Source organism: Pelodiscus sinensis, chromosome 9 (genome assembly GCF_052426305.1).
Source record: "Pelodiscus sinensis isolate ZL-2025 chromosome 9, ASM5242630v1, whole genome shotgun sequence".
NCBI lineage: Eukaryota > Metazoa > Chordata > Testudines > Trionychidae > Pelodiscus > Pelodiscus sinensis.
The window spans coordinates 28,104,817-28,248,995 of record NC_143060.1 but is presented as its reverse complement, the minus strand read 5'-3'; the positions used below and the strand labels follow the sequence as shown (position 1 = coordinate 28,248,995).

Here is a 144,179-nt window from a genome sequence, read left to right as displayed (position 1 = left end):
AAGGAAAATTTACTCAAAATCCAAAGCTAACTATAAAAAGTTACAAAGAGATATCTCGAATCAGGGTGATTGATTGTGCAAAACAAGGAATGGAAATTCAGTGTTTATAAAAGCAAAATAATGCACATGTAAGAATATAATCCCAACCATACATACTAAAATGATGGCGTCTAAAATAGCTGATACTGTTCAAGAAAGACCTTGGAATCTTTGTGGAATTTTCCAGAAAACATCTACTCAGTGTGCACTGGCAGTTTAAAACACTAGGGCTACGTCTAGACTGGCCCCTATTACGAAATAGCTATGCTAATTTCCAACTTTGGAATAGGGAAATCCGCGGGGGATTTAAACATCCCCTGCGGGATTTAAATAAACATGGCCGCCGCTTTTTTTCCGGCTTGGGGAAAAGCCGGAAAAGAGCTTCTAGACTGGTGCGATCCTCCGGAATAAAGCCCTTTTCCGGAGGATCTCTTATTCCTACTCCCCAAGCCGGAAAAAAAGCGGCGGCCATGTTTATTTAAATCCCGTGGGGGATATTTAAATCCCCCGCGGATTTCCCTATTCTGACTTGCCTGCTTTGCATGCCTCTTCCAGAGAAGGGGCCAGTCTAGACGTAGCCTAACAGAATACTGGGAATCATTAGAAAAGAAAGAGATAATAGAACAGAAAATGCCATATTGTCCCTATATTAAGTCATGGTATATCCACATCTTGAATACTGCATGCATATCTGGTCATCCTATTAAAAATAAAGATATATTGGATTTGAAAAGGTACTCAAAGTGCAACAGAAATGATTCAGGGTTAGGAACAACTTCCATTTGGGGAGAGATTAAAACGACTGGGATTTTCAGCTTGGAAAAGAAATGATTAAAGGGTAAGGGAATATATCTTCTAGAGGCCTAGAAAATCATGAATTGTGTAGGAAAACAGAATAAGGAAATGTCTTCTTCCCTACCATAACACAAGAGAAATGAAATTTATAGGCAGCAGATTTAAAACAAACAAAAGAAATTATTTCTACATGGTCAACCTGTAGAACTCTTTGACAGGAGATGGAGGAAAGGCCCAAACTATAACACAGGTCCAATAAGAACAAAATAAATACAAGGAGAATAGGTCCATCAATGGCTACTAGACAGAATAGATAAGGATTTTGTCCCTAGCTTTCATTTGCCAGTAGCTGAGGATGATCCATCCCCAGTCTCTCATTTAGTGATTGCCTTTCCTGTTCATGCCTTTTGAAACACCTGGCATGGCCACTGCTGGAAGACAGTATCAAAGGGGTAGCCATGTTAGTCTGGATCTGCAAAAGCGATAAGGAGCCCTGTGGCACCTTATAGACTAACAGATATATTGGAGCATAAGCTTTCATGGGCAAAGACCTACTTCATCAGATGCATGTAGTGGAAATTTCCAGAGGCAGGTATAAATATGAAGGCCAGATTAAGGCTAGCGATAACGAGGTTAATTCAGTCAGGGAGGGTGAAGCCCACTTCTAGCAGATGATGTGGAGATGTGAACACCAAGAGAGGAGAAATTGCTTTTGTATTTGGCTGGACATTCACAGTCTTTTTTTAATCCTAAAATGATGGTGTCAAATTTGCAGATGAACTGTAGCTCAGCAGTTTCTCTTTGAAGTCTGGTCTTGTGGTTTTTTTGCTGCAGGGTGGTTACCTTTAAATCTGCTACTGTGTGTCCAGGGAGATTGAAGTGTTCTCCTACAGGTTTTTGTATATTGCCATTCTTAATTCTGATTTGTGTCCATTTATTCTTTTACGTAGGAACTGTCCAGTTTGGCCAATGTTGATAGCAGAGGGGCATTGCTGGCACATGATGGTGATGTATATTACATTGGTAGATATACAGTTAAATGAACCAGTAATGGTGTGGCTGATCTGGTTAGATCCTGTGTTGGTCTTGCTGGTGTAGATATGTGGGCAGAGCTGGCACCAAGGTTTGTTTCATGGATTGGTTCCTGAATTAGAGTTACTATGGTACGGTGTATAGTTGCTGGTGGGAATTTGCTTCAGGTTGGTGGGTTGTCTGTGGGTGAGGACTGGCCTGCCTCCCAAGGCCTGTGAAAGTGAGGGATCATTGTCCAGGATGGGTTGTAGATCACTGATGATGCGTTGGAGAGGTTTTAGCTGAAGACTGTGGCCATCACCTACAGTTAATTGCTAATTTATCTGTCAAAAAGCTAGAGTTTCCAAGTGCCTTTGTAGCCCATATAAAGAGGCGATATGTGTGTGTAGGAGAATGGACAGGATATTCTTTCACCTCTCCCACCCTTCCCCACAATTTGCTGCTTGACTTGTACTGAGCATGCTCAGTAACACTGCTAAAGTTTCTGTCTTCTGTCTCCTCCCAGTCCCATCACTCTGCCCTCCCCACCACAGCATGCACTTACCAAAATCTGAAATGGTGCCCCTGCCTGAGTCAGCAGTTACAGCTACATAGCCTTATGAGGGGAATCTTCCTTCCTCCCACGGAGCTCCTGGGAACACAGGCTGGTTATTTACTTTTGTGTTTCCATCTCCCCAATCCAAGCCAATGCAAATTAATGTTGACTGAAGCATTTTGAGGAGCAGTGGCAGGCACAACTGATATAGGGCAGAAGCCAATATGTTCTGTGCAGCTTCTGGAAAGGTAAATTCTGGTGTCCCTTAAGAACTTTGGTTGCCTCTCTTTGAAACATTTCTCTTTTCAATGGATCATTTGAAAAGTAATGGTGCCAGAATCATGCCCATTATTCTTAAATGCAATTTCATATACAAAGAATGCTGTACTTTGAGGCCTCTTGTTTTCCCAGTAATAGTCTGTTGGCCTGAGACTCCACTTCTCTCCATTTTGTATCGTCACTTGCACCCATACAGATTGGTACTAAAATTCAACCATTCTCATTTGCAAGCATTTTACACAAGTGTGACTACAAAAGATGCAAAAGATCAATCCCTGTGTACCCATCCCAGCACAGAACTGGTCTTTTTTCTTAATGGTATTAGAATGCAAGGTTTATTTTTGCCATTACTTCCTCCATTTAATATCTAAAAAAGCCTCACAAAATGTATTTGTAAGCTAGTACTTACTCTTCCACCAGTGTGATCTTTTCATTGACATAAAAGCTTATCTAACTGTGGTCCAACTAAAGTCCAGTACAGAGCCCTTTTAATGTATTTAGCAGCAGTACTTAACAAACAATAAATTTATTTATTGGTGCTCCCAATTCTAACTGCAGATTTGATCAATGATAACTAATCAGCTCCTTAGATCATTAGAGGTTATATTGAACAATGCTGGCAGAACTAAACTATGAATCATCTTTGATAAAACACAGTCCAAAAATGACTCACTTTTATCATTTATCTACCATGCTGTCATTTTAACCCAGCAATCCATCTTCATTACCTCAACGATTTGTGTTCTTATAACAGTAGTGCTAAAATCCAGATTTGGTTTGCACACTATTGTCAACTCCCTAGTCTGTTGTAGGGAAAAAGCTAGTGAACCAGGTGCTTTACAAACCTAAATTAACTCTTTAACTGAAAATGAGTAGTCCTGTAGCAACTTTGACTAACAAAAATATGTACACAGTACAGTAATATGATCTTTTGTTGGCAAAACCATTTTTTTTCAGATGAGAAGAGTCTGAGTAAGTGGATTTTGCCCATGAAAGCTCATGGTACTATATATATATTAAGTCAAAGGTGCTATAGGACTACTCATTGTTTTTTAAAATTACAGGCTAACATGTCTGAGTTTCTTATTCAATGTTTTCCACCATACCAGTTGTTCTCAAATAAAGTCTTTTCAAGTTCATTGCCTGGACAAGAGATCGGGTTAAAAGTTTGATAAATGTCCATCATTCCTCTTTTTAAGGTTGGAACCGCACTACCTTTTCTTCAGCTCTTGGGAGCTGCAGCATGACTTCCAAGATTTGTGAAGTATTATTGCTAATGGTTCTACTTGTTCTTCGGCCAATTTCTTCATGCCCCAATGATGCCTTTGTTCTGATCCTGGAGCCTCTTTTTGTTAACATTTGTTAAATATGTGTTTACAGACTCCTTTCTGCAGATTAGTTTTACATTTTCCCTTTGGTTTCTTGAATTTTTGCTCCCAGTACATGCTTGTTCCTTATTCCTTCCCATTAAAAGCTAAGAAGTATTTACTTAGGAGTTTTGCCATGTCTAAGTTATTGAGGATGGTTCTTCCTGTTCTATTATTCAGAGATCTTGCTTTATCCTTTGATAGATCCCTGCTCTCTTATTTCCCTTCACAACTAACAGGAGTAGATTATATTTTTAAGCTTCCTGGGTTGTTTACCTACAATTCTCAACTGCTATCCTGTATTGCATTTTCTTAATCTTTCCCTTTTAAAAGCTTTATGCAAATCTCTTCTGTACTTATTAAACTTCCTTTCTGAGGAAGGGGAGCTTAATGTTTTATTTGAAATTCTACAGATACAAAATCCACATAAAGTAAAATGATAAATAACAAACAGTGCAAGCTGCTCTTTACATCAGAGCATGGGTTTTAACCAGGGACTCCATAGGTCTCAAAGAAACAATTAAGAAAGTAAATGTGAAATAAGCTCAATTATTCCTTTAGTAAGTTAATAGAAAATTTGTATTATGAGGCTCTGTGTGTGTGTGTGTGTGTGTGTGTGTGCGCGTGCATACGCGCGCACGTGCATGCATACACATTTTCCTACAGAGAGGGAGAGACTTATGTGGGCTGAATGGGTACAGTATGATTCTGCTGTCATGTTACTGTAAATCATGAGTAATTTTACTGAATGAAGTTACTCTAGTGTGAATATGGGTAGAATCTAGCTCCTAGACCTCAGATGATGCCTTAGAAACACAGGGTGTTTCATGATGTTTTACTAAGTTGTCCCATTGGAATGCTGTCCAAGATAATGTTTGCTTTATTTTGAAAATATTACCTATTTTTTGTGTTACGGTAGTACATCATCAGGATGTTTGTAATGGGCTCTCTATAAACACAATACCAACCTGTGGTAATATTTTAAGGCTATTGCATTCAAAATGTGGCTTTGCCACAGATTTTCTGTGTGATCTTGGGTGAGTCCTTTAATTTCTCTGTGCCCTAGAACTCTATCTGCCCAATGAAGATGATGCTTCCTTTCACTCACTCTTTGGCTCTTTGGGCCTTAATCCTGCAGGAATTTGCTCCCGTGTTTATTTTGATTCACTGTGAGTAATGCCATTGACACTACTAGGACTGGCACAGTATCTAAAGCATGTAAAGCGTGTAAATCTTTTCTGAGTTGGAACCCTAGACGGTAAACATGTACATGTGGATTTATTAGAAAGCTATTTTCCAGTCAGGTAGGGGGTTCTGTTACAACTCTAATTCAAATTAATAAATTTAATAATATGCAAAGTGAAATATGATTCATAAGATTTTTGGCATGTTCTTGTTGAATTTTAAATGATACATCACTGTTAGAAAATTAAAGTTAAATAACTATTATCTGACATTAAAAATTTGTCAGTTTCATTGTGCTGTGCAATAAATGCATAAAATGCTACCTTTCTCCCCCTGTAAATTTAATTTCCTTAATTGAGCCCCTAATACCACCAGGCAATTGTTTTCTTTCAGTAAGCAGATTGAATTTATTTCCCTTTATGAGAGAGCTTTTTTATGGAGTCCCTAATATACTATATCACAAAAAGCTTCCCAGTGAGTCAGTCATCAGTGTTCAATTATTTCATGTTACTATATAATACATCATGATGTATGTTATGTTTGATATAGCTTGAATAGTGGTTGGCAAAATTATTTATGGTTTGTACCGTATGGATTTTTAATATTTCACATATTAGCCCTTAAAAATTGCCTTTCATTTACACTATATAGATTTCAGCAAGTGCAAACATATGGTTCTGAGTGGTTTGTCCAGCAGTTTCTGATGAAAAGATGAGGCAGGAATTCTGAACAAGGGCAGAGATTCAAAAAGATTGTGTCTGATTTGCCACTTTTTCTTAAACACCATTTAACACATTTTGTGTTTGTTAGAGAAGGGGGGTGAGTAGAGAGGGTTGTTGGCTGCTGTTTTGGTGGTGGTGACGGTGTATATTTGGGGGAGTTTTATTTGGTTGGTTTTTGTTCTCCTCTCCCCCCACCTTTTTAATGATGACAGACCCTATAGAAGTAGCTTAAGGCATGCTTATTCTAGACTGTATTTTAAAATGGAGTAAAAACGAATTCTCCATGCCTGTCTGAAATTTATTCCACAGAGAATCTTGTTTCATATCAGAGTGAATAAAAGGATCTGTTGCCTAGTTAACTAGGTTCACCTTTTACCTCAGCACACAGTTAAAAACCCATATCAGGTTTCCAGTACACTTCATCTGTTATCCAGTGTTACAGTTTTCACCAGTATAAGCCTATAATGACTGTGGCTTTGGAGAGTTTTACAACTTTTTTTTAATTTATTTATATTTTAGCCTATCAAGTCAATTGGAAAGATCTTGGTACCATAATAAACAGACATGTCTTTTCAATCACTCTGTAACATTCAGAACTTGGCGGACTGTCAGAGGCAAGAGTGAAGAGGTAAATTGCAGAATCTGCAGATTCCAGCCGTACATGTGGGAATAGATTCTGGGCTTTCCAAGAACTCACAGAGAAAATGAAACTTGGCAGGACCCATGTGGAAATTCATTTCATCTGTTTTCATTTTACACTGTCTGTCATGGAGTTTTTGATCATTAAATGAAAAAGAAAAATGAAATTTTGCCATATGCATTCTATAAATTTCTATTTAGCTATCAGGTGTCACACCTGCCATAACTCTATATGCTGTATTTCAAACAACAGACTTAAATGTTTGTTTGTGTTACCTATATTGGGTTGTGAAGGTTTATTTATGGTAGTATTTGCAGTAAATCCACTAGTTTCAAACTGTTGCCATATAAACCTATTACTTAACAGAGTTGTAGCAGCTTGTATAAGAAACCTATTGTATAATGTTAATTAAATGGTAAAATTTATACACTCTGCTCTTCTACTGAAATGTTCTGAGCCTTGAAATTAACTATTATAACATTTTGAGCAAATTCCTGTAATTTGTGGAGCAGGTTCATTTAAAATACCTCAGGGAGGTACAGTTTATACTTCATATGGCTAACTAACCCACCAGCACCTAAAGGAGATTCATCCCTGAGGTGCAGAGGGTGAAGGTGGAAGAGGAAATAGATTTGTTGCCACATTCCATTCCTCAGAGTTTCTATAGGAGTGAGGTCCAGTTTTAGCCCTGGACTGCACTAGGGCATTATTTCAAAATAACTTCCCTTAGGTTGAATTTTTAAGTGGAGCATCCATACTACCAAGCCCATTATTTCAAAATAAAGAGCTGTTTATTTTGAAATCTGACTCCTGCTTTCCTAAGGGTATGATGCTAATTTTGAAATAGTTATTTCAAATTAGTGTTAGTGTGGATGCCCAGCGCCACTATTTCTAAATAACTACTCCTCAGAGTAATTTGAATTAATTACTCCCTAGTGCTACCTGGGGTTCTATGTCAAGGTAGCATGTCCACATTAATGGAGCCTGCCTCAGACTAATTTTGAGACTTCCCCATATGGTGGACATGCTCTTTCGATTTTGTAAAATCATAAGTTAAGTCAAAGTTAGTTATTTTGAAATAATTTCCTAATGTAGACATGCCCTTAATTGACACTAGGGCCTTGATAGCAGGATTTAATCAGTAAAGGCTGGTTGTGTTGAATCAGTGTATTCCCCATGGATGCCAAGGCTACAAAGTCTCCCTTGCCAGCAGTTTGGAGCTGTTTTCTGCCATGCCTCCTAAGTAGACTTTTGATAATGGAGACTGTCCCTAGGCTTCACCCAAGCCAGCTGAAGTCATTAGAAACCTGGAATATTATGCTAATGCATAATTTATATTCCATTTAATCCCTAATCTAAGTGCACTTGTGCAATTTCTTAAGAGTACTCCTGCCCAGATTGTGTTACTGGCCCTGAATAGGCAATGGGGCTTTCCATCAGAGAAAGTAGCTTTGAAAAAGTGATTTGAATTCTCACCTTCAGTCTGATACTAGAAAGCCAAACAATGCAACTTGGATGGGGGATAAGGGAGAAAGAGAACTTCTCTGATGAAAGTGAGCAGCTGCAGAGTAAACTCATTAGTCACTCTAAGTGAAAATTGTTCACTTTCTGATACGATGAGGAACCGCTGTGAGGGACAGTCGTCATGTGACTAATGTCATACCATTAAGTTGGATACAGACAGTTCAGTACTGTCTCCTACGTACAGAGATATACACTGCAAAGGCCTGTAAATGAGTTAGGCTTCATAACTTTAACTTCATACAGCTTTGGGAACATATATAATAATAATGGCCAAAGTCCCCCATTAAGGAGTGGCGGGGGTAAGGTAGTAATGTAAACTAATAAAGTTCAGTGTTTTCTTCATAGATCCATTTGGCTCTCTCCATTCACAGGATGTCTGACTGTCCCATCCTATTCCATGTAGCAATATTGAACTTATGTGCTTCAGTGATTTTCATTGCCCAGGCAGCCAGTCTTCTGCTGCTCCATGTCCTTGCCCTCCCTGAACCATTGAGGTGATGGCTGCCATACTATCATATTATTGGTTACATACACATACCAGCTCACTTTATGGATCTCCCATGTGCCCTTCCTGTGAAATTCATTTATGTATAAAAATGTGGAATATTACAACTGCATCAGTAAGAAAAGCCAAAGCCCCATATCACTTAATAAAGCTGTCAGGCAGCCAACTGTTTCATGGAATATATCAGCTACTTTGTTAGAAACCAAGATTTCATCAATTAAACCACAATGTTCCATTCAAAGACCAGTGTTTGTGGCACAAAGACTGGGTTCCAGTTATAAACTAATAAAGAAGATTTCCATTAGCACTTAGCGAGACTGCTTTCATGTTAGTCTGATTAGTAGTACATTCTTCTTTTCCCCTGAGTGTCTTTCTTATTCTATTGAGACTGCTGTGATGTGTCAGAATGAGCATCTTCGTTACCTTCTGATTGAATAAAGCTCTCTTAGTCTGCCTTTGAAATCTTAAGGGCTTGTCAGTTGAGACATTATTTTCTTAGCATGAACAAATCATGTCATCCTAAACTGAAATAAACAGTATTTTATCAGAATTTTGGAACCAAACTTCTTTGTTCTTTACTCAAGTAAAATTTCTGTCAAAATTAATGTGTTCTACATGTGCAAGAACTACATTTGGCCCATCTTAATAATAGCATCTACAATTAGCAAAGGTCCATTTCTATTAAAATATCTGTATGTACAGAGATTAGTAACTATCTTTCCATCTAAGGTGTTCCTAGGGCATCTATCAATGTGTTACAAAAATGCCTATTATTTTGGTCCTTCTACTAAGGGCTTGTCTATATTGTGATGTTACATCAAAGGAACTTTATTTTTCTCACCTTAGAGCCTTGCATCTGCACGCAACCAGTTTTTAGAACAAATTATTTGACATCTTGTATTGCAATAAATATTCTAGCTTGGAACAGAAGAAACTCTATTTTACAATGTTTCATTTTTCCATTTGCAGCTTTGTATGTATGGTCACATTCCTAACTAATCTGCTTCAGGCAGTCCTCCAGCTACTTGCTTTGTAGCAGTGTGCCCACCACTGCTCTGAGATCATTGTGACTAGATGTGACTCCATCTAGGAATACCCTTTTTGATACAAGATAGTGGGGAATTCATAGACCCAGAACCACCTACCCAATACAGCAGTCAGGCCCCTGTGCTTCCATATGGATCCTGCAGAGCTCTTGGACTTGACTGCCCCTTAATCAGAGCTGCATGCTTTATGCTCCATCCCCTCTGGAGAAGAGAATACAGACATATACAAGACACTGTCAGAGCAAATAAAGTTGAAAGGGGAACTCCCAGACTTATTCCCAGAGCTGAGACAAAGCAAATGTGCTGTAACAGAAGTACCTAAGACAAAGGATGACAGAACAGGACCTTTGGTAATGCTCCCACTAGCTGCCCATACTATGAAGAACTGGACTGCTGTTTTGCAAGTAATGCCACACCCAAGAAAAATGGGGCAGACAGTTTTCCACAAAGCACCACAGCATGTACCCTCATCTCCATGTATACCACATGGGCTCCAACTCTGAGGATGTGATCTATCAGATTCAGTAATTACACAAAACCCTGATGTAGGTAGCCGTACTGAAACTACCATGGAGGACAGTTCTACAAAAAGCCAGCCTGAAAAATGCTACAGAAGGGACTTGTACCAATAAGTATTATGTGATGTATGACAATGCAATTTTCTTTCATGGTACTGGCTGCCTATCACCATAGGGGTGGACCTAGAAGCCTTTCTCTGCATGCTTAGTTTTTAAATCTCTCCCTTTCCAGTGAACTCATAATAGCATCTATGCCAGACACTTAAAGCTTAAACACTTCATTTCCCTGTAGTATCAAAACCCGCAACCATCTGCCATATTTGCCGTGTCCAACCCCACATTCTTGAGAAGCTTTCCATCCCACCCTCTGCCATCCAATGGAGGTTAAAAAATCAAATGCACAGCAGGTATGTTTACTGTTGCAAATACAGAAAAGAGAAAAATCAATAGAAAAAATCTGTCTCTCATAGTTTCATTATTCTGCTTAGTTTTTAGCTACCTTGAGATTTTATGAGGATAAATAACCCAAATCATGCTTCAAGATGTTACTAGAATCACAGAAATTTTAAAGCATCATAAGGCAGCCATGGATATTGGAATCCTCGGGGTTTAAACAATTACTGCAGAATGCAACTTATTTTGCCATGTTACTTTATGCTGATCTGTGGATATCAAAGATAACTTAAGGCAAAGGACATTGCAAGGCACTGCAGCTTTTTCAAGAACAGATAACTACTGTTTCCTTTCAGTTCTGCACTAGTTGTGGGACACCATCCTCACAGGCAGCAAGACTGCATATTCTCCTGGTTTGCCAATTGCATTCATTCCTCAGTGCGAGGACAGCCTGCAGAGATGCATGCACATGCCCCCTGGCAAAATGCAAATGACTTATGAGATGCCAAGAGAGAATAATTTACTCTGTTTGTAAATTTGATCTCAAGTCTCAGAATCCTACAGGTTCCTACAACGCACTGCAAGAAAAATCCTAGATCATAAAGCTGAGCTGTGGAAAACTGCACCATGAGATATTTGCCTGGGTTATTGCATAGTTAATTCGAATAAGTACAGACTTTATGTAGAAGCAATGCTTTGCAAAATAAAAAAGTACCTTAAACCAGCCTCACAAAGTAGTGTGGGTACATTTCAATTCAACATAGTTAACTCACTGCTCTTAGAGCAAACAAACTAATCCAAAGTAACATCCCCATGTAGAAAAACCTTAATACACTAATAAAAAGTCAAGCTAGTTTAGAATTTAGTATGCAAGCCCTCATCATAGAGGAATTTTAAAAGCCAATCTGGTTTAAATCATGTCATTTAAGCCCTTTATATATTGAATAGAAGTGCAAGGAACATTAAAAATTGTGGTTTCACTGAATGTCTTACATACATACAATATTTTTAAAACAATATTTTGAAGTGCATTTTCCCATAGCATGGTGAGTTTCAACACTTACAGGAATTAAATTACATGACATACAACATCACACTCTGATTTCAAACCTGTGTAATAACTATGTACAAAGAGGAGAGTTAAGGGATTAAATGTGGAAGCTGTAATCCTGAAAATTTTGTTTTTCTAAGTTTAAATCCAGCCATTACCATTTTTAAGATTGCTTTTATGTGCTGAAGAGTAATATCCTGTCAGAATAAATGGCTTTTATTGAAGCAATTGCTTGTATACTAGAAATACTCAGGACTATGGTTACTTGATTAAACAATCTGGAAGTTTACTTAAAGTTACTTTAAGTTTTGAATTTTCCAATCAGCTATTTTGCCATGTTCTTCCTCAGTATTATTCAGTGAATGCTGCATTCAAGGAAGATCAAAAAATTACAATTGAAAGATCTTGATAACAATAGATTTTTTTATGTGCCATTTTTAGCTCTCATTATAATTTCATTGCAGGAGTGACACTACAGACTGAGTGTAAAGTATACTGGGCTTCACATTCAATGATAACTCTCCGTTAAGACACAGAATTTTGTGGTAATGCAGGCACAAGATTAATTCACACTGATGACAGCCTTACAAAGCTATCAGAAACAGAATACAGCACAAGATTTATCCATCGTATTGACAAGGACAGTAAGGAGAATGGGAAATGGAACAAAATTTGTCCATTTGCATGTCAACCTAAAACTATAATCATATGGTTCCATTCAAATCCTATTGTAATGGACCAGAAAGAAACAGCATAAAAAAGATCCATCATTTAAAACTATATAATATCCTTAAACTTTTCTAGTCTTGATGTGGAAAGCATAAGCAGTGAATAAAAATTAATTTCAGCTTTCTTAACTAAGAGATATTTAATACCACAGTGTTATCTGACCTCTTTTTCATAAGTTTAAATAAATCCATCATACTGTACATTCACAAAAATGAGACTAATAGGTTATATGCTCAGCTGCCCTATATCAGCCTAGCTCCATTGACTTCAGTGTCCTTAGGGTCTCTCCTTAAATCTCTAAGAAAACCATCTACATGATAAGGCTTTGAAAACACTAAACCAAAGATGACATGAGTTCATTAGGGAAGGATTTTAAAGAATGAGGTTTAGCAAACAATGTGAAATAGAGACATGCAAATATAGGCCCTCGCCTTACATGTCTGATGGTTCCCTGAACCAAGTAGAATTTTTCACGTGCCTACATTTACTTTGGTGCATAAGTGTTTGCAGATCAGGGCCCTAGTTTTCTTATGGGTGAATCATAGTTTGAAGTCTCACAGACTAGGATAACATCATCAAAATTCAAGCAACTGCACCAGGGTGAAACAAAGGTTGTCCAAATTATCATAAATATGGCTACAAATGTACTGTAACTCTGTAATTGTTTTACTTTTTTAATAATTAAAACAATACAAAGAAATAAGCACAAAATAAACCTGGGGTCTTTATTGGAAAACTCTTAAGTACTTTGTCTGGGGGGGTCAAAATTAGTGTTATTTTAATTTAGTCTTGAACCTTTGCACTTTCACATCCAAACAATGCAGTCCCAATTTAATTTCCTTTTCATTTTGACCACAAAAGTTTCTATGGAGGAAGTTGCATATGAATATCTGCACATCTGCAAATGCTTCCTCACCACTCCACAGATAAGCTATTGAGAGATAAAAATACAACAGAAATATTTATTGGAAACAGTTATTTTAAAATAGTTCAACTGAGAGGTTTTGCATTGATCAGCGAACATCTCCGTGGCGACAATTCAATCAGAATTTGAACAGTTTCATTATAGTGCAGTTCTTTTGAAGGACCAATCTTGCAACCCCACACAAGCAGAACTTCCATTGTTTTTTGTTTGTGTAGGGATTGTTCAGTGATTTATTAGATGACTTGGCCCTACAGGAGCCTCATTCATGGTACTACAGGGAGCCTGTCATAAATATGTATTTCTTGTTGCTTTTCATCATGACACTACAAAGCATGAGAGAATATTTTTCATCCTGACTTTGGCAATCCTATTTCTACTAATTTCTACAGCTGACTCAAAAATCACATCGATTAATGACACAGCAGGTCAGGCAATGTATCAGAAGCTTCTGAAGGAGTCAAAGAATTAAGTAGCTGAGCTACTATTAAAAGACACTGTTTGCTTTAAGAACAATAATTATATCAGAGGACTGAAGAATGCTGAACATAGAGCACTCTACAAAGAAGCATAGAGTAATTCTGGGTATTAAAGATTGTTGTAGCTCACCTTACTTCTGGTAAAATCACTTCACTATATTTTTTTAAAGAGTAATATGTAACATGGCTAACAAATAATGCACTGCACCGACCTATAAGTCAGGAAACCAGAGTCCTGTCCCTAGTTATGTGACCTGCTCAGTGGTTATGGACAAGTCACTTCACCATTCTTTGTCTGCCTTTTCTATTGAGGTTATAAGATCCTCAGGGCATAGAATGCCTCTTCCTGTGTTTGTACAGAACCTAGTGCAGTCTTTGTTGGGGCCTCTTGTAATAACTGGACCTACAAATTTACTTTCAGTGTGAGTTCACCTGAGAAAAGTTCATAAAAGGACACAATAACCTGTAACAAAAAAATATTAACAAGAAGAGATTTAAGGAGACAGACTGAATTAATTTAAATGGGGTGGAGAGTTACTGATACCACACAATGACTATGTGAAATTATAACAGCAATAGAAAAGGAGTAAGGAACTAGAACTCTATGGATCAAAACCGGTGCTTTTGGAATTAGCCCTAATTGGTGGACAGAACAATGAGACAACGGACTGTTCCAGCAATTACCCCTTTTTGGATCTTCAAAATAGAGGTTGGAAGGAGAGGGGTGGACTTCCACCCACCCCTAAAGCCGCAACAGAAGGGATCATATATATAGTAGCCCAGTGTCTGAGAGTCTGTAACACCGAAATGCTGGCTGTTCCCTCTGGGGGGTGCTGTTGCCTAAAATGCTGGCTGTTCCCTCTGGGGGGCACTGTTGCCTGAAATGCTGGCTGTTCCCTGTGAGTGGCGCTGTTGCCTGCAATGCTGGCTGTTCCCTCTGGACAGCCCGTGCTGCATGGGGAGTGCGGGGCCCAAATGGCCGCTTGCGCCACTTGCTCCCCTGCGGCAGCCCGACTGAGCAGTGCAGATGTCAGCTGAGCATCACGGCGGGAGGAGAAGGGGGGCAGAGCAGTGATGTACATGGCTAGGGGGCAGGGCCTGGCTGTGTACGTCACCACCCCGCCCTCCTTCACCTCCTGCCGTGGCACTTGGCTGACTTCTGCGCCGCTCAGCCGGGCCGCCATGGGGGAACCCAAATGGCCACTTGCTCCCCAGTGGCGGCCCAGCTGAGCCGCGCAGAAATCAGCCAAGCGCCATGGTTGGTGGCGAAGGGGGGGTGGGGCAGTGACGTGCAGCGTGACAGTGGCTCCAGGCCTCACCCCCTGGCCGTGAATGTCACCGCCCCTCCCCCCTTTTCCTCCTGCCGTGGCGCTTGGTTGACTTCTGTGCCGCTCAGCCAGGCTGCCGCATGGGAGCAAGTGGCGCAAGCAACCGTTTGGGCTCCACGCTCCCCATGCAGCACCGGGAGTGCGGAGCCCAAACAGGTGTTTGGGCTCAGCGGTCACCTGAGTGAGAGGCAGGAGGGGGAGGAGAAGAGAAAGAGAGAGACAGAGAGAGAGGCAGGAGGCGGAGGAGAACAGAGGGGGGGGAGGCAGCAGGAGGAGGAGGGAGAGAGAGAGAGAGAGAGAGAGAGAGAGAGATGGAGCAAGAGACCGGAGGCTCAGGAGAAAAGACTGACGTGGAGGAGAGACCTGAAAATCCCGTCTTATGATGGGCTAATTGGCTAGTTTTATCATAATACTCCAGTAAAGACGCTTGACCATCATCACTGCCTCAGCCAAACCCTTATTTCCTGCTATGATGAAAAATTCCCCTCTTGTGTCTCTTTCTCTTACCCACTAACATAACCCATTCATTCTTTCTCTCTCTGCTTTTCACCTGATCTGAAATCACAGGTACTGTATGGCATTGGGGTAGCAAGATGAGATGGTCCATCTATTTCTGCTTGGCAGGAGAGGGACCTGACCAGATTCAGAACAACAGCTGTTATGGCTGATCTGATAAACTAAAGTAATCATTCATTATGGACCAACCACCCTATGTCTAAAGAAAATCATCAAAATCTGCATTTTCCACATCTTTACTGTCCTCTTTCTTTTTTCCCTTCATCATCTCTCTGGACAAGAACATGGTTATCATTATTACCAATACAAAATTGAACAACAGAACTAGACCTTCCTTTCCCAACAATAGGGACTGTTTGACTAAATAAAAAGCTTTACCCAATATTCATCCTCTTTAGGTTGAGATTTTAATAAGTTTTTATTGTTTTGAACACTCAATTTGAGCATCAAAGCTATTTACCTTCTTTTAATTTTTTCCTATTGAATGTTTCAATCAATACTTTTCTAACTTTTAGCATGAAATTCCTAGTCTGTTACCATGGTGCTAAGGAGGGATAGACCTCTGTATATGGAATACCAAATGTCATGTAAGGGTCATGTTTGGGCCTATATATCTCACTCCAATAAATATGACAGGTCTTTAGATCCTCTTGTAATACAAATTAATACTCTTCAGAGTTGTCTACAGAGCACCTTGTTGGTACTTCACAAATAATAATTCATAATTATAGGGACACTCAGTGTGACAAACTAACTCCTCTTAGCTGCACCAACTCATTTGATTACACATCTGTACAATAGTCAAGTAACTTCCTCTCTGTACTGCACCATGCATCCTATGGTTGTATCGCAGGTTGAATTGGTATAACTAAGAGGACCACATAGTCTGACTTCTGTAAAGGTCCAATCTTGATGTTTTTACCACCTCCTTATTCCTGGTAAGTCCAATTCTCCACTGATTTACTACATTCATTCAATGTGGTTTTAAGGGTGCAAAGCGATATCAGCCTTAAGATTTCTATGCAAGTGTTACAGAATTTGAAAAAGAGGGAGGGAGAGTTTGCTCCAGTTTGTGTTTTCCTAACTTGATACAGAAGGATCACTGAGACTGATAGTAAAATAATGGATAAAGCCAAGCAAGAGAATGTCATTTATCTGGCCTATCTCAAAATGTTCAAGAAAGACCCTTGCAAGAGCTTTTTAAGAGAATTTGTGATCATCTAGTCAGACTTATGTCTTTGATCATAAAATAGGTAGGAGATAGACAAATTAGGACCAACTAGCCTGTTCTCAGGAATATAAGAAGATACTAATGGGCTCAAAAGGACTAGTGCTAAGCTCAGTATTCCTCAGTGTATTTAATGATTTGTAGCTAGAGAAGTTCAACTATTTTTTCTGTTTATAAGCAGGTTTTTGAATTGTTGAATGTATTTATGATCTGGGAATTTCTACAATGAATAATTCTAAGGGCTGGGTTCTCTTGACTGCTAAGACCAATTTGCACATTGTAAGGGTGGCAAAGAATCCTGAAAGTATCCAAAGAATACCAGTAGAGGATTGACCACATGTAGAGGAGCTCTCTGCTGGCACAGATCTAATGATGATGGTTCTTCCACTTCATATGTCAGCTGGCTTTCTACCCTGGTGCCAGGGAAGGCAGGAACATGTTAGGTATGTTTCGAAACATTGTGTAAACAGGACAGGGAGGTGGGGTATAGCAGAACTCCTCTGTACACAACTCTCCACTGACATGGAATAAATAGGGCTGCCTCTGTGCAGCTCAAACTTGTGCCAAGCCCAGGCATCTACAAACCATAGCATCACAATCAGCTTCCAGTAGTCCACATCTCTTCATTTGATCCAAACTCGACTGAGGTGAGTAACAAATCATGCCCTTAGTGTGAATAATATTGGTCAAATGTAAACATTTATAATGTGTTAATTGTACACATAAGTCCCATGATAAGGCACTTAGACCCCAGAGTGGCAAATGTGTAATAAATACCTGGGAAAACTGGAGGCAGTATGGCCCAGTGGATAGGCCATTGGACTAAGAGTTAGGAGCCTAAATTCTATTTCCTGTTCTTCTGGTGACTTTGGACAGTTCACTTTACTTCTCTGTTTTCCCTCCCTCCCTTGTCTACTGACTACAGTAGACTTCCGATAATCCAGAACCTGTGGGACCTAGGTGGTGCCGGATTATCAAATATGCCAGACTATCAGGAGGTACTATAAGCTGGTTATATATATACTGTATACATTATATACTGCATATAAAGTGTTCCTTACCCTTTTTATTGTACATACTGTATACAGTATACTGTAATATTTTAGTTTTTTTAAGCTTTTTTTACCCTTTTTGCGCAGTTCAGCTGCCGCCGCTGTTACCTTGTGACTCATTTTTTTGCTGAAGCTCACTCACTAGGCTCTTGCCATTTTTATGCCGGACTATCAGGAGTGCTGGACTATTGGATGCTGGACTATTGGAGTTTTACTGTAGTTTGTGTAAGGAAGCACTAATCTTGGAGCCTCTAGGGTGGTGTTCCTGTCTTCATTAAGATTGATTTGGTGGCACACAACAGCTATAACACCGCTTATCCCATTGGTGTCAGATTTCTACTGGATATGGGGATCTCTATGTGGCTCTTTGACAAACACATACCACCTCTCCCTCCCTCCCTCCCGTTGCTCCCCTCCCCCCCTCCCCGCCCTCCCCCCCGCATAGTGGTATTGAGGAGAGGAAAGCAGCACACACTGCAACCCAATATGGCATGACTTTTACAGATGTACATATAATTATATCTATGCTTTAGTTGACAATTTGTGAGCTTAACTTGAATTTTTGGTATGCATTTGCACTGGTAAATCATTTAAGTATTTGTAGGAAGTGAAGAAGGAATGGTCACAAATACTGTGAAATGAAATTTGCTTTTGATTTCATATGAATATTCATGAATAATTTCCTCCACTATTTCCTTACCAGTCATATTTAATGATTTTGGAGATGGGCTGAATAGCAAAGAGCTGAAATTTGCTGACAATGCAACATGATTTCAGTTAATATAAACCAACAAGCAAAGCAAGGAATTACACAAGGACCCAATAAAACATTGGTGGCCGAGTAACAAGATATCAAATGAAGTTCAGTGCAGACACAGGCAGGGTAATGAACACTGGAAAAAATCATTGGGACTACTTGAACATATTGATGGGACCTAATTTAGCTGTAACCTCTCTGGAACAGATCTAAGAGTTAGCATGGGTATAGTGCACAGCAGCAGTCGGAAAGCAAAAAGGCTGACATTCACCCCTGTGTAGAGGGCCAACACAAGTCCTATGCATTGCTTAGATCCCACTTAAGCCCTATCGAAAAAAGGACTGAGTTGGTGCCTTTGCACAAGATCAATTTAGCTCTGAAAGTAAATGGGGAAAAATCACTGACATTTGTCCAGACTATACATTGATTTACACCTTGTAGTAAATGACACAGTTGCATTCTTATTTTGATGACTACTTACAAAAATATGGCAAGTCAGCTCAAAAAATATATATTTGGAATAGAAAAGATCCAGGTAAGAACAATGGACATCATCAGTGGCATAAGGAATGAATGAGAGATTTTAAGTATTCTTAGTTTGAAAATCAAAAAAGTAATTAGGGACTATTTGATAATATATAGCACAACAGAAGCCAATCAGAGGCTCCTATTTATTATCTCTTATCATAAAAGATTCATCAGCCATAACACGATCCTGTAGCTGGGACAGGGAAGATACTTTTTAACTCATCAGTTATAGCATCACAAATTGCCTTTTCACTGGCCTATGAAGGTCTGTTTGACATTGCCTATGTTCCAGTGCAGGAAACTATGGCAACCCACCAAAGAATAAAATGTAAAATCACAATGACTTTTTTTTTTTAGCACATCTAAATGGAACTAAAAACAGAACTTGTCTGTCAAGCTTTAGACCAGGACATTTTTATAATGGAGTTGTAAATCCCCTGAAAATTGGGGGTTATTCTGAAAATGGCAGACTTTTAAGCTGCCATAGAGCCTGGTTAATTATCCTGCTCTTTTAAAGGTCAGAGTTAAAAAATAATAGGCCCAGAGATAAATATTAGTTTGAGGTATTGCTCTAAACAACCAAAGAAAGGACGAGGTAAATCATGATTTGAAAGAAAATAGCAAGGATAATTTTTAAAGGAAGCTTTTTATTGGACAGTAGCAATAAAGCAGGGGGGAGTCAAACATGTGTTCAGCCCTATAGAATAATTTATTACTAATAAATCACCACACTGGTTTTATATATTAATAATAATTTTAGACAACAAAAATATTTACAAGGCCCTCCCCTCCACACATATACACTCTACCAAACCTTTCAGGAAATTTCACAAACAATAATACAAGTAGAATAATAATTTTAAAAGGGCTAGATCAGGGGAGAGCAATAAAATGGTGGCAGTTCGCCAGGGTTAATCCCTGATGGGCTGCAGCCACTATATTTACCTGCACCTCCTCGGGTACAAGAGATTACAGCTCCCATTGGCTCCCATTGGCAATGCCAATGGAAATTATGATTCCTCATACATGCAGAGGCACAGGTAAATAAGGCGGTATGGGGGCTCACCACGGGTTATCCCTGGCAGAACAGATCTAGCCCACGGGCTGGTATTTGCTCATCCACAGGCTAGATTTTGCCATAGTAACACTGAATACTCCCTTACTCCTCAGGTTATGTCAGGGTTTGCCTTCACTATAATGTTAGCTTGAAGTATAACTCAAGTATTGCCCCGTCCCAACTCTTGTGAGGATATACACAAGTATCTAACTTGACTCATGCAATGCTTCAAACTCAGTCTAGCTACCCCCTCAAGGACATAGGTTGAAGTTCAAGAGCTACTGAAGTTTGAATAGGTAATTCAGTGCAGATGGAGATGGGACTGGAGGATTTACCCCTGCACAGATCTTCCAGTTCTCTTCCTTAAGAAGTGGTTGCTCAAGCTGTAAAGTAACCTCTGTGGAGTGACTTGCACTGTATGGACTAGGGCCAAAATCCCTTCTATCTTCCAATATAGACATTCCAAATACACAGTTCATTCATGAAGCACTGAGAGAGAGGGTTTCATACTAAATGATCTTGATAAATTAGCACATCGAGGATTTCAATTCAATATATTATACACCTAAAAGAGGGAAATAACTATTTGGGCCTTTTTTCCACTTCTTTCTGAACTCATGATTGTATCCTACAGTCTATAAGAAAAGACGTTGACTTGCATATGATCATGTGAAACAACCTTGGATCCTTGTTAGTATTTATTCTGTCCTCAAGCTAATTGGAATTTAACCAAGAACATCAAGATATGCTACCTGTCCAGATTCTTAATAAACGAAATGATAGTAAAAAGCCAATGTGGAACAACTGTGTGGCAATTTGGGCTGGGCTATTGTAAAAGAATGCTCTAGATAGGCTAAGGCAGAGATTCTCATTTTTTTCTATGCTGGGACCATCTATCTCAATAGAAGACATTGTCAAGACTCTTCTTCCATAGTTCAGAGATCTTCCTTTCAATGAGCCATGAAGAAATAAGAGGTGATTATGACCTCCATGGAACAAATCATGACCCTTAGACTGAAAATTTCTAGGTTAAGGGATTGGTACCATTATAAATGGTGAGCCTTTTATCTATAATTCTGCAATTCAAAATGAGCTCACATCAGCAGTGACTAAAAGTTGTAACTATCTGAAGTCACTACAGTGTTCTGTGTAAAATTAGTTTGTGATCTCAGTCCTGATCTTTCTGGAGAAGTGTTGATATAACAATAAGGCTACATCTACACTACAAACCGGATTGACCTTCTGCAATTGATCCACTGGTGGTTGATTTAGTGGGTCTAGTTAAAACTGGACAAATTGACTGCAGATTGCTCATCCATCAACCCTGTTTTCTACCTAGATGAAAAGAGTAAGAGAAGTTGATAAGAGACTTTCTCTCATCAACCTCCAGCAGTGTAAAGTTTGTAGTAACTTGACTTAAGGTAGTAGAGTTAAATAACCTAACTTCTGTTGTATTGTAGATGTATATGTAGCTTGAGGTTGGCACCTTTGTGGCTTGTCCCAGTAGAAGGTAAATGGTGATGGAAACTAATTCCTTTAAGAGTTTGCCTGCGAGGATCCTTAAATTATTGCTTCCTATCCTGCACCTGATCTGTGAGAAAAAAAAGAGGACTGCAGTTGCAGGGCTATTTATCTTTCACAAACATTAGAATTCATATATAATGCCTTATAGTACCATGTGTTTTACTGGAGCAAAACAAGAATGACTAGAGAGAAATTGACTTTGTACATTCAAATTTGCAGTTGGAGTCAGCTTTGGGTAAGATGCATATGTTGCTTATTGTTAGAGGTAATCATCCCAATGGATATATTCAGTCCTATTTGTTCCAATGGAATATGATGTTTACACATAAAATGAAAAGGATTCATAAGGCACTTAGATAGGGAGATGATGGGAAGCAGTTATAAAGGAGAAGCTGCAGACTGCTTCTATGAGAGAACTGTATATTCTGGGAAACTTTTCTCTGAATATTTTTCTTGATAATAAATTCTGGAAACTGAGGAAACTCTTCATTCTGATGTGATACTAGCTACGTTTTCAATTGTATCCAGATTTGTGTTGCTTGGAGCGGTGGGGGGAAATGGCATAAATGCCCTTTTCAGTGACTAGATAAATGAAACATTTCCTAAGTGGCAAAGAGACTCTGAATTGCTGAGTATAGATAGGATTTAGAACAATTGAATTAGTTTGATATTTACAAAAACAAAATCAGAAGAACGAAGGCTTTCCCCAAAACATTGCTTCCTCAGTCTATTGTGTTTGAAGCCATTTCTTTTTGGCACAAATCTCGATAATTTGAGCAAATTTCCATTTGTCAAAAAAAATAGAGGATAATAAAAAGGGAACTTTTAACTGTTGACATCAAATATTCAACAGCTCTTTTTAGCTGTTTCAGTAATAGAAACAGAGGGTCAAGGGGGGGTTGAAAGAGTGAGTGTGGTTGGTTGGATGCTGAGCTTCTTACACACACACACGCACACACAGAGCTGGATTAAGAAAGGAGTTTGAGGGGCTGAATCTCAAACTGAGAGGAGCCCTACAAAAAGATCTCAAGACCACCAAAGGTGCAGATCTTTTTGCAAGGTCCCCAGCCACTAAAGTCCCCATGTTCTGGCCCTGCCTGGTGGCAGGATAGAGGGACATGGCTCCACATGCTGCTGTTCCTCCTCCCTGCTCTCCTGCCAGGAATCACAGCCAATGGGAGTTCTGGGGGGTGTGCCTGCAGGTGAACATAGGACACTGTGCACCTGGTCCCCCTCCTCTTCCCAGGGTCTGGGGTCACCAAAGTAAATCTTCCCCAGGTAAGACTCTCCCAGGACTGCTGAAGACTTCGCCTGGCCCTGGGCAAAGTTGGGGGAGATTGGCTCTGGGCCCCCAGAAGGAGAAGGACTGGGACAAGTCTCCTCCAGCCAGCCTTTCAGCGATGCCTAGCATGCACTACCCAGGGCTCTAGCTGTGATTTAAAGGTCCCAGGGCACCAGCCACTGCCACTATAAAATCACCATTTTAAATCACCAGGGCCTGGGCGGCTGTCCCCTTTGCCCCTTCACTGATAGTAGAGTCTGAGCACTTCGCACCCTATCCTTCTACCCCTCCCATACCGTAACTCTCTCACAGATGCTACACCCCCATATCCTGCCCTGAGCCTGCTCCTGTACTCCAAATTCCTTGGTCTCAACCTGGAACCCTTCCTGCACCCCAAAACCCTCATCCTCAGCCCACCCCAGAGCCCACACTCCTCCCACATCTAATCCTCTGCCTCAACCCACAACCCCCTCTGCACTCTGAGGGTATGTCTACACTACCACCCTAGTTCGAACTAGGGTGGTAATGTAGGCAACCGAAGTTGCAAATGAAGCCCGGGATTTGAATTTCCCAGGCTTCATTTGCATAAAGCTGGGCGCCGCCATTTTTAAATGTCTGCTAGTGCGGACTCCGTGCCGCGTGGCTACACGCAGCACGGACTAGGTAGTTCGGACTAGGCTTCCTATTCCGAACTACCGTTACTCCTCGTGAAACTAGCGGACATTTAAAAATGGCGGCGCCCAGCTTTATGCAAATGAAGCCCAGGAAATTCAAATCCCGGGCTTCATTTGCAACTCCGGTTGCCTACATTACCACCCTAGTTCGAACTAGGGTAGTAGTGTAGACATACCCTGAGTGCAGTTGTTTCCTCTAATCTGCCCAGCAGCATAGCTTCACAGGTGATCAATCAGCCCCACCCAGCCAGAGGCTCAGGGCTCCATAGGCAAAGTTGACTGACTGAGCTGGGCTAATTAATCACCTGTGAAGCTGTGGGCAGCTTAGAGGGAACACCATGTTCCGAACCCTTCATTTTTGGCTTCATCCCAGAGCCTAGGGAGCCCCATAAAATCTAATAATCACAGGCAGCCAGAAGAGTTAATTTGGCCCTGTATATATGAAAGTTTCTGACAGTGCTCACGTGTGTGCTGGAACAGAGCTCTATGTGAGAGAGACTGTGAGAAGAGGGTGACATGTAAAAGTACACTGCAGTTGAGCTACATGTGGGCTGGGGATACAAGGACCTCAAATGGGCTTGGTAGGACCTCTGAGCCAATGCCATAAATGCATTCTTATGCTAGCAATCCAAAGGCTACATCTAGACTGCTGCTTTTTTTCAGCAAAAGGTACGCAAATTGTGCTTCAATAGTTTTGTTGGAAGAGGCTTTTCTGAAATTTGGCCCGTTTACACCGAGCCAAATTTCAGAAAAACGTCCTCTTTCGGAAGAGCCCTTCTTCCTCATGCCATGAGGAGGACAGGGCTTCCGAAAGATCTTGTCTGCTCTTCCTCAAAAAATGTCAGAAGAGCAGACACATTCCCTGGATGTGGCAGAGTTTTTCCAGGATACCTCTGGTATCCCAGGAAAACTCCCTAGTCTAGACATAGCCAACATGCTAGTCCTTGCCTCAAAATGGACTATACAATAATATATTCTATGGGACATGGGATGCCCCTTGGAAAATGTCCAGCTTCCATTTTTAATGTCTTATCTTCAAATGGGTATATTCAAAGGTCCCTCACGGACTGACTGCTTGTTGCCCTGTGCTACTGTCTCTGATACAAAGGCAGCAGTATAGGGTGGCAGGAGCTCCCGGACCCAGCATGAGCTGGAACTGAGCCAGACGCCTGCCCACCTGGCTCCTAATACACTTTAAATGAAGAGCCACAGAGGGGGTAGTTTTTATATAATCTGCAAAACCCCAGCTAGACTGCCTATTGGTATCCCAGCTCTGTTGCATGATGCTTTTTTGAAGGGTACTGGGAACTCAAATCTTTTTCATTCACTTGATTTTTAATTTTTTCTGGTGGTGTAAGTTGTCTCTGGAATGAAAAACAGAGCAATTATTTATCTGTTATGCAAGCTGACTAAGACAAAGCCGGAGGAAGTGAGAACTACCCCCATTCATCATCAGTGGGGTTTTAGCTTTGTAACCTTGTTGGCATAATCAGCATCTAAATTACCTTTCAAAAACATTGTAGGCAAATAAACTTCATACTGCAAATGCTGGAACATATCCAATTATTTCTAAGAGCACACTGGTGTCTTCCCATCAAACACACAGCTATTTATTTGAGAACTTTATAGCTTGATAGAGGATACTTTAATCTCTGTGATTATAGCGATCAAAAATCAGAATTTAAAATTTAGGAACCCTCATCTGTACATATACATATGTTCATGCCTAACTAAGGCCCTGATCCTGCTCACACAAATGGGACTATTTACCGTGCAGTCATAAATCATTTGTTTGTTTCTTTATTTGTAGGGAGGTGGTAGAGATTTTTCAGCATTGACACCCATGTCACCTTTTGACATGTAATTTTATTTAAATGCCATTTTCAAATTAGGCATGTTAAATATCTGTTAATTGAATAGTCACATAACCTCATGAATTCTTATCGGTTAGTCGACTTTTCCAAAGTCCCCGGAGGCAGGACCAGCAGCCAGCGCACTCTGGTCCCACTCACAAGGAGTCCACTACCCTTCTGCGGCTCTGCATTTAAAGCATTTTAGGAGCCGGGCTGGCAGGTAGCCCGGCTCAGTTCTAGCTCATGCTGGGTCCAGGAGCTCAAAGCCCTCCTAGACAGGGGCTGCTGCCACCCTGCGCTGCTGCCTCTGTATCAGAGGCAACAGCACAGGGTGCCAGGTGGGAGCTGGTCCACAAGAGGAGCCAGTTTAAAAAAACCAGCTCCCCTCGCAGACTGGTTGCTGCAGATACAAAGGCCGCAGGTGGCAGGATCTCCTGTCCAAGAAGGGTCTGAGCTTCTGGACCCCCAGCAGGAACTGAGCCGGGCTGCCTGCCCGCCTGTCTCCTAATACACTTTAAATGCAGAGCCACAGTGGGAATAGATCCCAGAACCGGTGTGAACCAGGACTGAGCTAGGCTGTTGGCCAGCCTGCTAAAAATTTTACTGACAGGGGAGGGCGGGCGGGGGGGAGGGAAATGTGTATAGTCTATAGCACTAATCTATAAGCTTTTGCTTATTGGTTTATCAGTTAATCGACTACACTATTACATCCCTATTTCAAATGCAAAGGGATATGTGTGTGTGCGTGCATATACCCCTAACCTTCTCTGTCAATAAACATGACTACACACAACTATCAATTTAAGATTTTATTATATCTTGCTAATTTTTTTCAACATATTGTGAAGACTTTGACCATGAAGATTTTGAAAGTGTCTACTTTTCTCTTCTTACATAACAACCTACTCCTTATCCCTATATACTGGTAGACACTATCAGTAAATCCAGCTGGTTTAAACTCCAAAATGACTTTGAAATCTTCAATTCTAACCACAGAATCCTTCTATCATCCTCTCCATCCTTGATTAGAGCAATCTTATTCTCTGCAGAATCCAATTGACAGATGATGTAATTTTTCCAGTATTCTATTGCAAAAATAATCCACCCTCCCAGTATTAAGATCACATTCAGACATTCCTAAATCCCTAGTTCCCTGTTGCCAGCTCAGTCTGATCTGAGTTCCTCATTTCATTCTCAGTTTCCTCACCACCTTCATCTTCTGTTCTGCTCTTATCATCCATCCCCCTTGTGCTTTCTTTGCACAGCAGATGCCATTCATCAGAAGTTTCCATTCCAGCCGATGGGCCTTCTTTGATTCTAATCTCTGTGCCTGGATCAAAATAGCGCCGCAATATTGTTGGATGTGGAATAATGACAGTACCTATCCTACCTGGTACATTTCCTCTGATGGCCTGCGTTTTTGACTGGAGGCCAGAGACAAGAGACCATTTCAATATAACCTGCTATGAATTTCGAGAGAGAAAAAGGATGTCTCCTACAGAATGGTCTTCCTAATCTGAATAGGACACATGCTTCCTTTGAATGCTTAGGCTTCGATTCACGTCTGTAATTTTAAGCACATGCTAAAATCCCATTGATTCACACGCTTTGCTGACTAGGAATCAGATTATGACAATCGTTAGCAGTAAACCTGTGCCTAAATACTTCGCTGAATCAACCTTTCTGAATACTGCACAACTTTCTGCATCGGTCATATAAATCCTTAGAAATGCTGGCTCCTTCTGCTCCTGACATTCCCAGCCATGCATTTGCCTTCCTGCCTCCTTCCGCCCTGTACCCATATCTTTGTTTTCCTCACAAAGCAGAAGTCAATGGATTTCCTGTACTGTTTCTCAGGTTGTTACCCTTAAAGGGACAGCGCCTGGCAGCCATCCGGACCTCCCTCAAAATGAGAAAAGCAATAGAGACAAGAGCAGCTACGGTCAGCCAGCATCTTCACTCTGAGAGGAGTGTGAGGTTCTGAGAAGGAGCAGTCAGGGAAGGCACAAGCAGCTTCTGAGCTGCTTGCCAGCCCCTGCACTCCACTGTCTGGCCCTCCCACCCTCTGTGATTTGGCCACCATTCCCCTGTTCCAATCTGCACTGCCTTCCCTCCCTGTGTACATGCTGACTGCTACTCTCCCAGTCCTGATCTGCTCCACCCCCACTTCACTGCCTAAAACTCCCTGCCGCTGACCTTGCCTTATCTGGCCTGCAATCCCTCACCCCCACCAATTGTTGCTCCATTGCCTCACACTGACAATCTGCTTCCCCATCCCTCCCCTGCCCTCTGAGCCCCTCAAACTGCTCCTCTAGCCTACTCAACCCCTAATCTGATCCAACACCCTCCATACCACACCACTGCCTGCTTATTTCCTTGTGCTTTCACATCTGCTCCTTATCTTCCCCTGCAGATCTGTTCCTCTCCTCTACCCTCTCTACCCAGCTCCTGAATCACTAAGGAAGTTTTTCTGGGGAAATGAGGCTTAGGGCAAAGAGCAAGGTTAGGGCAGCTGCTTCACTGGGGCTTCATGTTCCTAATGGGCGTGTGCAGACAGTTTGCACATGCTCATACAATCTAAGGCAGGGCAGGTTCTTTTGTTAGACAAGGGCTCAACACCAAGCGCTGCATAGCCGCACTACCAATGAAACTGCTCCCACTCCTAGGTAGGTGATTCTCCTTCTTAAATAAGTGAGGGGCATGTGGAAGAAGGGGGCCAAAGGGGTTGGAAACATGAAACTGGGGGACAACTTTGCAAGGACTAAGCAAAGGATGGAGTCAGTGGCAGGTGAGGGGAAAGCTCATGGGTAACAGTGATTAAAGGGCTCCCAGAAGTCTAGTTAGTGCTGCTACTATGTTTAACTACCACATCTTATCAGGGTAACCCTAGCATCTCAGTGGACATAGGTATTCGCTCTCTGAATCCCTCAAGTGCTTACATTTATTTCATTCTGTGATCTGCTCTGTACAACCACAGCTATTGATTTTTCTTGGTTAGGAAGGTTCTTGGACTTCACTTCTCCCCTAGTTTTTTTGCTTCCAATATCTGAAAAACGTTCTGTAGAGTAAAAATAAATGAGTGAGAAGATGAAACTTGGTAGGAAGTGAATTAATTTTAAACAAATGTGTAATTTTTAATCTTTTGAGGTTTTTGTGAATTTCTTATATGTTCAGAAAAGCAGCTTTCCAATGAACTCTTCTGGGGCAGTGAAAGCTGTGACGATAATACTAGACTAGCAAATATTCAGTATGATATTTTGGTTGAGAGAAGAATTGCAGCAGGGAATACCAAGAAGGAGCTGTATGTTTTGTAATTTTGCGTATGTCTTTCTAATGGTTTGTAAAGTACAAAGTCAGAAATGTTTTTTCTCTTTGGTGTTAGCTGCCTGATTTTTTTAACTATATATTTTTAACATGTCAATAAGTGTGTATAGCTTTTTGTGAACTGTTTCCTCAGTCAGCATTATCTCTGACTTTCTTTGTGTTGAAAACTATATGCATGTATATAATGGGAAGGGGGAGTGTCTTAATTCAGGAATCCTTGGGTGGAAGAAAATAGAAGGTAGCACTGTGGGAAGACAGACATAATATTTTAAAAGATTTCCTTTAAAATAATTTGAAGGGTTTTTTAAATGATAATGCTATAAAAGCTGTCCTGTGGGAATTTAATCTTTTCTCAGATTGTAACTATGGTGTATGTTAACTAGTATTGATAGACGTGGCTTTAAAACTGATCAGGGGAACTCTCACTGGTATTTTATCTTTTTATTGTTGGGCAGTTTGGATTACATTCCTTGTATAATTCTGGATACAGAGGCAAATATCCCATTTTCAGCATGAAGGAGTAGAGAGCTTTGAAAATCTTGAAAAGGTTTTTCCCAATCCACTATGAACCTTCTTTGTTGACCACCATTTTAAATTTGTTGAATTTCAGTGGGAATAAACAGAACAGAACAATTTATCGAGTGAGATATCCCTTGTTGTTCAGTTCCAGTTTCTGCTAGTCAGAGGTTTAGGAACGCCCAGAGCATGGGATTGTGTCACCGATCATCTTGGATAATAGTCACGAGTGGGCCTATCCTCCTTGAAATTACGTAATTCATTTCTGAACCCAGTTATACTTTTGGCCTTCACAGTAACCCCTGGTAATGAATTCAACAAGTTGACTTCACATTGAGAGAAGTATTTTCTTATGTTTGTTTTAAAGCTGCTAACTATTAATTTCATTGCGTGAACCCTGGCTAAATAACACTTCTTCACTTTCTCCACGCCACTTGTGATTTTATAAGCCTCTATTATAAATAAATCATTGGAGATTGCCTATCTCCTAGAACAGACCTTGAAAGGTCATTGAGTCCTACTACTTTGAATTAGGAATAAGAGATCCTCCGGTAAAGGGCTTTATTCCGGAGGATCGTGCCAGTCTAGACGCTCTTTTCCAGCATCTCCCCAAGCCGGAAAAAAGCGGCGGCCATGTTTATTTAAATCCCGCGGGGGATATTTAAATCCCCCGCGGATTTCCCTATTCTGACTTGCCTGCTTTGCATCCCTATTCCGTAATAGGGGCCAGTCTAGATGTAGCCACTGTGTTCACTTATGTGTCTGATTGCTGGAATGCCCCCACTTGGCTGTGTATGTCCTTCCCATATCTGATTTTAGACTTCAATGTGCATTTTAGAAACAAACATGGTTTATATTTTTTTCAGTGTTTATGTCCACTTTGCTGGACTATGGCTACACTTCTCAGAACTGCAACATGACGTGCCATAAAGATGCAGAATGTCAAGTTAAAGGTGGAGTGCAAGGCTGCTATTGCTTCTCAGGATTCACAGGAAATGGCATACATTTCTGTCATGGTAAATATGTTTTACCTATGTACATTGCTACAGGACATAAAAAAATTATCTAGTACCTGTTAGTCTAAGAAATAAATTTATAACCAGGATAATACCTACATTAGCCTAAAAAACTGAAGGCCTAGCCCTGTTAATTTAAAGGAATTGTGGGCAGTGTATTTAATTGCAACTTAACAATCAACTTTCTAGCTAATATTTTAATGTAATTTATCATATTACATATTTCTTATGTTATTAGACCTGCTTTGTTGTCAGACTTTCTTCCACTTTGTCTGTCTTTTCTTTCTTAAAATAAATAGTTATATATTTTTCCCAAGCTACTTTCAATTCTTTTTCCTTCTGTCCTCTCTCCCACCCCTCTGGACTTTAACTTCCTGAAGAGGAGCTGCAAAGAGGATAGAGGGAGGCTGTTTTCAGTAGTGGCAGAACAAGTATTGTTCATCTTGAGACAGTTTTGATACCATTCCCTTTTGGAGTGTTTGGGACTCTGGTTTGATTAGCTGGAAACCCAGTGGTGGAGATCTAGGATAGATGTTAGGAAAAAATCTATTTCATTAGTGGCGAAGCACTGGAATGGGCTACCTAAAGAGGTGGCAGATTCTCTATTCTTAAAGGTTTTTAAAGCCAGGTTTGACAAAACCCTGGCTGGGATGATTTAGTTGGGATTGGTCCTGCCTTGCTCAAATGATTTGACTAGATGATCTCCTGAAGTCTTTTCCACCCTTGATATTCTATGAGTCTATGGTACAGTGATTCTCTGGCTTTTTCCACTGCTACCCACCTTAGTGCTACCAACTCGCATGATATCTGATGTTTTCCCCAAGCCCCAGTTCCTGGACCCTGTGATTATGTGAGAATCTCAAATTAAAAACAAACAAACAAAAAATGTTCTATGGAGAAAAGTTTGAAAAAGGGAACTCTAAAAACTAATAAAACAGGAGATAAAAAGAGTTCCAAATACATCTAAGCCAGCCTCATAAATTTTAATCCAATGTCATGACTTTGCCTAAGCCTAACTCTGTATTTATGAAGCTTGATTAGGCAATACTGTCACTTCCACACACTCCTTCACTCAGATCTGCTTGCACATAAGATTTAGCGACTTGACACTAATAGTAGTGTCAATAAGTCATTGTTTCCCCTTTTGCCCCAGCTTCTGGAAAGGGAAGTGTGCTGGGATTCCTAATAGGAATTTGTCCCTGGACATTCCTTGGGGACTCCATCCTTCATAGTAACCTCCAGCAATGGGTATCTGATTATTTTGATACTTACATTCCCTCACCTCTGGCCCTTTATTTGTGAGTTTCCCTTTACAATGAATAGCTGCAGTGCCTACTTCTGCCACTTGTCATAGCTATGCCCAGCTGCGCTGCTGTGACCTGATTCTTGTCCATTTTCACTGCTGCTCACTACATCCTTAATAGCAGCCATGAACATTGGCCAGAGTCTGGAGAGTGCTTCCCCTAATACACGTTGGCAAAACTCTGAGCAGAAACAAAGGCACTGGAGCTAGCTGAGAGCAGAGTAAAAAAAACATCTCTGCTCTTGGGAGCCCTTGATTCTGGTTTAGAAAGTTTCTTCATCACTCTTAAGCAGCGGTTCTCAAAGTGCAGTCCTCCGACCACCAGTGGTCCACTGCCACAGGTTCTGCAACTTGACCTCAGCCCCCCTATTCTCCACCACTGGAATAGAGGTGGCTGGAGCAGCACCGACACCGGCAAGCCATGGTTAGGATTGTCTATTTTGCCCCCTTCTCGCTCCTCTGGGGGCACTGTCACCGGGTTCCAGGTGTACCTGGCCAATGCAAGCTGGCGCAGGATTGGGTGCCTGGAGCAGTGCAAGGCTGGGGCAAGTTGTGGCTCTGAGCAGTGCTGTGGGCAGCAAGAGGCAAAGCTCATCCCCGGGAAGGAGGCATTGAGGCTGGGCACCCTGCACCTGCCTGCGCGGGGAACTAGTGGGTGCCAGGTCTCTGCTGCAGTGGGAGCTGCCGGGGGTCGGGTGGGCTGCCTGTGCATAGGACTTGATTCCCAGTGGGCTCCCATAGCACCTTCTCTGGAGACTTTTGTCCCAGCAGTGGGCAAGTAAACTTTAAGCCCAATGTGGACTACAAAGGGTGAGGTGTGGGGCCCCCTGCAGCAGGGCTGCCACAGACTTGATATCAGAGCAGCACCAGGCATAGGAATGGGCTCTGAATAGGTGTGTGTGGGAGCCTGGCATGGGTTCCACTTGGTGCGCTCATGCCAGGCACCCTGCTCGCTGGACCCGCTGGCTCAGTGCAGAACGACTGAAATTGCAAATCACCAGTGGCACAAACAAGCACCATGCAGCAGTTTCTCTGCTTCCCCTGCAGCTTCTTTATGGGATGGTGGGATCTGGTGGTATTGCTATGAGACTGGGGGTCATTTCTTACTGACGAGAGCCCAGAGCTGTTTTCTCTGCCGCTTTCCACGATCGTGGTCTGGAGGGGAAGGTCCAGGATTCCCTCATCTCTACCCAGCCCAGGATCCCTGCTGTGTGGGAAGCAGGCTGAGCTCCCCACCCATCTTGCTGGGAGAATGCAGCGCAATGACACACTGACTGCAGGTTTTCCCCACTGTTGCCATTAGCCAGCCACTGGGAGCAACAGGGCACAAAACCAGGTTAGCATCCCCCCTCATGCCCAGACCCCATACTCCAATCTCCCACACTCACCCTTACCCTGCCAAGACCCAGTTTGCTCCTACACCCTCCCTCCTGGCCAGACTCTGCAACCTCCTTTTCTCCTGGACCCTCCCTCCTGGCCTGACACCCTCCCCCAGCCTGATCCTGCACCCTCCCTCGTGGTCAGACACCCTCACTCATGGCCAGACACCTTATCCCAAGCCCCCTCCTGTATCCTCTCTTGTTCCAGCACCTCCCCCCCGGCCAGACACTTACACCCACCCTGCTCCTGCATCCATCCTTGCTTCTGCATCCTCCCTCCTGGCCACACACTGCACCCTCCCTTTGTCTTGCTCCCTCCCCCTGGCCAGACACTCTACTCGCAAGCCTGCTTCCACATCCTACTTCCCACCCTCACCCCCCTCCTGCACTCCACGTCCTGCCCTGATTCTGCACCCCCATCCCTATCCCACTTGCTGGTACCCCTGTCCCGCACACTGAACCTCCCATTTTTGTCCCCACCCCAGAGCCAAAGGGGGTACACCAAATCCACTAACCCCAAAATCCCAGAAAAGTAAATCTGATCTATGGGAAACCCTGAACTCAGCCATTCTCCTCATCCTATGGGGCAGGAGCACCAGAGAGGTGAGGTGTCACAGTTGGGGGCCACATCAGTGAGTGTTGGGGGTTTTGGAGGAGTTTTTTGCTTCTCACTTATGAAGTTGCCAACTGATTTTTCTGTGGGTCAGTGGCCCACAACCCAAAAAAGGCTCCCATAAATAAAGAAAACATTGAAATCTTTTGTGTTGGACATAAATTACGATTTTACTTTATTTAAAATGAAGTTTGATAAACTAGTATGAGAACGTTAAAATGCTTAATCTCTTTAATAATTTAAATTAAACTATTCACCTTAGCTGCAGCACTAGCAAAATGGTTCAGGGGTAATTATGTAATTAACAGTGAGTTTCCATTAACAACTGGTAGTCTGCAGAATGGTTTGCATTGAGCCAGGTGGTCTATGAGCCAAAAAGCTTGAGAACCACTGATGTGAAGGCTAGAAATTTACTTTCTTTTTATGAAAGCAAAGAATTTGGAGGTGCTTGTCTGGGAACTCTGCCTCCCTTACATGTGTCTAAGGAACATTTAGGTATAAGTAACTGATAAATTAATGAAAAATTGTGACAAAAACCCCAGGTCACCTGAATCCCAGTCCAGTACTCTATCCATTAGATCAGTTAGTTGAATGTTCAACGCATGTTGGCAGAATAAAGACCTATATATGTGAATAATTATTCGATGAAAAAAAAACCAAGAATGTCAATTAATATTATTTGCAACTCCCATTTCCTTTTATCTCATTATTGTATCACTTTGATATTTATCCAGCGAGGAGCAATTATGAGACACTGATTTAATTTACAGCAAAAATCACTGTCTCCTCTTTCCCTATCGTACCTCCCCAAGATCTGAAGTGTTTCAAATGTTTATATTTTGTTTGTTTAAAAAAAAATCCCCCCTCCAAAGACATAGAGACACTTACTGGTTAGCATTTAAACAGCTGCAGTTTAAGACCAAAGTCTCAGTCATTCCCAAAGTTTCAGGATTGATTAGCTATATAGTGTTATGCTAAGTGTCAGGAAGCTGAATCCTTCATACCAAAGTCCTATAACTTTCAAACAAGCTTCTAGACAAATTCACGGTGCTTCACAGTGAAATCAAGACTGTTAGGCATGTCGACACAACAAAGCATGTGGCTTGCCTAGCACCAGCTAATGTAGGCTTGTGGGTCTTGGGCTGCAGGGCTGTTCCATTGCAATACAAACTTTCAGTCTTGAGCTCTGGGATTCTCCCACTGCATGGTCTTATTGCCTGGGCTCCAGCCCATGCTGGAAAATCTACAGAGAAATGAAACACCCCCGTAGCTAAGCCCAGTAGCACTGAAGTCAGCTGGCATTGACGTTTTCTTTGCTGTGTAGATGTACATTAGAGGCCTCAATTAGGTGAGACCAACAGTTTCTATAACAAACTACAGTAATCTTCCGATAATCCGGCACCTTTAGGACCCAGGGGGTGCCGGACTATCAGATATGCTGGACTATCAGAAGGGGGGGCTATGAGGGGTCTGGAGTGGGGTGGGAGGGGATGCCACCCCAGACCCCTTATAGCCCCCCCTTACAATAGTCCGGCTCTGCCCCAGGCGTCCCTGATTCAGCCGCTGCTCGTCAGTTTCAGCAGCAGCTGAATCGGGATTGCCTGCAATAGAGCAGCTGGGGTGCTGGTGGGTTGGTCCCACAGCGGCAAGGGGCGGCGCTACGGCACCAACCCAGCAGCACTCCAGCTGCTCTTGGGGACACCTGGGGCAGAGCAGCTGGGGTACTGCCCGGTTGGTCCCGTAACGCTGCCCCTAGGGGCTGCGGGACCAACCCGGCAGCACCCCAGCTGCTCTTGGGGATGCCTGGGGCAGAGCAGCTGGAGTGCTGCCGGGTTGGTCCCGCAGCGCCAAAGGACGGCACTGCGGGACCAACCCGGCAGGACCCGAGCTGCTCTGCCCCGGGGTCCCCGATTCAGCCGCTGCTGAAACAGATCAGCGGCTGATTCCAGGAAGCCCGGGGCAGAGCTGCTCTGCCCCAGGCTTCCTGGAATCAGCCGCTAGTCAGTTTCAGCAGCGGCTGACTTGGGGACCTCTGGGGCAGAGCAGCTGGGGTGCTGCCGGGTTGGTCCCGCAGCGCCGAGGGGCGGCACTACGGGACCAACCCCAGCACCCCAGCTGCTCTGCCCCAGGCGTCCGGATTCAGCCTGCTGGTGAAACTGACGCTGCTGGTCAGTTTCAGCAGTGGCTGAATCCCGACGCCTGGGGCAAAGCAGCTGGGGTCCTGCCGGGTTGGTCCCGCAGCGCCGTCCTTTGGCGCTGCAGGACCAACCCGGCAGCACCCCAGCTGCTCTGCTCCCGGCTTCCCCGATTCAGCGGCTGGTCAGTTTCAGCAGCAGCTGAATGGGGGAAGCCTGTCCGGCTGCCCCAGCACTTCCGGGTTCCTGATGGTGCCGGACCATCAGGAGTCCCGGAGCATTGGATGCCGGACTAATAGAGTTTTACTGTACCTCTAAAAACCAAAGTCACTTACCTTCCAACTTAATAGAATAGTTCATATGTGCGATATTTTTCCTAAAAGAGAGGCTTTGTTGTGCAGAACACTGTTAATACGATATGTTTTCTTCTAATAGCATCATGTTCACTCCAATTTTAATTGGATAAGCTCTAAAAAGGATAAAAATATAGTCAGGCTACATCCCATTATAATTAGATTAAAGCTTAAAAAAAGTAGAGTGAAGCTGCAGTTATTTAGATGTATTAGATCTTGTTGTTCTAGAGAGGGCATGAATCACATGTTTCTACTCTTCCAAGGAAAGCTACACATTCCTCTTCAATTAATAATTTTAGGCTTTTATGATGATAATTCAGTCACCTTCAAAGCAGACCATCAATCATGTGTTAACATAAGCATTTTTTCTAAATAGTGCATATAATGCCATTATGTAAGAATTTTAGCCCTTTTTGTTATTTAGAAAGGTTGTAACAGTCATAATTACTGTCATTGACATGAATAACGTTTCACAGCATAGGCCTATCTTCTTCTCTGCATTGCACCTTTCTGTTGATAACCAACCAAACCACAGTAGCTGTTTCTTTTGAAAAGGAAGCTCAAGCTCCATTTTTGTCTTCATGATTTTCTCTCTGTAAAATGCTTTTAGCATCAAAACATATCCGTTGTCACTTTAATTCCAAGTAAGTTTATATAAAACTGTCTATTTTTATTTAAAGGGGGACAGTCAATTATTTCTAAGTGGTTTTAATTTGTCTCTTTACTCTCAGTTGCTTGTAACACCTTCTCGGTACTTGTAAAAATTATTTCCCTGTCAACTCTGTCTTTTCAATGTGATACATTTAGACATTTCCCTCTGAGTTTATTGTGGAGCACAAGGCAATATAGTCTTGTTACACTTACTTACTAGCACTATCATTGATCAATCAGGAAGCACTGATGTCAACATACCTTAGGGAATGGGCTTTGTTAGTTAACTTGGCCTCTGTTTGCCAGCTGGCTAAGTGTCTCTAGAGTACACAAGCGTATTAGACTCACTGTGTCTATATAGAGATACACATATGTATGAATTTAATTTCCTAATGTCAAAATCATGCACTTTAAAATAATTATCCTTTTAGAACCATGTGGTCTTTTTTCAACCAGATTTCAGTTATTTTCAATTAGGTCATGTTTTGGAGCTTCTGAAATCATGGTTTCATTCAGTCCTGGAAACAGTTACATATATGCATAATCCCATTGTTTTCAGTGGGAATATGTGCCGGAGTGAACATAGCTGTGGGCTTGACTGAATATTAGGATTAAAATTTACCCTGTGATAAATTCTAGCTTCATGTAAGCCTCCAGAAAGATATAGATGAATCACTTCATTGTTGCAAAATAATCTCACATTTCTCTTATTTCTTGTAAAATATCTATGGCTCTATCTCTATATTTATAATATGGCACAAAGAGTATGACCTTATAGAATTTAACTGTTTTCCTTCTAGGGTTCAGTTTGGAACAGGACATGTATTATAGTAGTTGTTGTTGTTGCATATTTTGAATATAATGCATGTGGTTTTAGTTGCATTTTTCCTTACATCTGTAGTTGAACTTGCACAGCTAACTTAAAGGTAAAACATGAAGATATCATTAAGGTAAACACATAACCAAATAGTACTGATTTACCAGAGAATTAACTTCCTTTCCTGCAAGATTTCTGTGGATTTTGTACAAATAAATAGACTATATCTGCCACTTTCATAAATCCTTTTCTTTATGTATAAAAGGACAAGCTCCCAAATCTTTACAAGCTCATGAGAACACAATTGGCCATGTAAATTACCTGTTGCTTTTATCCTGATTTCCTCCATTCCTAAAAACTTCCAGGCCTTTGGAAAAAAGCAGAGTGCAGAAATGAGTTTAATGGAAGTTAACCTTTTATTTTTAAAACAGAGAAAAATGGGCTGACACCATATAAGGTTTCTTGAGCAGCTCTATCATTTCAGCACTGGCTTTCTCTTGCATGCTGACTGCCAATTTGCTGCTTTGTTGGCACACTGCAGAAAATTAAAGTAAACAGTGTGATCACCATGTTTACTTTAACTTTCTAAAATATGGCAGGAAAATGAAGCAGTGCTGTTTATTCCAAGGAGTCAGGCAGGAAAAATAGGAACACACTATCCACCTCTCCTCCCCCCATATGTCCTTGTAAATGTCCATGAAAATTAGCCTTCTAAAGATTAATAAATCTTATTTGTAAAGTAGATGAAGGTTTTTCACACACCATGAGTAGGAAATGATGTCATCACGACAACTTTAAACTTTAGTAAGACACAGGACTCAGAAAAGCTATCATGTCTCTGTCTCCAATATGCAACAGAGTAATATTTATCAGTTTTCTAGAATCACAGTCTGTGTAAAGTAATATTTATACCAACATACAGAAGCCCTGCTAGATTGTTGGTAATTTACCTGAATTCAGCTAAATTGAAAAGCCTTCTGGAAATCCTCATGTAGACATATTATAAATGTATCTTGTTTTATTGAGACACACAGTGGTGGCTTTATGGCCTTAGCCAACTCTGAAGATGATCTCTCCTTTGAGACACCAGGTTATCATCCTAATGTGATGTTGTTATATTCCACCATCCAGGCTTCACTGCAGTCACTGAATTCATTTTGATTCATCAGTGACTCTATGGCCAACTAGTGGTATACTTTAGGTGAACGGTTTCCAGAGAGATTTTTCCTTATGCAGTGACATGACCCTATAAAATCACTGTCTCTAGTCATTTTATTCTATAAAGAGATGGTCTTTAGCAGCAAACAGTCTAATCTAAATGCTGGTACAGCTAAGGATATTTTTGTTGCTAGCAACAGATACACATCATGAAATGTCACAAAGCGTTTCCATCTGTGTTTACCAAAAAAGCCTAAAACCACTGACATAAAGGATCCAGTCCACCCACTTCTTAGTCCATTTCACTGGTATCAGTGCATAGTGTGGAGGAGCTGGGAGACAACAGATGTTAATCAGACATAGGCTCAATCCAGCGTAATGGGCCAGTAAAAAGTATTATAGATCAGACTCAATCATATAATGGCTCCTTCTGGCCTTGAAAAAAACCCTCTTTTTCGAAAGCTCAAAAACTGTTTTTTTCGAAATAACCATGTCTAGATGGCACTTTCACTTGCAAAATACCCTTTTTCGAAAAAGCACTGTGATGCGATTATGCAAATGAAGCATGGGATATTTAAATCTCCGCTTTATTTGCACTTTCGATTTGCCTAATTTACATCCCTCTTTCGACAGAGGGATATAGTCTAGACATACCTTTAGTGTACTCATCCTGGATCCCCAGCAGCAATGTATGTACCTCTAACCTCTGTGAGCCCGTGTGTTGCCCTGGGTAGGTCATCATTTGGGTGTAGGTCAAATCTTTCTAATCCAGCACCCTCAGGACCTGACTGGTGCCGAACCAGAGAATTTGTTGAAACACAGGAGGTCAATATTATCTAGCAAGCATTACCACTTCCACTGCTCACTGGGCTTTTAGAAGACACTTAGGGCTAACTAACAACACAGAGCACTGAGAGCCAGGACTAGTGGCAGTATACAAGCTTAATGGGAACGCGAGAAACTTGGCCACAGCCATGGTAAGTAGACATCCTGCTAACTAAAATCATGCCAGACCACGGATTTTGCCAGACCAGAGAGTGCCTGACTAGAGAGGTTAAACCTGTATTACACCTCCCCATCATTGTCATAGCAGATAAGGCTTTCTTAGCTATAAGTAAGATGAAAGTGAAGTCAAGTTCCAAGCCTGCAAACTGTTCCTCACATGAGTAATTTTGATGAAGCCAATGGACAAGGATTGCTCACTTGAGTAGGAGTTTGCAGTATCAAGTGCCCAGTCTGCTGTTCATGAAGATCTGAAGCCACGAAAAATTTGGTAGCTGCACATTGTACTCAGACCTTAGCTTTTATTGAAAGCAATTTTTTTCTTTGCTTTAATATTGACTGACTTTGCCATTCATATTATTATATGGGGTTACATGAGTCAGGGAGAAGAGGCTAGCTGAGTGAAGTATGCGCACAGTCATGTGAATAAGGTGCCTGGCTTTGGTATACCGTATAAGGATATGGGTTAAAATTGTCTTTGTGCTTCTATTAAAATTCTGTTCTTTATGTAGCAGATAATGTAAGGGACCTAGTGGAATTTTTCTGACCTAGTCTTTCAGCTCAAAAGGCTGGAAGGTCTAACCCTAAACACAGCTCTGCAACATGGAGTTGTGAAGGCTTCCCAAATGGTGACGAGCACTTTAACTCCTGTGTCCAGTCCTGTGTCAACAGCAAGTTTCAATAGCAAACTTGAGACATACTGAGCATGATCAGAACATTCTGCAAGAATGCCAGAATAGCTGGGCCAAATCTATTTCTGCCTTCCAGACAAAGGGCAATCGTAGGCATGGTGCTGATTTATGCAATCACAAATTCTTCTGAAGCATTTCTGTGTATGATGCATCACAGAGACTTTGTTTTGCACAGGAGTGAGCCCGATATTATTGGTTTCTCTTTAAAGAAAATACATGATTCTAGATGAACAATATAAAACCTGAAGAAATAAACAGAGGATAGAAAAAAACTCATTTGGTGAAATGTTTCATGCCTCTTCTTGGTTTTATTAAAGACTGCCTCTGATCTTGAGTATGCTATCCAACATCACAGTTTCATTTTCCCAACTATGACATGGCATAATCATACTTCCCTTCCCAAGGGGCTGTGTGAGGCTTTTTTATTAATAATTATAACATGCAGTCCTTTGATGGAAGATGCTGTATTTACCTATCTGAAAGACCAACACTTTAAATGACAGATTGTCTAGTGGTGCCTTATTTAAGGTGATGTTGTCAGGGCTGAGATGTCCAAAATGTTACCCACTGCATAAAACCTGATTTTTCAAATGTATTTATTAATTTCTATTTCTGCTTGCACACAATTCTTTCTCCCTCCCCCATCCAAATGCGGTATCAGCCATCCCATAGCAAACATAATCTTAACATCCTAGGTGCCTGGCTAGAGAGGATAGAAGAAAACCCAGGATATGCTGCGATCATTGCAGATATGGATGTTCATGAGATGTGAGTGGCACTCACATTGTACCTACACATCCTTACTGACCATGTTCTTGTAAACCGACAGGATGAGATAACTAAGGAGTCACGTTAATTTTAATCTCATGCTATCTCACAAGAACAGAGCTGTCAGGGAAGCAGAAGAACATTGGAATGTGCATAGCCTCATGAGGTATCCCAACAAAGATGCCTGCCAGGATCTTAAAATTTTGTTCAGTGTATGTCATCCAGCAGATTGGCTGAGGATTTTATTATTAATGAGATTATGGTTAATTCTTTCAGGATAAGCCACATATCTGAAAGGATCCAGATGATAGATTGAAAAGAACCAAGTGCATATATCTGTTCTCATACAAATAGGCAGAATGGTACAGTGGATCGAGCATGGAATCAGTCACTGAATCTGGTCCTTTTCTTGGCTCTGCCACTGAGTTGCTGGTTGATCTTTGACAAATCGCTTCGCCTTTTTGTGTTTCACTTACCCTATATGTAAACTGAGGATAATATTACTGTGCCATTCTGGTGAGGATACTCAAAACTGTCAGCCACTGTGTTGTCTTAGCTGAGAACTCACACAGTAATTCAATGTAACAGCATTGTGAGGTTTTACAGTTAAACTGAGAATAAGTTTATTAACAAAGAACAGAAATGTAAATGATATGAAGAAAGAGAGAAGAGAGATAGTCATGGTTACAAACAAAACACATTTTCTAGTGACTAAACTTAATTTTATCAAGTTACGATCTTTGCCTAGGCAGTCTTCTTACTTATGTCAATTTAGCAGCACTCTTCTCCCTCCTAGCAAGGCGATCCAACTTTCCAGGCCCAAAAGATGCTATTTCCCATCTTCCCTAAGTGAAGGATTCCTTAAATGTCTTTTTGCTGCCCTATTACCACAATTCCATTATCTCTGCCTCAAGGGCTGGCAGGTTTTTCTGGGATGCAGACTTTGTCCCTCAGCATGATCCTTAAACTCTTTTCTTCCTGTTCTTAGCCCAATGGCATTGCTTACTTTATATGTAAATATGTGTTAATTGCCCTCTGTCATCAGTCCAGTCAGAAAGGAGAATCTACATTCCTTTGTCTGGAGGTATGTCTATACTACAGAACTATGTCGGAAAAACTGCCATTTCTCTGACAAAACCTGAGTAACGTCCATGCAGCAATCACATTCTTTCAAAAGTAAATTGAAAGAACAGAGGGTTTTTTTCTGGCGTTGGTAATCTTCTTTCTATGAGGAAGTAGCCTTTTTCTGAAAGAGCTCTTTCGGAAAAAGGTGTGTGTGTACGGCAAAGAGGGAGTTCTTTCATAGAATCATAGAATACTAGGACTGGAAAGTCCCTCATGGCAGGACCAGTACTGTCTAGACCATCCCGGATAGACATTTATCTAACCTACACTTAAATATCTCTACAGATGGAGATTCCACAACCACCCTAGGCAATTTATTTCAGTGTTAACCACCCTGACAGTTAGGAACTTTTTCCTAATGTCCAACCTAAACCTCCTTTGCTGCAGTTTAAGTCCATTGCATTTTGTTCTGTCCTCAAAGGCCAGGAAGAACAAGTTTTCTCCCTCCTTCTTGTGACACCCTTTTAGATACCTGAAAACAGCTATCATGTCCCCTCTCGGTCTTTTCTTTTCCAAACTAAACAAGCCCAGTTCTTTCAGTCTGTTTTCATAGGTCATGTTCTCTAGACCTTTAATCATTCTTGTTACTCTTCTCTGGATCTTCTCCAATTTCTCCACATCTTTCTTGAAATGTGGCACCCAGAACTGGACACAACTGAGGCCTAATCAGCACAGAGTAGAGCGGAAGAATGACTTCTCATGTCTTGCTCACAACACACCTGTTAATGCATCCTAGAATCTTGTTCCTTTTTTTGCAACAACGTCACACTGTTGACTCATATTTAGCTTGTGGTCTACTATAACCCCTAGATCCCTTTCTGCCATACTCCTTCCTAGCCAGTCGCTTCCCATTCTTCTTTCGAAAGAAGAGGAAAGAGGAAAAAGCACAAGTGCCCTGGTGGCCATTTTGCCAATAGTAATCACAGCTTACAGGTGAGATAGCATCCATTCAGTGTGGACGCTATCTCTCGAAAAAGCAAATCGCTTTTTCGACGCACTTTTGCACTGTGGATGCTCTCTTTTGGAAGAAGTTCTTTTTTAAGATCTCTTCTGGAAAAGCTTCTTCCGAAAGAAGCCTGCAGTCTAGACATAGCCTACGGTAGGCTTAATGGATGCACTGCCTCTCAACCACATTTGAAGAACATATTTCTAGCACACATATATAACTCCTTGTATGCAACAAATACACATTGCTCAATGATTTTTGGGACCAATATGTCACCAGTTTACATATGATCCTTTACAAGACACCTTTTGAATACATATTATGACAAGAGAGTGCTGGACAGTGATTGTGTCTGGCCTGATATAAGTTACAGTATGTTGGGTACTCCTCCAGTTGTCATTAAAGGCACCTAGGATCACAATTCCCCACTTCTGAAAAAGCACTTTGAGATCTAGGAATGAGAAGCAGTATTCAAGCACTAAGTAATATTTACTATTACACACTTAATTATTGGGGCCCAAACAGTTGTAGTTGTCATTATTTCACACAAAACAACAGTAGACAGATGGATTTGAACAAATGGAAACTAATTTGGAATGTTGTTTCTTTGCTAGGGTGCCTATTTCATAGGAAATAGGTCCAATGAAACAGTGAAGAAATGGTGAGATATTACTTGTTTACAAATGATGTATCCCTCAGATGACAGGAAAAAAATCTATTTTTGTTTGCTTTGTTCATATTTATTTTTGTTTGAAATTATACTTTGAACATGAGTAAAGTTTAGTAAATGAATTTTCTCAATGGGCCAGGAAGGAACAAGACTTCCTCTTTCCACATGTTTAATCATATCCCTTGCATATTTTTAAATTGCTTCTGACGGACTCTGAATAGAGCTAAAAAAATGTTGGTAGCTGATATGATAGAAAAGCGTTAATTTCACCTTCTCGGAAATGCCCCTAAACCTTCAAGTTGGTCATCCAAATGTGGATGGATACTTATTTATTTAATTCAAAATGTGTTTTAACATTTGCCAAATGTTGCTGATTTCTTTCTTCTATGAAAGATCCTTTTCATCCTGCGTTGTGGCTACTAATATCAATCAACATATTACATGTTTAGAGGATGTGGGAAAATTCATTTAAGAATCTGTAAACATATTATCTTAGTCCGCTCTACTTTGTGTCTACCAGAGATATGATTTTATATCCGGTATTCCTAGCATCAAAAGTGAATGTGATCCAAGGTCCAGATATAACACATATGTATATCTAGCTTGTTTGCGGAAATAAAGGGAAAGTATGTATTTCCAGAATGTGTGTATGTATTCATGCATGTATATTTGGGTATACACTTATATGTCTGTATACAGATATGTATGAAATTGAATTTTCATGCAACAATATTCCCTAGAAAAAACTTGGAACAAAAATATGGAGTTATCTTTCTAACAGAAAAATGAAAAGAAATATAAAATTGCTATTGTTTTACTTGTTCAGTTGTAAGACTTAATTTCTGGAAAAAATAAAATGTATACAGAGGTTTATTGGAAAGGAATTGCTTGCATAATTTGCATTCCCTTGAGATGTTTAGACCCAGTGCCTACACTAAGACAATAGTAAAGTTTGCCAACTGTTACCACAGCTGTATTTGTGACTAAGCAGAGAGCTGAGAAAAAATGTGTTAGCTAAAGTAGGATCTCAAAGAATTATACAAGTGAGAGAGGATATCATTTTTGTGCAGGTACCTTGTTGTTATCCATAAAGTATGTAAATGATTTCTCTATGTGTGGCTGGCCTCGTCTTCTCAATTTATTGAGTCCCCATTGCATAACTTATCTAGTTTAATATTGGAAGAGTCGTTCTTAGTTTTTCCCTGGTATGAATTGGGCAGAGGTCATGGTGTTATGCATACAACCTCATTTGAAATATGTAATTTATCCAGGATAATATGCCAGCGCACAATTTTTCTGTGTATGACTGTGAAAAATTGCCAGCTGAGCTGCTGGCAGACAGAACGTCTAACCCTGTACAAATCTTGTATGGATAAAAGACTTTAAGAAGGAAATTGACACTTTGGGCCCCTATTTGCCATGGAAAGAGATAATGACATTCTCCAAGAAGATTAGAATCTAACCAAACATTGTATTCTAAATACAGTGCACAAAGCCAGGTACCATTTGTGAAAATGCTATTGAGTGGGTAAGGGAACCTAAGGACTAGTTTTTGCACTGTATATTTTTAGGTACACAGATTTAATTTGGAGATTATACTTTGAAAATAAAATTGATAGTATGTGTGTTTTGTACTGATAAGAAATTGATTTTGTAACCTTGGTATACTCTAATTGAAATATCTAGCACTATGGTTTGTGGCAGTTAGAGGAAGCCATATAAATACGGGACCATATTTTGTTTTCACCTTGAACTCTGCAGTTAATCACAACTGTAATCACTGGGAGGAAGGAAGCTGCTGTTTTGATGTGGTACAAGGAAGCTGAATAATCTCTGTTCATTGTCTAATGGGTAGGGTCTTATGGGATTACTTTGGGATTTAGAGCTAAGGTTAAGAGATGCATGATGATTTTAAAAATGGAGCTTTGTGGGTGAATTAACACTGAATCAGAACCAAGGGCCGGACCACAGCTGCAGTTGTGCTGGACCCAGAGCAAATCAGGCTGCATGTTCAAAGAAAGTTTAAGGTTCAGCTGAGCACTGTTGTGATCTGGCTGCCTGGTGTAGAGAACTGGATGCCTTTGGCTAAAACTCCTCTAATTTATGCTAGTGCCCCCACCTCAAATGCCAGAAAATAGCTGTAGTAAAAGGCATCCTTACCTGATTCCTGCTTGTGTAGCCATTCAAGAGAAATTAAAATGCCATCCAGCTGATTAGCAGAGCTTCCGCAACTAGGTATTGGTGGTGCACATTCACACATGCCTCAGTGCACATAAAAAGTTTATTCCACACATAGATGGAAAAGATTAGAGGGAGCGTTAACATCCTAACCTCTTCCATTTTTTTATACCATGCTGGCAACAGGGAGGTGTATTGGAGCTGGCATAAGAACTTCTGTGAAGAGTTCAGATCTCTTCAAGCCATCTTTAGATACAAAATGCATGAGTTGTATGGTGTGTAGTAGCAAACCCTGCATGGTAGAAACCTGTCTAGAGAATTGGGGGGGGGTAACTTTTTGCTGTTATGTTTATTTGATGTTTGGACTGAACATTTGGCTCAGTTTGGGTATGTGTCTACACAGCACCCTTACCTCGAAATAGCTTATTTAAAAATTTGGCACTGTCTACACAGCGCAAAATTTCAAAATAAAGCACTATTTCGGCAAGTGCCTTAACCCTCATGGAACAAGGGTTACAGGGATGCTGGAATAGCGTGCCTGTAACTTTAAAATATATTTCAAAATAATGGGCTTGTTTAAAGATGCAGAATTGCTATTTTGGGATACTTCAGGGAGTTTAGAGGTAGCTCTTAGGTTCAGGAAAGTGTAACAATATGAAGTTATTGGTAAAGTGATATTGTTTACACAACTGTAGCCATGTTAGTCCCAGAATATTAGCGCGCTAAGGTAGGTGAGATAATACCTTTTATTGGACCAACTTCTGGTGGTGAGAGAGACAGAGCTCTTTGTAAGCTTAAGAACTTGTCTATAGCACCAATAGAAGTTGGTCCAATAACAGATATTACCTCACTCACCTTGACTCTGTAAACCAATGTGGCAGAAAGTCTCCTTATTTTATGATTTAATATAATCCATTTTTTACTTTGACACAAGGATCTTTTTTTCTTCCAAGAGGAAAATGTAACTGGCTGAAATTCTTCCACAATAAATGGTTATTTGTTCGAAATCAGCCAAATCCATTCTTTGTTTATGTTAGAGGTGTTCAATATAGTAAAAATAGTTCTTGCGGGTATGCATTGATGTTTATGCTTTATTCATAATGAAAGCTATTCACATAGACAGCTATCTAAATAAGTTATCTTGAAGGAGGGCACAAGTATAGATGGTGACAAGCATGTTTATATAGTTAATATCTATCTGTTGCAAACAGGTTCTGTAAAGGATTTGGGGCTAGTTTGTAGCATTTTGAAAATGTGAGAGATTGTTTCATATTCCTAAGAAGCTGCTCTGCAAAGACCAATGATCAAAGTGCAGGAGGCCAAATAAAGGATGAATTCTTAATAGAGGGGAATACCACTCCTCTGCCCCATTCCACTCTCTCCAGCCAAAGGGAGACAGAAACCAACAGCATCTTCACAGAGGAGGATTCCATAGCATGGGAGAGAGTCCCCAAAGAGCCAGCAGCTCGCCATTTTCCCCACAGCCCTCCTTTGTGTGGAGCGATCACACTCTAATAGAAGTTTGTCTTCACTTACATGAATCATCATGGAGAGGAATACTGAAAGTCACCCATAACCGACAGTGAGGTGACTAGATCTGTACTTCCCTTGATCCACTGGCCTAAAATTAATATATAGTGTGTAGAGTACGAGTTAGTGTAAATCAAGATTGTTTAATAACCAAGAGGGTTAGGCCCATTGGGGCCTGCTAAAAGGGACAGTAACATATTTCATTGTTTATATCCACGGCGGTACAAATATTTCTTTCAAAATTGAGTGAGCAAGTGATACCCAAATGTCAGTTTCACTGTCCTGTGGTATAAAAGATACACAATTCATACAGAGAGGCTACATCTAGACTGCAATCTTCTTTCGGAAGAAGTTTCCAGAAGTGATCTTCCGAAAAAACTTCTTCCAAAAGAGAGCGTCCACACTGCAAAAGTGCATTGAAAATGTGATCTGCTTTTTCGAAAGATAGCATCCATTCAGTGTGGACACTATCTCACATTTGAGCTGTGATTACTATGGATGGAATGGCCACCAGGGCACCTGTGCTTTTTCCTCTTTCCTCTTCTTTTGAAAGAACTCTCTCTTCCCCATCCACACATGCCTTTTTCCGAAAGTCTCTTTCAGAAAAAGGCTGCTTCTTTGTAGAAAGAGGTTTTTCAATGTTGGGAAAAACCCCTCTGTTCTTTTGATGTGGTGTGGTGTGTGGCGTTTTTTTTGGTCGGTTGTTTGGGTATTTTTTGTTTGTTTGTTTGTTTTTTAAAGAATGCAATTGCAGTGTGGATGTAAGTGAAGTTTTTTCAGAAAAACATACATTTTTCCAAAAAAACCCCAAAACCCTCTGACTTTTATCTCTCTAGCACCACAGAGAAAATAGGAAAGGAAAATAGCTTCAAATGAATTATGACTTAAAAGCAGATTTAGTGAAAGTTTCTATAACTTAACACAGCTTCTCATGGGCTACGTCTAGAATGGCATGATTTTCCGGAAATGCTTTTAACGGAAAAATTTTCCGTTAAAAGCATTTTTGGAACAGAGTGTATAGATTGGTATGGACGCTTTTCCGCAAAAAAGCCCCGATCACCATTTTCGCGATCGGGGTTTTTTTGCGGAAAACAAATCTGAGCTGTCTACACTGGCCCTTTTGCGCAAAACTTTTGCACAAAAGGACTTTTGCCCGAATGGGAGCAGCATAGTATTTCCACAAGAACACTGACAATCTTACATGAGATCATCAATGCTTTTGCGGAAATTCAAGCGACCAGTGTAGACAGCTGGCAAGTTTTTCCAGAAAAGCAGCTGATTTTTGGAAAAACTGGCCAGTCTAGACACAGCCATGGAGACTAAACAGAATAGAAATGATTTTGGGTTGCAGCTGTAAGTGGTGCATGGCCCTGGCTCAGCCTCTTTTCATCTAATACAGTATAATAAGTGGATGTCATGCAAATCTTGGTGCCGTAATTGTAAATATGATTTAGCTTTTATTACACCTACTTCCATGATTAAAATCATGTAACTTTTTAGTAAAACTGTCTTTAGAAAAATGAGATCATAGTCTGCTTTTGAACATGAACCATGTGGCATTGTTGTTTTCACAGGATAAGCCAAGAGCTCAAACGTGTTATGACCTAGGAGTGTCAGGATGCAACGGTAGGCTACAGAAGTGCTAAGTTCAGATGTATCACTATACACACAATGCCTAAGAGTGAGAGGGATGTAGCAGGAGATACTGAAGTAATATTTACACAGCTGTGTGCTGCAAAGAAAACACTCCTTAGTTGAACTTTTTGTACATCCTCTTGTTTTGCTTGCACAACCCTTGCTAGGGGGAGGGGGGAAAGAGGAGTGCTCCAACAAGCATCTACACTGAAATCTTTGTTTCAACACTCGACCCTAGAGTGCTGTCCTAGCTTGCCTTCCATCCACACAATAAAATATCTAGCTCGAGTGTGGTGCTGTCATACATCCAAGCCAGCTGGTCTGTTACTGGTACAGGCTGAAACTCAAGTATTGATGACAGCTATTACCAGAGCCATTTTGCAATGTGGATACAGGCTAGGTTTGTCCAGGCAGGAATTTAGGGATCTCCCTTCATTTTGTTGGGAAATAACTAAGCCCCTTTTTGTATTTTCTGGCTAGCAGAGCAAACACCTGGCCCAGAGTAAGGGAACTCAAGGCATGTCTACACTAGGAAATAACTTATGTTGAAATAATAACTCACAAAACAACTATTTTAAAATAGCAAGTCCACACTACAGGGAAGCCTTGAAATTAGCCTGCGGCAGGCTCCCCTAATGTGGATGCGCTACCTCAACTTAGAACCCCAGGAAACACAGGGGAGTAATTACTTTAAAGACTCTGCGGAGTAGTTATTTTGAAATAGCAGCATTGGACTGTCCACACTACCGCTATTTCGAAATAACTATTTAAAAATAAGTGTTATTCCCCATGGAAAGAAGGAGTTATTATTTCAAAATAACCAGCCCCTTATTTTGAAATAATGGGCTTGGTAGTGTGGACATGCCACTTGTTATTTCAAAATAAGGGGAATTATTTTAAAATAACTCCTTAGTTTAGACCAGGGCCCAGATAGTAGCCCTTGGGTCAGCTTTTAGCTGTATTCCGTGGCACTATGATAAAAAATAGACTTGGTGTCAGTGTAAACTACACTCTCCCTTTAGTGGTAGGAACTATTGAATCAGTAACATTCATGATCAATATGATGATACCGGAGTGCCAAATGTCCATCATAAGTAGGGCAGTGACTTGTAACTGAATTTTAAAAGCCACAACAGCCATAAACCTTACAAGCCAGTGCGGAGTTTCCAAACGGTTGTGAGTTGAGCTCTGTTGAAATCTAACTTTTATTTAAGTTCCCAAATGGGAGTTGAGCTGTTTTAAAAATACAGTCCTTGGTGTGGGTTCTGAGCAATTAAAAATCTGGCCCTTACTTTTATATGCTTGTGTGCTAACTATTTTTACTTTTGATTTACTTTATTTTGAAATTGCAAAGACCCTTTAATTAGGGAGGGAACTATATGGATGAGTTAGGTCTGCTAGTGGAAATGGCTCCTCTACCACAAGAGATTCAGTAATTAAATAAACAGATAATATCCTCTTTATTGATGAGATTTAGAAAATCATAAGGACATTACACTACTAAAATGTTTAACATCAGCAAATGGAAGGAAAAAAAGGCATTCTGCCAGTTCGTTTTTGTTTTTGTTTTTTTAATCATCTGCAAAGCATATAGAGGAATATTATTCTTTCTTGTGAACAGCACAACACTAAACACTTCCTGAATCTGTCCTTATTACTTATGTTTCCTTTTTTGGTGATAAACTGCTCCCCTCTATAAACCTGGAATTGAAGGCTTGCTTTTAGAATACTTGGTGACAGCTCCATCCATAATATCCTTTCCAATAGAGCCATCACATCATGATTCCGCCTTTTTGCTCTGATATAGCCAATTTAACCAGACATATATTCTTTACTCAGTGTATGTCTAAACTGTGGGCTAAAGTTGAATTAAGCTATGCAAATTTAGCTATGTTAATTGTGTAGCTGAAGTCGAAGTACCTTAACTCAGCTTTTGGCTCTGTCTATACAGCAGGAAGTTGAAGAAAAAACACTCTCCCTTCAACTTCCCTTACTTCTCATGAAATGATGGTTATGGCAGCTGAAGTAATAAGCACGTAATTTTGAAATTATTTTGGCTCGCTGTGTAGACATGCACTCTGTTATTTCAAAATAAGTGTGCAGTGTAGACATAGTCCCAGTTAGGATCCACCTCTTCTCATTGGCGATTTTTTTTCTTTGAACATTTTATCAGATCTCTCATATACACTGCATTTATCTTTGGTATCTCTTTTAGTTATGGAGCTCATGTAGCCTGCAGAGTAATTGGCTTGCAGTGGGTAAAGAGTGGGAGTGGCTGAAAGAAACGGAAAACTCAATAGACAAGACAGTAATATAGCCCCTTTCCCTCCCAGGACTGCTATCTCAGACTGTGAGCTGGAATTCCAGCTTCAATCCCCGAACTTGCATGGAATGTTAGGGCCACTGAATCTGTATAATCATCTCAGTGCATCTGCTCTCGGCAAGAGCTTTCTATTCCAGCCTATTTGGAGCCAGAACGATGACTGGCAATAGACTTTGCAGAGCCCTGGGCAATGGTGGGAAGGCTCAGCTCTGTGCCCCCTGGAAGGGTCTGGTCTCAGATGAAAAGTTGAGACTAGGGCTCCAGCTTTCAGCACTACTCAGACCATGCCTTGCTGGGCTCTCACAGTGATTTAAACAGCCCACTGCAATAGCCACCACTGCTACACTGATAGTGGCAGTAATGGCTCAGAGTCCTGGGCTCCTTTGAATTGGGCGGCCACCATGGCCAACACAGACACTCAACCTCAGTGTTCAAGATAATGCCTGGCCACTCCATATAGAACTCCACTTGAAACTCTCCTCAAACAGGCTAGATCCTCAAAACGATGCTATTTCACAGAGACTTCAGTGGAGCTGTGGCAATTTAACCAGTTGAGCATATGATCTTCTCACTCTTGGGGGAAGGAAGGAAGATTGAAATTAATTTTAGGCAACATCTGATGAAACTGAAAACAAAACCTATGTTTACTCAGACACTGATACATTTAAGATCTCTTGAAAATAATTTTGGCTCCTGAGTAATCTCTTCAAGTCAGACTGGACACAGATAAAGATGCAGCTCTGAAAGACTGAAAAATTGAATCTCTTTTAAATCCATTCATTTAGAATATCCTGCACGCTGTTAAGTGTTCTGATCAAGATTCTTATGTATGCAGAAGCAATGGTCATGCTACTTGAGGGATGAAATAGTTGCTTTTTGCCCTCTTTCTGTCCTCGATCCATGGCATAACTTAAAGCTACTCTAAATGTGTACCAGTTTACAGGGTCCCACCAGGGATGCTATTTGTCTTATACATTTTTTTCCATAATTATTCTTTATTTTGTTAATGGCCACGTTAGACCTCATTTCTAAGAAGGCAATTACAATCCTTAATAGGGTGCTTTATTTTTCTTTTTCTGCTATACTAACACTGAATAATGAACATATGTAGAAGTGTTTATACCTGCAGTATACACCACTGCTTTACTTTGCTACAGTTTGATAAATGTGAAAACATGATGATTGTCCCAACATGCAGTTTTATACAAATCCAGGAGGTCTAATTCAGACCATAATCTATTTTAGTTTTGTATACTAAGTTGGGTTCAAAGTCATTGAGAGAGAGAGATCCTTGTGTTTCTCTTGGTATCTCTTTCTATAGACATGTGCAAATGCAATACAAATTGTAAATGATGTCTACATTTCTTGAAATCTGCTGAAAGAAATCAGAGATCAAAAGAAAATTTGCTTCTGGTAGAAAATTCACACATCCCAACCTACAGACAGGGTACTGGGTCACAGAAGAGCCCCTCTGTAGGCACAGCTCCTATATTGGAATTCCTGGCCACTGGAAGTGAAAGGAGAATCTCTCAGATACTATGTACGGCTCCATTGGCTTCTCTCCTCACCAAATACACACCGGAAATTGACACTCCAGCTATTGATCCACCGACCATCAATTTATTGTGTCTGTTTAGATGCAATAAATCTCTGAGTGTGCTCCCATCAAGAGTGGTACTCCACCAAGACTAAAAGCGTAATAAGCATTGAAGGGAGAGCAGCCTTTGCAGATTTTGCCATGCTTAAGATGCCTTAGTATGTCAACTTCAGCTATGCTATTTGTGCACCATTAAATGTGAAGTATGCAACTGACAGGGAGTTTCTGGATTATAGACACACTTTGAAAATGCGTACAAACAATGAAAGCAAGCTTTTGCAGAAGGTATTACCTGCCTATCTCCAGCACTACCTATTTCCAATTAAGATTTGATAAACTTCAAATGAGACCCCATTAATGATCTAGACTTACCTATTGCAGAGTGAGTCCCTGGATGGCACTGTTACATATATTCTAAGAAGTGATTTATTTCTTCCTGTAGAAGCAATATACAGTCATTGAAAAAGTGGTGCGTTGTTGGTTTTCTGAGTCAGATTCTGTTGGGAGAAGCTCTTGCAAACAGCTAGAGAGTTTGCTCTCTACCTTAGTCTGTGTACCTAATCAATTATTTGGGTGAAGTTGTTTCCAAGGAGCTGGCATAAATAAATATATTTGCCAAGGAGAAAGGGAGCAAGGGGGGATAAAAGAAATAGATGCATAGATTGCAGATGGCACCATTATGATCACTTTGACTGATCTCTTGTATAGCATAAAGCCATAGAACTTCCCCAAAAGAATTCCTAGAACAGATCTTTTAGAAAAAATCCAATCTTGATTTAAAAATTGTCAAAAATAGGGACTCCATCATAACCCTTGGTAAATTGTTTTAAGGGCTAATTACTCTCATCATTAAAGACTTACCACCTATTTCTAATCTGAATATGTCTAGCTTCAGCTTCCAGCCATTGGATTATATTATACCTTTCTGTGCTAGACTGATAAGCCCCTTATTAATATTTATTCTCCTTGTAGATACTTATACGCTGTAATCAAGTCACCCCTTAATCTTCTCGTTAGTAACATGAAGAAAACATCAACACTCTGTGTCACGGGTTTCTCTTCCAACAGGAAATCAACATGCAAGGCTCTGACATCTCCTCCCGAGAGGCTTCATTGCAATAGCTTTCTAAACTGATTCTAGACAGTGCTACAAAAAAAAAGGCACCTCGAAGTATAAACACTGTTGGGACTATAGAAATGAAATCCCAAGGTTGGGATTTGTACAGAAGACTTTATGTCACCATATGGCTGTCAGGCTGTTGTTGATTAGGCATAGACAAATTGCCCATGGTCCTCCCTAATCATGCTCAAATTTTCCCATAGTACTCACATTTAGTACATGTAAATACTGTCAGTGACTCTTGCTGTTCCTAACCTTTTTGCTTGCTTTTGTATTATTTCTCTGTCCTGACTGGTGTTAACAACACATCCTACATTAGTATCATCTGTGAATTTAATTAACAAGCTGTTCATCTCTTCTTCCAGAACATTAAAAAATATGTAAAATAAAAGTGGGCTTTACACCGATGCCTGTGGCAACTCAACTGGACATCTCTTCATAACTCAGTACAGTGCCATTTGTCATTACTCATTATCCTTTGTTTACATTCTTTCAACCACTTTTCAATCCCCATAACAGCACTTCTATCCAAGTATATAAATCTAGTAAAAAATATATTCTAGCAACAATGTACCTTCTATCCACTAACCCGGTAACTCTCAAAAAAAGTAATTGCCTATTTCTGGTGTAATATATTGTTTGAAAATCCAACCTGCTTATTGGTTATAATTCTGTTATCCTCCAGTGTCTTCCCCAGTGTTTTCACCCCTTAATAATTGTTTCATTCTTTTACTACAGATTGAATGTAGCCTTGCTAGAGAGGAGCTTCAGTGGATAGCCGAGTTAGTCTGTTAGTCTGACCAGTCATTTGAAGAAGTGGCTGTCCCCATGAAAGCTCATGATACCATCTACATGTTTTGTTAGTCTATAAAGTGTTACCAGACCATTTGTTTTGTTTTGTTTTGCTAGAGAGAACTTCCAAGTATGTTCTTTTTTCCTTCCCCTTCTTCAGAGATTGCTAACAAATTTTGAAGTTCATGGATTCATAAATTTTAAGGCCTAGGGGGTCCATTAGATCATCTAATCAGATGACCTAACGTCACAAGCCATAACTTTTACCATTTGTGTTGAGTCCAGTCACATGTGCTTGACTAACACATATCTTCCAGGAAGGCATCCAGTCTTGTTTTGAAAATATCAGGAGATGGAGATGGATGGCTCTTTCCATCTCCTCTACAGGGCAGCCCACACAACAATCAAAACCAAAAGAGATTATGGGTTGAATCAGGCTCCCTATGTTGGTACGAAAGTTTGACCATGTACATGGACTGTCTACCACTTCCCTTAACAGTTTGCTCCGTTAATCACCCTCACTGTTAAAAATCTGTGCCTTATTACTCACTTGAATATATCTGACTTCAGCTTCCAGCAATTGGTTCACATTGTGCCTTTCTCTGCTAGATTAAAGAGCCCTTTAGTGCTCAGTATTTTACCATGTGAAGATACTTATACACTATAATCAAGTTACTGCTCAGTCTTCTTTTTCATAAACTAAACACAATGAACTCTTTAAGTCTCTCACTGTCAGGTATTTTCTCCAGCCTTCAAATCATTTTGTGCTGTTTTCTGTAGCCTTTCCATTTTTTCATCCTCCTTTTAAATTGTGCACAGCAGAACCATATTCAGTATTCAAGTATAACTAGTGGAGATGAGAAATACAGTGCAGGGCCTATAATTTTTCATTCAATTCTGTGGTTACTAAAGTTGCTATTTTTTAATTTTCTGGTAATGCTCATATTACTGTTTTATTCAGGACATTGCACTGGTGATTTTAGAAGCTGATCATAAGTCTAATATATTTTTAAATATCCAGTTTCTGTTTGTGAAATGTAATGCATTCTTTTCTGCTCATAGTAAACCTTTTATCTGTGATTCTCTTCTTGTGCTATCTATGCTTTTTGTTGTGTGGAGGAGTGTAATGGGGCAGCATGCACCTCTTGCAAGTGCCCCCTCTCTGACCAAGTGCATGTGCCTGCGCTCTCTTACTTCAAAGCTGAAAGCCTTTTCAGCAACTCAGCCCTCCAGCTGAATCACTCTCCCTGCATGTGATCAAACACAAAACCCCTTCTGGGGTATACGTATACCAGAGGCCAATCTTGGTGTCCTATGTAGAGTCTCTCTGAGTACATTATCCATTCTGGCAAGAGTAGTGCCCCTAGGGCCTCCATCCTGCATGCAGCATCCTTTTGCTCTCAGGACTTCATCTCAGAGTCCTTAATGTCCTTCAGTCTCACTAAGCTAGCTACTCAGAGCTGCATGTGGTGCTGCCACTCCTTCAGACAGCCAGTCACCCGATCTTCACAGCTTGAGGCCTTCAGAGTCACTGACTACTGTCTGGTCCATCAGTTCTTTTTGTAGGGCCTTCCTGACCCCTGATTAGCCATTTCTCTTGCAGCCATTCTAGCCTCCTTGGAGGACTTCTCTATTGTCTTTTTCTGGGGTGGAGTGGGGCAAGGCCACAAGCCTCCAGCAAGGGCCTCAGGGCCCGGTGCGCCCCATCACAAGGAGGATAACTGGTGTGCCTGTAATCCACTTTGGGGGTGAATACTATGGGGGTATAGCTACACTAGCCCCCTAGTCCAAACTAGGAAGGCTAATGTAGGCATTCAAATTTGCAAATGAAGCCAGGGATTTAAATATCCCGGGCTTTATTTGCATCTTCCCGTGCGGGCACCATTTTTAAATCCCCCTTAGTCTGAACTGACTACCCGCGGCTACACGCGGCAGTCAAAAGTTAACTCTAAATAAGTCCTTAGTTCAAGTTAACTGTTACACCTCATTCCACAAATGTGGCTGGGAGCCCTGGGTCTCTTTGAATTACTGCACCCCAGGGAAACTGCTTTGCCACCTGTATGTGGGCCTGTCCTTACTCCATCACTTGTCATTTTTCTTCAACTCGCTCCCCTTTTCTCTCTGTATCTCTTGACTGAATCTTTATATTCTCTTTCGTGCGCATTCTCTCTCTCTCTTTCTCTCTCTCTCTCTCAGCCACATTCCTCAAAAGGACAATGGGTTTCATTATGAACATCATCAAGGATTTCCTTGTGAAAACAATAGAGTTAAAAACATGTAATGTCTGAAAGAATAGCATGGACACTTTGTACATATTACAAAAATCTTGACCCAGCTTCTGGAAGAAAATAACATTAGCTCACTCAGGAGATTTCTGTTTCTTGCAGTCCTGCGTGCCATATGGTTGATAGACCAAAGCATACTTCCTCTGTTGACAAGCAGACATCAGAAAGGCAGATGTTGTCACTTCCACCTACTAGAATCTGGCTGCCAATTTCATTTATATCCTCTGCCTATTCAAACAACTTTCAGTTGTGACAGTGTAACTTTCAGGGGTTTACTCCCTCTTCTCTGGTTCTTGCAGTAGTTTAGGAGGAGGAAGATGGCGATGGTGGTAGGGGTGGGGGGTGGTCTCTGTGAAAAAGATAATGCATCACTGAGGGACTGCCCTGTCCCCAACCTACACTGTTGCGACCTACTCCCTTAGTGAGGACCCCACAGGTGCAGAAAATTGGGGACCAGGCAACTGAAGCAGCTAAGACTTCTTTCCAAAGTATAGCTGGAGAATCAGACTAATGGACTGAGCCCTCTGAACTTATATATATGCTTTTGTATGCCTAAATTAGGAAATTTTGGGCCCACTCTATAGTTTTTATTCTTATATGAGGAACATTGTGTATTTTAATCTTATTCCACTTTTTGCTGATTAGATCTAAAAGAAAAAATACAATAAGGAGACAAACTGAAGGGCTGAGTATTCATTTTCACCACTAGCCTTATAGTCATGACTGTAAGAAGAAAATCAGACCCTCCTCTTATGGAAAACATCTATTTTAGGTTCTTATATGGATCCTACCTCTCAGTGCCTGTAGAGGTAGGAAAGCACAATTTTCTGGTGAATAACTAAACTATATATAGACCAAGTGCTTTGCCGATGGTCACACAAGAAGCCTCTGGCAGAGCAAGAACTTGAACTTCAGTTACCTAAGTTTTAGGTTAGCATCCTAACCACTGGGCCCGTCTGTGTCTCTATAGTGTATCCTGATGCCTGTCATTTACTGTGTTGTTAAATCATACTCCTTATGCTGAGGATGAAGGTAGCTCACCAGGTATGTGTGGCCTTGAATAGCCAATCATAAAAGCTTATCAGCCCCTGAATTGATCTAGCCCATAATTATTAAAATGGAGGTTTTGCAACCTGGCTGAAACCAGTTCTTCAGGAACTGTTTGCAGTAGTGGCTTTGTTCAGAAGAGGGCTACGAATTAAAGGGTTTATGCTAGTTTTTTAAGGTCCCAGTGGCCTGGACAAGAGAGAGGAGCAAACTTTCATAGCAAAGGGGACCAATGTAATTGCAGGACTAGGTGAAGTAGGAATTGAGCCCAGAGGAGAGAAAGAGACTCTTAGATTCAGAGGAAAAGTTGTGTGCAAGAGGGGGATCCTGGACTTTTAGAGTAGTGATTCTCAACCAAAGGTACATGTACCCCTGGGGATATGCAGAGGTCTTCCAAGTGGCAAATCAACTCTAGAAAATTTGTGTAGTTTTATAACAGGCTACATAAAAAAATTAGCAAAGTCAGTTTAAGCTAAATTATCATACTGTGACTTGTTTATATTGTTTTGTATAAAAAATATAAGTACAATATTTATATTCCAATTGATTGCCTTTCTAATTGTATCGTCAAATGGGAAAGCAAGCAATGTTCGGTAATAGTGTGCTGTGACAGTTTTATTATTAATTATGATGATGATGATTTCATTATGATATCAGATTTTACGCAAGTAGTTTTTAAGTGAGATGAAACTTGTGGGTATGCAAAACAAATCAGATACCTGAAAGGGGTATACTAGTCCAGAAAGGTTGAAAGCCCTTTTCTAGAGGTTTCTGATGTGAGCACAAAGAACATTCATGAGTGGAGAAGAAACTGAGGAAGGGAAATACATGTAGGCATTTATTAAATTGTCTAGATCTTCAATTTTCTTGAGCTAGCTAAAGTGAAGAATGATTGGAGTTTTGGGGGGCTTACGAAGTCTGTGTATCCATTTACTTTAAATGTCAGGTGTCCTGGAAGACCTGAGCTGTAAACCCAGAGCACGCACAAGAGTAATGCTCTGTGCAAGGCTATGCTTAAGCTTAAGGGGAGTCAGCAGGCCGGCTGACAGGGGGTGGGGAAGGTGAGGAGGGGAGAGAAGGAACAGGGGCAAGCTCCAGGGACCGATGATTCAAAAGGGCCCAATGATCCCAGCTACTACCACTGCTACTATGGCACTAGCAGCACCCAGATCCCTGGGCTCTTTAAATCACCGCTGAAGCACCAAGTGGTGCACTCTGGGCATCTCATAGGGCTGGGGGCGAGACACTGCAGTCTGGGCACCACTGAAACCGAGCTGTCTCCACTCCTGCCGCTTCCACCAGAGCCCCGCCCCTTCTGAGAGCAAGGAACCATCCCAACACACACGTTACCAAGGGGCCTTTGAGGCTGTCAGCTCCCCTAGCAGTCAGCACTGGCCCTGGAGTCTAAGGCAGCTATGCTGCAGGTTCCCATTTCCATGAACATAGAAGACAGATAGTTATTGCCTAGGAATTGTTCTAGAGCAGCCAAGGAAACAAACAGTGCTATAATCTATTCAGGCCAAAGGCTGTACAAGGTTTTAGTGTGGTGGGACCCAAATACAGCAGCCTGGTGAGTCCAGCTGGAGGAATACTGTGTGATAATATACAAAGGCTCTTTATAGGATGCATTTTGATAAATGGAGTATAACTATTGTCACTTGTAAAATGCGATATTGAACCTGCATAGTATTTCTTAATATGTAAGCCAACGTACTGATTCCATTATTTTAACATTCTTTGGCACAAGGTTTTTGTGGCAGTAGATGCTGCTATCATTTTTCATTTCCCATTTGATTTGTTGAGCATGGTGTGTAAGTTGTCTTTAGTCTGGCTACTAAAGGCTTTTTTTTTTAAGGGGCATTTCTGTGAGCAATCCGTATACATTATGTTAAAAGAAAACACTGGTATGTATTTTCAAGGGTGCCTAAAGCATATGGACATGCATTCATTTGTAAGGTGTCAAGATCTAAACACATAAATAACACTTTCTATGTTAATATGCAGAAAAACAATGGGCTAGTTCCCAGCTGGTGTAAATTGGCAAAGCTCCATTTAGTTCCGTATCTTCCTGCTGCAATTTTTGGGTGGGGTGAACATTTTTCTTACTAAGAACATTGAAATATATATTTTGCATTTTAAAGATAAAATACAGAAACCAATATGTCATCAAACTATTTAATTTTCTTCCAAGTTTCATACTGAATTGACAAGAACTCAGCAATTGGCAGGAGAACAAATGAAACATACTAAAGCAACCAATTTGCCAGTATGGAAGGGAGGCAGATGTGTCTGTTTTGCATCTGTTGTTATAAAATCTTGGTGGTTGCTTTTCTTCTCACACAGTGCATTGTCTAAAGGGTTGATTATTAGATAATTGAATAATCCTTTACTATATTACATTGTATACAACTGCTAGTCCTCCCCTCCATCTAAGGATTCTTTCCACCCTTGTGTTGTAATTCTGTGTTGCAATTTACTATGACTTATGATTTACTCTGAACAAGTCTTACCTGCTACATATTTGGTCCTGATGCCAATCGAACGTACTTGTTGTACCCTTATACTCCAGATTCTAAGCTGCATCCTTTTTCTAGTAAGCACAGAGACAGAAAGAGGAGCGTGGTTGTCACTGCTAGCCTGCTTCAGGCCAGGTGCTGAGCAGCAAACAGAAACAAGACAAAGAAAACCTTTTCCATATTTTAAATAAATACACACAAACAGTAACTATAGAAGCATAACTTCTTTGTAAAATAAGTAGACAAGCTAGATGGTCATTCAACAGGCATAGTTAGTCTGGCCTGGTCAAAAATGTGGCAGTGGTTATTGTTTGCAGAAGTGGTTAGAGATGAAACATTTCTGTGCCCATCACTTTTCCAGACATTAGTTCTTGAAGCCTTAATACAGGAATAGAGAACCTCAGGCCCAGGAGCCAAATTTGTCCCCTGCCTTGCCTGGATCCCGCCCCTGAGGCTCAGGGCTCCCCTGCATTGGGGAGCATGGACTGGTGCTCCAGGCCCCCCACTCTCCCACCATGGGGCTGGAGCACACATAATCTATGAGGCTGGACCTCCATAGGCTCTGATGTGCAAGGGGAGTGTGAGGAGGGTTTTTCTGCTTCTCAGTGAGGTACCACGTTAGTCAGGGGTTTTTTGTTTGCAGCCTCTAACTGATTTTTCTGTGGGTCAGTGGCCCCTGACCCAAAAAAGGTTCCTCACCCCGGCCTTAATGGAATGATATTAATAGACGAATGACAAAGTTCTCTTATTAACTTTTTAAAAATTACACCATATCCCTGATATTTATATTAAAAAGCAACACTATACTGAATTTCACACTGAAAGTGGCAATAATTCTTGACCAAGCATTCAAAAATGCACGAGTTAGCTACCAAAAATTCATGAGATTGGCAAAAGAATGAGATTTTTTTTAAATTGTTATTTTAGTCTTTACTCTGCAGCCACAGATAGATGTTGGAAGTTTTGTGGGGAGTAAACTAAGATTTTCTCACTTTGTGTAAACTAAGATTTTCATGTAATCACATTATTCCAGGGCTAAGGCTTTAGAAAAAATACTAGGTATCATGAGACTATTAATCTTGTGCTGTTTAAGCATTTCTAAAGCAACTGATATTTATATCATCGTGTGGGTTGTTCACACTAAAATAGCACTGGGAATTCTACCCAATGCCCAGCATCTGCTTTTTTTCCTAACTAAAATTTACCTCTTAGACCCTCTACTGCTTGGAGTTTTGTATTGTGGAGAGAATGTCTTAATGGAGAACATATCCTGATCAGTGTTCTACAAGTTAATGTCCTACTCAGGAACGTACATCATCCATTCATCAATGAATCCACTGACCAACTTAATGAAACCCAAGGGAACAAACATTGTCTGTGGAAACCTTGTTGCTGTGGCTCTAATGAAACTGCACCACTGAAAGTGGAGATAGCAACAAGGCACTCAGGAGGCAACGCAGGGGGTCGAATAATTCTCCTGAGACTCAACAAGATGTTTCCAGTTCTGCACTGATTTCAGGGGTTCCAAAGGTTTGGGAGTTCCACCTTCAGTTTTTAATATCAATGGACTCCAAGTTAGCCTGTTTTAAGGCCACACCCTATTACTTTTCTGTCCTTCCCAAAACAGCATAGGAATTGAAAGGAAACTGCAATGTTTCATAACTCCTCTTATTATTAATTACTTGTTTACATTAGCAACAAGACATCCTAAGTGAGATCAAAGCCCCATTGTGCTAGGTGCCATACATACACATAATAAGAAACAGTTGTTGCTCTAAAGGGATTATAAATAAACAAACATTTTGCTGATGGGGAATTGATGCCCAGACAGATTGAGATTTGTCCAAAGTCACACTAAAAGTCAATGGCAAAGACAAGAGCAGAACCTGAATCTGAGTCTATCTGGTACTTAACTACAGGATCATCTTGCCTTTCTTTCCTGGGTATCCTTCTGTATTGCCAATGGAGAAGATGATGAAGCCCAGTGTATTGTACTGAACATCATTCCAAATTGCCCAGTTGGTCTCCACAAGATGATCATGCCTTCTACATTATAGTGGTCACTCTTTAAAAGTCAGAATTGTGTAGCCGTTATCACACAGTACTGTTGGAGGTGCCACAGCTCTTCCTCTCTATGTAGAGTATCAAAGGGACGGCTTGGTACCAGGTGAGAAATGTTGAATTTTAAAATGTGTCTATAGCACTTCATACAATTACTGCCAAGGTGATAGTTTAGTGAGATAAGCATAGTCTCGACAAGCAGACTTATCTGCCTTCAGAGTTTAGTTAACAGGCTGGCTGTTTTGGAATTCAAGAAAAGTCCACTCTGTCAGGAAGGATTTCAATAAAAAATTAAATGGGTTTGCATATTGCACTGCATGACAGATTTTTCTGTTAGCCTTCAAGGTCTGCATGATCTAACCAAGCATGTGAAGTAAGATACATGTTTCTGAGTGCCGTAATATTCGCTTTTATTGAGGAGACCTATGAAATATAAGTAATGGGTCCCTTTATCCTCTTTCCCAAAACTGTAGTTTTAATCTATTAAATATTTTATGATTTTATAATATTGGGTGCTCTACTTTTTTGGGGGTGCATTTTCCAATTAAATTTCCTCTTTGAACAAATTTTCTCTCTGGCTATCTTCTTCCCTCAGGGAAACAAATGTAGTCTAGAAAGATGGCTCTGTAATTATGTCTTGACTGGAAAGTAACTGCAGCAGAAATTGTGTTCCGTTTTTCTTTTCTCTTTCTGATGAAGTGCAATTAGTACATTGCTTATCTCTTTTCAGTAGATGTTTCCATACAACATTATTGTTAAGCAACATATACTGCCACTAACCCATCCTTTAAATATGCTGTTGAAACAGTTAGCTCTCTTCCACTGACAGAAAACATCAGAGCAGCAAAGCACAGTATTTTAGCTAGTAAGAGTAACAGTATCTCAGCTAATAAAATGGCTGTCATTCTTCCCACTGTATAGTTAAGAAAGGCAAGGGGGCCTGTGGATGCCCTTTGGTGGCAGGTCAGTTTGCAATTATCCCATGGCAGAGCACTTCTGCGTTTTGATTGATTAAGCATTTTGTTAGACTTAAAGTCTTAAAGACTTAAGACTTAAATAAGGAAATTTTACTGGATTTCACAATGATATTGTAAACATCACAGTAGGCAGAAACAAAAACATTTAAAGCACAACTGTGGAAAAATGGCCCTGTTTAATCTCCCTTGGATGTCCTTGCCGCATTCTTTTAATTGCTTCGTATGGGATGTAAACAATTTACATTTTAAGGTTCTTGTAGTGACCTTTTTTACTACTTGAATAAAAGTAGTGTCTGAAATAAAGATGAGACACTTTCAAGACTTCAGTGGCTTGTCACAATAGGCTGTGTTTGTACATAACACAACACAGATGATATAGCCTTTGGCTAAACAGGCACTAAAGACATTTGCATCTCCTCAAGAGAATCCTGATTATCTTGCAGCTTGAGGTTGACCTAAAACTAGGCTAATTTTGAACTGTTTTTCTTTGTTCTTTCCTGTGTCTTAACATAGGAAAAAACACTGAGATGAGATTCTGTGCCTTGTCTCTTAACACAGCAGCACAGAACTCACAGGTTGGAAGGAGGTGTAAAGGACAAAACTTGGTTTTAAGATACCTGTGCAATTTCTGGATCCTTTGCTGCTTTTGGACCTGAAGAAGGCCCCTGCATGACTTACACAGCCCCTGAAGTTTTGTAAGTTACAGCAACTTCCCTGAGTCATACTGCTGCTTGGAATTCCTACAGTGGAAGGTGCTATATGGTGTCATCTTTGAAGTGCCCCTCCTGACCCCAGCTCAGGTTCACTCCATGCCAGGGCTTGCAACAGGGTCATTAAAAGGCAGTTTCTCAGGCCTTTCAGGGCTTCTTTATGCCATTCTGGACATTTTATGAAGCACAAATGAGTTGGAACATAGTTAAGAATCTTACCCTTGAATTTTAGCATGACATACCAGACTGCAGATTCATTTCATTTGGTGTTCTAACTCCAAATGCAGTGGCCAATACATCAAAGAAACTGATCATCACGTCCAAATGTTTGTGCACTGCTGGAAATGGTACTTCGGACACCCCACACAATATCACACACAGATTTGGTTATTCTTTTTATTTCAGCTGGTAAAGCTAAAAGACTATGATGTTTGTAGTTAACAGCCATTGCTATTATAGTAACAGTAGTGTCTCAGTACCAACAGGGAATGAGGCCTGGTTTTAGACACTGGAGTAGACAAACACTGCCCTGAAGTGCTTACATTCTAAAGGGTAGGGGAAAGGGACATAACACATGAGCAGAGAAGTCCATGTGATGTGATGACAACAAACATGCAGTTCCAAGACGCTTTGGGGGATGAGAGGAGGGAGAGAGGTTGAACTAGGCAGAGAGAAGCTAAATAAAAAGAGAAGGGCAGGGAGAGTGGAAAGGAGAACAGAGCAGGTGAGCCGGGGAAGAAAGGAGATGAGGAGGAGGGGCAGGTACGGTATGGAGTAAGTCTGAGGGGAAAAGACAGAGGGAAGGAATGGGAAAGGCTTGGAGCAAATAGCCAATCAACCCAGAGGAAAGAATGCTGTACAACTCAATGGCCTCTATGGAAGTGAGTTCTATATTAACTATACTCTGTGTTACTGAAATGTATTGTTGTCCTTTTGCTTTTAGATTATGGAACAGATATTATCAGTTAGCTATAACGGTCATGATCAGTTGGCTATAGCTATCATGTAGGCTGTAAAGTTGTGAGTCCTGTCTTCTTGCATCTCCATTCACATTCTTTTTTTGCATCTTTTTAATTTTTGTCTTTCTTAAGGTAAAGTCAACCAAACTGGAAAAACACCTCTGGATAAAATGTTATCACATTCTATTTTGAATTTTGGTTCCTTAGCTTCTACATTATGATTGAAATATGTATTTTAGGAGCTATAAACCTATTCAGTGTTGTGACTGAAATAAGGGTATGTCTACACTAGCCCCCTAGTTTGAACTAGGGAGGCTAATGTAGGCATTCAAACTTGCAAATGAAGCCCGGGATTTAAATATCCCAGGCTTTATTTGCATGTTCCCATCCGGTCGCCATTTTTAAATGCCACTAGTCCGGACTAACTGCCCGCGGCTACATGCGGCAGTTAAACGGTAATTCGAACTAACTCCTTAGTTTGAATTACCTGTTACTCCACCTGGAATGAGGTGTAACTTAGTTCGAATTACCGTTTAACTGCCGTGTGTAGCGGCGGGCAGTTAGTTGGACTAGTGGCATTTAAAAATGGCGTCTGGACGGGAACATGCAAATAATGCCCAGTCTATTTAAATCCCGGGCTTAATCTGCAAGTTCAAATGCCTACATTAGCCTCCCTAGTTCGAACTAGGGGGCTAGTGTAGACATACCCTCAGGGCTTGAAACACAGTTAAATTAATAGGCTACAGTATCTTATCTCTTTTAAGGAGCAACAAACTTAGTAACTTTAAGAATTCAGTAAGAAGGGGGCTGGTCACCGCAGGGAGACACCTCCGGGAAGTCAGCAGTTGCAGTGTGCTGTTTATTATGTGCAAGGCAAGGTTTGGACTGCCAGAGTCCTGAGGAGTTTGCAGGCAAGAAAAACAAGCTAGTGTGTTAGGGAACTGTCATCCACCTTGGCAGTAGCAAAACTCTCACTTGCAGAGGCTGAGAGAGAGAACATAGTAACTCACAATTCTGGGAGCCTCAGTGGATTGTCACACTGGCAGTCAGTTTGGGGGAAAATTCAGCTCTGGGAGTGTGTTGCGGTCATCCTGCAAAAAGAACTGGCTATTGGTTTCTGGGCTGGCTGTTGCTGCTCAATATTGCAAGGCAAGCAGCAACACAACTTGTCTGGCTTGAACCCTGAAATGTCACACTCAGTTTCAGCTGTATTCCCTGTTGTATGCTTACAAGTTATCTCTCAGGCACATAGAGTCTGTCAAAATCAGTTAAGTGTAGGACTGGAAGGGACCTCAATAGGTCATCTAGTCCAGTCGTCTGAACTAAGTATTGTCTATTCCACTGATACTCAGACTGAGGCTTGGGAGATGCAAGTGGCTCTTTAATGTATCTTCTGTGGCTCTTTGCAGCATTTAACATTGCCGAGGCACTGTGTGATTTCATTATTAACCTATCAAAATGCTTTTACTATATTAATTAACCAATTTTAGAATATTTGGTCAATAATTTTGACTCCTGAACCACTGAGGTCTGAGCATTACTGATCTAGGCCTTCCCTATTAGATGTTTGTGTATCCTGTTCTCAGAAATGTCCAATGATGGAGATTCCACAACCTCCCTTGGTAATTTGTTCCAGTGCTTAAATACCATGACAGGCAGGCCCACTGACAGGGCGGCAAAGGGGACAGTTGCCCCAGGGCCCGGCATTTCAAAAGGCCCTGGGGCTTCTGGCAACCACTACTGTAGTAGTGATGGCAGCTAGAGGTCCAGGCCCTTTAAATTGTTGCTAGAGCACCAGGCGGCTTTGCCCTGCCCCTTCCACTTAAGCCACCTCCCATTCCAGAAGCAGAGAGCTGGCCTCCCCACATCTTGCCCAGGGGACTGGCAAGGCTGTTGGCTCCCCCGCTAACAGGAAGTTTTTCCTAATATCTAACCTAAATCTCTCTGCTGCAATTTAAGCCCCTTGCTGCTTGTCCTGTCTTCAGTGTTTAAAGAGAACAATGTATCACCTTCCTCTGCATAACAGGCTTTTACATGCTTGAAGACTGTTATCATGTCTCACCTTGGACTTCTCTTCTCCAGACTAAGCAAACCTAATTTTTAATCTCTTTGCATGGGTCATGTTTTCTTAACCTTTAATTATTTTTAAGCAGAAACATTTCAAGTTTGCCCGCTCTATAAAACTTGTAATTTCAAATGTCTATGCTAAGAATATGTGTGTTGTGTGTGTGTGTGTGTGTGTGTGCGTGCGCGTACACATATGTAAGTGCAAACATGCTTAGTAATAACTAAAAAGGTAATTTACATAAATTGTTCTGGTCACTAGTGGTGCTTGAAACCGCTGTGCAATAACCATTGACAAATACCTTAAAGGGTTGTCATTAGGGGACAATGATAAGACCAATAAAGGCAAAGTTTCCATGGAAAGAATTAAAATGCCATAAACTATGTTTGCAGTGCTTTTGCAATCCTGTTACAGTATAATCCAGTTTACTGCTCTAATGTGATAACTACACACATAGGAGTCAGTGAATGGGTTAGCTCACTCTACACTTAGGGACTGTGTCTTAATTGGCATCCCTTTCCGGAAAAGGGATGCTAATGAGACCAGTCGGATAGGAGAGGATAATCAGGCCCTATCTTTTTGATAGTGACCTTTATCACCAGAAATGCATTTTTAAGAATCCATGTCTAAGAACATGCCGTCAGTAACATGCACACTCCTTTTCACCATGGGATTGAATACTTACTGCATTAACGGTAGCTAGAAATACTTACAGTAGTCATTACAGTTGAAGTAATTAGTCTAGCTTAAGTGTGGCTGGGATGTTTTCCCTCTGGGCGGAATACCTCAGTCTGGATGTCTCCTCCTAGGTCTCAGCTTGCCAGACCGTACTTGATATCTTCCGTTTTGGAGACTGGAACTTTTCCAAAAAGTAATGGCTTTTCTCAATTATAGATTGAAATGGTTTCCTTTTGTGAGTTAGTCTGTTATTGAATAGTGAAGCTACTGAATTCCAGAACATTTAAACTGAATGGCTTACAAGTAATATAGAAAGTATTCTGTTTATCACCGAGTCGCATTGATGCAAAGGGAGTCCTTGTATAGCTGCTTGATGACATGGTAGCTTTATGGTTCACATGTAGACAGAAAAGAAAAATGAAGCATAAGCAATGAAAGAAAAAAATATCCACTCTATGCTAATATCAAATGATCTTCTTACTGGGGTTGTTTTTCCTTTACTAACTTGGTCTTAATAACAAAGGAGACACAGTGACATAGTTCTGTGTCTTCCATCAAGTCACAAATTAAGGCCAGAATGGACCACTGGATCATCTCTTCTGACCTCCTGTGTATCACAGGCCATAGAATTTAATCCAGTAACATCTAGACTGAGCCCCATAATTTGTGTTTGACTAAAGCCTATCACAATCTCAATCTAGGATACCCAGACTAGATCTCTGAGAAGGACTTTCTCTACTCAGAGGACAATTAGCACCAGATTTTAGAAATCAGTTAATGTTGCTCCACATAGAATAAATATCTTCTTCAGAAGGTCTTTCTTTAAGAGTTTCTGTTTTATTTGAACTATTACGTCTGTCACAGTAATTTTACCACATTTTTTAGTCTATTTTATTACCATAATGGAGGGTGTGACAGATATGTAATTTCCTGCAATGTCCAGGACAAACCTTTCTGAAATAAATGTAAGTATTTTAGGAGTTCATTATATTAAATAGCAACTGTTTGTTTTATTGTGGTATTGTACGTAACATCTTGAGAGGGGAGACATGATTTATGTGAACCCTAGGTAGTGCTGTGATCTGTAATGGGCCATTTGAACCAATAGGTAAAACAAGCATCAACTTTTAAAGTTAATTGGGTCTCCCAGGAAATCTTTAAGAGGAGATGTACACAAAGGTGCCCCTCTGGGTAATGCAAGACCTCTACTTTTTGAAGCATCACCCAGAGGTGACAGTGGACTGGTGCAGGCTGGCATGGTACATGAGTAAGAACTAGCTACAGGTACCAGCCCATACCCGGCTGACATTAAAGTGCTGCCATGGCAGTGCTTTCGCATTGCTGTCCCTATTGCTCTCCTCCAATCAGCAGCCCTGCCAATAAGGTACAGCAGTACTGCCATGGCAGCTCTCCACTGCCCCCGATCTCTGGGTGGCTTATTAAGCTGCATGTTGGTTCTTCTATTTTAGTATGTTTTCTCTATAATGATTTTATCATAAGAATTAATGTGCTTGCATAGGGAAACCTGAGTGGTAACCTATAACTGAGGGGAGCTATGCTGCTTATAGTCTTTGAGGAGAAAAAGCAAAGCAGGCCTGACTTGCTGGAGGCATTCAATTCTGTATAGTTAGAAAGTGCTACCTTTCTGTGTCCAACCCTGAGTGCTCGCAAGCACACACATGCGTGTACATGCACACACTGCAACAGTACTACCCGTGCTATACATAAAAGGGTACTTAGTAGTTATATATGATACTATTTTCCAGAGAGTAGATGGTTTAAATGTTCTGCTTTAAACATGCAAAAGAAACTAAGAAAGTAAATGCAGATGTAAGGTGATGCTCCATCCTGAATTTATGCTACTGGGCTTATTTCATAAGATTGTTCAAATCATACAGTTCTGCATCTGGAGGATTCAGAAATGGATGATCAATGGTAGCCTTTAATTCAAGCTAATAACTCTAACTTTTCTGAATGATGTTGTAGATTGGCTTCTGGTATTCATTTCTTAGGAGAAACCATTGTTTTCCCAAATGCCAAGAAGGGGTTAATTTGAGATGTACACTTAGAATTGAGCATCACGGGTTCTGGTCCTTCTAATCTGTAATGCTGTTCTGCAAATATAGCAAATTGAAAATACACTGAGAAGCCCACAAGAAATTACAGTGGAGATGTTGTCTGTTTTTAGTTTGAAAACAAATACTGTTCTATTTGCACTGTTGAAATGAAGCATTTATTTGCACTATATGTATCATGCTGCAGTGGGCATTGTTATCAACCAAAGAATCCTTTTCAACTTGACACTGCTACACTGCTTGCTTTTCTTTTAAAAGAAAACATTTTCTGATTGTAGACATGCCTACTTCTTGGCTAGAAGATGTGATTTAATAAAAGTAAATGGGCTAGCAACCAAAAAATGACACAAACTGAGAATGACTTAACATAATAAGTACGGAAGTGTCCAAAACCCTTATCGGCAGTGGTCAGAAAAACACTGACACCTGTATATGGCTGGCAAGCCACATCTAATATATTTCAATGCAACCATGCACCATCTTGTTTTAATTCACTTTTTTCACTAGAGGACATTCAAGCACCTGATGTTGGTTTCCCTTGCCATAATGAATCGAGCACATTATGTCCAATGTGGGAGGTTTGACATGGGGAACATGCCAGCTTGTGTTTCTCTGAAGAAGGAACTTGGAAACAAGACCATTTGTGGTGAGAAGAGTATGGGCCATAATTTTCTCATTTTTTCTTCTGCTTCTGTGCCATTTTTGTCTGATAAAAAATAACTGAAGTCAATGGGATCCTTTCCAGTCATTTCAGCGAGTTATAGAACTGGCCCTACTTCAGTACTAGACACTTCCCACATTTAATATGAGTAAATTGTGGCTCCGTTTACTTCAGGTAAATGTAGAGGCAGTACTGTCATTTCCCATTACATCATGGAGGCATGGGAATGACAGTGCCATGTTCAGTAGAGATGACCCTGAGCCAATCTCTTAATCTAAACACCCATCTCCTTCACTTGAAAGAGATCAGAATCCCAATCTGATTAATATTTAACGTCTTGCTCAACTCTCTAATGGACCAAGCAAGGCAGAGTTTGGTTGAAGGGGAGGGATAGTGTGGTAGTTTGAGCATTGGCCTCCTCACCTCACGGTTGTGAGCTCAATCCTTGAGGGGACCCTTTTGGGATCTGGGGCAAATCTGTCAGGGATGGTACTTGGTCCTGTCATGAGGGCAGGGGACTGGACTCGATGACCTCTCTCAAGGTCCCTTCCAGTTCTCTGAGATAGGTATATCCAGCAGCATATATAAGCATTTGCCTACTTTGTGCCTGTGAGTAGTTCTGTATAGCTCAATCTAGCTAGTGACCACAGTCCATTTCATACCCATTGGAGTATACTAAGGTCTCAGTCAAACTCCAGCCCTGTTTAAACTCCTCTCAGTGCTCCTGAGGAGGGTTCCCTACAAGAAGAGGAGTTGTGAAATTCCCCTCAATGCGTCCTTCCTCAGTATCCCTCTGCAAAATGGGACTTTTCTGCTGCCATTTGGGCCTAATGTTGACAGGCTGAAGATTTGTCCCCATATAAACAAACCCTGGGCATAATACTTGGGTCTAATGCAGTGTTGTTTAGCTCAAGCCATTTGTTGTCTGTTTCATGTTATGAGTAGCTCGTTAGATAAAGCCCAATGGGTGTCTGCCTAATCTTGTTTATGCACACTGTAATGACAGGGTTTGCCCTTGTAAGCCAGAGCATAGTAATGCATTTCCCAGCTGATAATGTTAGGGTTCTGAATAAATGTCTTTATTGGCTGTCTGCAAATTTGGGAGAGTGTTGCCCAGAACATAATAAACCTTTCTTCTTTTTTTAAATCAGCACAATAAATTTTTCTTCTATTTTTTTATCAAACTGTTTGCTAGCATGTTTTTTTTCCCGTAATCTTTGGTGTAGGACCTGAAAGTTTAGACATACATAACAATATCTCATTTACTCACCTCCTTTCCAAATGTGCTCATTGTATTTGTAACTAGTTAGGGATAGAAACTGCAGGTGACTTCTTAGTAGAAATTGTATCATTGTTTAACTCCTCCTCTTGTAAAGTCTCCATCAGCCCATTTTTCAGAGAACAAATTCATTCCTCAGTGTCATAGACTGAGTGGGGTAGCCATGCTAGCCTGTAACTTTGAAAACAATGAGTAGTATCATCTGAAAAAGGGGGTTTTGCCCACAAAATATATGTCTCTAGGGGTATGTCTACACTATAGCGCTAATTCGAACTAACTTAGTTCGAATTAGTTAATTCGAACTAAGCTAATTTGAACGAACACATCCAGACTAAAAAACTAGTTTGAATTAGCGTTTTGCTAATTCGAACTAACATGTCCACATTAAGTGGACCCAGAACCGGGGTTAAGGATGGCCGGAAGCAGTGCCGGCAGGGCATCAGATGAGGACTTAGAGTGTAGAGCTGCTGCCTCAGGCTAGCCGAGGGCTGTGCTTAAAGGGACCCGACCCCCACCCCGGACAGACAGTTCTCAGGGGTGCCCCGCTTGCAAAGCAGTCCTGGCTTGGAGTGCCCTGAGCGCCCACACTGGGCACATCACAGCACTCGGCCATCAGAACTGCTGCACTTGCCGCAGGCTGCTATCTGGGGAGAAGGGGCAGTTGGGGGGCTGCAGGAGAGCTTCCACCCCCAGAAGCCCGCAGAGCCAGCCCAGTCCTCCCCATCAGGGGCTCGTACCCCATTCCTCCCTCACCTCCTTCCACTTACCCTTCCCTAGCCCCCCTTCCTGATGTACAAAATAAAGGACAATTGTGTTCAAAAATAGAATCTCTCTTTATTGAACAAAACTGGGGGAGCCTGGGAAAAGGAGGTGGTAGAGGGGAAGAGAGAGGGTGGGAGAGAGGAGGGCAACTAAAATGATCAGAGGTTTGGAAGAGGTGCCATATGAAGAGAGGCTAAAGAGACTGGGACTTTTCAGTTTAGAAAAGAGGAGACTGAGGGGGGATAGGATAGAGGTCTATAAAAGCATGAGTGGGGTGGAGAGGGTGCATCAAGAAAAGTTCTTCATTAGGTCCCATAATAGAAGGACTAGAGGACACCAAAGGAAAGGAATGGGTAGCAGGCTTCAAACTAGTAACAGAAAGTTGTTCTTCACAAAGCAAAGAGTCAACCTGTGGAACTCCTTGCTGCAGGAGGCCGTGAAGGCTAGAACTAGAACAGAGTGTAAAGAGAAGTGAGATAAAGTGATGGAGGTTGGGTCTATGGAGTGGTATTAGCCAGGGGGTAGGAGTGGTGTCCCTGCCCAAAGTTTGTGGAAGGCTGGAGAGGGATGGCACGAGACAAATGGCTTGGTCACTGTCTTCGATCCATCCCCTCCAGGGTCCCTAGGGTTGGCCTCTGTCAGCAGATAGGCTACTGGGCTAGATGGACCTTTGGTCTGACCCAGTACGGCCATTGTAAGCTCAGGGCTCAGGGTCGGGGGTCTCAGTGGACCACCTTGATTTTCATGCACACCTGCTCCTGGGTGGCCAGGCTGGCAGCTCTCCTGCCCTAGATGGCCACTTTCCTGTGCCTAGTGCGGAGGTCGGGGACAAGGTCCACGATGTCCGCACTAGACCAGGCGGGTGCCCGCCTCTTGCTGTCCCGGGCAAGCTCCCGGGAGCCGCCAGCCTGGTCCCGGGAAGAGGGGGAGGGCTGGAGGGCATCGGGTGGCTGGCTCGAGCCGTGCCAGGTGCAGGGTCTGCTGGCTGGGTGCTGGCAGGCTTGCACCTGGCACGGGCATCGTAGCCAGCCCATGCCCCTTTAAGGGGTCCGGGGCCGGGAGGGGGGCAATAGAGTTTCCCTGGTGTTGGCCAGAGTGGCTACCAGGGAAAGCTGTGGAGGGCTAGCCTCCCACTAGTTCGAATTAAGGGGCTACACACCCCTTAATTCGAACTAGTAAGTTCGAACTAGGCTTAGTCCTTGTAGAATGAGGTTTACCTAGTTCAAACTAAGCGCTCCGCTAGTTTGAATTAAGTTTGAACTAGCGGAGCGCTAGTGTAGCGCCTATCAAAGTTAATTCAAACTAATGTCCGTTAGTTCGAATTAACTTTGTAGTGTAGACATACCCTAAGGTGCTACAGGACTACTCATTGTTTTTAAGTAATAGACTGAAAATTCAGACAACTCACTCCTAACCTGGATTGCCAACATTTCAGTTTTGTTTGTGACTCATCATTTTCTGTTATAACTAAGCTAGTACAAACAGGTCACTCTCCTTTCATTCTGTTATATACAATCTCACCAGAACAGAAGCTCTACTGGTGTAAATCGACATGCCATTGAAGTCAGCATTTGCTTTGTGATGAATTCATAGAACAGCCAGTGCCACTGGGTTCCTGCAGGGTGGGAGGAGTACTTACTCCTATGTGGGAATTCGCAGCTTGTGTAGTTTTGAAGTCGGTAAGAGAGGTAGGAGTCAATTGAATGTTCTTTCACCATGGACTCTGGAACTTACTCACTAAACACCACAGTAGCACATATCTTGTACAGTTAAGTTTTCTGTCTGCTGTGGTTCCTGAGTACCCTCCCCCCTTCACAGTGCAGTGCTGAAGACCCACATACATTTTTAGTGGATCATTCCATGATGTGGGGGATGTGACACATGTCTCCTCCCCAAATGCATGCTCACAGAGGACTTGCTGAGGAAAGAGGAGTGACTGTGCAAAGGGAGCTACTGGGCAAACAGGTCCCTCTCTGAATGATAACAGTGAGATGATGCACAGCTGTTCTAGACTTCACACATATCCTAAATGACCAATTCCGTCCCCCACACACCAAAGCTCACTTTCCCTTCTCTAACTTGACTAATTTGAGCTCCTGCTTCTTCTTCTTGAATCCCAGCTGAGGTTTTCAGGGTAAATATTTTCTTTCTAGTCAAAAAGAAGCATTTTAATGATTTTTTTTATTCTGTTCTTCACATATGAATGATCACAAATTAGAGATTTTTTTCATGATATTCCACAAATAGTGGAGAAGTGCGTTGTTCTGTGCAGCTAAATAAATGACACTTCTCATTACTAACACTTATCCCAATAATATATTCATTTCACATTTAATTTGTAATGTCTGGTTTATAAATGATACGGAAAACTTTTTGGGGTAACAGAAGAAAGTTTGTCCACGCTCTGAATAAATCCAATCTGAATCCTTTTTTGGGTTTCAAATTGTGCAGTCCTTTTTCCTCTCATTGTCTTTCATTTTGGGGGAGCTGTTTTGCACTTCAAGGTTCAAACCAGGACCTCACAAGTGTCTGTTTATGCAGCCCAATTGTTCAGTTAGAAGCACAAGAAATACTGGCCTGTTTGCTCATGCACCAGTACAGAGCCTGGAAGGGCAGACTTTCCCCTCACTGATTCCAGGGTTTCCAGGGATTAGTTTGGAAAACTTTTGTGGAAATCTTACACCCACATAGTTAAAACCCCACATCTTGCTCCTAAAATGCCTGGGGCATCTCCAGTGACACAAACTCTTGCAAGGAGTACGTAGTCATGAAAGCACAGTGGGAAAGAGGTACAGTTATTTCCCATGCAGCTGTATGAATGCTGTGTATTCCCTTTGTGCCAGCATATCTCTTGAAAGGCACCATAGATCAAGGATGAATCAGGCCCATTATGAAATAAACTAATCCTAATGAGATTTCCAGCCCAGGTTTGCACTCTCAAATATTTCATCTAAGCATCTGGTCTTTTGTGCTCATTTGGACCACTCTTGAATGCTGAATGTTTTGAGAAGCATAAATAAATTGTGTTAAATTAACATTAATGGTAACTTACTGCAGAAAGGAGAGCTGGATTGTTAATGGCATTGCTATTCTCAGGTCATTCTCTCATAACTGTAGAGATACTGTACCACAGCGCACGGGTAATGTATGTAAGATCGCCCACTGTTCTGAGACCTCTAGACAGGCTAAGCACAGCAGGGTGAGTAGCACTGGAATTTGTTTTACAGGAAGCCTTCATTTCCTTGCTTTTGAGGGGTTAAGTGAGGCACTTCAACCACTGCTCTCCCTTGGGGGTGATGCTGGGGAAGGTCAGCTTTAAGTTTCCCCCAGAGGCTTTACGGGAGTTCTGGCAGTAGAGGCTGCTGTCAAAGGAGAACAGCAGAATGCAATGAATCTGTGTATTCCCCAGCCACCTTGGCTACATTTCCTTCCCAGCTAGAGCTGTCCATTTTTCAGACTGTGATGGTTCCACGCTAGTCCCCAGGCTTGTGCTGTCACAACCACCCCTGACAGATTTTTGACCACTAGGGATCCTGGTTTATGCTGGCCTGAATAAGGCCTCAGTCAGATCCCTTGTTTTAATTGCTTCTTTCAGTATCATACAGTGATGGAGGAAAATCTAACAATAAAGTTGTTAGCCTATACTAGTATCAGTATGCACTGTGTATCTTATGATCCATAATAATATCAAAAGTGTGACTACTTTATGGAAAACAGCTACTGTGCTGGTTCAGTTGTTGCTTTTTAAAACTTAGTGCATAATTTTGGCAAACTGCTTGCTCTGTGTGATTCTGAGACAACTGAAAATACCCAAAACAGAGAGTCTATATTACAGATCAGAGTTTTCAACACTGTTTGTTGAAAAACTTTTGTAGCTGGGGCAGAACAAACAAAAACAATGCTAGTACTTCTGGCTAAGATCTAATATGGCAGTTTGAATTTAAGACTAGTTGACTAAGAAACTGTTCTCACTGTAATAAAGTTTGTCATGGTGATACAATAAATGTACCAGGAATCATTGAAAGCAGTAGTTTTGCTCAGCTAGTAGTCATGAAACTTTGTGCTCTCTCTCTCTCTCTCTCTCAAAAAATAAGTATTTCAAGTCAAACTATACCTTTAACAGGGCACTTCAGAGACTTTTAGCTACTGCCCTATTATTGACCAGTGAAATCATTTTGTAACTGTAATAGTTCCAACACATATTGGAGATTATAATTTACTTTCCATTAGGCATTAAAATTGGGTAATTGCCAGAGAAACGGAAATGTTGAGTGGGATAGAGAATTTGGGGAAGGGAAGTTAGTACTATAAATTCAGATTGTTAAAGTCATGCTGGGAAGCACAACGATGCATTTTTCAGTAACATGGTAGATTCAAGACTCATAAATGATTATTTTAAGACAAAAGTTGTTTAAGACAAAAGTTGTATTTCATCCACAATTTAGAATCCATGCCTAAGAATTGTTCTACATGTAAAACTTTCTTATAAATGCATTGAAAGAAAGAGTTACAGCTTTTCATGAACCATAGCTATACTTCCTATAGAGTTGAGGAAGAGCTATGTTTACACTACAGTTGTTTTTGTGCAAAAACCACAGAGTGTACACACCAAGTGCATTTTTGTGCAAGGAAATTTACAGTAAAATGGCAGAACAGAGGGCTTTTTGTGGTGTAGGTATACCTCTTTCTGTGAGGAATAACTCCTTTTTGCACAAGAGTTCTTGCACAAAAAGGCAAGTGTGGACGCTCAACAGGGGTTTCTTGCACAAAAAGAGCCTATCAGAAAAAGCACAGGTGCTCTGATGGCCATTCAGTGAATGGCAATCAGAACTTTCTTGTGCAAGAGAGTCCATGCAGTGTGGGCGCTCTCTTGCACAAAAGCACTTCGCTTTTCAATGTGCTTTTGAGGTGTGGACGCGCTTTTGCGCAAGACGTTTTTGCAGAAGATCTCTTCTGCAAAAAGCTTCTTACGCAAAAATCCTGCAGTGTAGACAAAGCGTATAGGCCTAATACTCAACGGCTGTGTCTAGACTGGCAAGTTTTTCTGCAAAATCATCTGCTTTTGCGGAAAAACTTGCCAGCTGTCTACACTGGCCGCTTGAATTTCCAGAAAAGCACTGACGATCTCATGTAAGATCGTCAGTGCTTTTCCGGAAATACTATGCTGCTCCCGTTCAGGCAAAAGTCTTTTTCCGAAAGACTTTTGAGCAAAAGGGCCAGTGTAGACAGCACAGTACTGTTTTCTGCAAAAAAGCCCCGATCGTGAAAATGGTGATCGGGGCTTTTTGGCGGAACACTGTGTCTAGATTGGTCACAGATGCTTTTCCACAAAAAGTGCTTTTGTGGAAAAGCATCCTGCCAATCTAGACGTGCTTTTCTGAAAATGCTTTTAACGGAAAACTTTTCCGTTAAAAGCATTTTCGGAAAATCATGCCAGTGTAGACGTAGCCAATCTGGTGAAGTCAGAGGAAAGACATGCACTGATATTGACAACAGTAGTCGTCAGATTAGGCTTTAAAATTATAATTAAAAGTTCATTCATGAACTAATATCTTACCATGTTTATTCTGAAATAAATTCATCCCAATTCAAGTTGAAAGCACATCAGCCTTCAGACATATTCTTTTAGAACCTGTCTATTAGAATGTGTAGCCTTGAAACTAGCAGAGAAATTAAGTTTGGCCAATAACTAGCTTGATTTTGACTATAAATATGCCCATATAGAATAAAATATAAAGTGTTCTCTGAAAATAGATGGCTATAGGATTAGCCTTGTATTTTTGAAACCCGCATGGATAATCAGTTTATTTTATACTTTTAACAAAAAAGAATCCTACCCTATACTAATACATATACCTGCTCCCATGTACAGCCCTTTTGGGTCTTTGGGCTAATTAGGGTTATTCATGGTCTCATCCCATTGTGATATTTAATTTCAGTGAATACCAAATAGTATAGAACACTGCTTAAACAAATGAATTCAAGACTGATCAGCCTGTGAACCTCTTGTGTACAAAATAGATTGGAATGCAGCATTACCATCTAGTCCTTTTGCCACTCTTATTTCTGAAAGTCATTTATTTTTTAATCAATTATTTAAAAAAAACTTTTAAAATAACTATTTCAGTTATGTCATTTCTTCCTCTTGATTTTCAGTTTGCATTCTTGAAATTCTGTCTGTAATGCTTAAAAGGTTTTTTTGCCAGCAGTTGTTCTACAGTTCATGCTCATATCATAATTAAATTAGGCAGCAACAAAGCAAATGGCTTATATGCCTGCTTGTCATTTAGGGTATCCTCCTTCCTGTCCATGTTGCTAAACAAATTTGTTTAAGAAGGAGTTATAGAATTTTCAATCTATAAATCTTGATTTTGTCTGACTCCCATAAACCACAAATCTGTGAGCACTGTAAATTATGTATGAAAAACATCTTTGAACACAGGGCTTCACACTGGATTTTTTATACCATATCTCAATATCTTCACTATAAATAATTTAAAAATATGTTTTATTGTTATTAGTGATTTTAAAATATGTTGTGTGAATTCACGTGGAATATTTAAACATGACCATTCAAAGTTTGTCCTTTTTCTTGCAAACACATTCCCTTTCTGTCCCTTGAAGTCATTCAGGATTTTTTTTCTTCATAGTGAACATCAACTTTGTCCCATAGATGTCAGTGATAGTTTTCTGATTAATTTAAATGAGAGCAGGACCTGATCCACTGAATTATATATCCAATGTGTGTGTGTGTATGTGTATACACACATATGCGTACACATGTGCACACACATATAGTGGGGATATAATTCTGTGGACCAGAGAGATTATCTATATCTATATCTATCTGAGACTGTAGGGAAAATTAAATGAAAGTTTACTGTCAAGTCTTCATTGATAACAGATCAGCCCTTCAGATGCTTGCTTGTTTTTGACATGTAAATTGCTGAGTTTCATGTCTGATAACTTTCAGGTTTCTTTCATTCCAATCTAGATTATGTCAAGCTTTGTATCTTCCTAAAAGGAGAGTTGATGGCCAGGTTAGAGAAGGCAAAGTCATGTTTTGCCTCATTCTCTACTGTGCATCCTGTGTCACCATTGACAGCTATGCAAAATGATGTAAAATGCTGCCATTCTGAGTTTGGTAGACTTTGCACTTACTCTGCACAAGTCTAAATTGCAATATCAACTACGGCTACCGGGCATCTCTCAACCTCTGCAGATGCAGGCTCCTTCTCTAATGTGCATTTTCTAGTGCTTGGTCCAGTTATTTTAAATTAATTGTCTAAAGTGATGGGATTTCTACCATTTCCCTTCAAAGATTATCTCTCTGTCAAGACAGGTCTCATAGTTTCTCCCATTCCTCCTATTTCTAGTGCCTTGTCCCTCATCAGAAAAGTATCTTCTTCACAGTGCAGGTATACAGTATAAGCAGGAGGGAAAGGTAATGTCCTTGACAAGGAGCAATTGGTGACTTTTATCAAGCATTAATGAAAACAATGCAGTGTGACTTTGGTTGAGATACTCTATCCTGCAAACTCTGAACTCTTGCTCCAATCCAATAAAGCACCTCACAACATGTGCCCAATCCCACTCGCATCAAGGATGCTAAGGCTCACACTCCCATGAGGCTGAGACTTATTTCTCTTCACACTCATGCATAGTTGTAGCCTACATTTACAGACAGTGCTGATAGGGCCAGAGAGCAACCAACTTCTGCTTCCTGCTGCGCACCTGATCAGCAATTTTAGATTCAATAAATAGTTTCTCTCATTCCTTGACAATGAGATATTTCATTTGTGCACAGTTATTAGGACCTTCCTAAACATTGTGGAACAAAATTATTCCTGATTCTGTGTCATGGCAGTAAATCTGGATTAGAGCCACTGATGCAAATGGAGTTGCAACTCTGTAAACGTAACTTTAAGTAATATGGGAAGTTAGCTCTCCGAATCTTGCTTGTATGGAGTTCCTACAATGCCTCTGTGTAAGCAGCCTAAAATTCTGTACTTGTTAACTAGGCAAGCCAGATGAATGAAAACAAGCTAGACTTGTAAAGTGACTAAAAAGAGATTTGTTTTCTCTCAGGAAAGTGGGGGGAGCAGGAGCACTTCTCTGAAAAGGTTCCCAGAACAGGAGATCCTTCTAATATATGGTGATTACAATTAAAATATTTATGAGCATCCTAAATATATGGAATACTGCCAATGCCACAGGAAAGTTAATTAGGTAAAACTGTAAAGATTTTAATGATGTCCACTGTATGAGTCAGTTTATACTGCTTGAGAGTGTTCTTTGGGCCACTTGAGAGCTGTAATACAGCCAGACTTGTGGGACTGCAGTTCTTGTGTCCGAGACACTAGAAAACAAAGACAGGCATTTTCATTTTTCCCACTCACAAAATTCTATGACCTCTGTCTATTCAGCTGTATTTCCCTTGGGCTTAAATCACTATCTGTATAATCAGTCTTCTCACCACTCTTGTTCTTTTAAGGGTTCCACCTCCATATTTTCCAAACCTCGTGTGATTGCATTGTCTGCCCCAACACAAAATATTTCCATCCTAATAGCTGAAATTATGGCACACTCGTAACCATACTGATTTTTTGACTGAAGGGCTAGGGTTATAATGATAGTACCCATAGATCATTTTGAGCAACACACACACACACACAATTCAATTCCATAAAGTCAGAGTCACTGTCCCCAAGAACATGGGTTCTGAAGAAAAACTCCATGGGGGTTAAAATTCTCTATAGTTTGTACTCTAGCATGCTTGCCATTGGAGTGAGATGCATGCCACAAACCATGAAGTACTCACAGCTTAAATTATCAGTTTCTAGGGTCTAATTCTGATTTCATTTACACCACTTTTCCCCCAAAGCAATTCCATTACTTCACTGAAGTTAATTTGGGTGTACACCAGTGTTTTGTAAGTGAGAGCCAAATCACACACCCTTCTCTATTGTTTTCTCAGAAGTACAGCTGCTAAAGCTATAAAATAAATACTGTTAACATACATTAGCAAATTGCTTTTACACTTGGATTCCTTATTAAATTAAATTACAATATTAGTTATAATGAGTGTAATCTATTCATTAGCATTGACCCAAAGTCCCCTGGAGAATGTTGTAAATCCATTTGATGTTCCTGAGTTGGCATTTGCACTGCGAATTAACTGAAAGGTGTGTTAAATCACATGTAGTGAAAGGGCTTCCTATTAAGTTTAAAGCTGAAAAGGTCCCTATGCCAGAAAAAGTTACACTACAGAAATGTGTTCCTCTATAGTTGTTGGCTCATTCTGTTCTTGCCAGTCTCCCATTTCATTTGGCGCTTTGGTATTGTTTTCAGCCACTGGCACAGTCTTGCTTCGGTGTTCAGGAACACCTTATCTGTGACATTTACCATCATTTTTTTCTTCCCTGCTCTCATGCCTTTTCATATAATTTTCATTCTGTAATTAATAGTTACAGCTGTCTATCTTAGTTTTTTATAATGACCCCATCAGTGTAGAATTTGAGCCCCTTTCATGTAAAAGCAAGAACAAAGTCCCTAGTGGACTTTATGGGAATAACCAGGAACTTCCCCTTTCAGGATTAGAAAAATTTCTTGGAATATTTTTTGTATTCTGGAGTAATTTTGTAGGTTATTTTATTTCTTTTTCTTTGAGGTTTTGGGAAAAACATTTGAGTGCATGGAGATGTCAGTGATATGTCATCTTGCTAGCATGAATAGACTTTACTGACTTGACTGATGCAGGTTGGTCAGATGATTATTTAATTGTTTAGAACATACAAAATGTAATGTGTATGAAAGACTATAGAAGAAATAGTTGTGTTGCATGTATTGGTTCACTTGACTAATGAACGGATCTATGACTTCTTACGATGTTTTGTCAAACTTATTGGATTATTCCCCCTTCTCCACTGCCGACATGATAAAACTCACAGGAAAGTTGTATAGAGAAGTAGTCTTCAGAATGTTACCTTTATGGAGTTCCTTCCTGGTTGTTCTATTGAGTACATGGGATTGGCTTTTTTTCTGAAATATGTCACAGAGCCTGCCTTTATAGTAGGTGGTTCGCCCAGGGATTTGCAAGAGATGAAGATTACATTAACTAGGTCAGGACTCTTACTCCTGGCAGAAGTCCTCTACTCTTTGGCATTAACTATCCCAAGGATCCTGAGGGAAGGAAGCTCTATAGCAAAGATAATGCAGTCTTTTCCCGAAAATCTCTGGAAGGATGGCAGTGTAGAACAATATACTGTATAACTGTACATTCTTTTGGCACCTGCCCATGGCCCAGCTTCAATGTCTAAATCTGGGGACACCACATGTTAAGAACTGGGACAATTGTCTGAAAGTCAGAGCAGGAATCAGATTTGGTTGGTGCAAGATGTGTCTGAGTCAGGGAATAAAGTCAAAGGTCAGCAATAATGTCAACTGCCAATTACCAGAGTCTAGGGGCAGAGCTGGGATAGGTAACGGATGGGCAGAAGTGAGGCAAAAGGCAGGAAATAGTGGAGAGGAAAGGATCAGGCACATAGCAGGAGCTTGGTGCGGAGCAGGAACAAAGCAATTGGAGCCAGGGACACAGAAGGAGTCAGGAACGGGATTGGGTGCAGAATGAAGGAATCAAGAACAAGAAGAAGCCAATGCAGCAGCAACAGGGAATTACCTAGTTGCTCCGGCAACTTCTTGTGCCGTCTTCTGACGTATATAGCATGACTGAATCCCCAATGGCTATGATACATCCCAGCAGGTGTCAGCCAATATTGGGTGGTGATAACAATACAACAGTGTCTGGGAACTCTTAGTCCTGAGACCCAGGACATGACACTAGGTCACTACCTAGAGATCTGCCAACTGTGAGCATATCTAACTTGGTACATGGTTGGGATTGGGGGTTCCTACTAGAACATTGCTTGGTACATGCATTTCTATTAACTTCAAATACATAGCTGGTTTCACTTTAGATACCTGTGTGTCTTTGAGCATCATTAAGTTTTTGGCATTGGTAAGGTCATTACTAAACAATCTGCTTATCAGTCTCAATATCTATTCATAAACTATATCGCAGCCCAGATTAAACCTTTATTATTTTATTAAATATGTAAATAAAAATTATTTTTTTCTGTATTTTGCATCTTGACAGATGATAACGAATGTGAAAATGCTACACAACCTTGTGGAGAGAATGCTAACTGCACCAATACTGTGGGAAGTTATTACTGTATGTGTGTAACTGGATTCAGATCTAGCACTGGTCAAGAGAAGTTTGTAACTAATGATGGAACCTTTTGTGAAAGTAAGTTACTATAATGTCAGACACACAGCTTTAAATTGTCATTCATTTCTTTTGCCTCCTGTTCATTGGACAAATCCAGTAAACGATTCTCAGGTGTTCTGCTCTGTGCAATTTGGATAAGAGCTTCCCACAATATCTCAATAACAAAAGTCTGCTTCCTAATATACTTACTCAACAAAAGTTTCATTGACCTCAACAGAACTTTAGGATTTAACCCAAATGCTGTAGCTTTATATGGGAATATAGATTTAAGGCCAGATGGTGGCCCACATTCTTTTTACCTTATGCCACCTTCTCCTGGCTCTGCCAGCACAAGGGGTCAGAATTCACAGTAACCCATTGATCCAGGACCAGCAGAATAGCCTTTAGTGTTTGTCCCAGCCATGTTCACTTTGCTCACACCACAGCATCAGACGGTGGCCAATATTCCAAAATGCCATTCATCCGGCACTAATTCTTCTTTTCAGTTCTGGTTTAAGACAGTGAATAGAATGTGCAGTCCTTCAGTTCCTGCCTCCACAGAAGTCTGATGGAGTGTCTTTAGGATCACAAGACAGAAAATACTCTCTGGGAAAATATTATTTCCTACCAATTTTGCAGTCCTTAAGGGTTGCCCTTCATTGGAAGAACTGTAACTATTTCTCTTTTTTCAATCCTCTGGTAATTTTCTTTGTGTGCTGTAATACTCTTTGGGGAATGAGAAAACAAGCGATAAATCCATTGCCTCTTTATCCAGGTATATCATCTTTGGGCTGACTATATATCTAGTTCTAGATATCTGTCTCCTAGCCTGATAGTTCTGACAGAATCTTTCTTTTTGTACCATTCCAAATATAAGCAAAATAGTTGCATTTTAGGCTAGACTGTGATCTAGTCTAATTTTCATTGATGCATCTCACATCCTGATATCATGGTTCCACTTCACCAAGCTGCTGCTGTTCTCAAGTTATCTGGGATTCTTGTTGTGAGCACAATAAACTATAAAAATTATCTGATACTAGAAGATGTCTTTTTTTATCCTAAGCTTCACAAGTCTTGTCTTTAAAGCTGTTTCAGTTGAATGTTCTTTACTGTTGCTTTCCTTTTTTGTCAGTTGAGAGAGGTTACTTTTTATTGTGATTTGTTTATATCCATCTATTTCTCTCATCTTGTACTAATATTATGTCCGTACTGCAGACGTAATTGTGTAGACATACCTGAGCTAGCTAGCTAGCTATGTACTCAAGAGACTAATCTGTGCTGCCACTTGGGTTGCTTCAGCTTCACTATTATTATTATTCAAATGAGCTAGATCCAATCTAGCTTGGATATGCTAAAAAGTGCTGAAGTTTCTGGTTTCAAAGTAGCGGTACTCTAGATTGTAAGCATCTAGATGAGGCACGAACCATCCCTTTTTTCTGTGCTTGGACGCCACCTTGCACAGTGGAGTTGTCTTGCATGTCTAGAGTGCCTATGCACTATGGTATTACAAATTAATAAGCCTTGTTTCCCTAATGTTTAGAGTGCACATTTTGTACTGTCAACCTCTAGTGGGCCTTGATTGTGAGCTTTTCTCCTCTCTTGTGCACATCAGTGTGGATGGAGCTGGCATTTTCCAAAACAAAAATATCATGACATAGTATCCAGTTAAATACAGGTACAAAATAAACAGTAAAGCAGACTGGTAGATACGTAATAAACACAGCACCTTGCTCCTCCATTAGTTTTGCAGTTTATTGAGGAATTCTCAGAGGATTACATTGTAACACATGGATCTGCTACAGGTGGGAGAGGTCTCACACATGACATATACACATAGACAATAGAACTCTAAGTGGACACTAGTATTACAACAGGAATATAGTAGCTTTGGCTGTGTTGTACAAGTAAAAGCGTCTTAATTTGCACTAGGACAGTGCTGTCAAACAGCCATCTCACTTGCTGTATTTATGTGGCACCAAGACATATTCTTAAATTGCACAATCTACTCTTTTTAAAAAAATGTTAACCTTCCAAATGTGAAGAATATAATCGAGGCAATGTTGTCTTCCTGGGTCTAAAGACAGCCTGGAAGAGTGGTTCTGGGCGATGTCAGTTCACCCATTAAGTTAACTCTAATACCTAATGATGATACTTTACATGTAGGTCTTAAGTTTTTCAATCCAGATCATTATATCAGGTAGGCTAGGAAGAGGGGCACTGATAAAGCCCACAGGGAGAAGAAAAATTGGAGCATGCAGCAGAGGAGGAAACACAAAGAGCAGAAAGGAAAAGGGACACAAAGGTGAATAGGGAAAGAACAAAAACACTAATTAGAAATAGTGGTGATCCTAAAGGGGAGGATATTTTCCCACTTGTGATGTTGAATGCAAGTTAAATAGTATTACATAAAAGCCATTTTCCACACTTGATCACTGTACGCTATGCATGTCCTGATGTGAGTCAAAGTCCTAAATTATAAGCCCACCCTAACGATTTATAAATAGAATTTGTCCTTATCCAGAATGAATTTGACATCTGTGCATTGCAGTTTCTGGAAGAAGTTACAGTATTTTTCCAGCCATGTACTATTACTGTATTCGGCTTCTGACTTTTCCCACAGCTGATTGTTCGTGCATCCTCTCTCTCCCTCATAGCACTTTTGAGTGCCGTGTGTGCAGGGATATGTCATTATGCCACATAGCTGTTATCTCTTTACATATGCCCTTCTTAGGACAACTTGGAATCCACTTTGTGTACATTGTTCCCTTCCACAGCACAGAACCAAAAGGAACATCTGGTCCTTTACCAATGGACTTTTCAGTTCCTTGTAAGCCACTAATAAGCATAATTTATAACATAGACATCAAGCTGTCTTGACTGGCTGATGGAGAATCAAAGAAATGTAGCTATGATCCAGTAATTGGCAAGACTGAACATAATAACCGTTCTCACTACCTTTATTAATGGGAATTATCTTGCCTGCTATAGTAAATAAGCACGGACAAAAAAAGCAGAAATATAATGAAAAGTTATAAATCTCTTTTCCTACTAACTAAATGGTGTCAGTGGTGTTATTTTGGGGGATTTTGCTTTAATATTTCTTTCTGATCAGAGCTATTATAAAGGCTTCAAAGCTCAGTTCCAAGGTTTATGCTGAATATCTTCTGAAAGGGAGGGTTCCATGCTGAGCCTTGGCAAATGGTCTTATCATTAAAGAGTCCAGTCCTTCAACCATCACTCACGAATCTCCTCACTAAAGACTATTCAAATGAGTTAGAGTTGCAAGACTGTGCTTTTGGGGCTCAAACTTGCTCCTATTCTAAATAATGGGAGACTGAATGGGCTCCTAACCACAAACCCCAGGTGGAAATGGATCGTTTTCTAAAATCATTGGTAAGCTGTTGTTTCCTGTATGTTCTAAGGTAACATATTCATCTAAAATAAAATAACCAAAAGCCCCAAACCCTGCACAAAAATACAGAAGAAAACTTTAGGGGTATGTCTACACTAGTTCGTTAATTCGAGCTAGGTAGGCAAATCAGGCAACCGGAGTTGCAAATGAAGCCCGGGATTTAAATATCCCAGGCTTTATTTGCATGTTCCCGTCCGGCCGCCATTTTTAAATCCCCCTTAGTTCAAACCAACTGCCCGCGGCTACACGTGGCAGTTTAAAGTTAATCTGAACTAAGTCCTTAGTTCGGATTAACTGTTACACCTCATTCTGTGAGGAGTAACAGTTAATCCGAACTAAGGATTTAGTTCGCATTAACTTTAAACTGCCGCATGTAGCCGCGGGCAGTTCGTTAGAACTGAGGGGGATTTAAAAATGGCGGCCGGACGGGAACATGCAAATAAAGCCTGGGATATTTAAATCCCGGGCTTCATTTGCAACTGCAGTTGCCTGATTTGCCTATATAGCTCAAATTAACGAGCTAGTGTAGACATACTCTAGCTGACAATCTTAACTTATTATAAGCAACATACAATCTGCTTTGAAATGGTAGTAAAATTGTTGATGGGAGCAGTGGGCAAAGCAATAAAAGAAAATGCAGTGAGATGATTCTTAGACTCTTCCATTAAATGTTCAAATGCCACATTCAATTTTGTGCATGTAAGCAGATTTTTTAAAGCATTTATCTAATTTTTTTAACCAGACATGCTTGCCATTGGCAAATTATATTCCAGTAAGAGATCAACAAATGATGCCCACCAAAAGCATAGCGCTCTTGTGCATTCCTCACATGCCATTGTCTATCGATCCTCTTCCCTCCACTAAGACATGTGGAATCGTTTTCTTTCTCCTTACCCATTGTTCTCATTCCTCTGTTCTTCTAATGTTTTCCTTTTCATTGTATTAATCTTTTCTTAATTTTCTCTCTTCCTTCCAGTTCCAAAACTCTGCCCTTATCCCTTATTCCCTGAATTTTTCCCTTCTCTCTCTAGTCCATATCACCTAATGTCCACTTTCCACAAATTTATTTCCATTCCTCTGTATCCATATGTTATGCCTCGGGCTCCCCTCAGGTGTACAACCGCATTATCACTGGGACACCGATTGGCTTACCACCCTCCTAACCCTCTAACTCTTCTCGAGTGCTACCGAGTCTCTCACTCTGAAAGCCCATGTCCTTCAGTCCGAGGTCCATGTTAACTGACCTCGGCAGGTCTGGCCCTCCGCAGAAGATGCCGGTGGGAGGGAAAGGGGGACCTGGGCCTGTCCCCACTTCAGGTCCTGACCCAGGACCCTAAGGGCAGAGAATCAGCTTCGCTGTTTGGTTGGTGGGGTCAGTCCCCAAAACTCACCAACCCACCCATCCTGGGTCACTTCCTTCCCTCTGCTTGACCCCCTCAACTGACTGTCGCCGTACTCACAGGGACCCTGTTTCCGTCACTCTTTCGACGTGTCCCAGCAACCTTGACTCCTCTGTTCCTCCTCGGGATGCTGCGAGCCCCCTCTCCCCAACACCCTCCATCCTCCTGGAGTTGGCCTCCTCCTCACTCCTCTCACTGAGGTGTGGCCCGACTCCCTTTTGAATTGGCGCACTGGCCGCGTGATGCCCGACGTCCCTCAGCCTTGCCCCTCGCTGTCCCGTGGCAGCGCCTCCAGTCCCTGTCCCCGCTAACCCAGGGGTGGCCCAAGAGCACGCTGCGCTTGACCACCGCGGGGCTGCGTCTTCACCGGTGAATGCCTCTGCGGGAAGCTGAGGAGTGTGGGGCTCAAAGGGCTCCACCGCTGCAGAGTCCTACGCTCCATCACACCTCCCCCCTTTAAGTCATTCATGGTTCCTTTCTGGGGGTCTTCCTCCTCTTCCATTATTCTCGAAAAAAATCGGCATTCCTGTGCTTTGTTCCTGGCCGTTGCTGTACTTCAAACTGGTATGGCTGTAAGGCCAGATACCACCTCATTATGCGCGGATTCGATTCCTTCATTGACTGTATCCAGTGCAGAGGTGCATGATCCATCATGAGCTTAAATGGGTTCCTGAGCAGGTATTACCTCAGGGTCTCTATTTCTCATTTCGCAGCCAGTGCTTCTTTTTCTATCGTGACATAAGCTTGTTCCTGGGGGAAGAGTTTCTGGATAAGATATAGTATCAGGTGCTCCTTCCCCTTGATATCTTGTGTGAGGATAGTCTCCAGCCTCACTGCCGAGGTGTCGGTCTGCAAGATAAATTCCTTTGAAAATCCAGTTGCGCCAACACCGGAGCCTGCATCAGACTCGACTTCAGCTGCTGAAATGCCCATATGCATTGCTCATTCCATGGCACCTGCTTAGGCTGGTTCCCCCTAGTCAGATCTGTCAAGGGAACTGCAAGGGATACAAAATTTGGTATAAATCTCCTGTAGTGGGGGCAGGGGTAAAGGAGATCTCCCAGTACCCCTTTGTTAAGGCTAAGGTGGAGATATATTGGGCTCAGCCTAGCCTCTCTAAGAGTTCATCCACCCAGGGCATGGGATAGGTATCAAACCGGGAGATGGAGTTAACTTTCTGGAAATCTATACAGAATCGCACTGATCCATTTGGTTTTGGGACTAACACTATCAAACTGTGCCAGGCACTATGCGACTCCTCAGTTACCCCCAGCAGTAGCATATTCTATACCTCTTCCCTCACCATCTCCCACATCTTCCTTGTTAATGCGTGCACCAGCTCCCGTACCTTATGCCCCGGAGTAGTAGCGATATGATGACTTAGGACCCTAGTATGCCCAAGGACTGCACTCAACACTGAGCTATAACTTCGGAGAATCTCTTGTACTTCATCTAGCTGGGCCAGCATGAGGTCTTCCCCCACCTCTACGGCTCGGGCTTCCCCCATGTCCCCGGCCCAGGGTCCTAGGTCTGTGGGCTGTGGGAGAGGGTCTATTAGCAGGCTTTCCTTTGGGTTCCACATTTTTAGTAAATTGATGTGATACACCTGCATGCCTCACTACTTGCCTACCAGACATACTTCATAGTCCACCATTCCTATTTTTAGAATGATCCCTGCTACTTCACTAACAGCTTAGATTCACTCGTGGGTAACAGGAGGAGTATCCTAGCTCCCAGCTTGAATTCCCTCAGTTTGGCTTCCTGGTTATAAGAGAAAGCTTGTTTGTCCTGAGCCTGCATCAGATTAGCCTTAGCAAAGTCCCCTAGCTGTTGCAACTTCTCACATAGGTGTAGGAGGTAAGGTACCATTCCTTGCACCCGGGATTCTTGTTCTTCCCATGCTTCCCTAATTAGGACTAGGATACCCCTCAGTTGCCACCCATACTGGAGCTCAAACGGGGAGAACCCCGTCAAGGACTGGGGTACTTCTCGCACTGCAAATAATAGGGCCGGTAATAACTTATCCCATTCCTGGGGGTCCTCCTTTGTGAACCGGCAGAGCATGTTCTTAAGCGTACGATTAAACTGCTCCAACAAATCCGTCTGTTTGTGGATGGTATACAGAGGTGCGTAAGGTCTTAATACGCAATAATCTGCACAACTCGGCCATTAGTTTAGAAGACACAGTCCCTAGGTCAGTTAATATTTCCCTCGGAATCCCCACCCTCGCAAAGATCTTCACCAGTTCGGTGGCTAGTGTCAGGGCTGTGGTGTTTTTCAAAGGGGACTGATTCGGGGTATCGGGTCGCATAGTCCACTAACACTAATATATACTGGTGGCCAGCCCAGGTCCATTCTAAGGGACCTAACAGGTCCATCGCCACCCTATCAAAGGGCACCCCTATTACTGGCATGGGAACAAGGGGGGCCTTCGGACCTCCATGCGGCTGGGTCAGCTGACACTCGAGACACGAATTACAAAAATCTTGCACCTCCCTATGCACCCCTGGCCAAAAGAATCTTTGTATTATTTGCCGTAGAGTCTTTTCTCTTCCCAGGTGTCCCGCCCAGGGGTTGGCGTGCGCCAGCTCCAACACTCATCTCTGTAAGTGCATCGGCACTAAGAGCCCGAGAGCACGCCGCACATGACTGCTCCAGGGCTGCGTCTTCACTGTCGATTGCCTCTGCCAGAAGCTGGGGAGTGTGGGGCTCAAAGGGCTCCGCTGCCACGGAGTCCCATGCCCCGTCACACCATACTTTCTCCTTTCTCTGCCAAGTACATCCTTTTTTTTTCAGACTTATTTTTTGCCTCACATGTTTTCTGCTTCACAAACTCACTGTCACCAGAAATCCACTTGCTGTTCTAAATGGTAGCAGCTCTGAAAACTCCATTCTCAGTTCTGAAAGAGCATTTTGTAATCCCCCCCATCCATTCTTCACTTGTTCTGTCTTAAACCCTTCTTATTAGCATGAGCCCCTCCCCATCAATTCATTAATCTCTTCACCCTCCCACAAACCCATCACCAGTTGCTCCCCACAACTGCCATCCAATGCACTCAGTAATTCCCAATTCACGAGTTTAATTTTGGCCCCTTTTCTAGATCATCAATTCTGTTTTGCACCTCCACAATCCTTTAATTCTCATTCCCTCCTCTTCTAAATCTATACATGTATTGGTTTCTCAGCTACAAATTCATCCATTATTATTTTAGTCTTTCATTTTTGCAGCCTGTTCAGGATTTACCTGGTACTCTAGTACATCATTTTCTCAGACCCCCACCCCACTGCTCACAATTATTCAGTATAATGCAAAGACTCACTTTCCCCAATGTATCAGTTAAATTCTTTGGTTGCTATCCCCAATCAGTCAACATAATACGAGACCCGCTTTCCCATCCATCAAATCAGTTTTTGCCCTTCATTTCTGAATTCATCAGTTCATATTTCTTTCCTAGAATTCTTCTGTTTCATTCTCAGACCCACATGCTCCCAATCAATTGAATTACTTAACTAACTTACTCAACTACTTATGCACCCAAATTAATTAGGAAGGCATCAACAGTATTAAAGAAATTAACTCTAAATGTGGATATAATAGATAAGTCAAGCACTTTTTGAAGAGTCTTAACTTAAATATTAGATTAAACAGACAGTCAAATTCATCCTTTTAAATACTAAAATAGTAAAGCATTGATTTTAAATCAAAGGCTGTGTGCATACCAGTTTTCTCTCTTTTCTAACTGAATCAAAAAGATGTTATAATCTAGTTAGTGTAATATGTAGAAAAATTAGACTTGAGATTATTTTCATCATACATCATGTAGTATTTTTATATTGTTGAATTAACTTTTAAAATCACTTTAAAATATGAAAAATACAGTGCATGTGCAAACACAAGTGTTTTTCAGCAAACATGGAGCTGCACAAAAAAATCAGCAGTCTCTCACAGAAGAATATTTTAATATTGTGCTTTATTGCACCAAACCGTAAGTGATATAATTGGTAGATGTGATTGTCATTAAATTTGGGTCCTTTTTAGCCTTTTGCTATTTTTTTTTTTACTATTATTATTATTTTGTGTAAATTTTATATGAAATTGCTGTATGCATAACTTATCAACAAGGCAGCAAGGTGTTAGTTTTTAAATACTTAATAAAAAATTCAATTTCTCACGATATTTGCAAATATAGATGAGTGCACTGAAGCAGTAACTGTTGCCTGTGGAGATCATGCGAAATGTGAAATTGTGGATGGGGGATATAACTGCTCTTGTAAGGAAGGTTATCAACCATCCACAGGAAAATTACAGTTTAAGCCAAATGATGGCACTTCCTGCCAAGGTAAATGATATTATAAAGGTTTATGTGTTATTATAGAACTACATCTTCTGGGAAACCCACTAGTGTCTCTTTATCTTCAGTTAGATTAATCAGCCAGACGTAAAAAAGAAGCAAGGAGCTCACACCTGTATTTTCTAAAACTATCATTGAGATGTACTTTTCTTAGAAATGTATTTGCGATGTACAATATATCTGTCCATATAGAAGACACAGCCTGGCATTTTGTTGACATATTCTAAACTATATAAGCCCAATTCTCTTGCTTATACAAACGGTTAATCAATGAGCCAAATTCTCTCTTGGTGTAAATTGGCAAAACTCCACTGAAGTCAATGAAGCTGCTCCCATTTAAACCAGCAGAGAATGGGGCCTGGTGACTTTCCACCAGTGAAAAACCAGTAAGGGAGGTCAAAATCAGTTCCTAATAATTTATGCTTGTGAATGATCCATATGAATGCACAAATTTCAAATACTGTAAAGGTTTGGGTTTTCTTATGCAAGAACTGTTACTATAATCGAGTAATCTTCTTTTTAATGTCTACAGAAATTCCAAAGGCAAAGTGTGAATTACATAATGACTGTATAACTGAAAATATTACTAGAACCTTAACTGAAGTAAGTAGCAAAGGCTTATAGATGAATCTGTAATTTTTTTGTTTCCTTTTTGAAACTGTTATTTCAATTAAAATATCCGTTGAGGTGCTTTGAACAAATAGTTGAAGATACAGTTACATGTAAGCATATATATAGAAGTCTTTTTTATACTTCCAGCTTATTTGAAATGGGTTATGTATTAGAATCACAGTGTTAATTTGCCTGCAAGCTTTGTTTTGTTTGTATCTCCAGTGAACTAAATCATGTTGTGCATAGAATTCAGAAGTATGGTAATCACTCAACAGTTTCTGAATGGCAAGTTCTTGAAATTACACCTTTCTACATTTAATTATGTGCAGCTATTTGTTTGTTCTGAATGAAACCTAGAAAAATAATTTTTCAAGGCAGTGAAGGCAAGTGACAAAGTATAAAATAGAACAATAATACACTTGGGTACCAATATATTTCTCTTCTTCAAAATATCATGTGAAAAGAACTGGGGAACCAGTCTTTCCCCTAGAAACATAGATTTCAAACAGCTAATTAAATAAACTGGTAAGTCCACAAAACTATAAGTTTCTGATTTGACTGGGTAAGAGAATCACGACTGTGCATGTTTGCTTTTTTATCGCAAGCTGCTTTCCTCAATTATCAGATTTAAAAGAACCCAGTCTTTAATGTAAGAGAGATACTTTACAATTTAAGATACACATTGAATTAATATGCTTACTATAAATTAAGTAGAGGAGACAGGATAAATACAGCATCTGAACTTAAAGCTGAATGACTGCCTGTTTTTAAACTTATATTTAAACTATAGTTGTGTTAAAACCTTGAATTTATATTTTGAAGGAAAAGGAAAGCTTCAAATTTGAGCTGATGGTTCGGAACCTACCCTTAGCATAGTTTTGATTCTGAATTATATCAAAAATGGAAAGAGACCTGTTTTCATGAGAGCACAATCTCATGGGATATTCATCTTTGGAGATCACAGGAAACTCACCAGATTGGCTGATCTCATTGCACTTCTACTATTTAGGGATGAAATCTCATTGAATTTTAATGCCAGAAAATCTGAAACTCTGCTCTGATTCACCCAGGACATTGAATCTGAACCCGAGCTTGCACCTAATAGAGATCCAGATCTCATTCTCTGCTGATTACTAATGTAAACATTTTTCTACGAACATTTCCATGTAATTATTTTATATTAATATTTTCAGTAGGGAAGCAATTTAATAATTTCCAACCCATAGCTGTGAGGTTTAAGTATGCAATAGAATGTTCGTAATCTGTATGCTTTATTGTCTGCTTTTTTAAAAAAACTGGCCATCTGTTTCCACCTTTTAATGAAGATTTAACAGAAAAGGATCTAGGTGAGAGCCATATTACTTGCCATATTACTAGGACTTAATTATATTTACAAAATATGCTGCAGAATATTTTCTGGTACATTATGGAACATTATGCTAAATAAAACTGAGTTGTACTGGTCAAAATAAATTAAGAAGGTATGCTGGTTATGTATTCTCCTTTTATGATGTCTATCCACCTGGTGAAATTCTGGCATGCCCACTCAATTGGAGTAGCTCCATAAGTATACCATTGACCTGCTGTGCTCTTATTTGTGTGTAGAAGCTGGCCCTTATTCACTAATTCACAGAAATATGTTTCCTCATATTTGTGCAATTCTGTCATATTCCCAAAAAGCCAGCATCTGTGGCTTTGCTGGTTGAATTGCCAGTGGACTCTCCTAAATATACTGATTTCCTGTTTCTTTCAGATTAGGACTATAAAAGAACCCTTGGCTTTCCTGCAAGAAATCAGGAGGAACTCTTCAGGACAACTTTCACCTGTAGATATGATTTCATATATAGAAGCATTATCTGTATCTTACCCATCTCTAAGTACCACCAATAACACAATTTCTGACAAGGAAGCACTTACTAATGTGACCATTAATGTAAGTGGCATGAGCCTTACTGTTGCATTTTTTTCTTTTATTAATAGCATAAGGCTTTGGTGCTTAAAAATATTTTTATACTGACAGGTGTTTGTTAACACCGTGAGCAATTTTGTTCAAAAGGATAAAATTACACTTTGGGAAGCCCTCCCTACAGAAATCAGAAGAACAAGTATCACTAAATTGATGCATGCTGCAGAACAGGCAACGCTGCTCATGTCACAGAACTTCAAAAAGACAACACAGCTAGATGTTAATGCAAGTGAAATGGGTAAGAAAAAGAAAATGAATGTAAGTGATACTTTAGATGTCAATTACAATGTGAAGTTTTTTCAGTATAAATTATTGAGCTTAGTCGTAGTGTTAAATGAAACCCACTGATTTTGGTATGTATAAGTTTTGCTTTAAAAAAAGCAGCCAACCAATGTCTACAGTTTTGGGACAGACACACTGCTGATGTAAATCAGCTAGCTGTAGTGACTTCACTCAGGGTAAGCCACTGTGCACTGTGCAGGGTAAGCTCAGGATTTAGCTTGGCTCCTAGAGGGATGATTCAGCAGGTTATGCTTTCAGCTCTGAATGTGTCCCAGTTCAACCTTCACTAATGACCAAAGTGTCAGGCATCACACTGCCTTCAGCAAATCATTGTGCTTTGGAACAGATTATAAAAAACACCAATGGAACGAAAATCAGAGCTGCTAACAGAACTCTATGCTCCACGTTTTGTTTTATTTTCGATTCCCTAAAAGCAATGTAAGCAAACTTTTAACTAGTCTGTGCCTCAAAGGCCCAGTCCTGTGTTGGGGATGGCACAATAATGGGGGCCAACAGAATTGTCCAGCTCCTAGGCCATCTGCATTCCTAAAAGAGGCAGGGTCTCAAGTGGAAGGGGCATGCCCAGAAAGGTGGGGTGGAGACAGCCAGCCCTCAGTTACTCCCAGACCGCACCCCCTCCGCAAGCCCTGAGCACCACTCAGACTGCACTGCCCAGGTCCCCGATGGTGATTTAAAGGGTAGTGGGCTTCATAGCTGCAACTATGAATCATTTGTTCCTGGAGTAGTTTCCTCCTTTGCCCCCATCAGTGGTCCTGGGCGCAGCTATCCAGGAATGCTCCGATAAGGATATCATGGAAGTTCCAATTTGGCTCTCATGGCTTCTTTCATAAGAACATAACGTAATAACATAAGAACAGTCATACTGGGTCAGATCAAAGGTCTATCTAGCCTAATATCCTGTCTTTCAGCAGTGGCCAATGCCAGATGCCCCAGAGACAGTGAATAGAACTGGTAATCATCAAGTTATCCCTCTTCCGTCATCCCTTGCCAGCCTTTGACAAACAGAGGCTAGGGACACAATTCCTACCCATCCTGGCTAGTTTTGTTTCCTCCATACATAAGCTGCTTCTCTTCTGTACTATTGTCTTAGGAAGACAGAAATGCTACACCTAGACTGCAGGCTCCTTTCAGAAAAAGCTTTTCCAGAAGACATCTTCTGAAAAAACTTCTGTTGAGAGCATCTACACAGCAAAAGCACAACAAAAAAGCGATCTGCTTTTTCAAAAGATAGCGTCCAATCAATGTGGATGCTATCTTACATTTCAGTTGTGATTACTGTGGACAGAGTGGCCACCAGGGCACCAGTTCTTTTTCCTGGAGGCCTCTTCTTTCAAAAAAACACTCTCTTCCGCATCCACACACACCTTTTTCTGAAAAAGCTTTTTCAGAGAAAGGATTCTTCTTCATAGAAAGAGGTTTACCGCTGTCGGAAAAACCCCTCTGTTCTTTCAACTTTCTGTCGAAAGAACACAATAGTAATATTTGCAGTGTAGACATACCCTAAAAGTGGGATTTTCAAAAGTTCTCAGCTTTGGCCTGTTTACTCTCAGGGTATGTCTACACTACCCCGCTAGTTCGAACTAGCGGGGTAATGTATGCATACCGAACGTGCAAATGAAGCCCGGGATTTGAATTTCCCGGGCTTCATTTGCATAAGTCGGCCGGCGCCATTTTTAAATGCCGGCTTGTTCGAACCCCGTGCCACGCGGCTACACACGGCACGGGCTAGATAGTTCGAACTAGCAAGCCATTCCGAACTATCTGTACGCCTCGTGTAGCCACGCGGCACGGGGTTCGAACAAGCCGGCATTTAAAAATGGCGCCGGCTGGCTTATGCAAATGAAGCCCGGGAAATTCAAATCCCGGGCTTCATTTGCACGTTCGGTATGCATACATTACCCCGCTAGTTCGAACTAGCGGGGTAGTGTAGACATACCCTCACTGAAGTCATCCAGTGGTTCTATAGACGTCAGTGAGAACAGAGTAACTCTGGTACTGAGCACTTTTGAGACTCCTTTCCTCAAACTAAACTGTTTCCCTTTCTTGGTTGTGACCTGCCATCCTGCTTTCCTTCTTCCAGAGTAAGTCAAATGTCCTCTGATTGACCCTGCAGTAAAATCCAGTATTACCTCCTCTGGTCACATCAATTTCCCACTTTACAGATAGCCCCCAAAATGCACCATGATGCTAAAAAAAAAGCCTCCCTCAGTTCCTAAGGAAGAACATATCCGTCCTTCATTTCAGGGAGATTAGCTGTTGTGAGATGAAGTGAAGGAGAGATTTCACACACAGTGGTTCTTCCTGTTTCATAAGTCAGGGAGCCTGTTGCATTTGTAATCTGTAATGCAGATGGACTCATTTATGTGGGTTTACACTAGTTGTGTGAGTGCTTTACTTGGATACACCCTACAGAGAGCAGATGCTAATGCAAGGACCTAATGGAGAGGCTTGAAAAGTTCAGTCATTTTCTGGCAAAGTTTTGTTTGAGAATCTGAACTTATGGGCTCTTAGCCAAATTGAACCCAAGCTCTAAACATTTTTAAGTTTTTTCCAGCACTCAGCACTATCAACATCTTACCCACAATGCCAATGTGTTTCCAACACACTTATCTTTGAGACAAGGTCCACAATGTTGTGTCATTCTTTATTGCATTGCAGGGTTCAGCTTCCTTAACTGCAGGCTATCCAAAACTTCAGCCATGAAGAACTATTTCTTAAGTACTGACAAACATTTTTCTGACAGCTGGTCTATTGAAGAGCTCATATTGTTTTGCGTGCTGCAGTATAAGCAATACAGATGGTCTAGTTTAGTGATTCTAACCCGTCAGTCAAGTTTTAGATTTTTTTTTCTTTAAGCCTGATTGACTTTTTCTTCCCGTTGTGTTTGATTGAAACTCTGAACTATAATGAACTGAGTAAAGAGCTCAATGTCCTCTAATGTAGTTTTTGTCCTGAGGGGTGATGATTGGTTTTGTTTTGTTTGTTGACAGCATACATCATTACATCATGGTGCAATGTGCATTTTGTACCATGGACTGATAACTGTGAGATATCCACTTTTCAAATGTTATTATTTAATGGAGGATTTTATCCTTTGCTTTTTATAATTGTGATTTGTGGTCCCTTTCAGAAATGAATTTTTAATAAAGCAATAGCTCTTCCTAAAGTAACCTACATTATTCTTCCCAGTGCCTAATTTAATGCAAAGTAAATAAAAGAACATATTTTTCATGGAAAGAATAAAAGGTATGAGAGAAAAAATGCATGCATTAGAATAACAAAGTCTAGAGGTTTAAAGCAAACATGTACCATATTAATAGCATTTCTCCTTGAAATATTTGGCACAATAGTGTATTTTTAAAATTCACAATAATTATGCAATCCAATGTCACATTTATTAACCTAACTGTAAATTATGTTAGACTGTAATGGAAGTGATTTGCATAGTATTTTTCTTTTTACAGCTCTCAAGGTTTTTGCTTTTGATTTATACCACATGAAACACATTCACCCTCATGCACACATGGAAGGAGATTATATAAAGATATCTCCAAAGAAAAAGGAAGCATCTAATTCTAATGGTAAGAAAAAGCCATTAAACAATAGCTTAGTTAAAGCAACATTCCTGGTAGCTAATCACTGGCAAAAATCAAATGCAATGTGTAGGTGTGACATTGATAGCAGTAGAAGACAGCATTTGTTGCACCATGTTGTCTAGCCCTCTGTTCTATCTGTGTTGCAGATTCCACCATTGCTTCTGCTGGTGAAATGCACCACAGGAAAATTACGCATCTGATTTTTTGCCAGTTTTTATATAGCTACAGGCCACCATTAAAATTGTGTATGTTTTATTACAGTATGTTTTAAATGTACTAAAATACTAACGATCATACTAGATTGAAACACAACAGCTGTGTAATAGCATATATCACCACTGTATAACACTTTAGGACAGTCTGTAGAGAAAAAAAATGCCCTGCTAAAACAAAGTGGAGAATTTTGGCAGGCGTAATATCTGGGGGAGATAGCATAATGCAGCAGTTCTCAAACTGTGGGTCAGGTCCCCAAAATGAGCTACAACCCCATTTTAATGGAGTTGCCAGGGCTAGCGTTAGACTCGCTGGGGTCTGGGACTGAAGTCGAAGTCCAAGGTCTTCAGCTCTGGGTGGTGGGGCTCAGGCTTCACCTTAAGCCTGGGAGGCAGTGTTCTGGTTGTAGTAATTTTTGCAGTCAGAAGAGGGTCACAGCGTAAGAAAGTTTGAGAACCACTGGTGTGGGGTAATGAATAGTACACTATCTTCGGGGATTTAAAAAACCTGGATTCTAACTCTGGCTGAACCTTAGATCTACAGGGTGACCTGGGGCAAGTCGCTTCACAATTCTCCATGCCCCTGTCACTATTGTAGCTTGTCCATTTAATTTGTAAGCTCAGTGGGGCAGGGACTGTCTCTTAGGCTACATCTAGACTGCAGTGCTTTTCCAGGATACCTCTGGTATCCCGGAAAAGCAATGCACTTTTCCAAAAAAAATTTGGAAAAGTGTACGTGTTCTTTCACCATCCCTGGAAATCTTGTTTTACAAAGAAAGGATGGCTTGAAAGGGCAGGTTTTTCAGAAATTTGGCGCCGTGTAGATGTGCCAAATTTTGGAAAAGCCTCTTTCAAAAGAAAAGTAGAAAAAGATACACAAACCGCAGTTTGCAATTTTCATATCTTTTCCCGACTTTTCTTTGTAGTCTAGACATAGTAAGGTTATGTGTTTGAACAGCACTTAGCATAATGGGGTTCTGATCTTAGTTGGGACCTTATGGTGTGTCTGAAATATGAATAGTAATGGGAAATTAGAATTTTGCAAGAACATCAGAACTAATGCCCCAAATCTGTTGCCCCAGCTCTTTTTCAGTTTTAACCTGTGTAGACAGCTAATCAAAAGCATGCTCCTAAACACCACAAAAGGGCATGGTATCAACACTGACTCAAGAGGAAGCATCCTATGTATTGCTGTGGGTTTCTGCTCTGTTTTGTTTTGCTTCATGTCTCCTATCCAGTTACAGACTGGGCATGAAATTCTGGGTGCAATAAAATCAATGGCCAGACTCCTGTTGATTTAAAAATGCGGCCAGGATTTCATCAGTGGTATTAGCCTTGTTTATCTTACAAGATCTGACACCTGACCAGCAGCTGGAAGTAATATTGCTGCAAGTGTGCACAGCTTTAGAAAAAATGTGCATCTATCCTATTAGAACATCCGGTATATACACACATTTTTAATTCCAATGGACATTACATTGTTTTAAATAAGGCTATATTTCGTGGTCTCTAAAACATTTTTATAAGTATTCCATAAAGTTTCCACCTGTTTTGCATATTTTATGCAAGAGCAGTAATAATGTCTATTGTTTATTGTTTCCTTAATGTCTTCAATTTTGTTCTACTATAAAAAAAACCCACAAACTACTAACCACAGTCTGTTTGATTGATAGGCACTGTTGCAGTTGTGTTTCTGCGGTATAGCAATATTGGTTCTTTGCTTTCATCATCTAACAACTCTTCATCGAAAGATAGTTCAGAGCCAAAAGAGACAGTAAGCTCATCAGTTATTGCTGTTGCAATTAATTCAAATCCACCTACACTCTACGAGCTTGAGAAAATAACATTTACTTTAAAGTACATCAAGGTAAGATTTTTTTAATCAACATCTGAAGTACTGAAGAAAAAAACAGTACTGTAATTATTTTATGTGATATGACTGTATCTGCAGGGGTATGTTGGCTACCATAGAAGAATGTTACTAGAATATGTCAATAGTTAAAACTAAATAGTCAGTGGACTGTAATGATGGGCAAAAAGTTATGAGTGTGATCACAGAAGTTTTCAGGCTTCTGACCTTTCCGTACTTCGAATAATCTCTCCAACAGTTTATCAGATGATATTAGAGCTATATCCATAAAAGGGAAATGCTTCAAATCAGACAGCATCAGATTTGCATAGGAGAACTGAATGCAGAACTACAGTATAGCTTTCTTTGGCTGTAAGGGTACATTATTTTCCTTTTGAAGGTGAGAAATGTATTTCTCAACTGATACGCTTTTTTGGGGGGGAAGAGGCCAGTGGAGCAGTACAGTGTTTGGATGAACTAACTGTTGTCATTGGAGTTTCAGATTTGGTACATATATCATGTTAAATGAGTTTAGTCTTTGGGACTTGCATGCCAAATCCATTCCACAATAAGAACATAAGAACAGCCATACTGGATCAGACCAAAGGTCCATCTAGCTCAGTATCCTGTTCTTTGACAATGGTCAATGCCAGGTGCCCCACGGAATGAACAGAACAGATAATCATCAAGTGATCCATTCCCTGATGCTCTTCCCAACTTCTGGCGGACAAGGTATGGACGCCATCCTTACCCATCCCAGTTAATAGCCATCGATGGAGCTATTTTCCATGAATGTATCAAATTCATTCCATACCACTGATCATTTTTGTTGCCTTTGTATGAACCTTTTTCAATTTCAATATATATTTTTTAGATGAGGCAACCATGTCTGCACATAGTATTCAAGATGTGGATGTACCGTGGATTTATCTAAAAGCAGTATGATATTTTCTATCTTATTATATAACTCTTCTTAATGATTTCCAGCATTCTGTTCATTTTTTTGATTGCCACTACATACTGAGTGGATGTTTTCAGAGAACTATCCACAATGACTGCAAGATCTCTCTCTTGACTGGTAACAGCTAATTTAGATCCCATTATTTTATATGTGTAGTTGGGATTATTTTTTCCAATGTGCATTACTTTGCATTTATCAAAATGAAATCTCATGTGCCATTTTGGTGTCCGGTTACCCAGTTTTGAGAGATCCTTCTGTAGCTCTTCACAGTTTGCCTGGGACTTAACTATCTTGAATACTTTTGTATTATCTGCAAATCTTGCTAGCTCAGTTTGCCCCTTTTCCAGATCAGTTGTGACTATGTGGAGTAGGACTGGTCCCAGAACAGGCCATTGGGGGACACCACTTTTTACCTGTGTCCATTTTGAGAACTTACTAGTTATAGCTACCATTTGCTTCCTATCTTTTAACTTCTTATCAGTTACTGGTCCATGACAAGACCTTCTCTCTCATCCCATGGCACCTTACTTTGGTTAAGAGCCTTCAGTGAGGACCTTGTCAAAGAATTCTAGTAGACTGGTGAGGCATGATTTTTCTTTACATATTGACATTTCCACAACATATTATGTTCATCTATATGTCTGACAATATTGTTCTTTACTATAGTTTTAACTAGTTTACCTGCTAACTTAGTCTTACCAGCCTGTAATTTCTAGGATCGCCTCTAGAGCCCTTTTTAAAAACTGTCATGAAATAAGTTATATTGCAGTTATTTATTGGGTGAAAAGCAGATTTAAATGATTGTGTGCAAACAACAGTTAGTAGTTGTGCAATTTCACATTTCAGTTCATTCAAAACTCTTGGGTGAATAACATCTGGTCCTAGGGACTTATTACTGTTTAATTTGTTATAAACCCTCCTTTAATGACACCTCAATCTGGCGCAGTTCCTCAGATTTATCACCTAAAAAAGAATGGCTCAAGTTTAGAAATCTCCTTCACATCCTCAGCTGTGAAGACTGATGCAAAGAATTCAATACAAATAATAATAATAATAATAATAGTGGTCATGGCAATTGCCAGCATCATATTGAATGTCAGTGCTCTGATGTTGAACCAGAAATGGCCTTAACTGCCCACTAATTCCTGGCTCCCTCCTCTTTCCAATGATCTTCTGGCTGGATTTATGAAATGCATAGGACAAATTTGTTTTCTCCTCATTATGTGACTGTTGCAGCACAAGGTAATTTGAGTTGTGAGCTGATCTTAAAGTCCTTCTCTAGTTCATATAACGTGTAGATTGAGGCATCTCTGGTTGCTTTACACATGCCAATGTACTCGGGGTGACAACAGAAAAAACCCATGCTGCAAAAATGAAAAGGTCATTGTACTGGGTAGCACAGGAGCAGCAATGTATCTGTAATGTTGGTAATTGTTCCATTTTAATAGGTGCATGTACCACATACAAGAGTCTGACACTTTTGTAAATACCAGGAAAGTTTGTTAATTATTTGGTCTGCTGTTAACTAGGTGGATGGAATATTTCAATCTTGAAATTAAATCTATTTTTTTAATTGCATGGGATAGGCTGTGCAGTGTTTTTTGTTTGTTTCTGTGTTTTGTTTTCTGTTCTGAAGGTTTGGGTTTTGGATTGGGGGGGGGGTTATGTCTTTTTTTCTTTTGTTTTTGTTTTTCTTCCTGAATCTTCCTTCAGTAAAATACAGTTTTAATGAATTGTTCTGGCTAATGTAACAAGAGTCTCTTGATGGAAAATTTCCTGCCTTTCACCATCAGCAAAACATCTTATTTCTCTTCCAGACTGCAGATAAGGATATTAAATGTGCATTTTGGAACTACTCAACAGACACAATGAATGGGAACTGGTCTACAGAAGGCTGTGAGCTGACGCATTCTAACACTACTCATACCTCATGCAAATGTAATCATCTGACTCATTTTGCTGTTTTGATGTCTTCAGGCGGCTCTGTTGTAAGTGCTATTTTTCACTTAGTGTTTTACCAGATACTTACATCCTCATTTAATGTTGTTGTTTTTTTCAATGCTACTAATATACTTCTCCCCACACACACTTGGTTCCATCTCTCTTTTTTTTTTTCTTCATTCAGCAAACACACAATTTATCATGAACAGGACAAACACATTTCCTCTCTTTTCTGTCTGAGTTTCTTTTTTGTCCATTTTGTGATATGACGGGATAGCGATGCAGCAAAGAATTTTGCTCCAAACCTACAGCCTGTTCTTTTATTATTATTATTTTAAAACCCACTTCAAGGCTACAATGGGATTTAACTGCTATCTGAAGTGGTCAGCAACCATGTGGCCTGGGATTTTTCTCACGATGTTTTTTGTCATGTGTATGTCTTACCATCTGGAATGTCTCCTTTAAATGTATTCCCTGAGTTGCAGATTGAATTGTCTGAAAATTGTATAGAAAGAGCCAGACAGGACTGAGTTCATGAATGCATGAGCATTAAAACAGGGACCCTCATAATTATCACAGAATTGTGAAAATGACTCTTCACTTTGTACCCCACTTACATTAAAAGAACCCTCAATTTTTTTGGAATCCATATAGGACACACAGGAGCCTAGGTTTTAGCCTGAGGAGGCAGCTTTCTAGGCACCAGAATTGGCAATAAGAAGAGCATTAGCATGAGTACTTTGTGCTAAGACAATTTTTCCATACAGTGCACTTCATATGATGGAGGGTGCTTCGTAGCTGCCAAAAGGCTTCTTAAGTCCGTTCAAATTTAAGACTTTTGAGATGTCTTTATGGAGTTTTTTTTTTTAAGTGGATAATCTCTAGGCTTGTATTTAGCATTCATGCTTAGGTAGACTTTATGGCCAGGCACAGCCTGCCCTTATGCAGTCACGTATTTCAGAGGTTCTTTTTGCTGAATACCAAGTAACCAATGGAACTGTCCTTCACAGAAAGTTTGTGCACATAATCATTTAAAATAGCCCATGATATCTTAGACCATTTCCATGCTATGTATCTGGAACTAACATATGTTTTAAGCAATTCTGATTTCTAAGTCTTTCATTGCTCATGTTTAAATTGAAGTGATACCCTTATGCTATATAGGCAAATATGAATAAGACACCAATGTGGTAATGTTTTCATGTCACGTCATGTCATGGTCAATATATTTGTCATTTAGTAATAGATCAGATTTTTAAAGTCATATTAGCAAATAGCAATGCTAGATCATTTTTAAAAGCCATGTTAGCACATACCAATGCTAAAATATTACACAAAGAAATAACACATCACTGGTGTTAAGAACATTGAAATATGTATTTTACTGTTGGTTTCCCTTAATATTATATCTGCCTCACAAAAAACAATACTTTTGAAATTATCAGAAGCATGCATTTGCACTGCAACCCTACAAACAGTTTTGATGTATGTTTTGCGAAAAGGTAAAAGGAACTATGTTACAGAATGAAGGTTTTTTGATAAGGTACAGAGTTATTCTCTTAACTATTATATTATAATTTTCCCCCAGGGCGTTACAAATTATAACATTCTTACAAGAATCACTCAACTAGGAATAATTATTTCATTGATTTGCCTCTCTATGTGCATTTTTACCTTCTGGTTCTTCAGTGAAATTCAAAGCACTAGAACAACAATTCACAAAAATCTCTGCTGCAGCCTTTTCCTGGCAGAACTTATCTTTCTTGTTGGAATTAATATGAACAATAATAAGGTGCGTAACCTTTGTCACTCCTTGATTTTTACATTTGCAAAGTAAATATACAGTATAAAGTACCATTTTCCATATAGCATGCAGCATTTTCTGATGTTAATATGAATGTTCTAGTGCTATTGACTTCCTACTCCCCACAGTACTTAAAGTGAATACAAAGTGTTTTTTCTGTGCATTCTTTAGTTAAAGAAATGGTGCCACATTCTCAGCTGGTGTAAATGGATAGAACTCCATTGAATTTAATGGTGCTTTGCTAGTTTACACTATCTGAGAACTTGGCCTCAACGTGTTTGGTATTTTAACTATTTTACAACTCTAATGTTTTAACATTTAACAGTCTCATCAACTAAGCATTTAAGTGTTGTTCAAAGCAAATGCTGATGAATCAATGAATGGCAATGTTCCCTCAGAATCATTCCTAAAGTCCCAGCCTTATGTTAAGGACACTGCACTGTTAGAGGTGCCAGCTATCAAATAAAATCTAAACGTGACCTTTCGCTGTCACTTAAGACCTCACAACACTGTTCCAGAAATGAAAGGATGTTGACCTTTCCTGGAAGATTGTAGTTCTGCTACATATATTCTGTATATCTAAATTATCCTGTGGAGTCAAGTGAATGTGGTATTCCACAACTCCTGCCTTAATTTTTTGGTTGTGTACCAAACCAGAGGTAGATGAGTCTCGATAGAAAGAGGGTGATGCAGTAATCCCATTCTAATCTATGTAGGTGACATAAAAAACCCTCTTTAGCATCTTGAAATTTTCAGCTGTACATGATTTTTAATTAGTCCGAAATAACTTTAATAATGGACAATATCTTAAAAAAGCATCTTCCCTTTTCTCAAGTATTGCAGAACGGTATTTTAAATTGATTGAAAAATATCATTTGAAACTGCTGCACAAGCTCTACAGTATTGATTGACTAAAGAGAGTGATTTTACAAGAATTATTTACAAAAAGAATGCCCATACATTTTAAAATAGAACTTTAAATTACGATTTGCCAGGCAATTTAATTTTGGTATCTAAAGAAATGCATCTTGACAAATTCAACACAACATCTAGACTAGTCAGCTCTGATTGGAGGTTGAATATCTATTTATACATGTGCCAAATAACATATCCCTTTCTTTCTTAGTAGAGTGGGCTCTTGAATTTATTCACTAGGGTCTTTGCAATCTGCTTAGACCTGAGCCATCTCTCTAGACTGACTTTTTCTTCACTTGCTGTCTCCTTAATGTTACACCATTAGTGGCACCCAACTTTTGTCACCACTTAAAGTATTGAGATAACTGCAGAATGCCCATACACTTTAAAATAGAACTTTAAATGATGATTTGCCAGGCAATTTAATTTTGGTATCTAAAGAAATGCATCTTGACTAATTCAGCACAACATCTAGACTAGTCATCTCTAATTGGAGGTTGAATGTCCATTTATAGATGTGAGGTTGTGAGAAGCGACACACAGACATAGCCACAGCTTGATTTTAAAAAGTTAGATACATTTTCTTTATTTTACAAAAGCAGCAAGGAGTCCAGGGTCACCTTATAGACTAACCGAAGTGTTGGAGCACAGGTTTCATGGGCAAAGACCCACTTCATCAGATGCATGACAAGTATAATTGACATGCATCTGACGAAGCGGGTCTTTGCCCATGAAACCTATGCTCCAACACTTCGGTTAGTCTATAAGGTGCCACAGGACTCCTCGCCGCTTTTGCAGATTCAGACTAACACAGCTACCCCTCTCTTTCTTTATTTTAGTTTGTTATAAAACAATAATGAAGAGATTTAGTTTTGTGTTTAGGTCAACAGCCCGAGTCCTGATTAAATTTGGATTGTGAGAATATCCATTTTGCATAATTATTAATTAACAGAGCCACAGGTCATATACTGCAATAGTAATACATTAATGAATCACTATTTATGACTTTGCTTTCTCTGGTTGACTTTCTAGCTCTTCTGTTCAATCACTGCTGGATTGCTCCATTATTTCCTTTTAGCTGCCTTCGCATGGATGTGCATTGAAGGCATACACCTATACCTTATAGTTGTAGGAGTCATCTACAACAAGGGCTTCTTACACAAGAACTTCTATATCTTTGGTTATGTGAGTCCAGCAGTGGTGGTTGGAATTTCTGCAGCACTGGGATATAAATATTACGGAACTACGGAAGTGTAAGTTGCTGTTTTTCATGTCTGTTTCAATGGGTAATATGGTGTAAGAATGCTAAGAAAGTGTGTGTAAGAGTTGGGAACATTTTCAAGAGATCCTGTGCTGTTTACTTTTCAGATGTTGGCTCAGCACAAAGAATAACTTTATATGGAGTTTTATAGGACCAGCATGTCTAATAATTCTTGTAAGTATAATTGTTCTTTTTTATTATTGTGAATAAAACTGATAATAAAAGGTGTTTAATAATCACTAAATTATTGACAGTCTTTTTGTGAGTAACTATAGGGCAGGACTGACTATTTTAGACTCAATAATATAGTTTCTAAATTATTTCTAAATGCTTTGCTGGCCTGGAAAACAAATGTTTGATTAACAAAACTTACAGATCATGACTTTTCTTTTCTTTTCTTTTAACCTGATATTTTGAAGAATTCTGTGCAGCATTTTTAGTTTGTAAGAAGCAAGAGCTTCACATGTCAGTGGTATCTCAGCAAGGCTCAGCAGGAGGTGTATACAGTCACTGCTCCAACAGACAGATAATCTAGTATTTGAAATGTCGCGTTACTTAATCTTTTATCAGTGACGGGTCATCTTAGAAGATTAGACTGTCATCTTTATGGTTTTATCATTCCTATGTACCCTGTCATCATAAAAGCTATTTTAAACTAAATTGCAACATCAAAGACAAGAACCCTCTATTTCACGTGGGCAGACAAGTCAAGTATTGATAGCCCTATTTCAGATGGGAAGAGGGCCTTTTTAATTCTTATTGGAAATGGTTTCAAACCTGCAAATTTGGCAGGTATTATATGTTCCATTCTAAATAAGACATCTTTCGGTGCTTCAAGAACATTTCTAAGTGCTGTAAAGTTTAACAAACCATTTCATCTGTAATCGGGCACCACTGTGTGTGAGAAGATTGACAGTGATCAGGCAATAATAGGAGCTCTAAGAAGGAGAAGGTATAGCAGAAGCCTTGCGGCCTCTATGGTCAGTTCAGTTACAATCTTCAACTATTTTTTATGTGTGGGGTGATAAATGTGTGGATTTTTTAAAAGAGTACGTGACAATGCACAATGTGAGTAGAGTGAAGTAAAAATAGTTCAAGCACATGGCTATACACATGAAAATATTAACCTCTTTCATGCTGAATAATGTACCAGATATATTTTGGCCCAATTCTTCTTGCATTATGTGTGTATCCAAAATTCCCTCTGAAGTCAGGGAACCAAATCTTGGGCTCTGTCATGCTAGCTGTGGATTGCTCCCCTACAGCTCAACCAGATACAGGACAGTGCCCTCAGTGCAATGTAGTACCTACTCACCCATTCCTCCCAAGCCTAGCATAGAAGCCATAGGCAAATTTCAAGCCAATCTAACATCTACATGGGGAACTTTTGCTACGGTTTCCCACAATATTCTTGCCAGCAAGTTAAGGGAGTATGGATTGGATAAATGGACTCTAAGATGGATAGAAAGCTGGCTAGAATGTTGGGTCCAACGGGTAGTGATCAACGGCTCAATGTCAGGTTGGCGGTCGATTTCTAGTGGAGTGCCCCAAGGATCGGTTCTACAACCGGTTTTGTTAAATATTTTTTTTTAATGACTTGGATGAGGGGATGGATTGTACCCTCAGCAAGTTTGCAGATGACACTAGGGTAGGGGGAGAGGTACATACTCTGGAGGGCAGGGGTAGGATACAGAGTGACCTAGACAGATTAGAGGATTGGTCCAACAGAAATCTATGAGGTTCAACAAGGACAAGTGCGGAGGTTTAAATCTATGAGGTTCAACAAGGAGTCCTGTACTTGGGATGGAGGAATCCCAAGTATTGTTACAGGCTGGGGATCGACTGACTAAGTAGCAGTTCAGCAGAAAAGGACCTGGGGATTACAGTGGATGAGAAGCTGGATATGAGTCAACAGTGTGCCCTTATAGCCAAGAAGGCAAACGGCATATTAGGTTGCATTAGGAGGAGCATTGCCAGCAGATCTAGAGAAGTGATTATTCCCCTTTATTTGGCTCTGGTGAGGCCACATCTGGAGATTTATGTCCAGTTCTGGGCCCTCCACTATAGAAAGGATGTGGACGCATTGGAGATGGTACAGCGGAGGGCAACCAAAATGATTAGGGGGATGGAGCACATGACATTTGAGGAGAGACTAAAGGATTTGGGTTTGTTTAGTCTGCAGAAGAGAAGAGTAAGGGGGGATTTGATAGCAGCCTTCAGCTTCCTGAACAGAGGTTCCAAAAAGGATGGAGAAAGGCTGTTCACAGTAGTGATGAATGGCAGAACAAGGAGCAATGGCCTCAAGTTACAGTGGGGAAGGTCTATGTTGGATATTAAGAAAACTATTTCACTAGGAGGGTGGTGAAGTACTGGCATAGGTAACCTAGGAAGGTGGTGGAATCTCCATCCTTAGAGGTTTTTAAGTCTCAGTTTGACGACAGCCCTGGGTGGGTTGATTTAGTTGGGATTGCTCCTGCCTTGGGCAGGGGGCTGGACTTGATGACATCCTGAGGTCTCTTCCAGCTCTAAGATTCTATGATTCTAACTAGACCAGTGGAAAGTAACTCTAGGATCAAAGTAGTGCAAAAGTATATTTTGCAGGAGCCAAGTTGTCAGAGCTGAAAGGAGGTAGGACTAATAGTGAAGACTCAGTATTCTCCTCTATTCTATGGCCTCACAGACTTAGGATGCCATTTCTTCTGCCTGCTTTATGAACTATCCCTTTCCTATGAGGGAAACTTACAAGGTTTACATTTCCTTGTTCTTTCCATCCCCATGATTCATATCTCTAAGGGAGGGTAACCAATTTTTATTTTTATCAATTTCTTGGCAGTGCTATGTTTTACATTAATTCACTGTTAATATCGAGAAACTCTATAAAATTATGGGCTCCAAATATAAGAACTGTCACAATATAGCTATATGAGTTTCAATTCTCAGGTCCAACTGAGTTATGTCTGGTGCAGGACCCAAGAGGAAAAGATGCAAAGATAATTTGACCCAACTTTTGACCATAACCTCAGATATGGAGCTAGCTCAGCCCTTGGCATAAGTTAGAGTAACATTGAAACTGCTCTAATTTATGTCTAGTTGCCTGTGATCCCAGAAGCAGTCCCGTCATCCAGTAGTAGGTAGAATACATTAAATATAATAACCTGATCACAGCGCACCCTGCACCAAGAAGAACATTGGGTGAGATTGGGATGGTTTATACCCATGATGTCAGTGGTACACCACCAAGTAATTTCTCTCTGCAGGAGGAAACTACTCTGAATAGTTCCCTACACTTTCCTTCTGTCACAGATCAGGAAAACAGGCCAATAATTCTTTTGTTATGATTGCTTATGCAATGAACATGCTTTCTGAAACTGTTTATTTTAACAATATTCTTACACATTGATTATTATCTGTTAATGACCATGTGTGCACACTCTAATAAATCCTCAAGGAAATTTTCCACATTCACAGCGGATTGTTTTGCTGCTATAAATTCAGATAATTTTTGATTGGGTTTTAACTAAAATTAAAAAGTGAAATACCCTGGAAGGTGTTCAAAATACTTCATGGGATTGGCTCATTTTCCAGCTCTGCTTTGAAACCAGGTAACTCTATCCAAGGAGAAAATAGAAAAAAGCTTATGAATTGCTTGATTTAGGAGATCAAGTCAGTACTAAGTTCTGTGGAATGGGTACTGATGGTATTATTTCTATTCTTCTTGTTCCTCCTTCCCAAGTACAGTGGTAAATGAAGGAAGTGTAATAAATGTATGCTATTTCCAAGGCAATGAGGATTTGGAAATACTTTTTTAATTAGTAAGACCTGTTTCTTTCCATAAGGCTTTCCAAGGTTGCTATTCCAAAGAAAGATTAATTAATTTAAAATCAGCAGAGAAATCTCAGGGAAAAAATACAAAACAATTAAGCACTTTGAAAAGGAAATGCTACTTCTGTTCTGAGATAAACAGATAGAGCTACAGAGTCTTCAAATATAACTATATATACTGGCAGCTTTCAAACCTGCATTTAATCCTGAGCCTAACTAACCAATGGCAGGGACTTCACAGGCTTTTCCAAGCAAGCCTAAAGGGATTTGTACACCAGAGTTCAAATCTCTAATGAGCAGCTCACTGCAGCTCTAATTCTTACTCAGAAACATTACATTCTTAGTCAACAGGAAATCCTATGTACTGTACATGGTGCTTTCTGTTTTATGAATGGAGCCCTCAGAGATTTGTGGTTTGGGATTATAATGTAATATGCCTTTGAGACAACATGTAAATGATTAAGAACAGCACTAGTTCTGGGCTGATGGATTATCTACCTCTGGGTGCACTGTTTCAAACAGATCTTTGCTCTTTAAATCTACTGTAGTAATAACACAAGAAGCTCAGGTCTTTATCATAAAGAGTATTCTTCCCTGTTTGTTTAAATAGTAATACTACTGCCTAAGGTGCTTGCTTATTAATATTAAGATTCCATTAGAATCCTGATGTGTAACCAGTGGCATTATTGATCCTATCTAAGAATTATTATTGCTATGATTTATTAGATGCTGACTGTACATGAAAAGGAGGGGGTCAAAAGTTTGCTAGATTGAGTTATGGAAGAAAGGATATTTTAAACCTTTGTAAAGCAAGCTGGAAGCTGAAGATAATTTCCACAACTTCACATCTTACTTCCTCTTCCTAATACTTGTAGTCTTAAGAACTACAACCATTTTCTCTAAAACTGTGTCTTAGATTAGATAAAATCATACAATCTCAAAGAAATTTTGTTGTAATAACAATATAAACTTCTTAATATAAAAATGAATTTACATGCAGGGGAGAAAATATATAATACACACCCACAACTATATGGTTGAATGAGGCAAATACAAAAGTAAGCTCCAGTGATAAAAGGTATAAAAATGAGAGAAAATGTTCTAGTTTATTTAATGCAGTCTTGTAGATTTAATCTCTATGTCAAAGAGAGAATGTAAAATGGAAGCATGATTTGCACACAACATAGAGCATGGGGTGTTTTTGAATAAGACACAATATTAGCATAGGAGAAAGTCCACCTCTGTATGGAGATCTCATAGAGAGCCTCCCACACATTTGAAACTGCCCATTAAGAGGAAGAAAGGCCCCAGACAAAGCCGCCCCTTCCTGCCCTCCCCCCTGCAACTTCAGCCAACACACCAGTTATACCAATGTATCTCTATGTATTCTCTAAAACCACCTTAGGCAGTAGTATTACTATTTACCTTGTATGTACCTGGCATGCCAGAGCAAAGAACTGGATTCTGACAATATTATAAGCAATAGGGTTAACATATAGGTGTGCATTCCAGTTTAACAATGATATTTTTATCATAAGTATGTTAAATTACATTTACTCATCTAATCGTGTAGTCAATGGAATTTCCACTGACTACTCAATTAGTTGATAAGGTGGGAAATTGCAGAGCCATAGCAGGATTAGCTCCCGGCCCCAGGAGCTAATCCTGCTGAGTTGCTGCCTTTTAAATATAGTAAGAGCTGACTGCCTTTCACTACATTTAAAAAGCAGGGGCACAGCATCTGAGACCAAGAGTGAGTGGGGACAGTTGAGTCCCAGCTCACACCTGGTCCCCCGCTGCCTGCCCCACACAGGGCTGGGGGGGACCGGCTTTTAAGCCAACTTCCCTCAACATCAGCTCCTGCTCCCCTCCTGTGCTGCCTCTGATATAGGCAGCAAGGGAGCAGGGAGGGAGAAGTGACTAGTCAAGTAGTGTCTCAACTGCCTTGGCTTATTGAGTAGTCAACTATTCAACTAGTCACTTACATCCCTTCTTTATCAGTGCAATCATTACTATTTATAAGACCACCCGCTGTTGTCACAAAACACATACATGGAGCCTTGAAACCAGAAGAAATCCAAAACTGGACACTATAAAATGATCTCTCTTGACATTTCATCCAGACATTGCAATGTTGTATTGTAATGTGATTTCAGGGACACTGATGGGGTTGCCTAAGATTCAGGCTCTAATTTCTTGAAATAACTGGAAATTGTGGTGATTGCAACTACAGAAATGTCTTATAAAAGAATCCCTGCAATTTCTAGATTGTTCTTGTAAACTGGGTCTGGAAAATATAGGCTAAAATTACTTCCTGGGAAAGCAATCAGTAGTCCTTTGGCCTCTTAGCAACTAACAATTATATTGGATCATGAGCTTTTGTGGGTAAAACCCACTTCATCAGATGAGTTACTCTAATATTCTAATAATTGTGGTGATTGATTAACCATACAATTTTGAATTTCATGTGTATAAATGAATGGGTAAATGAATGAAATATACACATTGCAGTTGCACAACACAGAAGAGTGACACGTGAATGATGAAAGCAGGCTGCCAGTAGATTAATGTTTTTCATTAAGGGACTGCCTGCATATTCATTACAGCTGGTCAATTACTTTAAAGAAATATTCATCAGATAATTTATTTGATTAATTTTGCCATTATTTGTCAAATTATTTATTCCACAAAAATGGTAAGATGAACTAAATAGTGCTTTTCAACTGCTCTCATACTAACTCTGTGCATGTGAGGATGATTCAAGATTGGTAATATTGCTGTAATCAATGCAAAAGATGTTCTATACAAAACTATTACTGCATTGTTCTCAATGTACTAGCAACTTTTCCACACTTGGTGCTTTAATCTGGATTGTTCTGGCTGATCACATCTTTCATATTGAAAATAGGTTCAACAGAAAAAAGTATTTCTTTCTCTCAGATATCAGGCAAATTTGCCACTCTGCAATTCCAGTTTTATAATTTAACTCCTCTAAAATAAAATCAGTGAAGTTCCATTGGTTTAAAAATCAACACCTGGACTAATGGAATGGTGAATCAAGCCCAATGTCACTTCAGATTTTGATATGGGTGCTTAGATTATTATTTCTCTCCTTTAACTGTGAAGTTCATGGCCAGTATTCTTGATAGCCTACAATATGTTATTTAAAAGGTTCCTTGACCTCCAGCATCTGCCATAACAAACTTTGCTACCAGCTCACACTTCTCAGCTAATATTTATGGTCCTTAGAGTTTTAGCTTTCCTGGAGGTTAATGCATTCTGGTAAATACCTATTACATTTCTTACACAGATGTGTACTGTTTGGTCTCTAGTGTTTAGAGCACATCTTCCAGAAACTATAAGCCATTTTATCCACTTGTTTTGTATTTACTCTTGTTATTAAGTTTTCATTTTTAGTGGAAATTAATTTCAAGGACTTTCTGTAGTGTTATTATTCTCTACAAATATAAGTGTTAATAATCATCTTTTCACCTTTCAGAAAAATGCTCCACTTCTCCATTTCTTTGGATGAAGTGAAATAAACCATAAGGCAATGATAGTTGATTTCAAGTTCAAGGTTGCAACCCTGATTGAAATACAGTCATTCAAACTGCAGTATTCTTTAGCAATCTGTAAGCCCTGATGTACTAAGTAATCACAAAACCTGAGGGCACCCACCAGTCAGGTGCAACTTCCAGTTTATAGCTCCCTAATCTTACCAGAGTTGGATTATAACTGTTCTCTCACAGAGGCCCTGGTACTTGTGCATAAGAGGGAGATTCAACCCTGCACCCATGTCTTCCCCAAACCATAGGCCGTGGGTGAATCCCCACTTTGGGGATATAAACCTGCCAGCCCCATCCCTTCCATTCCAGGTCCCGCTCCCGCAAAACCCTTCCCCCACTGTAAAAAGAAAAGTCCTGAGGAATCCGTGGATCCAGTGGACCCACGCCCCCCGCACCATGCTCCACTAGCCCCTGAGCACTGGGCCAACCTCAGTCCCTGGTTTAGCCAGTAGCCTGTCCAGTCTAGCCAGCCCCAGTGCTGGATCCAGCTGGAAACTTCCCCAAGTGTTAGTTCCTTCCACCCTGAAGCTCCCCTTCCCTTTCTGCCCCAGCAGTGCCTCACAGACATTCCTCATTCCGCTGGCTCTCTCACTCTTCACTTCCCTATCCCAGGAGGAGGGATGCAGTGAGCAGTGAGGACCTATCGGGGTGCGGTATGGAGTGGAGGAGGCAGTGGTGTTATCAAGGAAGGGGGAGAATCATAGCCCATTTGTCAACAGCAGCTCCAGGGAAGGCACTTCCCTGGCCTATTATACCCACTGCCCATGCCTCAAACCATCCTTAGTGCCCATGTTCCCAAGCACCTGCGAAGTTTAGGAGAAAGAGGCCATGCAACTACTTCCCATCATCAGGAAATGGCCTCCTCCTAAGTTGTTATACTGAAAAGAAACTCTGATAGGGGAGGTGAAAAAAACCCCACTTTCATAACCAGTGGTGCTGCAAGTCTAAAAAAATATTTACCAACTCCAAATACAGTGACCAGAAGCAACTGCACCAAACCTCAATCTTCAGCTTCACTTATCACAGTTAAAAGGTGACTTCTCAGACAGCCCTATAGTCTGGCAGGTGCAGAGCACTTCAAGTTCTCAGCAGTGCTGTAAGGAAGGCCCTTCAGTTTCCTCATATGGCGGGTCCACTGCCACCTTCTCCATGCCTATACTCATGGGCTACGTCTACACTGGCCCCTTCTCCGGAAGAGGCATGCTAATTCTAACTTTGGAATAGGGAAATCCGTGGGGGATTTAAATATCCCCCGCGGGATTTAAATAAACATGGCCGCCGCTTTTTTTCCGGCTTGGGGAAAAGCTGGAAAAGAGCGTCCAGACTGGCGCGATCCTCCGGAATAAAGCCCTATTCCAGAGGATCTCTTATTCCTACTTTCAAGTCTAAATATTTTTTAGACTTGCAGCACCACTGGTTATGAAAGTGGGGGTTTTTTCACCTCCCCTATCAGAGTTTCTTCTCAGTATAACAACTTAGGAGGAGGCCATTTCCTGATGATGGGAAGTAGTTGCATGGCCTCTTTCTCCTAAACTTTGCAGGTGCTTGGGAATATGGGCACTAAGGATGGTTTGAGGCATGGGCAGTGGGTATAATAGGCAAGTAGGAATAAGAGATCCTCTGGAATAGGGCTTTATTCCGGAGGATCGCGCCAGTCTGGACGCTCTTTTCCGGCTTTTCCCCAAGCCAGAAAAAAAGGGGTGGCCATGTTTATTTAAATCCCGCAGGGGATATTTAAATCCCCGCAGATTTCCCTATTCCAAAGTTAGATGTTAGCATGCCTCTTCCGGAGAAGGGGCCAGTGTAGACGTAGCCATGGAAACTGGAGGGACATTCCACTCACTAAAGTAAAATCTCCTCCATCATGGAAAAAACAACTAAGGAAAGAGGTAAAGAGAGGAATACAGGTGAGGTGCAGGATACCCTTGCAAATTACTTTACATCAAGGGTCTAAAGCTCCCAGGTGGAGTGATTGCACAACCTCATCACCCCACCCTCTCCCTGTCCCCAAGGACACAGCTTTAAGGATCACCAGGGTGGACTTGAGTCATATAGCAGCAGCAGTTTTGCACCTCCTGTACTCGCTGTGGCACCTGCCCCCACAGGGAAAGTGGAGTGCACTGGGCAAGTGCACTACTCTGCTTCCTCACCGCATATCCACACACATACCCTACCTCCATGCTGATTTTCACCAAAGCCACTGACATTTGGCTGACTTCTCGACTTATTTTTCTATCTTGTAAAATGCTATCGAAGCCACTCTCTCTTATTTTAAAGTGCTCTATGAAAGGAATGCATAGGTTTGCTTTAGACAATCTGCAGAGAAGAGTGATGTCATCTGTACTTTTCCTCATGATGAGCTAATAACTGTCTCTACAACCAACATCAATGAGTGAATACCAGGGAAAATATTCACGAGCCTTAGTTTTTATTCAAATGGGAATTTGCTTCTACTCTACTACTTTGATTCAGCTTTCACAAACATTCACAGGAGGGAATTTTTATTCACAAAAATGATTGCAGAACAAATGTTACAAATACTCCCATGACCACAGATTTTAGAAGAATTCTCCTTGACAGGGGCACATGGTCATCCCCTGAAAGCTCTTTGGATATGAGTTATACAACCTGGGTTCAGAAATAATGCCATGTGATTTAGGGGATTTTATTTAAAATAGTGAATATTCAAGGGAAAAGTCATAATAAATAGCTTGAGAACAATTTTACATCAAAATACGGTTGATAAATAATACATCAAATAATGAACAAATCTGTTAAAAAAATAAAAACTAGATTCCCGTGTGTGTGTGTGAAAATAAAAACTAGATTCCACGCGTGCGCACGCGCACGCGTGTGTGTGTGTGTGTATTCCCCCATACAAACCTTGTATTTTTAGGTGGCAAAGGGACAACTCAAGGTGGCATACTGCTGGTCACATTGTTCCACTCTTGTTACCCTCCCTCCCAGTTGCTTGCACACCCGCAAATGGCCAACATGCTTGGGGACCTGGAGCAGGGATGACCCCTGTGGAGCCAGCTCTGTGAAAAAGAAAGGGAGAACTTTAGGCACCAACTTAAGACAGCTATAAATCCCCTCTGCACAGATGAGGTTGTATGGGGACTTGGCTCAAAGTATACAGATTCTTTGCAGGAAAAGGGGCAGAATTAATCTATGCCTAATTTGAAGCAGGGACTTCAGCACCACTATCATGTCAATATTTTCATTTTCGTTGTGGAATGACTGACCTGGCATTGGTGCTTTAGGAGGAGGTTTCTGGCAGTGAATCCTATGTGGAAAGATGCACCTCGCTCCCTTTGAAGGGAAGGGGTTAAGCCACACTCCCTGCCTTAGCATCTCCTACTAGCAAACTCAGGCGGTTCCCTGCTCAGTTTATTGGCTTTTGTGTATCCTATTCTTAAGTGCCTAACTCTTCCCAGGCATCATATAAAGATCTTGGACACCCAACATAGCTCTGCAGATTCCACTAGGCAGCTGAGCCTCGAAGCATTGGACATGACAACTCTCTGATTATCTTTTTTGTAGATCTAGCCCCTGCAATTGGTTGGCAAACTGAATTGAATCCGGAGAGATTCAGAGAACAGACGCTATGCATTCCCCTGAGAAATGTAGAAAAACATTTATTTATTGAGGCCTCCCTAAAAGTGTTCTCAGAAATGTTGACAACTACTCACTTATCAAATTGCTAAATCCACAGCTTGAGGTGTTTAAAAAGATTATGAAATATTCATAGCTACACAACTTCATGAGAAGATGTCATAATTATTGAGACAGGGTCTGAAATGAACTCAACCAGCACATATTCACACTTTTAAATAAGTGAAGTTGCTTTAACAATTAGAGTCACAAAATCTAGCCTGTACCGCTGGAGACCTTGCCTTTATTCTAAACAAATTCTCAATTTTTTCCTACATTTTCCACTGCTGTGTAAGGCAACTGTTGTATAAGTAAAGCATTTAAGAAGTTGTATTCATCTGGGAGATGATAATGAGAGAAATCAGACAGGAAACAAAATCCAGACTGTTTGACTGCCAGCTTGTGTGCAATTTTATGCAATTAATATGGCATACATTTTCAATTTGAAGCTTGAACTGTTATATTGTTAGCAGTTTAACTCTATTCTGCCCTTTCAGAAATAATGTCCCACTAAATGTTGCCGTTGTACCCGTCCATTAGTCAGGTAGCCAGACAGAAATCTCTCTCCATGGCAGAATTCAGATCATTGTGGACTCGTTAATTCTGCCACTGATAATAAGGATCATTGAAGGGAATGATACAGATACAACTGTGCTGAACATCAGACACTGTTTGAAGGAGCCCAATTCAATCTAATGTGTGTAAAAAATTCAAGTATATGCCTAAGAGAGCAGCAGGAGAAATTTTCTCATTCTTTTTTGTGAGATCTGACATCAGCATATAGATGGTTTCATCAATTATTGAGACAGAGACTGAAAAAAGGAAAAAAGGATGATTTGGGGGCTTCATTTTTGAAGTTTGAATGTGGAGTGCCCAGACTGAATCAGAACTAGTACATCTGATTCTTTAGAATTAGCTCCTTTATTGTACTAGCTCTGCTTTGTAATGATGGAGAGAGAGCCTTAGAGTCTGAAACTAAAAGGACTTTATTATTCTGTGGAAAGCTAAACTGTGTCTTCAGTGTTCTTAGAGCAGAATCGCTATTTATGAACATATACATTCTTTTTCTCTTTGGTAAATAAATTTGTTCTTGAAATAGTTTCAGAAAGCTTAGTTTCAAATTAAACTATTACTGATCTATAAATGGTTAAGTTTAGACAGTTCTGGGCAGAGTTATCCTGTGCTCTTCCTTATAACAAAGCATCTGGCAGAAACCCACTGTACATACTTGTGCAATCAGTTGCTCTTGTGCCACACATTCTGTACATTATCAAAAAAAAAGTATTCTCTTGGTTGCAAAATCTGAAAGCTGTAACATAAACTGATGGAGCAAAATGATGGCAAATCTCCTTGCTCAGTAAGCTGCCAGTTGTCACTCTTACTCACATTGAATAGTACCCTTTCACCTCAAGTGAAAGTGATTTAGTAAAGGCTACTAATGGAGTAAGCTACTACTCAACATGAGTATGGATAGCAGAATCAAGCAATTAAATCGCATCCTTTAATACATTGTATATATTTTGTAATATTCAGCACTCAACAAAAAATAATTAGCATTATACAGAAGTGTTTCATATAATGCAAAGTACATATAATGCAAAGTACAAACATAACATTTACTCCAGGATATAACATTGTTATTCTGCCATTATAAAATACCCCATTTTTAACATTTTAACAGCGGAATTAAAGATCATTTTTAAACTTAGCAGTTGCTAAGCAATATACTATTAGCATGACTCCAACAGCTTGGAGCATTTAGGTTTTTAAAACCTATGTGATCATCTTTATACGATTACATAATTTGCCAAATTCAGTTAGAGCTCAGCAAGGAAGTTTGTAATTTGCTTACACAATAACATAATGCTATTTTTCAGTACTTCTCTGAATCCTTGCAGTGACACTTTCACTGTATTCAGACTCACTCCTATATATCTAGCCTCTTATAAGGGTAGGAGAGCAGAGGCAGGAAAGAAACAGCACTCAGAGTTCAGAGGGAACCATCCTAACTCAGGGCTGAGGTAGACAAGCAAGTAGGGTGGAACCATTTTATGTAACTCTCTCCATGGATCATGGAATAAGGTGGTTGGAAAGACACACCTTTGCTGATTCCATTGGCAAACAAACCAATTCTCATGACAAGCTGATTAATCGCGGGCTCTGTAGATTTCTTGGAATGTGCATGAGTTTTTCTTCGGGAGGACATCATTCACCATGACATACATGTAGGTGGGCCATAAACTATAGAGTGAGTTATGCAGCTGAAGAGGCTCAGATAATTATCCATTCGTACATGTAAATCTTTTGATACTCCACTGTTCCTCCAGAACATGAAATCCTGGCAGCACTAAAGATAATGGGAGTCATGCCATGGACTTCACTAGGGCCAGGATTTTATCTTTGATTTCTGAACTGTCCTGTCCTGCATATGGAGGATCCTACAAAAGAAGAGTGTGTTTTGTGGAAATCAAAATGTAGCACTTCTATTACAGAATGGCAAAAAGTGCATTCAAAGCTAGCTGTTTAATGTCTGGAAGGTGCCAACAAAAGATTAAATAACTTGTGTTCCTTGAATTGTCTTAATGTATACCCAATGGGGAGCTGTCAATATCTTTCAGTTTAATCCTGGATCCTCCTAACACGAAAACCAGTGTTCCAGGATATCATTTGTGACACTCCCTGCAGGAATCTGGGATTACATTGAATCATACACATAGAGGTCTCCTTCTGCAACATACATTATTGATGAAACCCTGATAATTTTCCTTTTTCAGTGGCTTTTCATTTACACACTCATTCACTTTTTTTGTTATTATTTACATAAAAGTTGTAAAATCACAAATCTACCAATGTGCATAAATGCTATTAGAAAGTAAGATAAGTCTTACTAAATATGCTTTGGCAAATGCATTTAAAAGCAGGCAATGTGTGGTTGATGGTAGATTAGGGACTGTTACTCTATGCTCTTTGACCAACCATTTATGTAATTGAACTTCATAAGACATGGCAGAAAAATGAGAGTAATTGCAAAAGTTGTTCTTGCAAAGCAGCCAATCCTCCAAGTTGCTGAACATCTTCAGTCCCCATCGAGAATAAGGGCTGCAGGTCTGCAGATTTGGGCTCTAAATCAGAAGCTTTTCAATTGTGTACCTGATGTTAAAGGGGAAAAGCAGAATAATAAGAATTCAGTTTGCCACTTGCCCCACAACACCTGGTTTTTATGAGTGTACAATGCCGTTTCCCCTGCTTTTTTGCAAGAGAATGCAGTTTCCAGACCTGATTTCTCTCTAGGGGATATTACAGTTCCCTTTTCCCCCGTTAGATCATATGGTGTTAGAACAGCAGACCAAAAACAAATACATACTTCACAGAGCCCCCTGACAGGACGCACAACAGTTTCTCAAGACATTTAGCCTCTGTTCTATTGATAGCAAAACTTTATAACAAGACATACTGTCAATTCCTTCCTTACTTAGGAAAACTGTGGCTTCTTGGGAGGAACTGTAACTATTTTGTTATCACCTCCTCTTGGGTCATCTAATAGGCAAAGCTGCAGTGCAAAAAGTGTCTTGCTGGGGTTTGAAAAATTTGCATACAAGTCTCTGTTTTGAGCATTTCTCACTTTAATGTACACACTGCAAATATATTTGGTTCATTATTTTTTATGTACATAGTGCCTGGAAATGTTAGAACATGGGTTAAAAACATATTTAGGATTTTAATAACTCTTCCAAAATACCATGTATTTCAGAAGTAAAGCTCACAGTCACTACCCTATAACACAAGTTCCTATGAGGTTATTTCAGACACACAGTACAAAAACTCTTTCATGGCAGACTCCAATGAAGCCAGCATTAACCTCACCCATCCCCTTGACCAGGAGTGGGCCGATGGGCCACCTGCGCTTTATTTACCTGTTCATCTGCAGGTATGGCAACTCAAAGCTCCCATTGGCTGCGCCATTCCTGTCCTATAGGAGCTGTGAGAAGTATGTGGACTGAGACACCTTTCAAGCCTTTTTTGTCCATGGTAAGGAATAATAGGGATTGTCCACAGGGCCTGCTACAAAGACCATAGAAGTAAATGAAAAAGGCTCTTATTTGGCATTGGTGGATTTTGAAACAGGCCCGTTGAAGAGAAACTAGGCCATGCTTTGTATCATGATTCAAAAGTTACCAATCTTATGCCACTTTATAGGGAAATTTCAGTGAGTACTCTGTACAGTATTTTGATCACATTTACCTTATTTTTTAGACAATATTTTAAAAATACTTCAGTGTGGCTATGCAGACTATACTGTATATGCCAAGTTACTTGATCTATTATTCACCAGCAAATATATGATAAAATGTAACTCTGCATATAATTATCATAACTACTGACTTATAATTAACTTTGAAAAATTGCTGGTTTAGGAGATATTATAGATTACAATTTTAAATGTAAGTAGCTTCGGAAAATCTCATGATCTGTGCAAGTGCAAGGTATTCAATGAAGAATTAATTCCCTAAACTACTAATCAGCTCTCTCTCCTGTCTTATCAAATCGTAAATACATTATTACTGTATTAAAGCAGGCTAATTAAAGCAGAGCCTGCATTTAACAACATACCTAATATCCCCCAACATAATCAACAATGTTCTGAGACCAAAGACAGCAAATGTTAGAAAATTAAACTGATACCTTAATGGTGATGCTGCACTTTTATAATGTTTTTTTAAAGGAAGAGAAAGGGGATTCATAAAAACGATCATTCTGGAGAAACAAGACAGAGAGATATTAATTCTATTCAGTCTACAGCTGTAATCCCACAAGCATTTACAAAGAGAATCTGGAAGACACCCATTTGAAACTTGCTTCATTTATTAACATTTTTAATAGATGCTGATGTTAACTGGTGCAAACCAAAATAAGAAATTTAAAAAAGGAAGACCGCAAACCCATACATCTTGTAAGAGGAATGTAGTAGAAACTTAAATATGAAAGCTCAGTGAAGCCTGGCCAAGCATGCAAATTGAGCATCATTTGCAAAACCTCTTTTTTAGGGGTTTTTTTTTATGTTTCAACCACAAATAAAGCACCATCATCATAAAAACTGGTCCAAAAATCACTAAAAAATTATTCCCCAGTCAAGAAAATAAAAATATAACACATTATACCCAGAAATGAATCCATCAACCAAAGTTATTTTTTAAATTATTTGGGTTAACCTCGGCTTTTTTATTCTGCTTGAAAGTATACTCACCCTAAAGACCTCAGACTATATTATGCCATAGATATTATTTGGCAACAAAAACATACATTTCATCAATATAACATATAATGAAAAATCTGTAAGGTTTTATTTTTATAAATACACATGCACACAGAGGAAAAAAGTCTGAGCAGGAAATATAAGAGATTTCCCAATAAAATCAATAAAAACATTTGCAGGCTACTGTTGGTGATACTGTTGAGGTAAGGAAGAGTTGCAGACCTGTTTGATCATTCTTTATTACAGGGATCATAAATATTTTTTTAATATATGTGCATTGGAGAGAGGATTTTGCTCCCCAACAACAGGTTTTTTTACATTACATGTGCACAGAAATCTTTAGTTTACTTGTTTTATTTAAATATTGCACATTAGTCTGAACTAAAACCAAAACCATTCTTTTCCTCAGGTTAATTTGCTGGCTTTTGGGGTGATTATTTACAAAGTGTTTCAACACACTGCAATGTTAAAGCCAGAAGTTAGCTGTTATGAAAATATAAGGTAAGTTTCCCTTTTAACACAAAGTCCACCATCCATCCATAACTTTAAATACAGTTAGATACTGAAGTGATCCTTGCAAAAATAATGAATTTGCCTACACCAGGATTTTTGAATGGTTTGTAGAAAAAACTGTAATTCTCTGCTATCACATTAAGTTTATTTGGGGCTGGATTCTGCCCTCTTTTGCTCACATTGAGCAACTCCCTACTCCTCAGATTGTCCCACTGTCATGCATGGGGCAGCTTGCAGGGTATACAAGCACTGCACGAGATGAGTATCAGAGTCTGGCCCTTTATAAAGAAAAGATGAAAGGCTGGTAGTCAGGATTAAAGGACCAATTTTCCATTCCTTTGGAAGCATCAGATCCTGCAGCCTTCTAGGGCAAAAACTGATTTCATGAGTTGAGACTGAATCAGAATTAAAAGATTTCTCCCTGAGTAAAGAGACATACAATAAATATATGAAGAAGAAACCAAGTTCTCAGGGAGTCACTTTATCTGTGAAGAAATAGTACAATGAGGCTCACTGTTTCTTTTCTTTTTCCTTCCCCAGGATTTTTACTTTGCATGCTGCTATGATTTTTCCATCAACTCACTCTCTTTAAAACTGATTTATAGGGACCTTGAAAACCGTTTGTGCAGGAAAAGCTGAAGTGTACTACAGGGAACATTGAAAACAACTTACTGTTTGTGTTGCTTAGAAACACTCCTGCAGTTTCAATGCATTGCCCAAGATTTATAGTTGGGATTTAGAAATGGTTTGATTGATTACTTTCTCTTATCCCTCATCTTTCATAGCTTCATGTAGTGAGCTGGTTTTAATGAAGTTGAAAATTATTCATTTTCAGAGGAACAATGCTAAAAATGTCTTCTGCTTTAAGGAGGTCCTGCAATGACGGGGCTAAGAATGAATAAGGAAGTAATGAGTGGTTTCATTTTCAAGATAACATTTGCCAGAGTAAGGGAGCTATACACAATATTAGCAAAAATAAATCACAGCCTATCAATTTATAGCATATTAAAGCAGCAATATTCTGACTAGGAACTATGTGAAGTTATTTGTGTTGTAAAGGCAAAATGGTTTTTTTTAAGCGAGTGTATGGTTTTACTGATGGCTCCATTTTCTGATCAGGGAGCCATAAGACCCTTTGATGCCATGCATCTGTGCTGACCTAAGAACACACGGTACATTTTTTCTGGTTTGGGGATGGAGAATCCTTCATAATAGACATATGTTTTACCTTAGGGAATTACACTCACAGTATATTTAAAATCAAATCATACAGCACTGCAGTACACCAGAGGAAACTTGTATGAAAATTAAGAAAGCCAGTGGTTTTCAAGGCATTCATTTTTACTCTTGTACTGCTCTACAATGACTGTGAGCACATTCTTGCAATAGTCCTGCAGCACATCCTAAAGTACACACCATGTCATTGCAAAAGGCTAAATGTCCTCAGGCCTTTGTGAATAATTCATTTTCCAAAGGAGAGATTAGAAGAAGAAAATCACATTTGTCACCAAACTGACTGCATTATTTTGCTTTTGCCTAGGTCTTGTGCTCGGGGTGCTCTTGCTCTCCTGTTCCTTCTTGGAGCTACCTGGATCTTTGGGGTGCTTCATGTCGTTCAGGGATCAGTGGTCACTGCGTATCTTTTTACAATCTTCAATGCATTTCAGGGGATGTTCATCTTCCTGTTTCTTTGTGTTTTGTCTAGAAAAGTAAGTACCATTTTTCCTGTGGGAAATGTTTCATGTGAGTATTCATATATATAGCTACAGAATCAGGAGCCTGTCCTGTAAATGTTTACCGTATCTGTGTAACATTATGCATCTGAATTAACCCTTTAAGAAGGTATTCACCTATGCAGAGTTACTCATGTGTGTGTTTGCAGGACACCAACTGGTGTAATTCTGACCCCACTGAAGACCATGGAACTTTTGCCATTGACTTCAGTGGGGCCGCACCCTAAATTCTTATCTCTTCAGGTATTTCTCTCAGGTTTAGGGTTTTAAAAACTATTCATTTCAGTGTTAAACATTATTACAATGCAACTAGTCTATGAAATAACGTAAAAGCTTGAATACGTCTGGTCTTCATCCTTTTCAATTAGGATCTGAATTGGGGTTTAATGTTCACTTTCCAATATGGTATTCTGAGATTGTCATCTTTGGTGTCCTTTCCTAATGCCAAAATCTGTACCTCAATATTAACACTTTTAAAACCAAGTAAAATAGAATACTGGCTTTACCAAACATAAATTTATCTCATGTTTTAATCGCATCTTTTAATTTCAGATCCAGGAAGAATACTATAGGTTATTCAAAAATGTTCCTTGCTGTTTCAGCTGCTTAAGGTAAATGGAAGAAAAATATGTATGAGCAGTACAATGGAAGAAGGGAGGAAAACAGACATTATTGTTATTTCAGAAAATGTAGCATTGTGAAACATGAAATGACCTAGTAAACAGTACTCTCTTAACTCAGTAACTCTCTCTCTCCAGTATAGGCATTGTACATTCATGCATAGTATTTGAACTATACTGTATACAATCAGTATCCATACATAAAATAAACTGTATTGTTATAAAACAAAAATCATAAACAAAAAGAGTAGAATTCTTAAGGATGCTAGGAGCTTTTTGTAGTTTAGGGTTTATTTCTAATATTAGATGTATCTGCAGTACAAAGCAAGAGAGAGAGAGAGAACCAACTGGCACAGCTGATTGGATTAATCACTTTGCTAGTGGAAACATGCCTGTTGTCTTTTTTGTGGTAATGAGCTTCTTCACATAAAGTTGTTTAATACCATCTACAGGGAATGGGTTCCATTAAAGTATTAATAGATTCAAGTTTGTTTCAGCCCAAGCTTTTGTTCAATTTAAAGTAGATATTTAAAATGTTTTGTGGTTTCATATAATTCTCTTCTCCCTTCCATATATAGTTGTATATTAATCTTTTTTTAACTTGTAAGGAATTCCTCTGAAGTCTGGTCTAATAAAATAACTTGGACTGACATTTTGTAAGTCCAATTTCTTCTGTGACTATCTTCACAAGAATTCAGTGCTGGTTTTATTTAACTATTGAAAGACTGAGATCTCTATATCTAGCATTGTGACTTGTGAAGGTTTTGGAAAAGATATATGTTTTATGAGTTTGTCATCTGGTAGACATTTTGAGGATCCTGACCTTATTTGTCAAAATAAAATGCAGGAGCATAAGTTACATGGGCAAATCAATGCAAGTGTAAATGCCAGGCTATGTGCCTTTGATTTCACTGTAAAATATATTGTAAATATAGCAGATTCCTTTGCTTCCTTTATTACAAGCACTAGTCTTCCTTCCAGCCCACAGTTACTGCAAGCAGTTCTACATGTGCTTAACTTTAAGCATGTGAGTAATTCCGTTGACATCAATGGACCTGCTCATGTACATTTTCCAGGATTAAGGATTAAACATTTTGCTTCTGCAATTCCAGTAATGTCACCTTATAAGATCTGCTGTCATGTCACACTTTTAAGTGCCTGATCCGGTAAAGTATAAACCCCTCAGATCCCACTGCCTTCTCAGGAAGTGTGGCACCTGTAAGAATCAGGCCCAGTAACCTTACTGGTAGAGAACTGTGTAAATATGTAGCTGTTCATAAAATCCTATTGCTGTTTTTTTCTATTGAAATAAAGAAGACATTTTAAATTTTATTTATAAAAAAGAAGCCTTTTTAGTAATGGTGAAATTTGCTCGTTTTTTATCTATTATCCGTACATACAAGTCTTTAGTTACAGAACATTTCTCATTAGAAATATTGTGTGCTTTTGTCAAAATCTTCTTTGGAAAATTCAGGCGGCAATCTTGTTTTCATTTCTTTTCTATTGGTCACCTGTGTGTAAAATATGTTAATAAAATAGAACTGTTTTGTTTCATTCTTTCAACATGTTTCCTATAATTCACTTAAATAAATAAAGAACACATTTTATTGCTTTGCCTGAATGTTTTGCTGCATCTGCTTTGCTAGCTGTATATTCTCCTTAAGCTATGGGGATATACAGATGCATATCACTTACATATGTGTTTTCACAGGAATACCCATTAACGCATCATCTCTTATCTCATATATAGAAATGTGTAACCTGCACTAAGGTTGTCTGGGCAAAGAAACACCTCTGCTAACTGCATAACAACTTCAGTATGCTCAGGGAGATTGAAATAGCACCTTTGACAGAAAGTATCCCACAACGTGATTTCATTACAATGGACTTTAAAATTAAAGAACATATTTTAGAGCAAAACTCAATCCAGGGGTCAAATCTTTACACTGATACTTTACTTTCCTCCCAAGTAGTGATAAGAGGTCCATGCATGTAAGAGAAGATCCATCATGTGACTCTTGCAGTTTCTTAAATCTTAGCACCTTATTATATTAGTCCTCACTAAATCATATTGAAATATTATTATACTAGGCACATCAGTCATCTCATCAACACTTGCCCTATCTTGCACAGGTGCCTCATTTCTGATACTATTCCCAAAATGAGCCTTTCCCTCATCTTTAGCCATCTACCACAATGAACATCTGAAATTGGCCCTCAGCCATACATTGGGTCAATCAGTTTCTCACTTCCTGGCTAGCTTCTTCAGTAGGCAGCTGCTCTGTGGTCTACACTAGCCTCTGTGGCAAGTACATACTGTTGCTTCTTGAGCTGAGGGAGGGAGAATGGTCTCAACAATAGGTGGAAGGTGGCTGTCACTGAATGAGCCAGCAAGCTAAAGGAGAGAGGATTTCTTTCCTGGCATGGTGAACAGACAGTTCTCATGGGATACTGCTACAACACTTTCTAGTTGCTCCACAAAGCTCTTGAAAATTAGCTATTCTCTAGCTATTACCTGAGTAGTGACATTTTTCAATGATTTCATAATTTTTAGATTCATGTGTTTCACTGGAGTTGTTTCTGCATCCCTTGTAATTTAGTGTTGAGTTTCAGACAGCCACTGACAGTCTTGACTTAATTTTTACTGAGCTATTCAGTAGACTCTTCCACAGTGGATAAAAACTTGTATTTTTCATGGAGACCGAAGTCCTTAAGCACATGCATAAGTCTCTGTAGAATGGGGCACTTAGCAAATGAAGCATATTCTGCTACTACAATAGGTATAAAGGCACACAAACTGTGTTACTTTATTTTTGATGTGACTTAAATGGAAAAATAAAGTCATGGATAAAACCTCATTTAAATTAATAATTAAATAATTATGAAAGTAGCAAAGGTCCTGTGATATGACAGGGAGTAATGAATAAATCATGTACCACATAAATATTCTGTTTGTCAAATTGTATTTCAGAGTCAATGTGCTTTGTGGATGTACCCGTCTACTTCTTCAGATGCAATATAAGAAATGTAATTCTGGTTTCAGAGTAATTACAATAATTTCTGTGTGCTTCCAACAAAACCAAAGCATAGAGTATAAGAACCACCAGAAATAACCATATGGAAAGCATCACCTACACATTATCTATGGCTTTGCTAAGAAAATTCATATACTCAGGCAAGTTGCATAAAATGAACAAACTGCTGTTCAAATAAGAAATCTGCATAACCTTTTTGTGAGGCCAGCTGATCACCAACTGACTAATTTAGGTTCTTTTAATATCTACAGATTAAGAACTTTGAAAAGTGGCACATTCAGGTGGATTCAGTGGAGGCTCTGAGAGAAATTAGTGAACAAGATAGATAAAAATAAAATGTTAAGATTCAATTTTGAAATTGTGTGTGAAGAGAAAGAATGTTTCTACTAACCAGTGTATGTTCACTGTTACATTTGGAGATGTGCTACAGAACATTATAAATAAGATCTAGGTTAAGAAAGACCTGCTCTTTCTGTAAATAATTATTTCCTTTCCATTCCTCACTGAATTGAAAGTGAATTTCAAAGAAGCTACAGCATTTAGGGGATAATTATCCTCACAGCCAGCCCAGCTTTGGAAGTTTCAGGCTGCAAGAGCAGCACTGCAGAATAGACCACCTGTAATCTTTGCCTGCTGTGAAGAAACAAGCATGTGCTGCCACCATCACAAATACTGTTCAAATTACACTTAAAACTGTCCCAATTTTTTTTCTACTCTAATTTTTTCATGAATGGCAGTATCTCAGTGTGGCCATTTATTCTGCTATGTAGTCCCACTTGGCAATCGTGGGCATTTACAGCACAACATTAATGTATAGTAATTATTATTACTATTTATAGGCTGTAATGTTACTTAGGTGGGCAAAGTAATTATTTGCAGATACCATACTTAGCCCTCCTATGTCTCAGTTCTGCGTGATTGTGAGCTACAAACTGCTCTTCATAAGGTTTGCCCATACAAGGCAATTTTCTCTTCTCACATAAGCCATTTTCTCATTTCTGCATAGGGAGTTAAATTCAGGCTGCAAGGAAAGCAGGATAGGTAACTGAGTGTGGTGAGAGGCTTTGACAGCCCAGCAGTGGACTCAGCTTCAAGGTGGTATGGCCAGGTCACAGCCCTCCCAACATACATAGACTGGTGTCCCAAAGCAGATTAGGTGGGAAGCACCTTATGCTCATTTTGGACCAGCTGTAGGGAGCATTGCTGTATGTGGTGGCAGCTGGCAAATGCATGTTGCCTCTATGTAAGCAGAATGGTTCAGGCACTTCTGCCCAGTGCTGCAGCTTCATGCCACTCTAGTAAAAAATATCTTTTGCTATTTGTGTTGTAGCAGCGTTCAAAGACCCTACTTGAGATCGGTGCTCCCTTTCCCCTCTCCTCCCTCCCCCATTATGTACTGTTTGAAAACAGGGGCAGAATTTTGGGAGGATGGGGGAGGCAGCAGCTGTGCTCTCCAGGATGTCCCCAGCCGCTAAGGGAGGGAGGGGAAAGGTGATCTCCCTTCACAAGCCAGTTATGAAAGGCATGCACAGAATGCAAGTCCTTTCCCCTCACCCCCTTCGCATCCGGGGAATGGGATGAAAAGCTAGCCATGTCACAGAGCGCACAACTGCTGCCCTTTATACTCTCCCAAAATTCCACCCTTTGCTGGGCTCCTCCTTTTCAGTTTATATTCAGACATACACGAGTCCCTCAAGGTGCCATTCGGCAGTTCTCATGTACACAAGTAAAAAGGCTTCCCTACCAAACCAGACTGGAAAAGCTATCTGTATATCAAATGACGTGTTTGTGGTTGGTATAGAATTGAAATGGTATCCACTTCAGTGTGCTGACACTATTTCACACAATGAAAATGTCAAACTTGAAGAGTTGCTGGCCCTTTAAATGTGGCTGATACAAACTACAACAGCCTTAAACAGCCATTTTGCACTTCATTTCCTTGTGAAATATTCAAGCAAGCTGTTCCTTGTTTGCTATCGTTAGTAGTTTTTAATAGCTACGAATGCTTTTGTGAAACTTTCCATCAGACACAATTTGAGCAGGCATGTGGGAGTCCTTCCATTACCTATAATGGACTTTGGATCAAGGCCATAGGCTGTTACACATACTTGTTCATCTTTGAATGCCTAGAGGTTACCAAATCTCCCCAGGGAGAAATTGCACTTTTCTAGGACCTCTCTTCCCAGAATACCTTTTGAAGAGCTGCTGGCTCTTTAAATGTGACTGATAAAAACAACTGCTGCCTTAAAGCAGCCATTTTGCAACTCTTTGCTATATCTCCTTCTCCAGCTGGTAAATGTTCTTATCTCTTATCCTACTTACTCTTCAATATTCAGAGGGTATGATGGAGACTCATAGATTTAAGTACGATCTGTGAATTTTATTGAGGTGATGTTTATTTTCACCAATCCTTACAGCCATGCCCTAGAAACCTGATTTAATTATTTGTATGTATCATAACTATTGATATAAATAAGTGCACATAAACCCAAGCCAATCTGAACAATTTGTGAGTAAGATTTGTCTGAATTTGTTCATTATAGATCCATGTTGTTACTACCCACCATTTAATTATATTCTAGATAAGGATTTCCCATCCCCCAATATTTGTTCCATTATTTTATTGTGACTACAAGTTTGACATAAAGGCAGTAATTTCCTGAATCCCTTCTCTCCATCTTTTGGAATATAGCTTCTACAGTGTCCAGACTTTTGTACTTCATTGGCTCCCCATGGATTTCAGAAATAATGATCAGTGATTCAATTTGTTTACTCTCCTTTAGCACCTAAATCCCAGTCCTGCAAACTTGTATGCATTTGCTCAGCTTTATGCATGAGTAGTCCCATTAATTTAAGTGGAGCTACTCATGTGCATAAAGTTAAGCACATGTATAAGTGTTTGCATGATCAGGGTCTTAGGATGCCTATTATCTGTACTAATGGATCTGCATATATTCACAATCTCCAAGTACAGTATTCCCTCATCTGCTCATTATCAGTAGTGATTTTTCATTAGTTAGTCCTCATTTACTGACTATATACAGTTGGGTTTTTTAAAGTTTGGTATCTCAGCTACTTTTGAGCCATCATTAATTTGATTCTTTTCTTTCATTTGTTAATTAATGCACAGATTTTCCTTCTAAAATACTATTTTCCCCCTTGACATATTTATAAGTGTTCATCTTAACCCCTGTAGTTTAGCATCCGCTCATTTATGTTAATGATGAAAGATCAGGTTACAACACATAATCTGCATATTCGTTCCACCGGGGATTAGCAAAATCCCCCAAAATATCATGAACAAGAAATCATGCCAGCCACTATGACTTTTTCACCTGTCACCAAGGAGTTAGGAACTAAAAGAAGTTAGCAGCATCTGCAGCACATTTAGCTTGAATGGTTGTAAAGTAAAAGGCAGGTTATACACATTTACTTTTCAACTGTTATTGTTATGGAGACAGTGAAAAACTAGGGTTAATGCTGCATGCTTTTGTCCCTCACTGAAGTTATGATATATGCTATAATACAACACAGCCTTCCTTCTCACATTTGGCTGTGTTTTCTCACTGATTTCCTGAAGTGCTGTGGAAAATCGCCTACTGGCTTCAGGATTTGACCCACTGTGTTTAGAAGCATAAGAAAACCCTACACATTTTTTCCTCCCCAAGGTCTGAAATGTCAAAAGAGGAATCTAAAGCAGTTTTCATAACACTAAGCATTAATTCAACCTTTTCTCACCTAGGACCCACAGTTTTTTCCAGACCCCAATCAAATTCTGCTATTCAAATGGCTGTGGTTGTAGGCTCTCAGCTGAAGGAACCAACATTTTATTTTGCTTGTTGGAGAGTGTGGACATTACTTCATGGGAGGAGAGGGATATAGTGGATGTGGAAAAATTCTATTCTTTGTCAAGTAGCATCCACTCTTGGTGTGCATGTACCGTCAATTGGAGATTTTCATTTAAAGTGCACATTCAGTATGTACATGAACCAATCATATCCTCATGCCCTGAACCAAGGCTATCTCAGGCTGCCCACGCAATCCACCCAGTCAGTTCCTTCTCAGTTGCCTCGTCCTGAGACAGAGCTAGTCTGTCCACTTCTTGTCTTCCACAGAAATAACAGTTAATTAGTTCACTAGTTTGTTAGAAGTAATTCATTTAATATTGGTTTAATTAAAAAAACAAACACACTTTTGGCTATAGAAACTTGTGCTGTTCCCTATGAGGAAATCCTTCCTGTGAAGGGTGTGCCTGATTCTCTATGGTTTAAATGCTGCATCTCCTATAAAGAGGCCATCCACGCACTCAAAGGCCATGTCTACACTAGGAAACTATTTCAAAATAACTACATTTGACTTAATAACTCCTGATTTTACAAAACTGAACTAGCTTCACTGTGGGGAAGACTCAAAGTTAGTCTGAAGTAGGCTCCGTTAATGTGGATGCACTACTTAGATTTAGAGCTCTATGAAGTGCTGGGGAATAATTAGTTCAAAATACTCTGGGGAGTAGGTCCTTCAAAATAGCTACACTAATGCTATTTCGAAATAACTATTTCAAAATTAGCGTTATTCCCTGAGAAAAGCAGGAGTACAGATTTAGAAATAAATGGCCCGCTTATTTTGAAAGAATGGGCTTGGTAGTGTGGACGTTCTGCTTATAAATTTGATCTAAGGGGAGTTGTTTCAAAATATAGCCTTAGGCTACGTCTACACTACAGGGTTTTTGTGCAAAAACTGTGGAAAGTCCACACAAGCGCATTTTTGTACAAGAAATTTTATAATAGAACAGCAGAGCAGAGGGCCTTTTGTGGTATAGGTATGCCTTTTTCTATGTGGCATAACTTCTCATGTGTGGATGCTCAACAGGGATTTCTTGCGCAAAAAGAGCCTATCAGAAAAAGCACAGGTGCTCCGATGGTCATTCTGTTAATGGGATTCAGAGCTTTCTTGCACCAGAGCATCCGTGCAGTGTGGATGCCCTCTTGTGCAAAAGCACATCACTTTTGCAATGCGCTTTTGTAGTGTGGACACGCTTTTGCGCAAGAAGTTTTTGCAGAAAATCTCTTCCACAAAAAGCTTCTTGCGCAAAAAGCTTGCAGTGCAGTCATAGCCTCAGTGTAGACCAGGGCAAAGTGGGTTTGCTGCTTAGGCAAATTCTTTCTAGCCATGAAATCTAGGTCTCAGAAGAACCAAGAAATCAAAATTTGACTCCTTATGATGTGGAGTTTACTTTGCCCTGCTTCAGACCAGTTTTGTACAGATCTTCCCCCCACCCCCTCCAGATGTTGGTATCTGGGAGTTTTTAATGGCCATTCCACCTCATTGCAACCTTCTGCTAAGAAAGAGAAATCTTTTCAGTCCTCCTCCAAATCTTCTTAGAAGAGGAGATCTCATTCCAAAAAGATCTCTGTTTCTGACCACAGCCTCAGAGAGGTCTTCCTTGAGGCTCAGTACTAAAGGATCAGCACTTGTGACACAAGAGAGGAGCACCCAGAAGGACACTACTCAAAAAAGAAGAGGGTGCTCATCCTGTGTACTAACTATGGCTCTTCTAGAGGTGCATCCCAAAGGGGGCTCTGTTATCTGCCCTTCTTCCCCTCTGCCTTGGAGTTTCCTCTGAGTGGTACTGAACGAACAAGGGCTTTCTGTTCACTTGCCCAGACTGATACAGTCTCAGTGTGGGGCACGGGAATACCAAAGGTGCATGTCTAGGCTGAGTGGACACCACTAATTAATATTTCTGATCAAGGATGCATAGGGTATACACTAATCAAGAGTGGAGCTCCCATCAGGAGGCTCATTTTTAAAAAATGCTGTTAATGCACACATTTCCCACGAGATGCAGAGTATGTGGTGAAAACAATCTTGCTAAATGTACGTTTTAAAGTTTCCAAAGGTAAAATAAACAATTCTTGGATGAAGTGGATATACTGTCAAGCCATCTTTTGAAGAACCACTTGGTTCCTTACCTGAAAATTGAACATGACAAGAGAAAAGGGAAATGATGAGGTGGAGATTGTATTTAAGAAGGAAAATAAAACAAATGTATAGATAATTGGAAAAAATGAGAGGTGTACCAAATGATAGCCTTTTGAAAAGGATGTCTTCTCTACAGCTAAACAAAATTCAAAAGCTATCTACCAAAAGTTAAATTAGCTTTCAATGACACCCTGTGTTCTGCCTTTGTAATGAATGAATTGTATGCAACACTTTCAGGCAGGACAACAGTAATACAGGCTACTTAAGTCCAACACAAAAATTCTGCAGACACTGCAGAAAAAAGTACAAGAATAATGGAAGAGTAAGAGATGCTTGGGTCCATCGAAGTTCTATAAAACCACCCAAGCAGCACAGCCTATGAAATTTGCCAATGGTGCAATGTGACCTGAACTATCAGTTTGGGTATGTCTACACTGCAGTGTTAATTCAAGTTATCTTAATTTAAAATGGTTAATTCGAATTAATGTGTCTACACACAAAATGCAGTTCGAATTAGCATTTTGCTAATTCGAAATACCACGTCCATACTCAGTGGACACTGATTTGGATTTAAGGCTGGCCAGAACCAGGTCAGGGATAGGGCATCAGGTCAGGGCTGTCTTTGTGTGGCGGTTGCACCTGAAGCTTCTGTTTAAAGGGACACACACACACACACACGGGCAGCCGGTTCCCAGGTGTCCCTGCTTGCTTGCCTGCCTCGCTGAGGGACAGCAAAGCATTTGTGTCTCAGAGTGCTCTGGTTGCCCTCACTCGGGACACCATAGCACTCTGCAACATGGAGCCAGAGCTGCCCCTTGGCACTCTGGTGCTTCTCATGAACATGTTGCTGCGAGCCTGGCTGCACTTTCTGCAGGCTGCCATCTGGGAGGTCCATCAGGGGGCTGTCAGTATCCAGGAGGCCCTGCGGGAGAACTTCCACCCTGAGGAGCACTAAGAACCTCCCTGGTCTGCCCCACTGGGGGTTTGTGCCTCATTCCTCCCTCACATTCTTCCACTTACCCCTCCCTAACCCCCCTTCCTGATGTCAAATAAAATACACATATTTTCATGAACACAAACTCTAACAAAACTGGCAAGGGGGGTGGGATGAAACTCTGGTGAGATTGGGGAAAGGAAGCAGGAGAGGGGAGGAGAAATGGTGGGAAAGAGGAAACCTGGGAGGAGGGAGCTGTAAGGGGGATGCAAGGGGAAGAAGAGGGAGAGGAAGCTCAGGGCTCAGGGTTGGGGGTCTCGCCGGACCACCTTGATTTTCATGTGAACCTACTCCTGGGATTGTATGTGGCCTTTGGTGGCCAGGCTGGCAGCTATCCTGCCATAGACGGTCACGTTCCTCCATCTAGTATGGAGATCATGGATGTTGGGGGCACTCCCCGCCCCCAAACCTGAGTTAGGTCCACCCTGATCTCTGCCCTGGACCAGGAAGGTGCCCACCTTCTCCAGGCCCTGGCTGGCTCATGGGAGCTGGCAGACTGCTCCTGGGGAGCAGTGGAAGGCTGGCTGCCAGTGGCTTGCTGGCTCATGTTTTGGGGCCACCGGGTCAGGGGCAGTGACTGCTGGCTCTGGGCCGGCAAGCTTGGAGCTGGCACAGGCACTGTGGCCATAGTGTACCCCTTTAAGGGCTCCGGGGAGGGTGTGGGAGGGAGAGGAGTGTTCTTGCTTAAGGCTAGAGTGGCCACCAGGGCACCCTGTGAAGGCTGGAGGCCCCCTATTTCGAAATAAGTGTCTATGCAGCACTTATTTCAAATTAGCTAATTCGAGTTTGGTGTTACTCCTTGTAGAATGAGGTTTATCAAATTCAAATTAAGCACCCCGCTATTTCGATTTTAACTCGAAATAGCAGTTTGCCTGTGTAGACACTATTAAAGTTAGTTTGAAATAACGGCTGTTATTTCGAATTAACTTTGCTGTGTAGACATACCCTTACATTTCACTCTTTTTCTTTTCAAACTTATTGTTTTCTTTAGAAAGAAATTTTACATATTAAATATACACAGAACCAGAAACTGGTGGCTTGGGGATTTGCTTTCCTTCTGGATCGGCATCGCCTCCAAGTGCAGCAGTCAGAGGTGACCTGGATATGGTATAATGTGCAATGAGAAGGAAGAACAGAAGCGCACTCAGTACTTACCCTCTTTGAGAACAATGTGAAAATCTATCAAAAACAGCTTAAAGACTTTTAAAAAATGAGTTGGCCTTTCAAGACATCAATGAAGTAACATCTCTGAATGGCCAATAATCTGGATTCTGTGAACTTGTTTATACAAGCCACTGCAAAGTGATGTCATTCAGGAATGGTTGTATATGGCAAATTTGAGTTTTCTTTCTTCCACCACCTCCCCTCCCCCATAGCTCACGCAATACTTATGGGAAGATTTACAAGTGTCAGTTGTTCTGTGTTTTCTGTCCTGATGTGACAAGTGAACAGAACCCAGCAAAAGGATTTATGCAGCAATAATGTTGTTTCCTTTTTTTTTTTTTTTTAAACCCAAGCTAATCAGAATTCAGGGTCCTTGGGATGTTCCAAGTGAAAACTGAAATTGATAGAGTCTAGTATTTTTTATTCAGTCTTGTTTATTTACAAGAAATGTATGACATTCTGTTTCTTCAAATGCATGAAGAACCAAGTCCAAAAGGAACAGTTTCTTAGCTTAAAAACCCAAGCCTCTTTAGCCAATACCAAACATCCTGTGTCTCCACCTTTATTCCAAGGTCATGCACCATGCTCACAAGCATTTTTGCTTTTTACCTGTGCCTGTCTCACTGTTCTCATTTGCTGTATGTTCTTCCTTCCCTCACAGACACATGAACAAAATAATATCCACCCTTCTATATAGCCCTTCTATACACAATCTACAACTCCTGGGCCACCTCTGTTCTTTTAGGAGTGGCCACTTAACTTGCTCACAATTTAACTGAAGGTCATGCTAATACATCAATTTCCTGTGAGGGCAGGAGACTAGACTTGATCTCCAGAGGTTGCTTCCAGTTCTAGTATTCTATGATTCCGTGATTCAATGAGGTTTTAACTCAACAAATACTACTGTGTAACTCAGCTGATAACAGTGTCTTCTCCAGCCCTTGCAATAGTATCTACCAAGCTGACCTCTGATGCTTTACCTGTTGGTTACTACTAGATGATGGCCAAAATACACACTCTTTCCATGACAGAGGTCACATTTCAGATGTCTATCTTCCTATTTGGAAAAGAGCTAAAAGGATTGTAAATCTGAAGCATGCTATGACTCTGCTTCCAAAACATGTTGTATCAGAGAGAGAGAGAGAGAATAGGTCCACGCTCAGAACAGAAGATGCAACTTCCAAGCCTATGAGAGGGAGTAGTTAAGATCAAGAATACTGGGCCTGATTTATTATACCGTAAGTCAGGGGTAATTCCAATGTAAAACTTGTATAAGATACTGGGCATCTCCTATGAATTGTTGTGTGACCTGCATTGCAAATGACTTCAGAAGATATTCAGCATCTTGCAGTACCCAGCCCTCAGTGGGAGAGAAAAATCAGACCCATACATTGTGTGTAAATCCGTCACTTTGGATGCGTCCACACTGCAGGACTTAACTCGAAATAAGCTACACAAATTGATCTACGTCAATTGGTAGCTTATTTCAAAATTGGGAGTATCTAGACAGCACTTTTTTTAAATTGAGCACTCGTCCTCTGACTTCCCTTATTCCTCGTACAATGAGGATTACAGGAGTCAAAGTAAGTCCTCCAACTTGACAGTATTTTGACACTATTTCAAAATAACTACTGTATAGATGCGGACTACATTATTTCAGAATAGTGCTAGTTATTTCAAAATAGTGTTGCAGTGTAGACATACCCTTTGAGACAAATTATTATGGGACGCTGTGCACTGTCTGTGAATCTGAAGCAAAAAGCAAACAGGTGAGCTCAGGCAAAAGGTTCAGATAGAAACTCTACAGTGAAGCAGAAGGAGAGAGAAAGGATGTTAATTTTGTTTTCCTTGTTCTAATAAGGTTACTTGTTCAGTGTTGGAAGAAAGTGAGTCTTTTTGTAATTCTGAATCTTTGTCACAGAACAAGTGTTACTGAAGGATAGCAGGATTTCATAATGCTTTACTCCAGTGGGCCTAAACACCAAATTACGGCTTCCACATCTGTCATTTATCATAGCAGTAAAACTTTAGAGAATTCTGAAATCCATCTGGAGCCAGAGTGAGTATATCCTCTGGAGGCTAGTGCAGGAGGAACATATTAACTCTATTAATGCTGACGGGAAAGTGAAAATTCCAGGCAGTTATTACTAAATAAAGTGAGACACTGCATAGAAACCGGTGAATGAACGATTCTTTTTATATAACATGTTTTTTCTTTACCAGATTTGTCCTTTTAAAGGTAAGATCAAAAAGAGAGTGAACAGGGATGCATGCTTGTGTCCTTGCATGTGGTACAAATTGGAGCAAAGTAAAGATTTTGGTCATGAATTTGCAAATGGTAGGACCTGATAGAATTTGGCCTATTTTATTTTGAGCTTTTCAAGACAGGAACATGGATTCATTCTTCCAGTAACCATTGGTTTCAGAATGCTCCGTCTGACTGTTCTCTCTGGCTGTGTCTAGACTACATGCCTCTGTCGGCAGAGGCATGTAGATTAGACAGATCAGCAAAGGCAAATGAAGCCGCGATTTAAATGATTGCGGCTTCATTTGCCTTTGCTGAACAAACAAATCTACATGCCTCTGCCGACAGAGGCATGTAGTTTAGACGTACCCTCTCTTACATATTTTGCCTTGAATCACGCAAAATGTATTCTTGTGACAAACCTGCTCTTTGGCCACTTATTTGTTCTAAAGGGTTCAAAAGTTCTTAGTTTCCTAACATTTTTTTTCTTTTTCTTTTACACCAATCAGTTAATTTTCTAATATCCCCCTCCCCCAAAATGTCCTCTGATCTTAGTTCCAGCTGGCTGAGGATCCAAGCATCTTCATCACCAATCTACAGCCAGTAGTGAGGAATGCACTGGCCAAAGGGAAATGAAGAGAGAGAGAGAGTTCATTTGAAATGGGGATGAACAAGGTTAGGGCACAGGGGGAGAGAGTGGGGGAAGGATGGGGAGAGGCTGGAACTGCAGAGAATGGATGCATTTTAAAAACAAGCCAATACAGAATCAACCAGATTGGTGCTGAAGCTTCCTTATGATACTTTGGGTATATTTACTCTTCAAGCTGGGAGGGCAAGTCTCAGTTCAGAGAGCCATACTCACTCTAGCACTCTTCAAACTAGTGCTCTAAATTAGCGTGCATTCTTGAGAACAAGAGGGGCAGGAGGAGCTAGCTGCCCCAAGTATGTGCCTAGAATCTCAGATGAGGACACATTCTGCATGACCAGCCCATCCTGCATTCTGTTGTTGTTGTGTGAGAGCTAGCACAAGTCTATCTCCTCAAGCTGGGAATGGCAGCCCCAGGTCGAAGTGTAAATGTGCCCTTTGAAGTGGATGTTACATCCTTCCCCTCATCCTTTGACTTTTGTCCATCTACTACTAACTGTAAAATCTTCAGGGCAGGCTCCAATCTTCATGTTGGTTTTATGTACCTCACACATTTTGCATACTATATAAAGAACAGAACAGGAGCTGGCATTTCAAATGGAAATGTTAAAACCAGTTGGAAAATTGAAACATTTTTTACAAAACTTTTTCACACACAAAAAATTGTCCCCTTTTTTTTCATGTATGTTTTTAACATCTCCAGCCTGTCAGATTCAATTAGCTTGTTTTGGGTCTCATTTTCGGTGCTTTCAGTTACTCCAGGGTCAATGAAAGTAGCATCTAGCCTTATTACCAGGCAAAAGAAACAGATAATTAGTCAAACAAAATTTACTCAGTGTATTGAACAATGTTGTTCAATATTTGCAGCACTTAGAGTCTCACATCTGCATACCAGGAACCTGATTCTCAGCTGGACACAACTGTTGTAGCTCCTTTCTTTGACTGCAGAGGAGCTATACTAATTTGTACCAGCTGTATGATCTGAGAGTCCCAGATGTGTTCTCTAGTCCTTGTACATGGTAGTATTTGTCCTAAGTGGACGGTATAGTGCTGACTTAACCATGCACTCTGGCAGTGCCCTTCCCAATCATGGTGGAGCACAATGGCAGGACCATACGGGGAAGCATGCACTCCAGCTGTCATTGTTGTATCTTTTATTTGGATAAAGAGGGAAATCTATGATCTGTTAACCCAGGACTAAAGTCAGTCAGAAGAAAACAGGGCCATTTTACACATGGGAGCATCTCGTGTGTGTGTGCGCGAGCGCAGTGGGACAAAGCAAATACAGAGTTAAAGTGAACACTCTTGAATAACACATTTCACTGGCAGAACTATTTTCCCTGCTGCTGGCTAAAGGGGAATGTAACTCCATTCTCAGAAAGAGGGACAGGTCTGCCAGTAGAAAGTGTTTACTTTCAACTTCTATTTGTTCTGCTGCCATACAGGAGACAGAAGGGCTGATTCCGAGGTGCACTGTAAACTCCTTTTTTCTCTTCAACTGACAGTGCTTGGCTGGCAAAGCAGGAAAGGAAAGGGCTCTGTGTAACCATGGGGCAGGGAGAGAATGAGCAGCAGCAGCACAGCAAGCTTCTCTCCACTAACAGCCCCTGAGGCTAAGTGGCTGTTTATGACAATACTGTGCACCTAGGCCAAAATTCTCAAGCTTGTGAGCCACCTACATCTATACTTAGGCACTGAAAGGAATTACCTGACTCTGAAGAGGACTGGGCACCTACAGATTCCAGCTTTGAAATCATGTCACTTATTTAAATGTCTAACCGCAGGATTTCACCTATTTGAAAATATTGGGATTTAGGGAG

The 144,179-nt window shown here is 40.3% G+C and overlaps 1 protein-coding gene across 5 annotated transcripts; it reads left to right on the top strand.

Annotated features, from left to right (window-relative positions):
- The first annotated feature begins 27,989 nt into the window (after positions 1-27,989).
- Positions 27,990-129,908, top strand: ADGRL4 (adhesion G protein-coupled receptor L4). Of its 5 annotated transcripts, none has more exons than XM_075936329.2 (17): positions 27,990-28,226; positions 30,267-30,416; positions 71,084-71,222; positions 84,434-84,586; positions 93,550-93,699; positions 94,244-94,314; positions 96,077-96,256; positions 96,344-96,527; positions 100,057-100,173; positions 102,074-102,267; positions 105,028-105,198; positions 106,740-106,943; positions 108,903-109,123; positions 109,239-109,305; positions 125,837-125,928; positions 127,481-127,649; positions 128,226-129,908. In XM_075936329.2, exons 2-17 carry the CDS (start codon positions 30,333-30,335, stop codon positions 128,286-128,288), a joined length of 2,259 nt encoding a protein of 752 aa, XP_075792444.2. In that variant the 5' UTR covers positions 27,990-28,226; positions 30,267-30,332; the 3' UTR covers positions 128,289-129,908. The 5 variants fall into 5 exon arrangements, with proteins under 5 accessions (XP_075792444.2, XP_075792445.2, XP_075792446.2 ...); XM_075936330.2 differs by lacking the exon at positions 71,084-71,222 and adding an exon at positions 81,367-81,433 and having other exon boundaries at positions 27,993-28,226; XM_075936331.2 differs by lacking the exon at positions 93,550-93,699 and having other exon boundaries at positions 27,994-28,226.
- Positions 129,909-144,179: the final 14,271 nt, after the last annotated feature.

Bases quoted from the DNA above. Each gene is read 5' to 3' on its own strand.
- ADGRL4 (XM_075936329.2), top strand. From the start codon at position 30,333: ATGCAGAATGTCAAGTTAAAGGTGGAGTGCAAGGCTGCTATTGCTTCT. The intron at 84,587-93,549 runs GTAAGTTACTAT...TTGCAAATATAG, and splicing joins TGATGGAACCTTTTGTGAAA to ATGAGTGCACTGAAGCAGTA. The intron at 93,700-94,243 runs GTAAATGATATT...TAATGTCTACAG, and splicing joins TGATGGCACTTCCTGCCAAG to AAATTCCAAAGGCAAAGTGT.